Genomic DNA, 144179 nt, shown 5'->3' on the forward strand with positions numbered 1-144179 from the left:
ACCCCGTGGCTCTGTATAGTCTTGCATGATGTCCAAAGTAACCAGCGCCATCACTGGAAGACTTAAACTGGAAATCTTTGACGTCACCAGTCCTCACGCCCAGGGATTTCCCACAGCCAGTAGCTTTCAACAATAATTTGGTGACGATCGCGTTTGAAATATCTTTACCATTGTGGAAGAAATTCAGCCCACTAAAAGGACACTAATAAAGACATATAAAAATTAATTGTGTGTATAAAAAACAACAACAACTATGTCTCCAACATAGATAATGTTCCAGGTAATATGGATAAGCCTTAACTTTTGTTCTTTTAAACTATCTACCAGCATGACATTTAAAACAGTAACAGTAGCAGTATATCTAAATTAAGCTGGATGATGGCTCTGTTATTGTTTGAATAACAAAATGACAAAACGGATGGTAAAATGCACCATTCCCCACGAAATCCTACTTCATCACAAATTAATTTATTTTGAACACCAACAATTTTACCTTAGCATCAGGCAAAGACAGGTAAGCAATGTTAAGTTACCTTGTATTATTTACCTGTAGTCATAGAATGAAATATAAAATAAAATTCACTTATATACTCTTAAAAAAAGAAGGCGAACTTCATTTTTAATTTACGATTGAGAACATTGGAAGACATATCGGAGTCAATCAATGTTGATATGATGATAATGAATGTTTTGAGAGTGCATCACTACTTGCACTTCTTTTTTGACCATACTTGTTTGTACAGTATTCGTTCTTGAAAGGTAATTTGTGTATGACCTGAAATTTTCATGTGTACGATTTTCATTTTCAAACAAAAACCGTGTACGTGTACGGGGCTTCATCCGATGTATGTCTTTGAAAAGTTTGTTAACGCTTATACAATCTAAACTGAAAGTTCAGGTTCCCCTACTTTAACTCTTTATGAAAGTATCGACGTATTTCAAAGAACTTTATCTCTAAGCAAATATAATCAAGTAGCCTGTGAATTGAGGGTTGTTTTTCCTCAACCACAAAGGTACTAAAATCTTTGACTGAGGTTATGGTTCACGTGTTTAGACACACAGTTGAAACCTCGAAGCCCTTGAACAAAGGATCACATTTCAGTGGCTAATGCTAATTACCTGCCATATCTCTTACCTAGCCGTAGTGCAATGTTGTCTTAACAAGACCTCTTTAGGTAGACTCTGGCTAAGTGAGAGTGAACCGGCCATGACCCCTTGAGTCGAGGCGAAAAGGCGGCTATTGACACTGGTCCTCGATGAATCATACTTTTTCTTTTAATTTAAGATGCATATATGACAGTTTTTTCATGAAGTCTTTGTTGCGTTATTGCTCCTTCAGTTCAATAACCAACCTTCTATTAATATCAGCGTGCAAAACATTAAAGCCCCATGAAAGGCGCTTGATATTTTGGACAATTTTGGATATTTTGGACACTGAAGTTGGATGTTTGGCTGGTGGGATAAGATTTTAACCGATATCTCAGACACTATTGCCCATTGTCTGTATACAAGATCTCGACCCAATCACAAGTGAGAGCATTCCTTATCATTTTTATACAATTTGGTGGTGTTAAAGTTTCGAAGCTTCCATACTATTCTCACACAACCGACATTCATAAACCCTCCCCTGTATCGTGTACACAAACATATTTTCAACAACTCAGTATCGAGTGACCCTGACCTTCAATGTCATCCAATCACATGTCAGACAATTTTCCACGTGATGTTTTTAAGGTCTTTAAAGTAAAAAGTGCGTGGTCTGTGGCAACTGACAAACATACCTTTGCCTCTGATAACAATTTCGGAAGCTTCAAACGTAGAAAAAGAATCCCTGTTGTAGTCTGGATCGTAGTGAACGAAGTTTTGCAGTGTGACAAAGGAACCAATCAAAGGTCGGCGACATTGGAAGCGGAATTTGGAATTCCATGCCAAGTGGGATGGTCCGTCACAAATGTAGGCTCCAAATGTGAGGAAATCCCATTGATTCCGGCTGACATAAGTTATGAAATTCCGGGCAAAAAAAGGATCCCAGTCTGTGAATAGACGCAACCACAGCTCAGTGACATTTGAGTAAGTACATTTTGATGATAAAGCACGATCCGATCGGAGCTATGAAATATGTCATTAAATGTTTGGTATATACTATTTACATTTAAAAATTACAAACTCTCAGTCTCACAGTTGAGGACACAAAAGTTAGGCTCCGCAAACTCACAATTTTAGAGAACATGAAGAATTTTGTCATATTGTTTTTAAAACCAGTGTCACATTTATATGAAAAAAAACCCTATATGTTATTTAGATATTGGAGCATAAAAAGACTGATTTATCATCCTGTATGTTGTTGTTCAGCTGATGACTATGATGATACTACAACAATCACAAAGGGAGCGATCCATTTGATTTTCGCGCAGCTGCATCGGCAAAAACAAAGAAGAAGAAAATTGCTATTTACTGCGACTCCTTCTGACTGTTATCGAGTGGATCTCATAATATTCGTTGAAGTCAACTTGGACCCAGGGTTCTATATACGGCCGTGCAACTGCAAAGGATCCTACAAAATATAAGAAAACACATGTATGTATGTATGTATGTATGTATGTATGTATGTATGTATGTATGTATGTATGTATGTATGTATGTATGTATGTATGTATGTATGTATGTATGTATGTATGTATGTATGTATGTACGTACGTGTGCGCGTGTGCGTGTGCGTGCGTGCGTGCATGCATGAGCATTACATTAGGCGACGGATAACAGCAATATTCCTAATGGTCTTGACGACGATGCTGTTATGTGTGTTTTGCGCGTGTGTGTGTGTGTTGTGTGCGCATATGCGTCAGTGCGTAAGAATGGTTAGATGTCATGGAAAAAAGCGTCCACTGAAAGATGGAATAAATTGGCGTAAGTAAATGGAATCATCTGGACATTTTTATGTAATTATAATGTGATTAGGAACCTTATATATTACCCATCAAAAGTTTAGACTACACACATATATATATATATATATGGTTACATCGAAGATGAATTTTTCCACTAACTTGAGGGAACCAACTGCAAACCTAATGCAGATGAATTGTACAAGGATCATGCATCACATTTCTTAAAAGCATGTGCAAATATTGTGCATGTGAACAGCTGTTTTGGTGTAAATCTATCATTTATTGAACTCATGACAATAATCTTTTCAAGGGTACGAATTTGTTTTACAGTGCATCATTAGTTCGTGTGTAAACAGTACCTGTAAACAGTATGGAATATTTTGCAAAATCTAGTTGAGAACAGTTGACTGAAGTAAGTGGCTTACTATTGGCTTACTAGTGAGTCTGAACCTTTGATGGGTAGTATATGTCAGGTTGTCCTGTTACTGCTTTTATATGCCCCCCTCTCTTAATAACATGTATGCGTATCTTCATATGTATAGAGACCTGCGTCCATAGGTGATATCTTACCTGTGGAAAGTCGACGTATGTTTTCAACTGGATTTTGTGGAAGAGTAGGAGGAGAACGATAGATCCTCTTGTCAGAGACATTTGGTAGGTCGTCAGAGGAATCTGTAAATCAGATTTGTGTCTGTTTGTTGTTTAACAAATTTAACACCTCAACTCAAAATGGTAGAGGGAAGGATGTAGGAAGTTAGAAAGAAAGATTCTTGTTTAGGTGGGTAGGTAGGTAGATGGGAGAGATAGGTAGGAGGTAAGTAGGAGGTAGGAGGTAGGTAGGTCGGTAGGTAGTAGGTAGGTAAGAGGAGTTAGGAGGTAGGTAAGTATGTAGGAGGTAGGAGGTATGTATATACGAGAAGATAGGTAGGTGGAAAGGTACCTAGGTAGGTAAGCGGGTAGGATGTAGGTAGGTAGGTAGATGGGGTGAGGAATCGAGGGGGGGGAGTAGGAAGGTAGAAAGAAATATTAGGTAGGGTTTCGGTGGGTATGTAGGAGTTGGAGGTAGGTAGGTAGGTAGGAGGAGGTACGTAGATAGGTAGGAGGTAGGTTGGTAGGGAGCTAGTAGGGTTAAAGGGTAGGAGGTAGACAGGACGTAGGTAGGTATGAAAATAGGTAGGATGTGGCAGGTAGCTAGGTAGTTATGAGATAGGTAGGTAAAAGAATAGGTGGGTAGGTAAGTAGAAGGTAGGTAGATGGGAGCTAGGTTGGTAGAAGGTAGGTAGATATTAGGAGGTAGGTAGATGGGTGGAGGTAGGTAGGAGGTACAAGGTGTGTAGGTAGGAAGGGGTAGGTAGTTCGGTAGGTAGCGGGTAGGTAGGAGTAGAAAGGTAGGTAAGTAGGAAGGTAGGTAGGAGATAAGTAGGTACGAGGTATGTAGGTACGATGTAGGAGGTATATAGATACTAGGAGATAGGTAGGTAGGTAAGTGGTAGGAGGCAGGAGGTAGGTAGGTAGGTAGGTAGTTAGTGAATGGAATGGATCTACCTACCTACCTAAGTTTTCACGACTTTTTTTGCCTTTTACGCTCAGAAGAATCTATTTCTGCACAGAAGAACTCTCTGGAGTTTTGATTCGATTACTGCTGTCCAAGGTTTAGAATGGTTACCACAACGACTTTACAATCACAATGGTCGCAACTCACACACAAAGCGTGTCTAATTAACTGTGCTAACTATGAGCTTGTATGAAAAGGTCAGACAACTGGAGGAGGTGACTACTTACCACAGACTGGAATGCCACATCGAAACCGTTTGTGATTTATGATACAGAATGGTTGATGTACAGTATACACTGGTTGCCGGCAGAAATTCTCCTCGAAACGTTCTACATTACCAAGAGACTTTTCTTTAACAAACGTTGAACTGTTGATCCATGGCTGACAGGGTCGACCTCCGGCGGTGACGTTGACCCAACCTTCATAGGACGCTCCGTTGTCATCACTGTACATACACTCTCGGCGCTCTGTAAATATTAACAGAAAGTTCCGGAATACTCACTCCACTCCACGCCACTCCACACTCCACGCCACTCCACTCCACTCCACTCGCTCACTCAGTTACTCCTCTCCGCTCGATCACTCCTCTCCACTCTGCTCCACCCCACTCACTCACTCCACTCCGCACCCCTCCGCTCCTTTTACTATACTCACTCACTCCACTCACTCACGCCGCTCCACTCCGCTCCACTCACTCACTCACTCACTTGGCCGATTCAGCTTGATCTCACAGGTTAAAACAACATCCACATGTCAGAAATATACCATATGCTTCATAGTAGCAGAATGTGACGTTAAAGTAGTTCTCCGACTCCTCTGCCACAAAGCTGCCCTCCCCGCTCATCCAGCTCCTGTTGGAGGTCTTCACGAAGGAGAACACTTCCTCTGTGACCACCATGTCGGCAACTGCCTGGCACGCAACCTCTGGAGATGGCTGATCATTATGAAACATATGAGTGAAAGCATTTGGTAGTTTGGTATCTTGAAATGTGTTCTACACTTCTAGGTTTCTTGTTTCTTGCAGTATGGTTGAATACACTACCAAATCAAAATTCTTGATGGTATAATTAAATTGAAACTGTACACTATCCAGGAAGTAAACATGTAAGTTTGCCTTTTGTGCATTGTTGATGGCGAATATGGTGAAACATCTAAGAGCATTTTGGACTAATTTTCCATCTGGCGTTTTGAATTGAAAGCGTCCAATAAACGACTTTATGATTTGTGCAATAAATACCATCCAATACCTATTTATCGAAATGCTGCATTATTCCAAATTATTTACCTTCATTAGATAGAAGGGAAATGATGTAGGTAGTGATATGGTGTCGATGCCGTCATCGGCCCTGCAGCACAGTGTCAGCTGTATCCCCTGGCCTGTGATGTCCACGTCAGGAACAACACCCCCAGTGTCTTCCTCCCACACGCTGTAGTTGAACAAGGGGAGTAACCCTTCCTGGAATCCTACGAAACAATTGAGTTATCTTACTTTCTCAATTTTTATTCCATTGTATGACGTCAATAAACTTTGAAAAATGGCCTGTGTTACAGTAAACACTGGGCATTGTGTGACAAATAAAAAGAAAACACATTGTCTCTTCAAATACATTTCATATCTTCATGACTCAAGAATCTGTGAAACGTATTGGTCGAACTAACTAATTCTTCTGTGGAATATAGGAGTGTACGCTTCAGTAAAGAGTGTATTGTAATGTGTTAGAATAGAATATAGAAATGTATATTTTCTAAAGTGGTGTCGTCTTCCTGCACAAGCACATATAAATACCATCTGGACACTGTCCTCCAGCAGCTTTAAACAAGCAGTACTGTCCATCAGGCCATGAACCGTTGTCAGTAGACTCGGTCCTTGAACAGAAATTGAACTGGAACTGTTGTTTATGATAAGGCCCCAACACCCGGAAACGTTCTGGAAACCATTGACGATAGTTGGTTTCCACTGACAGCGTCAGGTTGATGTGGCCAAGACTCCAACCATGTCTCTCAGACTCCGGACATCCAAATGCAGTTGACAGAAGGCTGTAGGAACCCACTGGCCATTGGCTTGGTTGGATTTCTGAAATATATATAACTTGCTTGAGTTATAAAACAAAATATGTGTGATATTCACATTTACAACAAGTGTATAGTTACACTAGGGATTGTGACAAGGGTTTTAATGCAATCGGCACAGATCATTCTAACGACAGGCCTGCTTTAGCAATAGAAAACGTATTCCGTAATCAACAGGGTCTTTGTTTCCTAGAAAGTATTTTAAGGTGTTGGCAACAACAATGTGTGAGATATGGGTGTTGCCGTAGTAGGACATGCTTACACTTTTCGAGACCACCTGGTGTCATCAATACATTGAATAGATTTATTCTTATAATTTCATCAATATTTTGTGTTTTTCACCCAACGGATTCCGTATCGTTAGATTTCCGAGATACTCCTGAGGCATTGATGTCAGCGTTTGAAATTAACGTCGGTCATTAGGCCCGAAGCCGACTGAAAACCACTCGGACCCACAGCTTTTGTTTTCTGCAGGTCCTTATGGCCGACAGCTTTTTCATCCCCAATAACTATGGGTATTATTTTTCAGAAAATAATCATTCCGTAATTTCTTATATTTCTGGGAATTACTTATTTTGTAGCTGAAATATATATAGGGCCTACACATTCTGATCAGGACCCACAACGTTTTATGGTTCTGGGTACTTAGGGCCTGCAACTTTCCAGGGTTAAGAGCAAACACTTGTTGATGTGTAGAAACCAGCTTACCCACGTCACACAATATCCCGGAGTACCCGTGACGACAGATGCAGCCGCAGACATCATGGTCAGCGGTCCCGCCATTTTCGCAACTAAGTCCAAAGCAGCCTGCAGTAATAAATCAAAACTAGCGAATGTTAATTGATATAAAACACTCAATGTAAAACCCTTAGAGAAGCGACTGGCGGTGTGTCTGCACAATTGTTAGTACATGGATTCTAAAAGACTGACTAGGTATACGCTTGCAACCGTTGCAGTTGGTTTCATGTTTTGTAATATTTCTTGAGCAGAATACTCGAGACGTATTCTTGGTTCGTATGCAAAGAATATGTAATTCGTTTTCATGATAAATAATAGACCATAGGTTTTGTTTAAATGTGACGTTTACACAATGGTTATATGAACGACACATTTTGACGCTTACACGTTTTTCATGTATTTTTTTAATGACGTAAACATAGACGGACTACCGCATTCCAGGGGAATCGGCCACAGGATCAATGGTGAATAACAATTGTAAGTACCTATTTTTTTAAAAACAAATGTAAGCCCTTGTGATTGATTTACTGAGGTACTTCGTTACATACATTTATCATCTACTGATGGTATTATTTGAATTTTTATGTTGAAACCCAGCAAAAGAAGATGTTCCTGTGGAGCAAGTTGAGCACATATACACAAAAGTAAACTCTCCTTTTGAAACACTTTCCTATTCGGCGCTACAGTTTGCTGTATGTCTGTCCATGGGAACATTAAGTCGCATCGTACTACATGACATTGTGTAATGCATTTGTCAAGGTATACAACAGAGGTTTATGCGTGTATATTAACTGTGTTTATGTAAAGTCGGATAATGATAAAAAAAAACCCATTAATACAAACATTACATTTGGCTATTCGTCTGTTCAATGTTTTACCATAATAAATGTATTGACAGGAGACAGGACGACGTACCCTGAACGAGAGATGGTGCTACAACCCACTGAGCTATATGAAGCGGACCACCATTTACATTGATACAGGCCAATCAGTTGGTTATGAAGAAAGAAGACACCAGATGATTGAAAACAGTTTCGGTGATGTTGTCCAAAATGTCAAAATGTCCAAATCAGCTAGTTCTGATCCTGTCGTAGGCGTTGACAGTAACTATAAAAGGCACATAAAGAAAGTGTGCATACAAAAGTTTAAATCTAAAGTTATCAAACCTGTGTAGACACATAAGGATTTAAACTCAGAGATTAGTGATATGTATCCAACATGCATGCACGTGCCACGTTGCGTGATGTCAGTGGTTTCGTCCTTGAGACGTGCAAGACGTTGTTGCACGTGCAGTCCTTAAAAGAGAAACAAAGCAAATGAATGCCATACAATACTGTCACTTTGGAAAGCTCAACCCCTGCCCTTGCGATCGTTCAAAAAATTATACGGCACAACGTCATGAGGCCATTGGGATGGTCCGTTGGGGAATGTCTCAGCGTGTTCTATGTGTCGTTGGCTATTTGATAGTTCTTTGCGTTGTTAGGAATCCCTTGATATTTAGTCTCCTCCTCTCTATCTCTATCATACCATTCAAATCTCTTTGTTCTTACTCTATCAGCTCCATTCTTCAAGTACTATCAACCATCTGTAAAAGTTTACTTATCTGTACTCGTTCTATTTCCCTATATATGTTGTGATCACACCTCAAATTCAACATTTGTTCCCGACAACATGAAATAATAATACAATGTCTGTTTAATCTTATAATGTCATATCTTTATCTAATAATGTCTGAGTATATACTATACTCCCAGTATTTACATGGATAATGATATAATGCAACACCGTGTGGTGATTGGAGTATTTAATTGTGTAAAATTTAGAATACAGGTTGGATTCAAGAGCGTCACTAATGCGCATTTTTCATGTGGTAATGTAACTCTCTTTGTACGTGAATTGAAGTTCATGTTTGAGATTTTCTGTAACGAATGGAAAGCATGCACGGTGTTTCTTAGTGTCTGTTGTCTCCAGTCACAAGCTGGTAATGTTGACGTAATCCTTGTGTTACTATTGTTATTATTGATTGCTGGGGACGTGCAACCCAACCCAGGGCCACTGACCCATGACAACACTGTCTCGTGACCATTCATTGTCTATTTTCCATCTAAATACTAGAAGTCTACGTAACAATGCTTTCTTATTTGAGTTAATTCTTATCAGATCACAATGTTGTTTGTTTTACGGAAACGCACTTTGACGACAGTATTGAAACTGAAATGCTAATCTGGGAAGACTTTCACGAGCCAGTGCGCAAAGACAGAAATATGTTTGGGGTGGTTTACTAGTTTATGTTAATAAAAGCCTGACTTTTAAGAGAATTCCAGAACTTGAAAATGTCTACGATGAAACAATTTGGATTCAGATATATTTACCTCAAAATTCGCTGTTATTATGTACTGTATACCGACCAGAGTATAATTCTTTGGACTTTTGGGCTCGCTTAGATAATAGCGTTGAAAGTGCTCTTGATATGTCGTCTAAGGTTGTTATTGTTGGTGATATAAATGAAAATCTCTTATCCGCTAAAAAACTTAATGTAAATGAACTCTTGGTTATGAAAAATTTAAGAAATGTTATATCTGAACCTACTAGAGTTACCAAAACAACCAGTACTTTGCTTGATCCGGTAATTGTCAGTGAAGACATTGATGTTGTTGACAGTGGTGTTGTTGAGTTTGATAGCAATATAAGTGATCACAGAGGAACATATGTAAACATAAGTACACAGTTATGTAACAACATATCTTATAAGCGAGAAATCTGGTGTTACAATAAGGGTGATTATGAAATGCTCAATTATCTTATAGAAAAATACAGAATGGAAGGATTTATATAATGGATGTTCAAATGTTAATGATGCTTGTTCACTATTTTATAACAAATTTACTCAACATGTGAAATCATGTATTCCTTCAAAAATAGTAACTATTCGTCCAAATGACAAACCATGGTATGACTCTAATTTGAGGAGGGAATCCTGTAAAAGAGACCGATTACGGAGAAAGGCCAAGAAAACAAAAAGAGAGCGACAAAAAGCTTATAAACATCAGAGAAATAGAGAGTAAACAACATGAAACGTTATGCGAAAGAAAACTTCTACTCTAATATTAATGGCCTACTTTTGGAATTATACTCTGAAAATAAATCTTCATATTGGAAATTATTACGTTATATTGTTAAAAACTCGGGCTCTACTTCGCATATTCCTCCTCTCAAAGCAGAATGTTGTTGATGAATTTCCAACGCTATTTTCTGATTTGGAAAAAGCTGAAAAACTTAATACATATTTCTTCGAATCAATTTCCCGTTTGAATGATAAAGACCTCAAGGACCAATATGCAGTTAGATAAAATAGTAATTTCTGAGAAGGAAGTATCTGATGTTATAAAATGTTTACAGCTTCAGGGCCGGATAGAATAAGTCATAAATTATTAAAGAATACCGTTTTATTCCATATCCAAGCCCCTGTGTTTACTGTTCAACTTATCATTGCAATATAGTGTGTATCCAAATATGTGGAAAAGTGCATATGTCATGCCTCTGTTTAAGAAAGGTGATCACTCTATTGATTCCAATTATAGACCTATTTCTCTTTATAAGTTGCATAGGAAAACTGTTTGAAAGAGTGGTATACAAACACTTGTATAACTATTTCCTTGTTAACAAACTCTTTATATAAGTACCAATCAGGAGGGCTTTCAAGCAGGTCATTCAACTGTCCATCAATTAATTGAACTTTACCATCATATTTGTACATCTCTCGACAACAAAGAAAAATATTGTATGGTATTTTGCGATGTATCCAAAGCTTTTGATCGTGTGTGGCACAAAGGGCTTGTACATGTAAATTAGAGATGTATGGTATTAGAGGCCAGCTTTTGCAATGGATATCGAGTTACATAAGTGATCGCAGTCAACACGTCTTTGTAAACGAGCTATATCCAAGCCCAGGTACTTAACAGCTGGCGTCCCCAGGGATCAGTATTGGGACCCTTTTGTTCGTGGTCTATGTTAACGATATTGCTGATAAATTAGATTGTGTAACAAGACTTTTGCTGACGATACCTCGCTTGGAAAAATCATCGAAAAATACTCAAAGAAATCGAAACTTCTCTTAATACCAATTTAGACATATTATATAGCTGGAGCAAAAACTGGCTGGTCTCATATAATCCTGAAAAACAGAAGCAGTGTTGTTTTTTCCATGATTGATGAAACTGAAGAATTGAAATTATTTTTTTGACGCAAAGCAAATCAATTTGGTAAACAATCATAAACATCTCGGAATAACATTTGAAGCAAAAGGCAAATGGTCTTGTCATACTAATCAAATTATCAAGTCGTGCTCCAAAATGATATCATCAATGCGGAAATTGAAATACTTACTTAACAGAAATACAATCAATACTATTTATAAGATATTTATCAGACCACACTTTGAATATGCTTGTGAATTATGGGATGGCTGTACTGTAAAACAGAAAGAAAACTTTAGAGAAACTTCCAGTTAGAAGCTGCCAGAATAGTTACGGGTCTACCTAGATATACTTCACGTCAAATTCTATATTATGAGACAGGCTGGGAAAAGGCTGGATGAACGAAGAAAAGAAGAAAAACTTTGTCTATTCTACAAAATTCAAAATGATTTAGCCCCTGTATACTTTAAAAGATATTACTCCAGATAGTGTTGGATCAAGATCTTAATTATAACCTTAGGAATGCTAGCAATATTATTCCTACCTTCTGCAAGGTTAAGACTTTCATATGATTCCTTTTTCCATCAACTGTAAGAATGTGGAATAATATTTCTGATACCGAAAGAAATCGACCTTCATTACAAAGTTTCAAGTCGTACTTAAAGTGCGAGCAACCTGTAGCTCCATCCATATTACTCGTTTGGAATTAGAAAATTAAATTCTCAGCGACAAGTGGCTGCACATTTCCACCGGAACACCATTTCTGCATTGGTGAGACGCTACCAGAAAACAAATGACGTCATCGATCGGCCACGTTCTGGACGTCCACGTGTAACAACGCCAAGACAGGAGAGATGGATAAGGGTGACCCATCTTCGCCACAGATTTCAGACTGCAGTGATGACTGCCTGGACCATCCCGGGACTTCGCCGTATCCACCCCAACACAGTTCGACAACGTTTACGTCATCACGGGATCAGACCACGACGTCCCGCCATACGGCCTATCCTGACACAACGTCATCGACAAGCTCGCCGAATGTGGTGCCGAAATCATGTCCGCAGACCTTTGTTTTGGTGGAGAAATGTTGTTTTTACAGATGAGTCCAGGTTTAACATTTCCCATAGTGATGGACGTCAACGTGCCTATAGACGCGTGGGAGAACGTTATGCACAGGCCTGTGTGTTGGAGAAGAATCGCTTTGGTGGTGGTTCCGTGATGATTTGGGGTGGAATAACAACACGCCAAAGAACTCCTTTGGTGATTGTTCAGGGCAACTTAACTGGTGTGGGCTACAGGGATCAGATTCTTCGACCTGTGGCGATTCCTTTTCTGCAACGTCATGGCCCCGGGTTAACATTCCAACAGGACAATGCCCGCCCTCATACGGCAAGGGTTGCTATGGATTTCTTGCAACACCACAACGTTGACTTACTGCCTTGGCCTGCAAATTCACCGGATCTCTCCCCGAGAGAACATGTTTGGGACGAGATGGATCGACGTCTACGCCGTCTTCCTCATCCGCCAGATAACGTCCTTGACCTTGCAACAGAACTTGAGAGAATCTGGCGTGACATCCCACAAGCCTTCCTTGCACGTTTGATAGGCTCTATGCGTCGTCGATGCACTGCTGTTCTCAATGCCGATGGTGGACATACCTGTTATTGAGCTTGTGACATGGTCGTTTGACCCCTGTCCCGCTTGTGGACTCGTGGCGTCATTGTGATTGACTTTTCAATTGAAATTCTCCCGGCTTGTTATGATCTCATGATCGCTCCATTACAGTTTATATGTACCTTTGACATTGTTATCGTACTGATCAACTGGGATAATATTTTGACAATGCACAGTTTCTTTATGTGCCTAGTATAGTTTCATCCCACAAATGTTCTGTCGGGGGAGAGGCCTGGAGAGACCTGGATAATTAGCCAGCCATGGCAGTAGGACAATGTAATCGTGACTCAAAAAGTCTGATATTACATAGGAATAATGTGGGAAGAATTTTCTTATGCAATTTGACGTTACGTTCTTTCATTTCAAGAAAGTTAAGAACATGATCTAGAACGATGTCGTCGCCATTCAAGTTGCCAATAACAATGATTTGTTGCCACCCAATACCATCACACTTCTACCCCAAACTGATAACGGTTAGTAACGCATGCGACACAAATGCATCTTCCAGGCCACCTGTAGACCATTGCACGACTACCAGGGCTGTCCAGATGAAACCTGGACCCATCACCCTCAGACGCTGGCTACACCAAGCTAGACGTGCCTAACGGTGATGTGCAAAACTGGGTGTGCGGGACCGTAGAATCAACACAAATCTCATTAACGCAGTCCATCACCTGTCATGCTCCCTTAGCTAACCACTATCACCATATAGCTTATTATATATAATGATAGTGTTATATATAATGAAGTATACAATCCATGAGACAAACGTGTATTACTCACTTGAAATATCCTTGTCCGGGTCCAACAAGGCCGCTGCATTGTATACAGCAAACCCGAAGAACAGAAGCAGCCACATGCTTTATTCTTTGGCCTTCTGCAATGTGTTCATGAGCCATAACATACGGCAGTCATACTGTTTAAATACGCACCAACTGTTCTGAAAACACGCCCACGGACTATGTACTATCCAATGTATTCAATGGAAGGATAGATCGAGGACATGGGTGTCGCATGAAGAAATCAATGAAAGCAATTACTATTTTGAAATACGGGAACCTGTACGGGACAGTGCTTTCTTTTTTGGAATTTGGAGTATTAATCTATTGACGATAATGCGATGAAGACATAATTTAAGAAGTAATGCATACCCAAATAATTCAGTATAGAATGCTGTTGTTGAAATGTTCACGTTTTACAATATTGTGCAACAACTTTATCGGACAGTTCGGGTTTTAGTGGCATAACTAAATCTTGCATCATTATCAGACATATACTCATGTGTTATAGTAATATCTTGACAAAAAGAAAATAAAGTATATCATTGTCATTTACGCCTCAACGTCTTAAAGGCTAACATGTAACATTTAGTAATAATAGTTAAAGCTGGTGTGTACACTGTATAAATCCGCGCAATGTGTGCACATCCGTTTTTACGTTCATACCTCTGTAAATGCAAACATTTTAATTCTTATGAATTTATACGTCAGCAATTATATCTGGTCTCTAAATGGCATTTTGAAGTGATACACTTAAGCTAGGAAGAGAGTTTTTTTGGATGTCAACTTCTTTAATATGAGGAACACAACGTTTCGGAGTATATCCTTACTCCTTCAACAGATGTGTTCCTCAAAATAAAGAAGTTGACATCTATAAAGCTCTCTTCCTTATGTATATCTTTCCAGTTTGATTATTTCTGTCACTGACACACACAATACTGTACACATCAATACTGAATTAGTGACATCGCTCGGCGAAATAATGCAACAGACCACGCCCATTCTATAAGCAGCCATTCTGGTAACTGTTTTCCGTTACTGGGCGTGACCTAACATTTTTCGGTTCATGAAAACAAAATGGCAAAACCTTAATCTGCATAGCCATTCAAATACCACAAATTTTCAATTTATTTATGCATCTATTCAAGCATGTTAATATTAGGTGAACAATGATATATAAATTGGCGTTTTATAAGCATCAATGGCATGGCCACGGGCATTTAGACAACACCCAAAAAATCGTCATGAACCATTTCAGTAGAACTTACAGTATTTTACGATTCTTGCGATCTACTTACAAAAACTAAACTCCAAGCAAACGATCTTCCTTGGAAACCTTTAAAGCGAAATTCAAATTATTATATGAATTTGATGGTATACCGACCTGTTACAGTACATACGAGCGTATATAGTAACATATGTTGATAAAATATTTTAGTAAGGTGCAAATAAGTAACACATTGTGTCTGGAGGCCTCCATAATGACGTCACATCGAAATGCCATTACATTGAGCACATCGTTCGTTGATTTGAAGCTCCGACAGAATTAATAGTTCATTCTTCCTTATCAGGAACTAATCGTTTATTGAACATAACGTTTATGGTTATGTTGGAGTCTGGTATCATGAAAACCCATGGCAACTGTCACCAAGTACTGCTCATACCATATTTGTAATAACTGCTCAGTAGCTTATATGATATGCAACACTTACGGAAAGAGTGAATGAGTGAGTGAGTTGGGCTTTACGCCGCTTTAGCAATATTCCAGCAATATGACGGCGGATGACATCAGAAATAGGCTACACACATTGTGCCCATGTGGGGAATCGAACCCGGGTCTTCAGCTTGACGAGCGAGCGCCTTAACCACTAGGCTACCCCACCGCTCCCTTCTGGAAAGAAGGAAACAACACATCTGTGCATGTTTCAGGGTGGTATATAGACATCCAGGAAACGAAGCAAATGTGATACATGTGGTCTCACCTTAGGCAAGTGAGATTGTTCAAAATTGCCTCGGTTCACCCAAAAAACAATGGGTACCCGGTGGGATAAGTCATGTGACTATTTCACCTTATAGCGCCTTGCATGCAGCTTGGGTCATCCGGAATAATAATAATTTGTGTTAGCGCTTTGAATATGTACCTTGAACATGGAAAAAGCGAATTATAAATTCACATTTATTATGTTTTACAGATTAAAATGAAAATGCAGCAGAGAGGGTTTAGGTGGTCCTGGCACAGTCAGGCTGGTAAGGCTAATCATCAGCTCAGGGTCCTTGCCCCCTCTACATGCAGCCAAGACAGATATATTGCAAAGTCGACATTTCATATTGATATTTTGTTTAAGAATCACATTTTGGCAAGTGGGAAGTGACTGGTCCAGGGCAGCAAAAGAAAGCCCTCGGTTTCACGTTTAAGACCAGCCGACTTCATCCAGGTGAAGGAGTCGGTTGGATTATTGTTCTGTTCCACACACTGCATGTACACACGATGCAATGGATTCTAAGAAAGTTTCTCCACAAATGACCGACTCTGGGCAGACTTGGTGAATAACTTCACCTCGTTTAGTCCCATCGCTGTACCGTCCAGCAGTACATTGCCATCAACAAAATCAACCTTAAATTTCAGATTCTGAAATAGCTGTGGAATTATTTGCTTTCATCGTGAGTCTTGACATGCATCACCAGAGGATGATCTGATAAATAGATATGTGCAAAGGTACACAATACAATTCTATCATAAAGAGTCTCAACGTTAATCAAACCCCGACCCCCAGAATTGATTGGCATATATAAACGATTAAGAGAGGAACGAGGTGGGCTCTGTTATCAGACATGATCCTTCTGGTCAGGCTGTCAAGACTGGATATAATGTTTTGTCCAATCGACTACTCCAAAGGAATAGGAAAGGACATTTATTATTATTATCCAAACGGTATCTTAGTCCAACACTCGTTAGAGTATGATCTGCATATCACGTGCCGGATCACGAGATCGGTTTATTTCAATTGCTTGTGAAATGGCTGCGGACGACTACGAGAAGTTCGAAGTAGAAAGGGATTTCACTGTTGATTGGTTTTGTTTTCGCTTTTTTTTATCACAGGTTGCACAATGCGAACAGATTTGCAGTCGTTTCATTTTGAAATTTCGGTTGAAAATCCCATTAATGATTTTTAAAGAGAATCTTGTATAACAAAATCTCACATCTTCACATGTAATAAAACTGTATTATTTCCCAAAGGAATTATTCTACAAATTCTGCTTTCATCGTGTAGTTCGTGTTTTTTTCTATAAAATCTCATCTGTACTATAAAGCACAATACCAATGACATTCGCAAATATATGTTCATACTTATCTATTAGGAAATATATTTAATGACAGTGTTAAGCTTGTATTGGTATAGTGTTGGCGTGTATCGCCATTGACGGATTCCCAGTGATCAAATGCACGACTGTTCATTAATGCATGACTGTTCAATGTGATTTGTACTATATAGATTTTGCTGTAAACAGAGTAAAAAATAAGAATATAGTCAATCAATTTCATTTACTTTGTTACAGCAAAACATTTTAGAACAAAACGGTACGACTGTCTCATGGTGACAAGAACATATTGATAATGGGCTTGTATATTACCAAATTCTGATTGATGTTTTTATGCGGACTATTGCTAATGGATGGATGTGTAGTGATGATTGATCGTGGTGGTGCCGTTAACGCAGTTATTACAATTAGAACCTCTAATCTCACACTGGATTCACTGACAAGAATGAGATACACACATTACTACAGTATTAACAGTCGACATGTGTAAATATCTGCGACACACAGTGATTGTTGGTGCTGGAATATGAGTAAATGACTACACATGGTTAATGATTGTGAAATCAATGTATGCCCATGAACCCCAGCTTATGTGGAAATTCAGGAATGTATATATTTTCTGGTGTTAAGTCAATGTATCCTTCAGCCAACCTTTCTAACCATTTAGCCATCCCCTTTCCACACTTTGCTTGAATGGGTACAATCGCATAATAAATGTACAACACTCTCAGGCACCTGTTTACAAAACGAACACATAGGTGAATCAATGTAACCAATCTTATGCAAGTGATTATTAGTTGTCAAAATATTCAGAGTTATCTTATACTGAAACCATTTTGGATTGACGCTTTGAGTACATCGATTAGCCATCAAATTAATATTTTCCCATTCTTTCTGTTGGAAGTCTTTATCCAATATTTCTTCCCATTTTAATTGGCCATTTGTTTTATTAAAACAAATTGACATAGTGTTTTATAGAACTGTTTGCTACTTACTATTTTGGAGATATTATAAGGTAAAATAGGGTAGGCAAGTATGTTCTCTACTTGTTTAAAGGTGAAATTCCTCTTATTTATATATCCAATGATTGCTCTTTTAAGTCCTTGGTATGTAAGAAAATCAACTTCTATATCATATTTATAATTCAGTTCTTCCAAAGACAGTATATTACCGTCCACATTTACTATATTTCTCAAGTATGTTTTTCCCTTTTCTTCCAGGTTCCTATGATAGACTGTTTTGCCACCGATCAAAATATTATTATTGTGTCAAAGTGATTGATTTAGGACCTCTGTATTAATAATTGCATTCTAATAACAAATTGTTAAATAGTCAGACCATGCCTCCACAACCTCCCTCCAGAATCTGTTTGAAACATTGGGTACCATACATTTGTTAATATAAACACTATCAGCGAACCATGGTTTCTGAATATTTGGAATACATAGTGTGGCATTTTCTATGCATGTAGAATTGTCACATAACAGTCATTTAATCCATGCAAGTGTTTGGGATTTTATAATATATTTTACTATTGAAATATTGAAACCTCCATATTCAACAAAGGTAGAAGTAACCTTTCTTTTAATTTTATCCTTCTTGCCCTTCCAAATAAAATTAAAGCATTTCTTCTGAAAAGATTGAATCGTATCATCTGGTGGGCTTGGTATAGATGAGAAGAGATGATTTAATTTTGACAGTAGTAGTGATTTCAGCACAACGCTTCTTCCCACAGGTGTTAACAATCTTAATTCCCATGTTTTCATCTCTCTCGCAATTTTCCCAAGCTTGTCAGAATAATTAATGTCTACCATAGATTCTAGATCAACATCAAATTTGATACCTAGAAGTTTACACTGTGATTGTGACCAATCTAGATTATACTCCTTGCAAAGCTTGTACCTTGACCTTTTTGGGGATCCTATCCATATTAGTCTTGTCTCTTCAGTATTAACTTTAAGTCCAGAAAACCTTGCAAAAACAGTTAAAACATTAAGCACTGCATAGAGACCCTTATCAGTACCATCTTGTGTTAGCGAAGTATCACCCGCAAACTGAGTTAGAATACTTTCAATATTTCCCATCTTGATACCCTTTATCTTCTTATCTTTTCTTATCATAATTGCTAAGATTTCTACACATAGGATGAATACATATGACGAGACCGGGTCCCCTTGTCTGCATCCTCTCGTAATCTTAAAAAAGAGCTTCCGAAACAATTTACGAGGACACAAGATTCTATATCATGTAGGAGAATTGAAATCCATTTTTGCAAACTTGGTCCAAAATTAAAGAAAGTGAGTACATTCATGATAAAATTTCTATCTATTGAGTCGAAAGCCTTCTCAAAATCTATTAATAATAGCAATCCAGGGACCTGAAATGTTTCAGTGTAATCCATGATATCATAAATAAGTCTAGTTACCTCCCCTATGTATCTACCTGTGACAAATCCCTTTTGGCTTTCATTAATGACTGTTGGAAGTATTGGTTTAATTCTGTTAGCGATTACTGCAGATGCAACTTTATATGAGGTATTTAATAGACTAATGGGACGCCAAGATTTGAGAAATTGTTTAGGCTTATTTGCTTTAGTCAAACATGTAATTAACCCTTGTTTCTGGGTTACAGATAAGGAACCATGCTCATAAGCATAGTTCAAGGAGTTAATTAAATAAGAGTTTAGATCATTCCAAAAGAATTTAAAACAATCAGTTGTGAACCCATCAGGTCCTGGTGATTTTTCATTTTTCATTTTTTGTCAGTGCTGTGAAATATATATAATTGCTTCTGTAAATGCTCCTGGAAAGAGGCGTTTCAGTTGCTGAATGTATGTTCAACATAAATGCACACATGTAAGTATATGCCAGTGATGTTCCTATTATATTGTATAAAACATTCAACAATTTGAATCATTGCGTTTGGCTATAAAATCGTGGCATGAGTTGCGAATTTCAGTGTTGAGTCGCTAAATGAAGAACTGAGTAAAAAAATAGTTTTAGGTTATAGCCATCGGTGCCTAACACAATTCTTCTAATACGTTTCATAGTTTTGGTATCTAATTAGAAAATGTAGAACATCTTCTTCTAATACTAACCTCCTTTGCACTCTCATATTCGTCGATTGATTTTATAGGTGTTAAATTTGATGCAGTAGAGCCTAAATTTACACAATCCAGAAGTGAAGTTTAAGTCTACATATTTAAAGATGTTAAGCGTTTCGTTTAGAAATTCTATCACGGACTTGCATGTACATGACGTGTGTCTGATACATAGACAGCTTACAGATCTCGGCCTACACATGAGACTTAGACACAGGGTTCATAGTTCTGTATATTGAGGGCTCCTATGGATTGGCATACATAAATGTTTTGAAGTGCGGTGGGTTCATACATATATTTTTATCAAATGTAATGGGTTCACATATATTTTTTAACAAATGTAATGGGTTCACAAATATACTTCCTATCAAATGTAATGGGTTCATACATATATTTTTATCAAATGTAATGGGTTCACATATATCTTTTTAACAAATGTAATGGGTTCACATATATTTCCTATCAAATGTAATGGGTTCACACATATATTTTTATCAAATGTAATGGGATAACACATATGATTTTATCAAATGTAATGGGTTCACACATATATTTCCTATCAAATGAAACTGGTTCATAGACCTAAAAGGCTCTTCCAGGGAACATTTTACAGACACAGCCAATAACATCCCATCAGAATAAGACACAACAGGATTAAATGTTATTCTACCATGGCTACGTGAAATGCTCGAATTTGATTGGTCAATCAATAAAATCAGACGGTATCATTTTTGGATTGACAATGCGTCTGATTTCAGCTTCAAATGAAATTTAGACACTATCAATTCGGTCTAACATTCATCTACTTTCCAAACACAGTACGTTTATCTCCTAATTATAAGCTGCTGTAATCCCATAGAACTAGCAATTCCAATGGTCTCCTGTTGTGTGTAACTGTATTGTGAAATAGCAACAAAACACACATTGGTTATATTGCAGATTTTATTGTGTGAGACGTCTATTGTATGTCACAATAGCCTTAGTCATCGAGTCCATTAGAAAGGTAGGGTCGGGAGGCGGTATCGTATCAGTTGGACACGTGTTTGAAGGAATGGGATTTGTCACTGGTTGACCATCTTTGCCAGATGTTGTTTCTTAGCAACTGTATAGGCTTTCAACATCTTGGACACGAGAAGACCAAAGTCCCTGATATCCTTACTGAAGTCCTCTTCGATTTCTGTTGCCATGGGCACACATGCTGCAGTCACCCTTTTGATAATCTGTTGAATGAAATTGTTTTTATGAAGTGATGTATAAGTGCTACAATATCCAACTGCACAAACTGTAACAGTTAAGGTTTAATTTAAGGTGTCTTAACATGATCGGATACCCGTGAATAGTAGGGTTAGAATTGATCTTCCGTAACCCATGCTTGTCATAAGAGGCGACTAACGGGATCGGGTGGTCAGGCTGCTGACTTCGTTGACAAATGTTATCGGATCCCAATTGCGTAGATGAATGCGCACGCTGTTGATCACTGGATCGTCTGGTTCAGATTACTTACAGACCTCCGCCATAGAGCTGGAATATTGCTGAGTCCGGCGTTAAACAACAACCAACCAACCTAACATGATCGGATAGCTTTGTTCATAAATACATATTTTCCAAACGTACCCCCTGATCAAGGACAACGTATACACTGTCTGTCTCCACCAAACCATTCACCAGCCCATTGGAGTGAAGAAGGTCGATAGAGCTTGCTAGCTGATGAGCAATGGTCAGCATTTGCCTGGCCGAAATTAGTGACCCGATGTAAGTGGACAGACAGACCGAATTCGGGGGCTGGCTCAAGAAGAGGAGTTCTTTTCGCAAAATCTGAGGGACAGACAACCCTGTCCTTACTGTAAAAGTAAGCAAAAATACACAAACGTTTTGTACTTAAACAAATTAGTAATATACAGAAAATGTTCAACATGACAAATTTGATTTTTTTCTTTTGAATTGAGTTTATATTATTGATAAAGAAGTTTCAATGATAGAACAAAACAGGATTTCAACATGGACATGTTTCTATACAAGCATTGTAAAACAAAAGTGCTCATGTTTTTTGTCACCGATTCAAAGATTTAACACATACCAGTTGACCGAGTAGTACTTGAGAACTTCTTTTCACTGTTTAGCTGTAAATACGTAATTGAAAGTAGAGTTAAAGCAAGGAAGAAACATCTCTCGAATCCAACATTATATCTGCAGAATTATATATTATCATTTGGTATATGACTTTTATGAGAGTATGAACACAAAAGAGAAGATTGTAACCTTTCGGTTTCTCATGGTGTCAACTGATGACAGGGTGTAGATGATGGGGTTGAGAGCGGAGTTGATCGGCAGGACAAACACCGCAACCCAGGCGTACACTTCAGAGTTGATAACATGACCTTGGAGAGCCATCAGACCTGTAGCAAGAAATAATTCGATCTACAATTAATTTTATATGTTTTGTCTTTCTTACAATTAGATTGTCTGTATGGTTCAGGTATTTCAGCATTCATGGTAAAGGACAATATGAAAGCGACATACAATCTTTTCTCAAGCCAAACGAAATCCCAACTGAGAACACACTCGTCGGTGCGATTCCTATTTTGTCATCAATATTTATACATAACTATTAACCCTTTCAACACCGCAGGCCGCTTAAGCGGCCACAACGTTATGGGTCCCCAGACACCGGAGGCCGATTAAGCGGCCAGGCAGTAGTCACGTCAAAATGAGACATAATTTTAGGAACCTACCTGACTTATGATTCATATATTAAATCTATCACAATTCACAATGTCTGAAAACACTTATTAAATTTCAATTTATCATATATTATCAGCAGAATTAAAATTATAAACTATTTTTCGCAATGTTATTGAAAACAACGATTCTCGGACACATGCATCGGCAGCAGGTCCACAATAACATTGTCAAAGAGCAAAGTAACGATGTTTCGAGGAATTCATTAAATAAATTGAATAAACAAATGAATAAAATCAACGACAACATTCATAAAAGTTGTCAAACGTACATATAAAATTACTATTTCCATCTTTTTGTGCGATCATCCAAGTCACTGACAAGTGACATCTCGGCTCTCGCCCCTCAATCTTCACGCTCGGACACGATGTTTAATGCGAAAATATATACATGAAGCATGTTTGTCACAGGTCATAACCCAGCACGATACGTCCAATAAGTTCCATAATTTACGTATAGGTAGCGATTTCTTGCTTAATATGTTCAGAATAGCATTATTTTACCCAAAACTTTCGTCTAAAACTAAAAGTTTTCGTTTACGAGGACGGTATCCATTGCTGTAATATGATTGGCTGCCTTAGGTCACGTGATTGACCATTCACGACCCTTATAGCGGACTGTGGCGAAAAAGCGTCATTAGAAACCAATCTTTATCCAATAAAATCGCTTCTTACAACTGTGAAAATACTCTTGGCAAGGGTACAGTGATATTGTTGATGTTCAGAGCTTTCGAACGATGCCCGACATCAAACGATTCGCCTCGCATGTTATTCATACGAAGCTTCGAAAACGGAGGTATTTTCCGTTGTTATGTCATGTTATCGAGCGGAAAGCCACAGATATCGGGAAATAGGCGACCATACATATTATTTAAGAAATCTTTTTATAATAATTTTCTGATTACGTAAAAAATGAAAATATAAAAGAAAAAGGCACGGGCATGTTATGACATGTCACAAATGGAAAAAAATCGCCATAGTTTTTGCTTCTTTCGTGGTTTATCTGGACGTTATAAATGTAAGCTTGCATTTTCATTCAAAAATACATTTATTTAAGTTGTAGTTGTATTATTTGAATAATATTATAAAAATAAACTTCATGTTTATCAACAGTAGGATTAGATCTTTTTAAATGGTGTATGGGATGTAGTAGCAATAACGTTTTGCAAGCTTATAATTTCCTTCATAAACATAGGCTTCATCTATGACCTCAGGGTCTCTGGGATCTCGGTGTCATGGCAGTCAATGCCTCTGGCTGACTGGTGTTGAAAGAGTTAAGCAGCGATGATACCTAGGTAAACGTGTTCTGATCCAGACACATGCAAAGGCATGTAAACTGTATTCCTATACTAACAAACCACGGGAACGTATGGTACAAGTAAAATACGGAAATGCCCAGATGGATGTCGCTGATGAGGTTGATTCACGGCCTAATGAAACTTCTCTTTTACCATTAGTTTTGTTTATGAATTTTGCATATGTTCGTCGAGTCCATAGAAGTATGAAACAATACTCCTTTCAGATGTAATAGGAAGGATCAAAACGGAAGGCGTCAGCACACAATAGTAATGACTGTGTTCTCTTCCATGAGACAAGGCAGATAATCCTAGTCCACACTCTAGTTTGGAGTAGCTTTGGATTTATGTCAACGTCTATAGAACAAATTGTTTTCCACAGGCTCTATGAACGTTATAGAAATGCAAGTCTGCGTTAATTGGCTTTGAGTCGTGCTAGTTCATGTTATTCTGATCAATAACTTCATTCATTCCAAACCAAAATGTACATACGAACGGTCGATTGTTTTCCGATATCATCACATGTGTTTGTTTTGATATACCGGTAGATGGGTTTCGTGTCCTTAAACATGGTGGTTGGGAAATTTGATAATAGGCATAAAGTTGTACTACTCGTATTTGTCTGCTTCTGTAGGTTTGAACAAATGAGCTATTTTAATTACAATGCAGTTTCAATGCAATACAACAATGCAACGCTTACTTCGGTGGTTTTGGAAGAACTATATACCAGGCTGTTATTGTATTACAGTGGAGAAATATTCCTTACCCATGACACAGATAGGGAACCAGCACACAAAGTCCGTCAGAACTATGAAGGACAGCTTCCTAGCAATGGTCATGTCGTTGGTCGTCCGCCCCTTTCTCAGCTTCTGACTTGCTCTCACTGCCTGGTAGATAACAGCCTGACCCAAAGCGATGAAGACAAAACAGATGAAGTTCCAGATGACAAAGATGGTGGTGGAATACTCCCATCCTGGCGGCCTGTTCCTAGTCAGCGGTAGAGCGAGACTCCTGATCGAGAGTAGAATGACCTTGTAAATTAATCTATGGGCAAAAGAGGCACCCCTGCCATCAGCAAACCTAGAATCCATACCGAGAGACTGATGTACTTGGAATATCGTTTGAAGATATTGAAATCTTTGAAAGGAAATTTGGTATCATAGTGGAGTGTGGTATCATAAAAACCCATGGCAACTGTCACCATTCACTGTTCATGCCATATGTTTAATATGTGTTCAGTAGCTTATATGAGGACAGGATCGTATATCATGCAGAAACGTGTAACAACACAACACTTCTGGAAAGAGTGAGTGAGTGAGTTGGGTTTAGTAACATTCCAGTAATATCACGGCGCGGGACACCAGAAATGGACTACACACTTTGTGCCCATGTGGGGATCAAACCCGGGTATTCAGTGTGACGAGCGAACGCCTTGACCACTTGGCAACCCCACTGGCCCTTATGTAAGGAAGAAAACGATACATCCATGCATGTTTCAGCGTGGTATATAGAAATCGAAGAAATGAAGAAACGAGAAACCTCAGAAAATACCAATGTTACGTCTCTCTTGTCGAGACTACTGTCACCTGACATAGCCATTACGATTACGTTCAACGTTGAATAAATCAACTCTCAAACATTATAGAAGCATCGATTAAGATGTCTGATGATATATGGCAACGTATTTATATCCAAATGGTAACTTAGTCCATCACTCGCTAGCGTATGATCTCCATACTACGTGGCGGATCGCGTGATCGTTTTTTGTTTTTTTTCAATTGCTTGTGAAATAGCTACGGACGAGTACGTGAAGTTCGATGTAGAAATAGATTTCACTGTTGATTGTTTTTCCGCCTTTGTTTATCAACGGTAAACCGGTGTACAATTAAAAGAAACTTTCAGTCGTTTCAGTTTGAAATTTCGGTTGAAAATCCCATTAAGGAGAGCTTTGCATTACAAATGTCACATTTTTGTCATATAATAAAACTGTGGAATCCAAAGTCTGCATAGAAGGATTATTTCCCAAAGGAATTGATCTGCAAATGATGCTCTTTGTGTAGTTCTTGTATTTTTCTATAAAATCTCATCTATACTATAAAGCACAATACCAATGACATTCTGAATGATGACAGACACAAAGATATGTTTATATTTATCTATTAGCAAATACAGTTTCATGCAAGGTATATTGTTGGTGTTTATCACCATACACGGATTACCAGTGAGCAAACATCCTTCAGTAATTCATGACTGTTCAATGTAATTTGTGCTATATAGATTTCGCTGTAAACAGAGCAATAAATAAGAACATAGTCAATTGATTTTATATTACTTTGTGACAGCAAAACATTTTAGAACAAAACATACGACTATCTCATGGTGACAAGAACACATTGTTTATGGGCTTGTATATTACCAAATTTTGATTGATGTTTTTATGCGGACTATTGCTAATGTATTGATGTGTATAGTCTGTTTGCAGTGAAAACGTACCGATGAATTTCACTTTATACAAAAAGAGTAAATCAAATAAAGTGAAATTAATATTACGAATCGTCATAATTTTACCTTGCCAATTGAACATTAAAATCTCAGAATTTTATTCAACTTAGGATAAAAGTTGTTACGATCATACATTGAAATCTCTATCATTGGTCTGTATTACAAGGGGGTAAGCGCAGTAGTTGGAACAGTGAAACAATGCACGTGCGGTTCGTGATGAGCGTTAACTTAGACCAGCTCTTCTTGTTCTCGGTGTTTCATTTAATGTGTATACCGTCTTGTAATACAAACCAATAATAGCGATTTGAAACTATGCTCTTTTGTTAAACAGCTTTTATCCTAAGTTGAATAAAATTCTGAGATTTTAATGTTCATTTGGCAAGGTAAAATGATGAGGATTCCACTACAAAATTCCACTTTATTCGATTTACTTTTTTGTTTAAAGTGAAATTCATCGGTACGTTTTCACTGCAAACAGACTATAGTGAGGATTGATCGTGTTAAAGCAGTTATTGCAATTAGAACATCTAATCTCACACTGGATTCACTGACAAGAATGAGATACACACATTGCTATACTATCAATAGTCGACATGTGTAAACATCTGCGACACATTGTGATTGTTGCTGCTGGTATATGAGTAAATCACTATACATCGTTAATGATTGTGAATGTATCCTTATCATCCCCAGCTCATGAGGAATAACCCGTGAAGATCCGGATTAGAATATTGATCTTCAGTAACCCATGCTTGTCGTAAGAGGCGACATACAGGATCGGGTGGTCAGGCTCGCTGACTTGGTTGCCACATGTCATCGATTCCCAATTGCGCACATCGATACTCATGCTGTTGATCACTGGATTGTCTGGTCCAGACTGGATTATTTACAGACCGCCGCCATATAGTTGGAATATTGCTGAGTGCGGCGTAAAACTAAACTCACTCACTCATGTGGAACATTCAGGAAGGTATATATTTCTGTCGAGGTTGAGCATCGAAATGATTATTACAAACATTTCGCATATGAAATATATATGATTGCTTATGTAAATGCTCCTGGAAACAGGCATTGCAGATGCTGAATGCATGTACATACTTGTACACACGTAAGCATGAACCAGTGGTGTCCCAAATATATTGTATAAAACATTCAACAATTTGAATCTTTGCTTGGCTATGAGTTAAGAATTTCAGTGTTGAGACACTAAATGAATAACTGAGTATAAAACTAGCTTTAGGTTATATCCATCGGTGCCTAAAATATTCCTTTTAATATTTTTCATAGTTTTGGTATTTAACTAGCAAATGTACAACATCTTCAAAATACTAACCTCCTTTGCACTCTCATCTTTGCAGTGCTTGTCGATTGAATTTATGAGCGTTTTAGTCGATGCAGCCTCGCCTGAGGCAACACAATGCCTAAATTTACAGAAATCGAAATCGAACCCGGGTCTTCGGCGTGACGAGCGAACGTTTCAACCAATGGGCTACACCAACACCCAATTTTGTCACGGACTTGCATGAACATTAACGTGTGTCTGATACAACCAAACACATGTATTTACACCTGTTCAAATAGATGACTTACAAATCTCGGCCTACTCATGAGACTTAGGGTCGCCACCTGGTTCATCGTTCTCCATATTGACGGTCCCTATGGATTGGCATACATAAAATATTTGAAGTGCAATGGGTTCACATATATATTTTTTTATCAAATGTAATTTTTTATATGATCCTGGTTCATAGACCTAAAAGGGGACATTTTACAGACACAGCCAACAACATCCCATCAGAATAAGACACAACAGGATTAAATGTTATTCTACCATGGCTACGTGAAATGCTCGAATTTGATTCGTCAATCAATAAAATCAGACGGTATCATTTTGGATTGACAATGCGTCTGATTTCAGCTTCAAATGAAATTTAGACACTATCAATTCGGTCTAACATTCATCTACTTTCCAAACACAGTACGTTTATCTCCTAATTATAAGCTGCTGTAATCCCATAGAACTAGCAATTCCAATGGTCTCCTGTTGTGTGTAACTGTATTGTGAAATAGCAACAAAACACACATTGGTTATATTGCAGATTTTATTGTGTGAGACGTCTATTGTATGTCACAATAGCCTTAGTCATCGTGTCCATTAGAAAGGTAGGGTCGGGAGGCGGTATCGTATCAGTTGGACACGTGTTTGAAGGAATGGGATTTGTCACTGGTTGACCATCTTTGCCAGATGTTGTTTCTTAGCAACTGTATAGGCTTTCAACATCTTGGACACAAGAAGACCAAAGTCCCGGATATCCTTACTGAAGTCATCTTCGATTTCTGTTGCTATGGGCACACATGCTGCAGTCACCCTTTTGATAATCTGTTGAATGAAAATGTTTATATGAAGTCATGTGCTATTGTTACAATTTTCAATTGCACAAATTGTAACAGTTAAAGTCTGATTTATGCGCCAGATGACAGGACACAGAATGTACATTAACTACATCTTAACAGAACCGGATGCCCGTGAAGATCAGGGTTAGAATTGATCTTCAGTAACCCATGCTTGTCGTAAGAGGCTACTAAACGGGATCGGGTGGTCAGGCTCGCTGACTTGGTTGACACATCGTTTCCCCATTGCGTAGATCGATGCTCATAATCACTGGATTGTCTGGTCCAGACTGGATTATTTACAGACCGCCGCCATACAGCTGGAATATTGCTGAGTGCCGCGCTAAACAACAACCAACCAACCTAACATGATCGGAAAGTTTTGTTCATGAATACATATTTTCCCCATACGTACCCCCTGATCAAGGACAACGTATATACTGTCTGTCTCCACCAAACCATTCACCAGCCCATTGGAGTGAAGAAGGTCGATAGAGCCTGCTAACTGATGAGCAATGGTCAGCATTTGCCTGGCGGACATCAGTGACCCGATGTAAGTGGACAGGCAGACCGAATTCGGGGGCTGGCTCAAGAAGAGGAGTTCTTTTCGCAAAATCTGAGGGACAGACAACCCTGTCCTTACTGTAAAAGTAAGCAAAAATACACAAACGTTTTGTACTTAAACAAATTGGTAATATACAAAAGGTTCAACATGACAAATTTGATTTTTTTTCCTTTTGAATTGAGTTTATATTATTGATAAAGAAGTTTCAATGATAGAACAAAACAGGATTTCAACATGGACATGTTTCTATACAAGCATTGTAAAACAAAAGTGCTCATGTTGTTTGTCACCGATTCAAAGGTTTAACACATACCAGTTGACCGAGTAGTACTTGAGAACTTCTTTTCACTGTTTAGCTGTAAATACGTAATTGAAAGTAGAGTTAAAGCAAGGAAGAAACATCTCTCGAATCCAACATTATATCTGCAGAATTATATATTATCATTTGGTATATGACTTTTATGAGAGTATGTACACAAAAGAGAAGATTGTAACCTTTCGGTTTCTCATGGTGTCAACTGATGACAGGGTGTAGATGATGGGGTTGAGAGCGGAGTTGATCGGCAGGACAAACACCGCAACCCAGGCGTACACTTCAGAGTTGATAACATGACCTTGGAGAGCCATCAGACCTGTAGCAAGAAATCATTCGATCTACAATTAAATATATACTTTTTGTCTTCCTTGCAATGAGATTGTCTGTATGGTTCAGGTATTTCGGCATTCATGGTAAAGGACAATATGAAAGCGACATACAATCTTTTCTCAAGCCAAACGAAATCCAAACTGAGAACACACTCGTCGGTGCGATTCCTATTTTGTCATCAATATTTATACATAACTATTAAGCAGCGATCATACCCAGGTAAACGTGTCCTGATCCAGACACATGCAAAGGCATGTAAACTGTAGTCCTATGGAAAAACACGGAAACGTATGGTACAAGTAAAATACGGAAATGCCCAGATGGATGTCACTGATGAGGTTGATTCACGGCCTAATGAAACTTCTCTTTTACCATTAGTTTTGTTTATGGATTTTGCATATGTTCGTCGAGTCCATAGACTTAATTACATTTACTATCCGAGTCAGTGCTGACAGAAGTATGAAACAATACTCCTTTCAGATGTAATAGGAAGGATCAAAACGGAAGGCGTCAGCACACAATAGTAATGACTGTGACCTCTTCCATGAGACAAGGCAGATAATCCTAGTCCACACTCTAGTTTGGAGTAGCTTTGGATTTATGTCAACGCCTATAGAACAAATTGTTTTCCACAGGCTCTATGAACGTTATAGAAATGCAAGTCTGCGTTAATTGGCTTTGAGTCGTGCTAGTTCATGTTATTCTGAGCAATAACCTCATTCATTCCAAACCAAAATGTACATACGAACGATCGACTGTTTGCCGATATCATCACATGTGTTTGTTTTGATATACCGGTAGATGGGTTTTGTGTCCTTAAACATGGTGGTTGGGAAATTTGATTATAAGGCATAATGTTGTACTACTAGTATTTGTCTGCTTCTGTAGGTTTGAACAAATGAGCTATTTTAATTACAATGCAGTTTCAATGCAATACAACAATGCAACGGTTACTTCGGTGGTTTTGGAAGAACTACATACCAGGCTGTTATTGTATTATAGTGGAGAAATATTCCTTACTAATGGGGGCGGTGGGGTAGCCAAGTGGTTAAAGCGTTCGCTCGTCACGCCGAAGGCCCGGGTTCGATTCCCAGCATGGGTACAATGTGTGAAGCCCATTTCTGGTGTCCCCCGCCGTGATATTGCTGGAATATTGCTAAAAACGGCGTAAAACCATACTCAGTCAGTCAGTCCTTACCCATGACACAGATAGGGAACCAGCACACAAAGTCCGTCAGAACTATGAAGGACAGCTTCCTAGCAATGGTCATGTCGTTGGTCGTCCGCCCCTTTCTCAGCTTCTGACTTGCTCTCACTGCCTGGTAGATAACAGCCTGACCCAAAGCGATGAAGACAAAACAGATGAAGTTCCAGATGACAAAGATGGTGGTGGAATACTCCCATCCTGGCGGCCTGTTCCTGGTCAGCGGTAGAGCGAGACAGACTCCTGATCGAGAGTAGAATGACCTTGCAAAGTAATCTATGGGCAAAAGAGGCATCCCTGCCATCAGCAAACCTAGAATCCATACCGAGAGACTGATGTACTTGGAATATCGTTTGAAGATATTGAAATCTTTGAAAGGAAATTTGATGACCAGGACTCTGTCTGCTGTGATGATACAGAGGAACATGACGGATGTCTCACTTGACAGGGTTGCTAGGAGACCTGCCAGCTGACACACCCAGCTGCTTCTCCAGGCCTCATCGTTCCAACTGTACACTCCTCTGTAGAAAGTGTCAGCACTTGCTATGATGATCATGTATATTCCCATCACAAAGTCAGAAATAGCGAGGTTTGCAACAAAAAAATCATTGCTGCGTTTAAAACTTTGCCTATCGTAAATGTATCTCGAAATAAGTGAAAGAAAGTTGCCAATGAGAGCTGCAAAGCCCAGAACCCATATGCATATTCTCAGAACTTCATTCCTCATCAGGTCAGAGCAAGAAGAAAATTCGTCAGCAGCAGGTAGACATTCTTCATATGGGACACTCTGAGGTTTGAAGCAACAGAAGACATATCTATCACTGTACAGGTAGTTCAGCTGGTTTAGTCCATAAAATAGATCTCCGGTAAAATCTGTGATGACATTGTTTGTCAGATCAATTGTGAGCAATTTGCCGAGTCCATTGAAACTGTTGTCTTCTATTCTACTGATTCTACTGTTAGAGAGGTTCAAATACAGAAGACTAGATAGCCCCTGAAACATGTCCCTGGTCAATCTCCCTGGAGCAATACCGGAAAGGTCCAGTGAAGGTAGACGTTTTAGTCCATCAAATGATGAAGCACCCAGTTTGAGCATTCCATTTTCATTGAGTAATAATGACACAAGATTTTCCATACCCTGAAATAATCCTTCGGGTATGAAGCTTATTGAGTTCTTACTGAGATCTAAATGCATTAAGTTGTTCAGTCCACTTAACGATACTTCTTCAAGTACATGAACCCCAAGGTGGGAAAGGTCCAGGAAGGCTAAGGTGTCCATATGGTGGAAGGTATCATTTTTCAAAGTTTTATCAACACTTCCACTTAATTTGAGCACTCTTGTATATTTGGGTAGGTGTTTAGTTTTGTCGAGATGGAACCCAGTACAAGTGATATAGGCACCTTTACAGACACACTCATCAGGGCAGCTGGTGTCACAGAAATATTCATCGTCTCCATCAGGACAATGTCGGACTTTGTCACACACTTGTTGCCATGGAATACACACCCTGGTGCCATGACAACGGAATCTACCAGGGCATGTGGCATTAACTGGAATATAAGAAGAGAGACATGTAATTTGTGACATATGAGCTCTCTTTGTTTAAGTTAATCGAAAGGCTGAGTATACGGTAAAAGCCTACTGTTATCATTTGGAACAAAATATGTATGGGTGCGTCCCACGTATATTCCAGAAACAATAATTCATCATGTTTGAATGTATGGTCATGTGGGAGATAGAATTTTGGGAAAAGGGGATTTTAATATTTTAGTGTTTTCTATTCTGTATATATATACTAAGCAGCAAAAGAAACGTCAGTTTGGAATTTCCTTCGCAGAAACGGATAACTGTCAACCCATTTAATGTTTTGATTGTATATTTTTGACAACATCTCCAACTTTACCTGAGCAAAGACATTCCTTCCCAAAATCAAAATGGAACCCAGGAAATGGTCTCAAAAACGCAACCTGATCTCGGAGATGGTACGGTGTTCTCCATGTTTTTCATACAACTCATGCTGCACGTGCTGTTCACAAGGACCAGCCCTATAAAATGCACCCCCAAACCTGGTTGAAACATTCACATTACAACGTCAGCAGGATGCCGCAACTCACGACAGCTCAGAGGAACCAGGCGCTAGGAAGACTTGAAGCTGGCCACACTGCACAAGCCGTTGCCAATTACTTCCAGGTCAACGTTCGGACCATCTACAGGCTGCAGCAACGTTTTCGGGCCACCAACACCACAAATGATCGTACTGGCAGACCAAGGGTGACCACAAGACGACAAGACCGCCATGTTGTGTGACAGCATGTACTGAATCCCTTCTGGAAGGCATCCGAAACAGCACGCCAGACAGTGGGAACACACAGAAGACCAATCAGTACTGATACAGTACGCCGACGTCTTAACAGCGGGACCGCCTCCGTGGTGTAGTGGTTAAAGCGTCCGCCCGGAGTGCGGAAGGTCGCGGGTTCGATCCCCGACCGCGTCATACCAAAAGACGTTAAAATATGGTACTTGTTGGTCCCTGCCTGGCGCTCGGTATTAATGGGTACAACAAGGAGTGGTCGGCTCGGAGTCAGTATAATGTGTCTGAGTGGGGTATTCATGCTTCACTGCGGCATGGTATCTCAGTGAGCTAGCACTATAAAACCAGTTTAAGCCTGGGCTAGTACAAGCAGCCGCGTGTACACATACACACGCATTCACGTCGTCATATGAGCCCGGGCCCATGCTGCCAGAGCTACACGGGACTTCCTACAGCAGAACGGTGTTAACATTATGCAGTGGCCAGCCCTTAGTCCTGATTTAAACCCAATTGAACATCTTTGGGATGAAATTCAGAGGAGACTGAATAATGTCACACCAAGGCCGAACACAGCCGATTTATTGCGCCAGGCCTTTCTCAGAGTGTGGTTCCAGGTGCCAATAGCCTTCATCAATCGATTGGTGCACTCCATGAATAGACGCTGTGCTGCAGCTATTGCCGCTCGTGGTGGTCACACTAGATACTGAAGTCAAGGGTCTAAATAGACTGCAAACGCTCAAGTAATGTCTTGAAATTGTGCTTAGTTATTCATTGATGTGTCAAGATATTGTACACATATAATGAATTTGATCCACTTATTATGTCCATTTCTGTAATGATTTGATTACAGTGCCTATCTAATTTTGAATTCGTAATTACGTTTTGTTTGCTGCTGAGTATATTAAAGTTCAACCCTTTGTCTAATAGCTTGTACTCAGTCTGCACAAAGTCACTCCACAGACAACTTGACAGAACTCTTCATATCAGGTTAGTCCGATATATCTCAATATATTTATATTATTGCATTTATATACTGAGTCAAAAAAGAAACTTCACATTAAAAGAACAAGAGATGGTAAGATGGTTAAATTGTTATTATTTCATTGCTGAGATCTGTGTGATGTACTCGATACACTGACAGTGCCATAATCAGTTCCATTAGGCTACACCGCCGTTCCAAAACATGGGTATACAGAATGTCAAGTCACAAGAATAAAAATGCGAAATTTCTCAGTTCAATATCGTGTATGGCCGCCCCGCGCATTCACCACTGCCAAACACCGTCTCCTCATCGACTGCCTGATGCTTGTGAACACGTGGTTGGGGATTCTGCGCCATTGCTCTTGCAAGGCAGCGCAAAGTTCCTGCAAATTCTGAGGTTGGTTCCTAAGACCACGAAGCCTTCTCCCAAGTGCATCCCAAACGTGCTCTATTGGATTAAGGTATGGGGACCTCGATGGCCAGTCCATGACGTTGATTCCAGCGTTTTGAAGAAAATTTCGTGTCAACATCGCGGTATGCGGCCGAGCATTATCATGCTGGAACTGTAGACCTGGGCCATGAGCCGCCACGAAAGGAACGAGTTCAGGGGTGATCACCTGGTCGCGGTAAGCAGCAGCTGTGAGGTTTCCACGGATGACCAGAAGTCTGGAACGGTTGTTCCCACAGAAAGCATCCCACACCATGCAACTTCCGCCCCAGAATCTGTCGACTTCCTGTACACAACATTGGGCATACCGTTCACGACGTCGTCTCCAGACTCTATGCCTGCCGTCCGCGAATCTGAGGGTAAACCTGGATTCATCGTTAAAGACGACTCGATTCCAGTCTCTCTGGGTCCATCGGAGGTGACGTTGGGCCCACAGCAGACGTTGACGTTGATGAAACGGCGTCAATATTGGCCCACGATATGGACGTCGAAAATGGAGATTGGCAGCCCGCAACCGATTTCGAATGGTCTGTGAGGACAGTCGACCTCTAAACATCTCAGCCCCGGCCTGGTTCGTGTAGCCGGCAGACATCTGTCACGTAGGTGACGTAGGACGATTTGACGGTCTTCTGCTCGTGACGTCACACGTGGACGACCCGACCTTGGGCGATCAGAAGTGGTGCCAGTTTGTTGTAGACGACCTCGCAAGTCATACACAGTACGACGGCTGCATCCCATTGCTCTTGCGACGTCAATAACTGATCTTCCCGCTTGCAACATGCCAACGGCATGTTCACGTTGCACATTTGACAATCGTGGCATTTCAAGTACCGTTAGAACTGTGGTTTAAAAGTGTTTTTTCAATTCTTGAGGCAAACACGTGCATATGAAGAAAACTTCGATGCGAAGATCACGTGATCGACTGCACGTGCAAAACCTGATTTGGCACTAACGTCATTTGCACGACGAATGGATGGGTTCGAGTGGGTTTTGCTAAGGTTTTTCTAGAGTCGAAAGATAGGGATCCCATTTCGGATACATAGATGTATCATCAGAGAAAAAATATTCATTATTTTTCAAATTCCATTTTGTGAAGTTTCTTTATGGACTCAGTATATGTTGCAGTACATCAAACCTGTCCTATCAAAGTAAACTAAGCGTTTGATATTATGTAAATCTCATCCATTATTTGTTTGCATAAATGTGCTAAACCAGGCTTATAAATTGTAAGCTTTTGTAAATACTAACAAACAGCTTTTCTGTATCTTTACTCTTGTGTGCATGAGATAAGAGTCTGAATGTGTTGCAGAATAGTCTTATTTAAATTCTGTTGTGGTTAGGTATGTGTATGCAATATACAGCATTAACATTTCTAGTAGTATATAAATTGTATAAGTGTGTTACTCTTAGTTATTAGAGTATATACATTTTATTCAGATACATTCCGAATACATGAGTTGCTGTGGTAGTCGACAACCCAGTCTCATCCACAGGGTAGGCTCATTGCTTGTATAGTCTATTTTAGCTTTGTATAACTATCAGATGTGTCATACTGTTTTGTACAATTAACTATATCCATTACTTAAAAAAGTTTAATATAGATCAGGTAACCTCCTATCCATTTACTATGTGAGTACAATTTGTAGTTCATAATCGTATTGCAATTAGAATACTTATCAACATATATCGTGCTATATACTTGGCAAGATTGGCAATAGCTCACACCCTTAGCTTGTGTGTGTAGTTTTATTACATTCCCTGCCCTGCTACAGACACATGGCCTAAATACCAATTCTTTCACAGCGACTTAGATCTGATTTTACTAACATAAGTACCTTTACCATGATTAATGACTGATAAAAACATGATATCAGTTAAACCTACTGCATCCTGTTTCGTCCATCCCGTCAGCACAGTCCGGGCGTCCGTCACAGACCAGCCTGACAGGGATACAGTAGCTGGAGGGACACTTGATGTGGTCAGCTGGGCACTCGTGCTTCTCTGGTGTCATGGGGACATACATTTACAACGTATAAGGTCTGCCCAATACATTAGTAAAATATATTGTATTCTGAACGAGGAATTTATCATGATTTTTAATGCTAATTGTCGAAGTAACCAAACATGAATGCATACAGGGGAAGTGAATTCACATTGTCATATTGCCTTTTTCCTCGCCAACATGTTCTGTTACCATTGGTTTTCAGTGATCTATGCATATGTTCAACACTATTTCACCTTTTAAGCCCAGGGGAATCTGATTCGGCAGATAATCTCATTATTCTCTGGATGACGTTTCATATTTTCTTGTGGTTTCTGTACGACGGTTCTCATCCTTACCAGGTGCTTATAGGAGCTTTTCATTGAGTGTATCGACTATATATACCTACCACAATCCACTACATGTGTGAGGTCTCGACATCCTGTGTAGTGCTGATAGATGTCGTAATCCAGGATGCATTTGTGAGAGATGTCAACAACTACACCGCTCGCACACATCAGGGAACTCGTGTTGGACTCTGATGCTGCAATGAACAAATGTGTTAGGGTTATGAAACAGGGCTTATCAAGTGCAATTAACACCATTTCACATCATCCAAATTTCTGATCTTCTGGTATACAGGTGTCTACGCTTTTATAGGTACCTTGACCGACATCATTATGGAGTACGTGATTCATTTATGTCATTCCAGTAATTCTATTTTACTGTTAAAGATCATACGCAGTCAAAGACCGCTATGTCGAACTTTGATGTTGAAACTTTGAGGTGCCTCAAATTTATAGCTTTCTCCCTGCATATTCCCTTTTTAGCTTCTTTCGGTTGCGTGGAACCTCAGACTCGAAGTATTAACGTAGGTCTCTTCAACTTCGACGCAATGGTGTTCGACTGTACAAACAATCGCAACATTTGAGTCACTTACATTCTTCACAAATGAGAGGCCCAACGAGATGTCTCACTCGGCTTAATCTTAACTGTGATCGCATCCATAGATGTGTTATGGGCAAGCCATCAATGTCGTCAAAGTAGCCACTGTCAGACTCCCATGTGTTGTCGTCTGCTCTGGTTAAATCGTCTCTCGTATTGTCACATGCGCATCTGTTAAACATGCAGCTGACTCGTTAACGTGCTTTCTATAAAACATGTGAATTATTGCTTTTATATACCTGAAATTGTCTTCATTCTGAATATGTACTCAAACTTGCATTGTAGCCATCACGGCATGATTGCCCAGTCATTGTCCATATATCCAGATGTTATCATTCACTGTGAAATGAATCTAAGCTAATAGTGATACAACAATTTGACTAGTAATCCAACCCCATGTTTTCTGTTTTGTATCAAATGACTGTGATGTTTAGTATTCTAATAAACACTGTTGAATGTGTTTAAGCCCTTATATCTGTTACTAGCTTTCTGAGAAAATTGGAATATTTAATTAGTTTGAGTTTTCACATTGAGTCACCAGAAGGGCAGACAAATCACCTTCCACCAAAGCACAACATCAATGCCTATAAAACGCGCTCATTGTTCGATCTTCATGATAGGACACAAATATAAAAACACTTACTTAGTAGAGTTGGCAGTGCAGGCGCCCTTTAAACTACAGCTGCAGGTACTGTTTGTGCTATCTTTAAATCCTCTCTGTGTTCCTCGTATGTCCTTCCACCATAAACGATCCTCATAAAAGTAGTATGCTTGAAGACAATCAAATTGAAGGTGTTGCCGACATGAGACGGAGGCAGACTTTATGTGTTTGATGTCATCATTCGGGATGTCGTAATGGAACTTCTTATCATATCCTGGTTCCCGTGTAACTGTCCAGTCCTCCAAATCATGGTGGATGATGGTGGTTATCATCCCTTCGCTCATATCGAATTTACACTCCACCGGGTACGTCTCTGGAATTAAGTTGTTGAGGGGCAAGATCTGTAGAAATGTTATGTTCTACGACTGTTTGGTTGGTTCGTTGTTTAACGCCATACCCAGCAATATTCCAGCTATATGGCGGCGGTCTGTAAATAACCGAGTCTGGGCCAGACAATAGAGTGATCAACAGCATGGGCATCGATTTACGCATCTGGGATACGATGACATGTGTCAACCAAGTCAGCCGGTCTGACCACCCGATCCCGTTAGTCGCCTCTTACGACAAGCATGGGTTACTGAAGGCCAATTTTAACTGGGTCTAATGTTCTACGAGTACTAACCAGTAAGGGTTCTTCGTACGGTAACTTTGAATGGTTATTTGTTTGATGAAACTGTAACTGAATCTAAAATATACTGGACAAAATAAGTTAGGGTATTGGTATTTTTATGATTGATATTTTATCAGTGTGTCAATGAATAAATAGATCATTATTCATAATTTCAAATATCCCTAACTATTTTTGTCCAGTATAGATTATCATCAAAATGTCTTCAGTGGTTGAGCTACAACCTACATAGCAATTCACTTTGCGATGCTGCTTCTCTTAGGCATGCCTGTAACTTGCTGTGATGTAGGGTCTGAACCCCAATAGGATTTCCATACGTAAAAGACACGCATGATCAGATTGGCTTCCACTTGCATCTGACTCGATATAACTTAACTGACACGAATAAATACAGAATGATTTATTCTCTCATTCATAAATTTCTACTGCTGATTGGTGACGGATATAGATTATAATAAACATATATCTATGAACATTTAGGAATGAAACGTACTGTTCCCAATCACAATACTATATTCGCCATTTCTCCTTGACCCCAGGGCATACCACTCCCTACAAGACGGCTGACTGTTGGTGGTACACTGAGTACCCTCGTCTTCTCTGTACTGTCCCCCCACAGTCCACAAACCCGTCACACACCCTGGCAGGGGGCAAGCACTGTCCATCGTAGCATTGGAAGAAGTTATTTTGGCATGTCTCTGCAAAACAAAATGTGAATTTTCACAAACTGATAAAAATGAAACTGGTTCTCCAAAATCACAAAGGTGTCAACCATAAACGATTAGTCTATTTTTAAATGCAGGGCGTCAGTGAAAAAGAATACCCAATCTTGACTATCCTCTGAAACAAATTCTGTTTGGAAAAAAGGAACATTTAGTCGTACACATTATGAATGGATTACTGAAAATCACCCCGGTGGCACCGGGTGTACGCGAAAAGGGTACGTATGTCCTGCTCTTCCAGTAGTGGATATGTTATGTGCACACACGTTGTCCAGCACTTTCTCAATACATGTCAACAAAAGTTAAAAACCACGAATATTAATTGGTGTAGGTTAGAGATATTAATCTATTTCTGATGTCATAAATATCCAAACAACTATAAAACAAAATGGGATTTTTCCTAATGGCATTAAAGATCACATATACTCTAGGGGGGTACAAATACATAAATCACTTATTGGCATGGTTATAAATGAAACCACGTCAGTAAAACTACTCATTTCGATCTTTAATTAACTTAAATCGACCTTTTTGACAATAATTCACAATTCTCACCCGCGAACGACATTTCAACCAATCAGAGCGGCGCGTGTCTGTGACGTCATGTGAGGAATAGATATGAGGGCCGATGCAGAATTCATGTACATTTCAGGGGGTAAATTATCTTGTTTACAGGTTTGTATAAACCTGAAATCGTGACAACTGTTCTGAAAAATGAAAGCTACATGTTCTCACAATCTACTGTCATTTAATTTTGTCTCCTGCTTTACCTAGTTTCCGAGTTACAACTTGTTTTCATAGACGATTCTGTCAAAATCGCTTGGTGTCGCTAGGCCTTATTTGTTCGATTCAGACGCTAGTGAGAGTGAAAACGATGATCAGCCTCGCTCATCACGGTTACGGTTATTTCTTCAACCTAAACAGTGCGACATTAAGAAGGGTGGATGCCCATCAGATGCAGTTATTTGAAAATATCTCCGGTAGTTCTTGTCTGATTGTAATAAAGTATCAAAGCAGTGTGGGCTTTTTCAGGTTTTCTAATGCCTGGATGGTATAATGACTGATCCAAATTGATCTCATTTCTGTGGTTTTTTCACCTCGATATTTAATCATGTCATGTAAAAATACGACGTCTATTACGTATGATATTAAAAATTGACATTTGATTTATTTGAATCCGTAAACTAAACAACCCTACTTTGCCATCGCTAGAAGAATCTGAAAATTTACTTAGGTAAATAGATACATACAGGTTTAGCACACAGCAAATGCTTATATGTTTTTCTTATGCAACAACGAAGTTCTGTTCGTATTCTCAAAACAGTGTCTGCCCATAAGTTTTCACATGCAATTATAATTGCATGCAATAGAGCAATTAATACACCCTTGTTGTAACCCGTGTTAGGTGGTATAAACCTACACATACTATTTGTCCTCATTCACTTGATGGTCAGTTAATGAATTTATAACAGGTATAATTAGTGGTAACACCACTTAGATTACCCGACAAAAGTTCCCACTGGGCATTTTTTGTGTCTTGAGTAAATACTCAACATTATAAACATCGATCAAAGGATTAACCGATAACACGCTGATTGATTAATTACCTTTATCTTGCACAGCGGATTTGTCAAAAGGTAGTGTTTATGTATGTAGATTTACTCATCTATACTGAATACACTCTGTCGCGTCTGTGTCTGTGTGTGTAAAACACATTTAAAAATCAGAAACTAATGATCTACGAGTATGAAACCAAAAAATTTAAGTCAATTAAAGAAATAAATATAATACCTATACATCCCGTATATACAGATGGATCAAGGATGGTGGCGCGGTTAGCATTGCCACTGTCATTCAGATCAGAATTTCTTAATCTCGATTGCCTGTGGCTCTATTTTTCACGGCGAGGAAGCTAACGCCATATTAAAGCTTTAAAATATGTTAACTCACACCGTAAATATCAACAATGTATCATCTTTTCTGACTCTCTTTCTTGCCTTCAGGCGATTGAAATCTTTCTTCAAACTCTTTTATTCAGAAATTATTGAATTGTACAATGAAACATCCTTCTTTCAAAGGATTAACCGCCAATACATTGATTGATTGCTCATTATTGGCTAACTAAATTACTTTTTTTAAAGAATGGCGGACATTATGCAGTCGTAGCATTCAATGTAATGAGACACCTTTTTACATACATTAGGGCGTGTGTGCGAATTTCCTGATTCACATTGTTCCTATAACTTTAATCTGCAAACTATAAATGTCATTCAACAGAATCATTGTTTTCGCCGTGAATATTACAGTCCTATTATAAATTCACTATAAGTATCAGCAGATCGTCTGCTTTTTATTTAGTTTCAAAATGCATACAAGTATGATTAAACTAATTAGGATTATAAGACCAAATATAAAGACATACATTGACTAGTATCTACACACTTGTGAGTGGACGTTAACCACGTGAATGTAGCAAGAAATTTATCGCGCAGTATTGTGACTTCGACCCCCACCTCGCTTCCGTGGAAGAAATCGTTGTGTTACAAGTTGTGTCATGCAAAAGCCTTTTGGTCATGATTCTAATACACATTTACCTACGAGTAGAAAGTAGTTTTGATTTTCGAACTTGATGAAAACAAACCATAATCTCATTAATTCTAACAGACTTTAGCCCGTGACTTTACGATTTTCAAAAATGGCGGCGCCCTGTCGCGAACATCCGCCAGTCTGAGGATAAATGCTATTTAGGTTTGTTTTCACCGAGTTACAAAATCAAAACTACTTTCTACTCGTAGTAAAATATGTATTTGATTGATGGCCAATAGGATTTTGCATGACATAGCTTATAACATAACAATTTCTCTCGTGGAAGCGAGGTGGGTGTCAATATAATACTACTTACAATATTATTGTTACTTCGACCACAACCTCGCTTCCGAGGAAGAAATCGTTATTTTACAAGTTGTGTCATGGAAAATCTTTATGGTCATCAATCATATACATACTTTACTACAACTAGTAAGTAATTTTGATTCTTTAACTTCCGTGAAGCGATCTGAACACAAGTAAGATATCGTTTCAGGCTTCCACAACGCTCGCTTCGCACTCACAAACATAACCCATTTAGCACGAACTTGAGGGATCCTGTGGAAATCTGTGTATGGTGACACCATTGCCCGACCTCTAGGAGCAATTGACGACAACACAACGATTCGGCATGTCTTCGTTGATGTCGAGAAATCATCAAAATGACGAGCTTGCTACACACTTTATATACAGCTAACTGAAAATCGTTCCCCATATGACGTCACTGCAGTGCTCTGGCGACAGAGTTACGTAACCTGTCTGTGGTTTCGTTGGCGGGCGAGAGTGAAGCAGGCGACCTTTTGGCAACTTTTAATCGCTCGGTATTAATTAACCACAAGTTTTTTAAGAATGAATTTGGTGTTCCGCATAAGACTAACCACAAATCTTTCATATGTAATGGTTAAAAGAGTACAAAAAAATCAAGTTTATTTGTCCTTTAACTGAATTCGGATTGACATTGAAAACACGATTCCATTTGTATACATATACAAATACTTATGTTCAACAAAACGCTATTTAAAAGCGGCAAATGCCAGATATTAGACATCACACAACCATGTTAAATTCCAAAAAAGATATTGTCTCACCACAGTTCTCTTCATCTGATCCGTCTACACAGTCCTGTAGGAGGTCACATCTCTGGTCAGCTGACACACACTGTCCACTGCTACATTTCCACTGGTCAGAGGAACATTCACGGGACACTAGGGGACAGAATATTCAAGTTACAACAAAATTAAGAGAAAATTGTCATACTGAAATTAGTCATCAGACCCTTACCACACTTTGCTTCATCCGACCCGTCTCTGCAGTGTTCCTTGTGGTCACAGTAGAAGGCAAAGTCAACACATCCTCCATCAGTACAGGTGAACATGCCAAGTGGACACGTTTCTGAAAGACAAATACATGCAATGCATTGATGTATTAATGCATCAATGAATCAGGTGTAATGTGACAGTGACCAACATCAACACAGGTACCTGTTGAACAGTTCGCTTCATCACTCCCGTCCAAGCAATCCATGCTTCCGTCACATGTGTACAACCTGGAAATGTACTCTTGGCTGGTACAGGGAAAGTAATACCCGGCCGTAGCATCATCATCACTGCCGATTACCATGGGGTTTTCTGTAAGTATTAACGTTTATGGAACTGAATTGTATATTATTTGCAACAGATTAAAAAATATATAAATGTTCTTCAAAGATCAGCATGAATTACCTTTTTTAAACCAAAGATGCTTTATTGCGCAAATATAGTTCCTGGTCATCAATTTTCAGATAGCAAATATATCAAGAAAAGGTCAAGTATCGAATGAATGCTATAAGATCACACTTACATAATTAAAACACGTATTATTAAGAGTATGGGAGATTGTTTGCTTTCAAAAACGTATTGGTAAATAAATGCTTGCAAACATATGTTCATTCTGTAACAAAAGAAATTGCTTTAAAAAATATTGAAAGATAATTTTAAAAAGATAAACATCTAGGCTTGTGAATTTAATCAAAGAGTGTCATATTTGAAATAGTAAAGACAGTAAAATTGCTACCTTGTAATTAGAACATCTCAAATAATATTAAAAACGGAATCCCACAGTAAATTAACTTAGAAACGCTGTTTGTTAGCAAAATACATTGAACCTGATGAAACCAATGTACTGTTTGACGTCTCACAGATGTACTGTGAGATTTTGTCAAAGGCGCAGGCCACGTCGTGCCAGTTGTCGGTGGATCTGATGCTGGAGATGGCCATCATGGTGCACGCCTCTCTCTCAAACCCATCCGGCTGAGGAGCTCCTTCAGAATCGCCAGCATACCTAAAGACGAAGACGACAGCGAACACAAGTGAATCTATCTGATTGTTTGCACTTGCTGTTTTCGTATTTTTTCCAATATGTTTGCCATACTGACACATTTATCTGAATGTCTCTGTTATATGTAATATTAGAACTTATCTTTATCAATCTATCATCTTTAATAATTATTTTCATTTTCTTAAAAACATACTGAGGTTGTTTTGGGGTACGTTACCATTCAGTATGCGACAATGGTTTTCCATCCGCCCATATGTATCTGTTCTGACCTTGTTTTCGAAGCCCTGGACAAAATAAAGACACATTTACAGGGACATACATTTCTAAAGCCATATCAGTGGTCACGCAGAACGTGTAAACATGACGCGCAATCGAAAATGTGAAAATAAACCACAACCATAACATTATTCTGGAAGTAGAATCAGAAGATGGTCATTTTTTCTCGGGGTTGTGAGGGGAGCCAGTCACGCCGAAGACCCTGGTTTGACTCCCAAAGTGGATAAAGTGAGTGATACCCACTACTGGAGTTCCCAATCTTGATATTCCTGGAGTATTGCTAAATGCGGTCTGAAAACATACTCATCCCTTCTCATAACACATTCAGTCAAGGAGAGCAGTGCTAACCCAATACAAAGATGTTGGGGAGCTACTTTTCTATTACAAATGGTTATATACATGTATACGATTTTATTATATATATATATATATATATATATATATATATATATATATATATATATATATATATATAATACGAATATTATACTCGAATACATACATACATACAATACATACATACACACACACACACACACACACACACACATACATACATACATACATACATACATACATACATACATACATACATACATACATACATACATACATGTTATGAGAATGTGTAATGTTAATGTGTAATAATTAATGTCCCATTAATTAATTTTTAGGTGTTATAGGTCACAAAAAATTAAAGCTCTGAGTGTGGATTTGAACTCGCATCTTGAACTTGGGCTGTGTAATTTCACCTGTTTAGAGTACATTGAACTTCAATCAGTACATCCGTTATTACTGGGATACTTTTGTGAGTTGATATTTTAGATTTGTGACCCAAGATTTTAGATTTGTGATTCAATAGTATTGTATTAGAAATCTGTACTGTCATTCATTGTAATCTTGTTTGTTCAATATATAATTGAACATTATAGACATTTTGTGGTTTATTTTGCTGGTTTAAAGGGGACTCGGAAACCTTTTATCTCAGTAATTCCTAAACCGTAACAAAATCTATATAAGCGCAAGACTCGTAAAAGACCATAACAATGCTGTTAACATTGTTAATCACTGTTATTTAACTATGTTTATTCCGCCATATAGCTGGAATATTGCTGAGTGCGGCGTAAACCTAAACTCAATCACTCACCTATGTATATTTGTTGCTCAGAAAAAAGGTTGTTATTAAGAATGGTCGAATGGAGGAAATTGGTCTCCTCGGTGTCGCTTATGCTGACAAGATGGCCTCCAGCTTCAATGCAGCGTTTCTCAGCATCTATCCAGGTGAGTCCTTTGTCACTTGTGATGAAGCGGTAGCAGCTGTGCCCATATTCGTACCAATTCTCGTCACAATGACCTACGTAATACATAACAAGGTCTCAAAAAGACAGTTTTATTGCCCATGTTTTTTGGTGCCCAGGTATTTGACCGGATATTATTTAGTGGCATACAGAGATAACGCGAAATATGGAGACTAAGGGGAATGCATTCGAAATGTGGAAGAACATACCTGACAAATTCAAGAACCTTGTGCTGAGCTGAACAGTCTGAAGGGTATATTTCAGGAGGAACCCTCTTCCAACAGTGTCAAAGTCAGAATAAAACTCCACATCCATCATCTGCCAACTGCTCTGGATGTCTCCTATTGGCCTTCTGGTTTTACAAAACTTTCCAAGTAATGTTTTCTTTTTTGTAAGGTCAAGGTCATAGAGGCTGACGTAGTCTCCCTCACACTCACCAACAGCTATGACATCAACCATTTCAAATGTCACTGTGACATACTGCCCAACCTGACCCTGTATCCTCCAGTAACAACTGGCTGAGACTGGATAGAAGTTGGGGAAGGTAGTACTGGAGATGTAGCCACACTGGTGAGAACACACGGCCTGTCTGGAGCAGCTGGACTCACCCTGGCCACAACCCCCGCAGTCTTTCAAGGAGAAATCAATCAGAAATGAGTTCATTTTCATAATAAACAGAAATATGAAGAGTATGTTGGATTTAATTTGTTGAAGAATTATTTGAGGGATATGAAGAGATGTGGCCATCCTACATACATATATAAAACTAAGTCAAAGTGCAATGGTTCATACAGACGAAACCGGACCTGTGGTTGATTCGTTAGTTACTAATGGAGAACATGTATGTAAGAACGGTATGTTCACACAATCTTTCAACATCCACGGCCGTTTGGTTTTTCAATTTAAGTTTAATTCCTTTAGCAAAAGCAGGTCGGCTAGGAATAAATAAATAGATCAAAATGTCATCTCAAATGGCAAAGCGTACTAGGATGGCGTTTGACGTATATTATATGGCCCCTCAAGCGAGATGGATTAAAAGGTATCATGACTAAAGGATGAAATGCTTTTGCAAATAAATATTTGGTTTGGTTAACTGTACCTATTGAATCCACTTTGATCGTAAAACCTCGAGACGTTGCTTCTGTCAGTCTGGGACAAGTGATCAAGTTGATCTCGATCTCATTCGAAGAGGACAGGTAGTGTGGTTCCTCAAGAGTTTCAAACGGATGACCTTTCATGGATACAACGACATGGTCGCCGTCTCTGTGACGATCATATATTGTCAGCGTGTCCTCGCAGTCAAAATATGCAGATGCTTCCTGTATAAGTAACCATAAATATAAACAACACTGTGTGATACGTTCAAATGAACTTTGGTTATTGTATATGGCATCGCTTTAAGATATTTATGTTTAAGATCATGGCGGATACAAAACGATCAACCGAGATGTTGTAAGATTAAATACGTGTAGTAAATTAGATATGTATTAGAACTCATTCCCTAAACTTTCCCTTAATGTTTTCTTTACAACTTAATGAATACTTTCAGTGGATCAAAGCTTGGCACAACAATCTCACATAGTGTTCTTCTTTAGGTGCGAGATCTACATCAACAAGGTCAAGGCTGACAAATGTTCCTTCCCCAAGTCTCACAGTCCATGTACAGTTAATGTTCTCTCCATAGTAGAAGGGGTAAGAAGGGGAGATAATCTCTCCAGTGTGGTTTACGATGCCACCACATTTATAAAAATCCTTGGAGATGTCTGAAAAGAGAAAGATAATTTCATACAGCATGAAGTGAATACGATAGTGTCCTAATCGGTGCTTGTTCCAAACTTTATAAAAAAGTCTTTGCAAGAAACTGGCATCAGGGACATCATACATAAACTTCCTTATCATGAAACATGCATCCATGGTTAATGAGCAATATTCCATCAAATATGCAAACAATCGAGTTTGGACAAGTGATTGATCATGTGAGTGAGTGAGTTTAGTTTTACGCCGCACTCAGCAATATTCCAGCTATACGGCAGCGATCTGCAAATAATCGAGTTTGGACCAGACAATCCAGTGATCAACAGCATGAGCATCGATCTGCGCAATTGGGAACCGATGACATGTGTCAACCAAGTCAGCAAGCCTGACCACCCAATCCTGATAGTCGCCTCTCACGACAAGCATGGTTTACTGAAGATTAGTTCTAACCCGGATCTTCACGGGTCTTGATCTTGTGAGCAGCGATCCCCTCCATTAGGGTACGATGACACGGATCCATTTGTTCGACCAGGAAACATAGCTTGGGACTAATCCGAAATCCCCATGTAACTAACTCCCTCGTACGCAGCTAATCATTTACATACTGACGATATCAATTCAAGTCATCCCTGTAGCTCATGCTTATAGAGATGGGTGGATTAAGTTTATGCAGTGGCATTCGTTGTAGTATGTAAGCGTGAATAACCGTGCCAAATAAAAGAAGGCAAAGATAAATGTTGAATGTTGAGAGAGAGAGAGAGAGAGAGAGAGAGAGAGAGAGAGAGAGAGAGAGAGAGAGAGAGAGAGAGAGAGAGAGAGAGAGAGAGAGTGTGTGAGGTTTACCATTAAGAGTTTCCAGGTCTCATTCACGATTTATTCACATCACGTAAGTGACATACCTTTCGTGCACACATCTTCTCCAAATTCAGTTGTTGGTCCATGCCCTTCTTCCCAGCGATTCCGATAATGGCGACTGTACCTGGTTCCAATCAGCATGCGACAAACCCTGTTGTGATACTGGTAAGCCACATACAGATTTCTCTTGGAGGAGTAAAAGAGGCGACATGCCTCTATGGTCATGTTCTTGTGAGTATACAAGTCATACCTTTCAACGGATGGATATAGTTTGTGTGTGGGCATCTGCTGTAGGCCAAGCTTGACACTCTGGTCTTGGCACTTTAAATCCAAGCTCACTGTGTAATAACATAGTATTTCCCTTAGTACGTTGTATTCTGGTTTTCATAGCATTGTGAACAGTTTAGGTTGAAATTAACGTGTTTTCCACAACACTCAGAGGCTAGAGAATAATCAACCGTACTTTAATTTTCAATATGTGCGTGAACTTCAGGAGTAAAAAAAACATACAAAAAGTGAGTAAATTCTTTGTGCACACAGTGCACGTGCCACGCGTGATATGTGACATCAAATTTCATGCAAAGTGCTTTGCTACATGTTTATTAGGGTTATCTTTATAACTTTTCAATAACTTTTATTCATGCAATTCTATGTTATGCACAGTTACTTTTTCCATTAGTATATTAGTGTCAGGTTATTACACAGTTGAAAGTTTACATAAATTGATAACCAAAGACTTATTTTGTACTTCACCTTGTGAGCAATGAATATAAGGAGGCATAAAATACAAATAACTGGAATAGCATGACTAACCTCTTTTTTGGACAGCCAATAAGATCAAACTTAACACAAAGATGGGGCTTCTCACGAAGCAAATGCAGTCGGACAATCCGTGTGAGCCGTCTAGTCAGGTGGAACTTCTGTGACACATCCGACTGGTACGTCGGATTTAGACGAAATACCTGGAATTAAAAAAATTATAACATTCATTTAATCCATATGTATACCCATTACTCATGTGTGTGTGTGTGTGTGTGTGTGTGTGTGCTTGGAAGGACTTCAAGGAGATATAATATTTATATGGTTGGTAAACTCAACATTGCAGCAGATTTTGATATGTTACTGCATACCTAATCACATACATGATTTCACAGAAGAGTAAGAGCATAATTCAGACGATACAAAACAACAGGGAAACCACCACTACTCCAAACACTTCCATTCTTTTAAATGTTTCCATACGGGAAGCAAGATAACCGGTAATTCTAACGTTGACTGTTATGAAGCACAGTAATATGTCACTGTGAAGAGGGTCAATGTTGTCAGATTGAGTGGCATCCAAATCTGTGCAAAATTATTTCAGTACTTCAGGCTGAATAAAAGCATACTACGATCAAATACGTATACCACCCTTGGAGAAGACCTATCGGAAAATAACCCATGTCCTTGAGAGGACCAAAGAGGTGTGTCCACCAGAAACCAGTAAACGATGATCGCAATGCTGCTTTAGTCTTTTTGGTAACAAACTGGCACAAAGACACTTCCCGTGAACTTTTGAAACAAAAGGCATGCATTTCAGTTTTTAAAAATTGAACAACTAACGTCATGTAGATGTAGATAAAGAGTAACAAACATGACATGTTTCAAACAGTGAACCCAGAAATACGCGCTTTGTTTTCTGTTTTTGTAAGTCCCAAAGACTTTTCAAACCATCATAACTATCTGTAAATTATGTTTCTCGGTAATATCTTTGGTCCAAACTTTCATAGATGAAAGTTGAACAAAGTCTATGAAGACAATATGATCATTTCTGTATTGTGTCATACCACAAACCTATACGTCTAGAGGCATAGCAGTGATTGTAGTATATGATAATCACATGACCTGTATATTAAGTATCCCTGAAATCACTCATTATAGTTACTGTCATGTCCAGTAATGTTACCTTGACTTCTCCACTACTGTTGAAATAGGTTGTCAGGTTATCTTCTCTCATTCCAGTCGACAGAGTAAAAGCGTTGATGAGAAACTCAACTTCCCCCTCGGACCATCCTTGTATGACAACCTGCTCCAGAATCGTTGGCGTCAGAAGATCCACCTGAAAGCGATTGTTTCAAAGGTCATGTTGCAATCTGATGCAATTCAATGTCATTTCGATCGATTAAATAGTTTGTTAATTTTTTATACTTTTTTTATTACGATAGCAAGTAATACAATATTCATATAGCTGGATAATACAGAGAATACATACATGTGTATATACAAGCTGCAGATTAAATGGGCGACGACATATGATTAATGACTGTATGAATAAAGTACAAAGAAAAAGGAATAGGGATATAGGAAAGTAAGAAAACAGAGAAGAGAGAGGAAGATGTGATCAAACATTGGTTTGCGTTTTGTTTCCAGAAATGAATTTTCTATGTTGTGATTATATTTTATTAGCGGTAATAATTAGGTTATTTGAATATTTGAATATAACGCTTGGTTAGTATAAAAGGTGGTTTTCAAGGATACTCAACCTTGGATCGCCAAGAAGGAAATTATTCATATTTCAGTCTAATTTCAGGTTCTACTTTCATACCAAAATGTGAACTCATTTATCATAATTTGAATTTTTCGGCAGTAAAAAAACAAATGTTCTAGTGTTTCACGTTCTGATTGGCAAAAATGTACAAAGGTTATCCTCTATCAATCATATTTTGTAAAGAAATGATTTTGATGGTATGATACGATGGATGTGTTTGGATGGTATGATACGATGGATGAGTTTTGATGGTATGATACGATGGATGAGTTTTGATGGTATGATACGATGGATGAGTTTTGATGGTATGATACGATGGATGAGTTTTGATGGTATGATACGATGGATGAGTTTTGATGGTATGATACGATGGATGAGTTTTGATGGTATGATACGATGGATGTGTTTGGATGGTATGATACGATGGATGAGTTTTGATGGTATGATACGATGGATGAGTTTTGATGGTATGATACGATGGATGAGTTTTGATGGTATGATACGATGGATGAGTTTTGATGGTATGATACGATGGATGAGTTTTGATGGTATGATACGATGGATGAGTTTTGATGGTATGATACGATGGATGAGTTTGGATGGTATGATACGATGGATGAGTTTTGATGGTATGATACGATGGATGAGTTTTGATGGTATGATACGATGGATGTGTTTGGATGGTATGATACGATGGATGAGTTTTGATGGTATGATACGATGGATGAGTTTTGATGGTATGATACGATGGATGAGTTTTGATGGTATGATACGATGGATGTGTTTGGATGGTATGATACGATGGATGAGTTTTGATGGTATGATACGATGGATGAGTTTGATGGTATGATACGATGGATGTGTTTTGATGGTATGATACGATGGTATGATGAGTTTTGATGGTATGATACGATGGATGAGTTTTGATGGTATGATACGATGGATGTGTTTTGATGGTATGATACGATGGATGAGTTTTGATGGTATGATACGATGGATGAGTTTTGATGGTATGATACGATGGATGTGTTTGGATGGTATGATACGATGGATGAGTTTTGATGGTATGATACGATGGATGAGTTTTGATGGTATGATACGATGGATGAGTTTTGATGGTATGATACGATGGATGAGTTTTGATGGTATGATACGATGGATGAGTTTATGTTGGAAATTCCGTGCCTTGCTGTCCTCCACACAATTTCGTATTGTATTAAAACATTGGGACAGGTACTTTTCTGATATATATGAATCCAACTTTGAGTTCCATTTAGAAGTAAGATCTTGAAGAGAACAAATACCCTCATCAATACGAATCATTATAATTTGTTATTTATTGTGCCCTTCAATTAACACCTTTATTTTTAAACTGGAAGCTTTGGGGATGTTTTCTCAAAACCTACTTTAAAATACATTTATAAACATATCCTTTGTTAATCTCGGGCACTAGCCATTGAATTATTATTCTGTTATTAGCTGGCACAGTCTTTGATACTGCCATAAGTGTAATCTACTTGCATCGTTTGTGAATTGCAATGTCCAACGGGCACGGTTCTAGCTATATTACACTTCCAACATGGAGAACACGACTGATTAGAATGCTTGTACAGAAACTGTTACATAGACGCAGATAGATCAGGTCAATAGAAAGCACGTTTGTCAAGTTACAAGTGACGACGACGTTCGCGGCCGCTTCCATGATGTACCTGTATGTAAGGATCAGTATCTCCCGTCTGGGCACACCATCCCGTGGCTCTGTATAGTCTTGCATGATGTCCATAGTAACCAGCGCCATCACTGGAAGACTTAAACTGGAAATCTTTGACGTCACCAGTCCTCACGCCCAGGGATTTCCCACAGCCAGTAGCTTTCAACAATAATTTGGTGACGATCGCGTTTGAAATATCTTTAGCATTGTGGAAGAAATTTAGCCTACTACAAGGACACTAATAAAAAACATATAAAAATTGTTTGTGTGTATACAAAAAACAAACAAACTATGTCTCCCACACAGATGATATTCCGGGTAATATGGATCAGCCTTAACTTTGTCCTTTTAATATATCTCTCTGACAGTGTGAAAACTCTGATAAAAATCTTGATATTTTCATTTCAACAAAAACCGTCAAAAATTAAGAATGACACACCATGCATGTGTACGGGGCAACTGTGTTGTGCACGTGCATCCTATGCGTTGTGTTTAGGGGTGGTGATACTGAGAAATGGTGGTGCGTTCATCCGATGTATGTCTTTGAAAAGTTTGTTAACGCTTATACAATCTAAACTGAAAGTTCAGGCTCCCCTACTTTAACTCTTTATGGAAGTATCGACGTATTTCAAAGAACTTTATCTCTGAGAAAATATAATCAAGTAGCCTGTGCATCGAGGGTTGTTTTTCCACAACCAGAAACGTACTGAAATCTTTGATTTAAGTTATGGTTCACCTGGGTAGACACACAGTTGAAACCTCGAAGCCCTTGAACAAAGGCTCACGCTTCAGTGGTTAATGCTAATTACCTGACTCGCATCTCTCACCTAGCCATAGTGCAATGTTGTCTTAACAATTATACCTTTTTGGGTAGACTCTGGCTAAGTGAGGGTGAACCGGCCATGACCCCTTGAGTCGAGGCGAATAGGCGGCTATTGACACTGGTCCTCGATGAATCATACTTTTTCTTTTAATTTAAGATGCATATATGACAGTTTTTTCATGAAGTCTTTGTTGCGTTATTGCTCCTTCAATTCAATAACCAACCTTCTATTAATATCAGCGTGCAAAACATTAAAGCCCCATGAAAGGCGCTTGATATTTTGGACAAATTGTGTCCAGTTTTCACTGGAGTTGGATGTTTGGCTGGTGATATAACATTTTAACCAATATCTCAGACACTATGCCCATTGTCTGGTACGAAAGCTCGACCCATTCACAAGTGAGAGCATTCCTTATCCTATTTATATAATTTGGTGATGTTAAAGTTTCGAAGCTTCCATACTATTCTCACACAACCGACATTCATAAACCCTCCGTTTTACCGTGTACACAAACATATTTTCAACCACTCAGTTCCGAGTGACCCTGACCTTCAATGTCATCTAATCACATGTCAGACAATTTTCCAGGTGATGTTTTTAAGGTCTTTAAGGTAAAAAGTGCGTGGTCTGTGGCAACTGACAAACATACCTTTGCCTCTGATAACAATTTCGGAAGCTTCAAACGCAGAAAAAGAATCCCTTGTTGTAGTCTGGATCGTAGTGAACGAAGTTTTGCAGTGTGACAAAGGAACCAATCAAAGGTCGGCGACATTGGAAGCGGAACACGGAATTCCTTGCCAAGTGGGATGGTCCGTCACAAATGTAGGCTCCAAATGTGAGGAAATCCCATTGATTCCGGCTGACATAAGTTATGAAATTCCGGGCAAGATAATGACCCCAGTCTGTGAATAGACGCAACCACATCTCAGTGACATTTGAGTAACCACATTTTGATGATAAAGCACGATTCGGTCGGAACTATGTTTTATGTCATTAAATGTTTGTTATATTCTATTTAAATTTAAAAATGACAAACTCAAAGTCTCACAGTTGAGGACATAACTCACAATCTCAGAGTTTAGAACATGAAGAATTTTGTCATATTTTAAAAAATAACCCAGTATCACAACAACAAAAAATTAAAAAATGTTATTTAGATATTGGAGCGTTAAAAGACTGATGTATCATCCTGTATGTTGTTGTTCAGCTGATGATTATGATGATACTAAAATAATCACAAAGGGAGCGGCCCATTTGATATTCGCGCAGCTGCATCTGAAAAAAAGAGGAAGAAAATTGCGACTTACTGCGACTCCTTCTGACTGTTATCGTGTGGATCTCATAATATTCATTGAAGTCAACTTGGACCCAGGGTTCTATATACGGCCGTGCAACTGCAAAGGATCCTGCAAAATACAAGTAAACATATGTAAATATATGTATGTATGTATGTATGTATGTATGTATGTGCGTGCGTGCGTGCATGCATGAGCATTACATTAGGAGACGGATAACATCAATATTCCTAATGGTCTTGACGACGATGCTGTTATGTGTGTTTTGCGTGTGATGTGTGTGTTGTGTGCGCATATGCGTGAGTGCGTAAGTATGTTTAGATGTCATGAAAAAAACCGTCCACTGAAAGATGGAAGAAATTGGCGTAAATAAATGGAATCATCTGGACATTTTTACGTAATTATAACGGATTAGGAACCTTATATACTACCCATCTAAAGGTTAGACTCACTTAGAGCACTCACTATACGTTATGTATATATATATATGGTTACATCGAAGATGCATTTTTCCACTAACTTGGGGGGAACCAACTGCAAACCAGATGAATTGTACAAGGATCATGCATCACATTTCTGAAAAAGCATGTGCAAATATTGTGCATGTGAACAGCTGTGTTTTGGTGTAAAGTTTTGTTAAGAATTCGCCAATTTTCACCGAGTTTCATCATTTATTGAACTCATGATAATAATCTTTTCAACGTTACGAATTTGTTTTACAATGCATCAGTTCATGTGTAAACAGTATGGAATATTTTGCAAAATCTAGTTGAGAACAGTTGACTGAAGTAAGTGGCTACATTTACACTAGTGAGTCTATACTTTTGGTGGGTTGTATATGTCAGGTTGTCCTGTTACTGCATTAAAATGCCCCCCTCTCTTAGTAACATGTATGTGTATCTTCCTATGTATATAGACCTGCGTCCATAAGTGATATCTTACCTGTGGAAAGTCGACGAATGTTTTCAACTGGATTTTGTGGAAGAGTAGGAGGAGAGCGATAGATCCTCTTGTCAATGACATTTGGTAGGTCGTCAGAGGAATCTGTAAATCAGATTTGTGTCTTTTTGTTGTTTAACAAATTTAACATCTCAACTCAAAATGGTAGAGGGAAGGAGGTGGGAAGGTAGAAAGAAAGATTTCTTTTAGGTAGATGGGAAAGGTAGGTAGGAGGTAGGAGGTAAGTAGGTAGGAGGTACGAGGTAGGTAGGTAGGTAGGTAGTAGGTAGGTAGGAGGAGTTAGGAGGTAGGTAAGTATGTAGGAGGTAGGAGGTATGTATATACGAGGAGATGGGTAGGTGGGAAGGTAGGTCGGTAGATGGGGTGAGGAATAGAGGGTGGGAGGGAAGTAGGAAGGTAGAAAGAAATATTAGGTAGGGTTTCGGTGGGTATGTAGGAGTTGGAGATAGGTAGGTAGGTAGGAGTTGGAGGTAGGTAGGAAGGTAGTAGGGTTAAAGGGTAGGAGGTAGACAGGACGTAGGTAGGTATGAACATAGGTAGATAGGTAGGAGGTGGCAGGTAGGTAGGTAGGTAGGTAGGAGGAGGTAGGTAGGTAGGAGTTGGAGGTAGGTAGGTAGGAAGAGGTACGTAGGTAGGAGGTAGGAAGGTAGTAGGGTTAAAGGGTAGGAGGTAGACAGGACGTAGGTAAGTATAAAAATAGGTAGATAGGTAGGAGGTGGCAGGTAGGTAGGTAGGTAGGTAGGTAGGAGGAGGTAGGTAGGTAGGAAGGTAGTTAAGAGATAAGTAGGGAAAATAATAGGTGGGTAGCTAAGTAGAAGGTAGGTAGGTAGATGGGTGTTAGGAGGTAGGTTGGTAGAAGGTAGGTACATAGGAGGAGGTAGGTAGATGGTAGAAGGTAGGTAGGAGGTACAAGGTATGTAGGTAGGAAGGGGTAGAAAGTTCGGTAGGTAGTGGGTAGGTAGGAGCAGAAAGGTAGGTAAGTAGGAAGGTAGGTAGGAGATAAGTAGGTACGAGGTATGTAGGTAGGTACGAGGTAGGAGGTATATAGATACGAGGAGGTAGGTAGGTAGGTAAGTAGGTAGGTAGGTAGGTAGGTAAGAGGTATGTAGGTATGAGGTAGGAGGAGGTAGGTAGGTAGGCAGGTAGATCCATTTCATTCACTTTTTTCACGACTATTTTGCCTTTTACGCCCAGAAGAATCTATTTCTGCACAGAAAAACTCTCTGGAGTTTCGTTTCGATTACTGCTGTCCAAGGTTTAGAATGGTTAACACAACGACTTTACAATCACTGCACAATGGTCGCAACTCACACACAAAGTGTGTCTAATTACCTATGAGCTTGTATGAAAAGGTCAGACAACTGGAGGAGGTGACAACTTACCACAGACTGGAATGTCACATGAAAACCATTTGTCATTTATGATACAGAATGGTTTATGTGAAGTAGACACTGGTTGCCGGCAGAAATTCTCCTCGAAACGTTCTACATTACCAACAGCCTTTTCTTTAATAAACGTTGAACTGTTGATCCATGACTGACAGGATCGACCTTCGTCGGTGACGTTGACCCAACCTTCATAGGACGCTCCGTTGTCATCACAGTACATACACTCTCTGCGCTCTGTAAATATCAACAGAAAGTTCCGGAATACTCACTCCGCTCCACTCCATTCCACTGCTCGACTCCACTCCTCTCCACTCCCTCCCCCACTCCCTCCCTCCTCCTCCCTCCCTCCCTCCACTCCCTCCACTCCCACTCCTCCCGCCACTCCTCTCCTCTCCATTCTCCCTCTCTCTCATTCACTCCCTCACTACGTCGCTCCACTCCACTCCGCTCCACTACACTCGACTCCTCTCCGCTCTGCTCCGCTCACTCACTCACTCACTCACTCCACTCCGCTCCCTCCACTCCACTCCACTCAACTCACTCACTCACTCCTCCTCCACTCCACTCGATCCTCCACTCCACTCCACTCCTCCGCACCCCTCCGCTCCTTTTACAATCTGATACTCACTCGCTCACTCGCTCACTCCATTCACTAATCTGACTGACTGACTCACTCCACTCCACTCCACTCCACTCCACTCCACTCCGCTCCACTCCACTCCACTCCACTCACTCACACACTCGGTCGCTTCAGCTTGATCTCACAGGTTAAAACAACATCCACATGTCAGAAATATACCATATGCTTCATAGTAGCAGAATGTGACGTTAAAGTAGTTCTCCGACTCCTCTGCCACAAAGCTGCCCTCCCCGCTCATCCAGCTCCTGTTGGAGGTCTTCACGAAGGAGAACACTTCCTCTGTGACCACCATGTCGGCAACTGCCTGGCAGGCAACCTCTGGAGATGGCTGATCATTATGAAACATATGAGTGAAAGCATTTGGTAGTTTGGTATCTTGAAATGTGTTCTACACTTCTAGGTTTCTTGTTTCTTGCAGTATGGTTGAATACACTGCCAAATCAAAATTCTTGATAGTATAATTAAATTGAAACTGTACACTATCCAGGAAGTAAACATGTACGTTTGCCTTGTGCATTGTTGATGGCGAATATGGTGAAACATCAAAGAGCATTTTGGACTAATTTTCCATCTGGCGTTTTGAATTGAAAGCGTCCAATAAACGACTTTATGATTTGTGCAATAAATACCATCCAATACCTATTTATCGAAATGCTGCATTATTCCAAATTATTTACCTTCATTAGATAGAAGGGAAATGATGTAGGTAGTGATATGGTGTCGATGCCGTCATCGGCCCTGCAGCACAGTGTCAGCTGTATCCCCTGGCCTGTGATGTCCACGTCAGGAACAACACCCCCAGTGTCTTCCTCCCACACGCTGTAGTTGAACAAGGGGAGTAACCCTTCCTGGAATCCTACGAAACAATTGAGTTATCTTACTTTCTCAATTTTTATTCCATTGTATGACGTCAATAAACTTTGAAAAATGGCCTGTGTTACAGTAAACACTGGGCATTGTGTGACAAATAAAAAGAAAACACATTGTCTCTTCAAATACATTTCATATCTTCATGACTCAAGAATCTGTGAAACGTATTGGTCGAACTAACTAATTCTTTTGTGGAATATAGGAGTGTACGCTTCAGTAAAGAGTGTATTGTAATGTGTTAGAATAGAATATAGAAATGAAATGCACAAGCACATATAAATACCATCTGGACACTGTCCTCCAGCAGTTTTAAACAAGCAGTACTGTCCATCAGGCCATGAACCGTTGTCAGTAGACTCGGTCCTTGAACAGAAATTGAACTGGAACTGTTGTTTATGATAAGGCCCCAACACCCGGAAACGTTCTGGAAACCATTGACGATAGTTGGTTTCCACTGACAGCGTCAGGTTGATGTGGCCAAGACTCCAACCATGTCTCTCAGACTCCGGACATCCAAATGCAGTTGACAGAAGGCTGTAGGAACCCACTGGCCATTGGCTTGGTTGGATTTCTGAAATATATATAACTTGCTTGAGTTATAAAACAAAATATGTGTGATATTCACATTTACAACAAGTGTATAGTTACACTAGGGATTGAGTGACAAGGGTTTCAATGCAACTCGGCACAGATCATTCTAACGACAGGCCTGCTTTAGCAATAGAAAACGTATTCCGTAATCAACAGGGTCTTTGTTTCCTAGAAAGTATTTTAAGGTGTTGGCAACAACAATGTGTGAGATATGGGTGTTGCCGTAGTAGGACATGCTTACACTTTTCGAGACCACCTGGTGTCATCAATACATTGAATAGATTTATTCTTATAATTTCATCAATATTTTGTGTTTTTCACCAACGGATTCCGTATCGTTAGATTTCCGAGATACTCCTGAGGCATTGATGTCAGCGTTTGAAATTAACGTCGGTCCTTAGGCCCGAAGCCGACTGAAAACCACTCGGACCCACAGTTTTTGTTTTCTGCCGGCAGCTTTTTCATCCCCAATAACTATGGGTATTATTTTTCAGAAAATATCATTCCGTAATTTCTTATATTTCTGGGAATTAGTTATTTTGTAGCTGAAATATATATAGGGCCTACACATTCTGATCAGGACCCACACCGTTTTATGGTTCTGGGTACTTAGGGCCTGCAACTTTCCAGGGTTAAGAGCAAACACTGGTTGATGTGTAGAAACCAGCTTACCCACGTCACACAATATCCCGGAGTACCCGTGACGACAGATGCAGCCGCAGACATCATGGTCAGCGGTCCCGCCATTTTCGCAACTAAGTCCAAAGCAGCCTGCAGTAATAAATCAAAACTAGCGAATGTTAATTGATATAAAACACTCAATGTAAAACCCTTAGAGAAGCGACTGGCGGTGTGTCTGCACAATTGTTAGTACATGGATTCTAAAAGACTGACTGAGTATACGCTTGCAACCGTTGCAGTTGGTTTCATGTTTTGTGATATTTCTTGAGCAGAATACACGAAACGTTTTCTTGGTTCGTATGACTGACTGACTGAGTTTAGTTTTACGCCGCTTTTAGCAATATTTGGTTCGTATGAAAACAATATATATTTCGTTTTCATGATAAATAATAGACCATAGGTTTTGTTTAAATGTGACGTTTACACAATGGTTATATGAACGACACATTTTTACGCTTACACGTTTTTCATGTATTTTTTTATGACGTAAACATAGACGGACTACCACATTCCTGGGGAATCGGCCACAGGATCAATGGTGAATAACAATTGTAAGTACCTATTTTTTTTTTAAACAAATGTAAGTCCTTGTGATTGATTTACTGAGGTACTTCGTTACATACATTTATCATCTACTGATGGTATCATTTGAATTTTATGTTGAAACCCAGCAAAAGAAGGTGTTCCTGTGGAGCAAGTTGAGCACATATACACAAAAGTAAACTCTCCTTTTGAAACACTTTCCTATTAGGTGCTACAGTTTGCTGTATGTCTGTCCATGGGAACATTAAGTCGCATCGTACTACATGACATTGTGTAATGCATTCGTCAAGGTATACAATAGAGGTTTATGCGTGTATAATAACTTTGTTTATGTAAAGTCGGACAATGAAAAAAAACCCCATTAATACAAACATTACATTTGGCCATTCGTCTGTTCAATGTTTCACCATCATAAACTTATTGACAGGAGACAGGGCGACGTACCCTAAACGAGAGATGGTGCTACAACCCACAGAGCTATATGAAACGGACCACCATTTACATTGATATGGGCCAATCAGTTGGTTATGAAGAAAGAAGACACCAGATGATTGAAAACAGTTTCGGTGATGTTGTCCCAAATGTCAAAAATTGGTCCAAATCAGCTAGTTCTGATCCTGTCGTAGGCGTCGACAGTAACTAGTCTCATCCCACAAATGTTCTGTCGGGGGAGAGGCCTGGAGAGACCTGGAGAATCAGCCAGCCATGGCAGTAGGACAATGTAATCGTGACTCAAAAAGTCTGATATTACATAGGAATAATGTGGGAAGACATTTTCTTATGCAATTTGACGTTACGTTCTTTCATTTCAAGAAAGTTAAGAGCATGATCTAGAACGATGTCGTCGCCATTCAAGTTGCCACTAACAATGATTTGCTGCCACCCAATACCATTACACTTCTACCCCAAACTCACAACGGTTAGTAACGCATGCGACACAAATGCATCTTCCAGGCCACCTGTAGACCATTGCACGACTACCAGGGCTGTCCAGATGAAACCTGGACCCATCACCCTCAGGCGCTGGCTACACCAAGCTAGACGTGCCTAACGGTGGTGTGGAAGCAAAACTGGGTGTGCGGGACCGTAGAATCAACACACATCTCATTAACGCAGTCCGCTCCTTTAGCTAACCACTATCATAATATGGCTTATTTTATATAATGATAATGTTATATATAATGAAGTATACAATCCATGAGACAAACGTGTATTACTCACTCGAAATATCTTTGTCCGGGTCCAGCAAGGCCGCTGCGTTGTATACAGCAAACCCGAAGAACAGAAGCAGCCACATGCTTTATTCTTTGGCCTTCTGCAATTTGTTCATGAGCCATAACACACGGCAGTTATACTGTTTAAATACGCACCAACTGTTCTGAAACCACGCCCACGGACTATGTACTATCCAATGTATTCAATGGAAGGATAAATCGAGGACATGGATGTCGCATGAAGAAATCATTGAAAGCAATTACTATTTTGAAATACGGGAACCTGTACGGGACAGTCTTTTCTTTTTGGAATTTGGAGTATTTACCTATTGACGATAATGCGATGAAGACATAATTTAACAAGTAATGCATACCCAGACATATACTCATGTGTTACAGTAATATCTTGACAAAAAGAAAATAAACTATATCAAGTCATTTACGCCTCAACTTCTGAAAGGCTAACATGTAACATTTAGTAATAATAGCTAAAGCTGGTGTGTACACTGTATAAATCCGCGCAATGTGTGCACATCCGATTTTACGTTCATACCTCTATAAATGCAAACATTTTCATTCTTATGAATTTATACGTCAGCAATTATATCTGGTCTCTAAATGGCATTTTGAAGTGATACACATAAGCTAGGAAGAGAGTTTTTTGGGATGTCAACTTCTTTAATATGAGGAACACAACGTTTCGGAGTATATCCTTTCTCCTTCAACAGATGTGTTCCTCAAAATAAAGAAGTTGACATCCATAAAGCGCTCTTACTTATGTATATCTTTCCAGTTTGATTTTTTCTGTCACTGACACACACAATACTGTACACATCAATACTGAATTAGTGACATCGCTCGGCGAAATAATGCAACAGACCACGCCCATTCTATAAGCAGCCATTCTGGTTACTGTTTTCCGTTACTGGGCGTGACCTAAGATTTTTCGGTTTATGAAAACAAAATGGCAAAACCTTAATTTGCATTTATACATCTATTCAAGCATGTTTATCTTAGGTGAACAATGATATATAAGTTGGCGTTTTGTAAGCATCAATGGCATGGCCACGGGCATTTAGACAACACACAAAAATCGTCATGAACCATTTCAGTAGAACTTACAGTATTTTACGATTCTTGCGATCTACTTACAAAAACTAAACTCCAAGCAAACGATCTTCCTTGGAAACCTTTAAAGCGAAATTCAAATTATTATATGAATTTGATGGTATACCGACCTGTTACAGTACATAGGAGCGTATATCGTAACATATGTTGATAAAATATTTTAGTAAGGTGCAAATAAGTAACACATTGTGTCTGGAGGCCTCCATAATGACGTCACATCGAAATGCCATTACATTGAGCACATCGTTCGACAGAATTAATGGTTCATTCCTCTTTATCAGGAACTAATTGTTTATTGAACATAACGTTTATGGTTATGTTGGAGTCTGGTATCATGAAAACCCATGGCAACTGTCACCAAGTTACTGCTCATACCATATTTGTAATAACTGCTCAGTAGCTTATATGATATGCAACACGGAAAGAGTGAATGAGTGAGTGAGTTGGGCTTTCCGCCGCTTTAGCAATATTCCAGCAATATGACGGCGGATGACATCAGAAATAGGCTACACACATTGTGCCCATGTGGGGAATCGAACCCGGGTCTTCATCTCGACGAGCGAGCGCCTTAACCACTAGGCTACCCCACCGCTCCCTTCTGGAAAGAAGGAAACGACACATCTGTGCATGTTTCAGGGTGGTATGTAGACATCCAGGAAACGAAGCAAATGTGATACATGTGGTCTCACCTTAGGCAAGTGAGTTTGTTCAAAATTGCCTCGGTTCACCCAAAAAACAATGGGTACCCGGTGGGATAAGTCATGTGACTATTTCACCTTATAGCGCCTCGCATGCAGCTTGGGTCATCCGGGGTAATAATAATTTGTGTTAGCGCTTTGAATATGTACCTTGAACATGGAAAAAGCGAATTATAAATTCACATTTATTATGTTTTACAGATTAAAATGAAAATGCAGCAGAGAGGGTTTAGGTGATCCTGGCACAGTCAGGCTGGTAAGGCTAATCATCAGCTCAGGGTCCTTGCCCCCTCTACATGCAGCCAAGACAGATATATTGCAAAGTCGACATTTCATATTGATATTTTGTTTAAGAATCACATTTTGGCGAGTGGGAAGTGACTGGTCCAGGGCAATAAAAAGAAAGCCCTCGGTTTCAATTTAAGACCAGCAGACATCATCCAGGCGAAGGAGTCGGTTGGATTATTGTTCTGTTCCACACACTGCATGTACACACGATGCAATGGATTCTAAGAAAGTTTCTCCACAAATGACCGACTCTGGGCAGACTTGGCGAATAACTTCACCTAGTTTGGTCCCATCGCTGTACCGTCCAGCAGTACATTGCCATCAACAATATCAACCTCAAATTTCAGATTCTGAAATAGCTGTGGAATTCGTTGCTTTCATCGTGAGTCTTGACATGCATCACCAGAGGATGATCCGATAAATAGATATGTGCAAAGGTACACAATACAATTCTATCATAAAGAGTCTCAACGTTAATCAAACCCCGACCCCCAGAATTGATTGGCATATATAAACGATTAAGAGAGGAAAGAGGTAGGCTCTGTTATCAGACATGATCCTTCTGGTCAGGCGGTCAAGACTGGATATAATGTTTTGTCCAATCGACTACTCCAAAGGAATAGGAAAGGAATCACGAGATCGGTTCACGAGATCGGTTTATTTCAATTGCTTGCGAAATTGCTGCGGACGACTACGAGAAGTTCGAAGTAGAAAGGTATTTCACTGTTGATTGTTTTTGTTTTAGCTTTTTTTTAATTACAGGTTGCACAATGCAAACAGATTTGCAGTCGTTTCAATTTGAAATTTCGGTTGAAAATCCCATTAAGGATATTTAAAGAGAATCTTGTATAACAAAATCTCACATCTTTCTCATGTAATAAAACTGTATTAATTCAAATTCGGCATGGAAGGTTTATTTCCCAAAGGAATTATTCTACAAATTCTGCTTTCACCTTGTAGTTCTTGTTTTTTTCTATAAAATCTCATCTGTGCTATAAAGCACAATACCAATGACATTCTGAATCATGACATTCACAAATATATGTTTATACTTATCTATTAGGAAATATATTTAATGACAGTGTTAAGCTTATATTGGTATAGTGTTGGTGTGTATCACCATTGACGGATTTCCAGTGATCAAATGCATGACTGTTCATTAATGCATGACTGTTCAATGTAATTTGTGCTATATAGAATCGCTGTGAACAGAGTAATAATAAGAATATAGTCAATCAATTTCATATTACTTTGTGACAGCAAAACATTTTAGAACAAGACAAACGACTGTCTCATGTTGACAAGAACACATTGTTTATGGGCTTGTATATTACCAAATTCTGATTGATGTTTTTTATGCTGACTATTGCTAATGGACGGAGGTGTAGTGATGATCGATCGTGTTGGTGCCGTTAAAGCAGTCATTACAATTAGAACCTCTAATCTCACACTGGATTCACTGACAAGAATGAGATACACACATTACTATAGTATCAACAGTCGACATGTGTAAATATCTGCGACACACTGTGATTGTTGGTGCGGGAATATGAGTAAATGACTACACATGGTTAATGATTGTGAAGTTAAAGTATCCCCATGAACCCCAGCTTATGTGGAACATTCAGGAATGTACATATTTTTGGTTCGGCATCGAAATGATTCAAACAAACATTTCACATATGAAACATATATGATTGCTTCTGTAAATGCTCCTGGAAAAGGGGATTTCAGTTGCTAAATGTATGTTCAACATAAATGCACACATGTAAGTATGAGCCAGTGTTGTCCCTATTATATTGTATAAAACATTCAACAATTTGAATCATTGCGTTTGGCTACAAAATCGTGGCATGAGTTAAGAATTTCAGTGTTGAGCCAATAAATGAAGAACTGAGTATAAAACTAGTTTTAGGTTATATCCATCGGTGCCTAACACAATTCATCTAATATTTTTCATAGTTTTGGTATCTAATTAGAAAATTTTTCGTAGAACATCTTCTAATACTAACATCCTTTGCACTCTCATATTCGTCGATTGATTTTATAAGTGTTAAATTTGATGCAGTAGAGCCTAAATTTACAGAATCCAGAAGTGAAGATTAAGTCTACATATTTAAAGATGTTAAACGTTTCGTTTAGAAATTCTATCACGGACTTACATGTACATAGTGTGTGTCTGATACATAGACAGCTTACAGATCTCGGGCTTAGACACTTGGACTTAGACACAGGGTTCATAGTTCTCTACATTGAGGCCTCCTATGGATTGGCATACATAAATGTTTTGAAGTGCAGTGGGTTCATACATATTTCTTTATGAAATGTAATGGGTTCACGCATTTTTTTATATCAAATGTAATGTGTTAACATAGATTTTTTTATCAAATGTAATGGGTTCACACATATATTTCCATCAAATGTAATGGATTCACACATATAATTTTATCAAATGTAATGGGATCACATATTTTTTTTATGAAATGTAATGGGTTCACACATATAATTTTATCAAATGTAATGGATCACACATATTTTTTATCAAATGTAATGGGTTCACACATATATTTTTATCAAATGTAATGGGTTCACACATATATTTTTATCAAATGTAATGGGCTTACATTACATAATAATGGCAAGTCTAGATTACGTCGATTTCTTGAAAAAAGAGAGAGCTTCTAAGCGCCTTTATTACCACATTAATATAACAAGTGTTGTTGTCTGTAAAATATTTTCATTTCTGAGACGAGATGTTAGGTGAACTTAGATCCTTGATAACATTTTCATCGTATGCCATTATATTATATGATCCTTGTTCATAAAACTATAAAGCTCTTCCAGTGAACATTTTACAGACACAATCAATTACATCCCATCAGAATGAGACACAGCAGGATTAACTATAAACTGCTGTAATCCCAAAGAACTAGCAATTCCAATGGTCTCCTGTTGTGTGCAACTATACTATGAAATAGCAACAAAACACACATTGGTTACATTGCAGATTTTATTGTGTGAGACGTTAATTGTATGTCACAATAGCCTTAGTCATCGTGTCCATTAGAAAGGTAGGATCGGGAGGTGGTATCATATCAGTTGAACACGTGTTTGTATTGAAGGAATAGGATTTGTCACTGGTTGACCATCTTTGCCAGATGTTGTTTCTTAGCAACTGTATAGGCTTTCAACATCTTGGACACGAGAAGACCAAAGTCCCTGATATCCTTACTGAAGTCCTCTTCGATTTCTGTTGCCATGGGCACACATGCTGCAGTCACCCTTTTGATAATCTGTTGAATGAAATTGTTTATATGAAGTGATGTATAAGTGCTACAATATCCAACTGCACAAACTGTAACAGTTAAGGTTTAAGTTAAGGTGTCTTAACATGATCGGATACCCGTGAATAGCCGGGTTAGAATTGATCTTCCGTAACCCATGCTTGTCGTAAGAGGCGACTAACGGGATCGGGTTGTCAGGTCGCTGACTTGGTTGACAAACGTCACCGTACCCCAATTGCGTAGATCAATGCGCATGCTGTTGATCACTGGATTGTCTGGTCCAGATTACTTACAGACCACCGCCATAGAGCTGGAATATTGCTGAGTGCGGCGTTAAACAACAATCAACCAACTTAACATGATCGAATAGTTTTGTTCATAAATACATATTTTCCAAACGTACCCCCTGATCAAGGACGACGTATACACTGTCTGTCTCCACCAAACCATTGACCAGCCCATTGGAGTGAAGAAGGTCGATAGAGCCTGCTAACTGATAAGCAATGGTCAGCATTTGCCTGGCGGACATCAGTGACCCGATGTAAGTGGACAGACAGACCGAATTTGGGGGCTGGCTCAAGAAGAGGAGTTCTTTTCGCAAAATCTGAGGGATAGACGACCCTGTCCTCACTGTAAAAGTAAGCGAAAATACATACATGTTTTGTACTTACCAAACTGGCAATGAAAGAAAATGATCAAAATGACAAATCTGAAACATTTCTTCTCAATTGATTTTATATTACTGATATTTACGTTTTATTGATTTCAGGTTTAGAAACCTAAGTTAGGCCAAAACAAGACTTCAACATGAACATGTTTCTATACAAGCATTGCAAAACAAAAGCGTTCATGTTGTTTGTCACCGATTCAAACATTAAACACATACCAGTTGACCGAGTAGTACTTGAGAACGTCTTTTCTCTGTTCAGCTGTAAATACATAATTGAAATAGAGTTAAAGCAAGGAAGAAGCAACTCTCGAAACCAACATTATATACTACCCATCAAACGTTTAGACTCACTAGTGTAAATGTAGTCACTTACTTCAGTCAACTGTTCTAAACTAGATTTTGCAAAATATTCCACAGAGTTTAAAGGTACTGCTTACACATGAACTGATGTATTGTAAAACAGATTCGCAACGTTGAAAGGTTTATTGTCATGAGTTCAATAAATGATGAAACTCAGTGAAAATTAGTGAATTCCTAACAAAACTTTACACCAAAACGCATAAGGATTGCAGTCGGTTCCCCCAAGTTAGTGGAGAAATTCATTTTTGTATCCACATATTATATACATAACATATAGTGAGTGCTTTAAGTGAGTCTAAACTTTTGATGGGTAGTAGATCTGCATAATTATTATTTGGTACGTGTCTTTTATGTGAGTATGTACACAAAAGAGAAGATTGTAACCTTTCGTTTTCTCATGGTGTCAACTGATGACAGAGTGTAGATGATGGGATTGAGAGCGGAGTTGATCGGCAGAACAAACACCGCAACCCAGGCGTACACTTCAGAGTTGATAGCATGGCCCTGGAGAGCCATCAGACCTGTAGCAAGAAATCATTCGATCTACAATTAAATATATATGTTTTGTCTTCCTTGCAATCAGATTGTCTGTATGGTTCAGGTATTTCGGCATTCATGGTAAACGACAATATTTAAGCGAGATATTAACCTTTTGTATAGCCAAACCAAATCCAAACTGAGAATACACTCGTCGGTGAGATTCCTATTTTGTCAACAATATTCATATGTAACTATTAAGTAGCGATGACACCCTGGTTCAAACACATGCAAAGTCATGTTAACGGTATTCCTATACAAACAAAATACGGGAACGTATGGTAGAAGTGAAATACGGAATTGCTCAGATGGATGTCACTGATGAGGCTGATGCACGGCCTAATGAAACTTCTTCTTTTACTATTAGTTTTGTTTATGCACTTTGCATATGTTCGTCGAGTCCATAGACTTAATTACATTTACTTCATATTTTAGATATTTTCTAGGTGTTGGTAAATACTCCTCAAATATTGCTATCTTAGGTGAAACTGGTCGGCATTATATGTTTGTTCAAAGCCGGAAACGAGCTGTTAAATATTAGATAAAATTGTTACGTATGGATAGATCTAGATACCCTGCACAATGTCATTTTTTCTTTAAAAAATTAGATGAAGAAGGTAAACGGAACAGGGTAACAGGTATTAAAAATGTATTATGTTTTCATGGTTTCCCGTATATATGGAATTATCAAAGTGTTGGTGATGCTAGAATTTTTATGCATCAGTTTAATGAAAGATTACAAGATGTTAGTGTACAAGACTGGTTTTCTAAATTGTCGTCATCAAAATACTTAGAGAATTAAATGTTGCTTAACGTTGAACGATATATTACATTTTAGAAGATAATCTTTAAGACGTGCTTTTTGCAAATTAAGAATAAATTTGCACAATTTCAAAGTTAATATGTTACGAAAGACAAAAAGAAGATTTTCAAAATAGCCTTTGTAATTACTGCAGTAAGGGTCTTATTGAGACCGAAGATCATGTTTTCTGTGTATGTGAATATTATAATGACTTACGTATGCATTATATTACACAACTCACAAATGTATTCCATGGCCAGTTAACTTTGCCAAATATACTCAATTGCAAGAATGAAACTGTTATTAAAATCATTTCTATTTATATACAAAAAATGTTATGTGAAGAAAATCGTGACTAAAATGTTATTCTTAAATTCATTGTAACATAGGCCACATGGCTTGCATTACCGGATAAAGTCTGTCTGCCATTACATTTACTGTCCGAGTCAGTGCTGACAGAAGTATGAAACAAAACTCCTTTAAGATGTAAAGTAGGAAGGATCAAAACGGAAGGCGTCAGCACACAGTAGCAATGACCGTGACCTCTTCCATGAGGCAAAGCAGATAATCTTAGTCCACACTCTAGTTTGGAGTAACTGTAGAACAAATTGTTTTCCCACAGGCTCTATGAACGTTATAAAATAAAATTCTGCGTTGACTGGCTTTGAGGTGTGCTAGTTCATGTTATTTTGGGTAATAACCTGATTCATTCAAGACCAAAATGTACATACCAACGGAAGGAGTGTTTATCGATATCTTCACATGTCTTTGTTTTGATATAGGTGTTTTGTGTCCCTAAACATGGTTGTTGGAAAATTTGGTTACAAGGCACAGTGTTGTATTTGTCTGGTTTGAACAGATGTGATGTATTGTGGGTTTTTTAGAACTATACACCAGCCTGTTATTGCATTTCTGTGGAGAAATATACCTTACCCATGACACAGATAGGGAACCAGCATACAAAGTCCGTCAGAACAATGAAGGACAGCTTCCTAGCAATGGCCATATCGTTGGTCGTGCGTCCCTTTCTCAGCTTCTGACTTGCTCTCACAGCCTGGTAGATAACAGCCTGACCAAAAGCGATGAAGACAAAACAGATAAAGTTCCAGATGACAAAGATGGTGGTGGAATACTCCCATCCTGGCGGCCTGTTTCTGGTCAGCGGTAGAGCTAGACAGACTCCTGATCGAGAGTAGAACGAACTTGAAAAATAATCTATGGGCAAAAGTGGCATCCCTGCCATCAGCAAACCTAGAATCCATACCGAGAGACTGATGTACTTGGAATATCGTTTGAAGATATTGAAATCTTTGAAAGGAAACTTGATGACCAGGACTCTGTCTGCCGTGATCATACAGAGGAACATGACGGATGTCTCACTTGACAGGGTTGCTAGGACACCTGCCAGCTGACACACCCAGCTGCTTCTCCAGGCCTCATCGTTCCAGCTGTATACTCCTCTGTAGAAGGTGTCAGCACTTGCTATGATGATCATGTATATTCCCATCACAAAGTCAGAAATAGCGAGGTTAGCAACAAAAAAGTCATTGCTGCGTTTCAAACTTTGTCTGTCATAGATGCATCGAGACAAAATCACCATAAGGTTACCAACAAGAGCAGTGAAGCCTAGGACCCACATTGAGATCCTCAGTGCTGCATTCCTCATTAGGTCTGAACAGGAAGAGAACTCGTCAGCTGCAGGGAGACACTGTTCTTCTGGAACAGTGTGAGGTCTGAAGCAGCAGAATACGTACTTATCATTGTGAAGGTAGGCCAGCTCTCCAAGACCGGAAAATATGTCTCCCGTGAATTCAGCTATGTCATTTTTTGTGAGATCAAGCGTTTGGACTTTGCCGGCCCCGGTGAAGCTCCTATCTTCTATCGAGGTGAGTTTGTTATGTGAAAGATTCAGGAACATAAGACTGGAGAGCCCATAAAACATATCTTCAACTATGGTTGTAAAAGCCATATTTGACAGATCGAGTGATGGCAAGTTTAAAAGTCCATCAAACGACCCAGGATATGCCTCGAATATATCATTGCCCGCAAGCAGCAAAGTATGCAGATTTCTCATATTTCTGAACACACGCTTTGGAATTTTCTTCAAAAAGTTCTTGCGTAGATCTAAATGTACTAAATTCTCCAGTCCACTGAAGCACTCCTGTTCCAGTTCACGAATACCAAGGTTGGCGAGATTCAGCACAGCTAGATTCTCCATTTGATAGAACGTGTTGTTCTGGATTGTTACATTATAAGTCTCACTTAAGTCGAGTACCCTAGTGTACCTAGGTAGCTGCTCAATAATGTCCAGATAAAACATTCTGCAAGTGATTTGTGCTCCTTCACAAACACACTCGTCTGGGCAGATCTGGTTGCAGAAGTATTCATCATCTCCTTCAGGACAATGTTTCACAGCGTCACACACCTGCTGCCATGGGATACACACTTTGTTACCCTGACAACTGTATCTGCCGGGACAAGTGAAATTAGCTGCAATAGAAATATAAACCGTTTCAATACAATACATTTCTGGCGTTTTTCAGGTGTTATATTTCAATCTAGCGAAACCGTTGAGGACGTGATATGTGGTGGTGCTTCATGTGGACATAAACAATTGTATGATATTCCGATGCTATTGTCTTTCAATTTCCATCATATCAAAACAGATGAAAGGAAACCTACTGCATCCTATTTCGTCCATCCCGTCAGCACAGTCAGGGCGTCCGTCACAGACCAGCCTGATAGGGATACAGAAGCTGGAGGGGCACTTGATGTGGTCAGCTGGGCACTCGTGCTTCTCTGTCAAATAGAGCACCATATACACAATGTTAGGCAATCATACAGTCTACACCATGGCATGATGGGTATATAATGCTTGAAGACTTGGGGGTTCAGAGGCAGATAGAAACGGTTCATGAACAGATTGTAACAATATAGACAAACTATATGGATTGTATCATACCACAATCCTGTATGTGTGTGAGGTCTCGACATCCTGTGTAGTGCTGATAGATGTCGTAATCCAGGATGCATTTGTGAGAGATGTCGACAACTACGCCGCTCGCACACATCAGGGAACTCGTGTTGGACTGTAATCCTGAAACGACAGATTTCATTTCGTTGATATTTGCATAACAAAAATGTCTTCAGACATATTTACCTAAAAACTTCTCGATGTTTTCATCTTATTCGTTTGTTACTGAGCAGTAACAACTCACAGTTAAAGTCTTGTTCTCAGAATGAGTGAGTGAGTATGGTTTTACGCCGCTTTTAGCAATATTCCAGCAACATCACAGCGGGGGACACCAGAAATTGGCTTCACACATTGTACCCATGTGGGCAATCGAACCCGGGCCTTCGGCGTGACGAGCAAACGTTTTAACCACTGGTCTACCCAACCGGCCCTGTTCTCAGAAGTACTGTACGTTATTTAGTGATAATCCACTTACGTTCCTCACAGATCAGAGGCCCGACCGTATGTCTCACGCGGCCTAACCGCAGGGTGTCATCCATCCATATCCTTGTTACTGGTAACCTGTCCATGTCATCAAGGTACCCGCTGTCGGTAAACCATACGTTGTCATCCACCATAAAGAGCTCCCTTCTCGTCTTGTCACAGGCGCACCTGAGCATAGTACATATGCCAGATGTATTATCCAGGTTAAAAACATTTTATAACAAATGCATGCATATGCCCATATGTCTGACTTACAAAAATGAATATTTCCTCCATGATGTAACCTCTGATACATCGACTGGTTCCCTGAATATAAAGATAATGTTCTTTGTGTTCTTTTTTTTACCACAGTGAGTGAGTGAATACGGTTTTTAGCAATATTCCAGCAATACCAAGGCGGGGGACACCAGAAATGGGCTTGACTGACATATTGTACCCATGTGGGGAATCGAACCGGGGTTTGCGGCGTGACGAGCCAACGCTTTCACCACAAGGCTACCCCAACGCCCTTTATCACAGTGATGACCCAACAATACTTTTAGCAATAATGACACCGTATTCATCTTCAAGCCTTTCACATCTATTCCTTAACGTTTTCATTATACTCTTCGACACCAGTTGAACCAATCTTTCAACATATTGACTAATTATGGAAACACATGCTTGTAGCTGAAATGGAATACTTACTTAGTAATGTTACCAACACAGACATCGGTGAGAATACAGCTACAGTTACTTCCGGGATCAGCCACAAAGGTCCTCCTTTCCTTGTTAACATCATACCATGCGGAGAATTCTTGAACCAAATCAAACGCCTGGAGACAGTCAATGTGCACCGACTGGCGGCATGTGTTAGATATGGACATGACATAAGCAATGACACGTTCTGGGAGAGTGTAATGAAGATCTTCTTGATATACAGAATTTGCAGTCACTGTCCAGTCTTCCATGTCATGGTGAACTATGGTTGTGATCTTTTCCCCAGTCATGTTGAACGCACATTCCACAGAAAAAGATTCTGGAAGAGAGAAGTTCAAGCGTTGAGACACATCGACACATTATTTACGTGATAGGGGTCCAAGGCTGCAATTACGGTATGAAGACCTTTATGTTATGATTACATCCACATTATATATAGACATAAAATAGCATAACACTATACTTAGAAACGATATGAATAACATTTGAATCGTCTGTTTTGCAATGTAGTATCATTCTTCTTTCTGAAAATGTTTTCCGACTAAAAATGGGTAATTTCTTCTTTGTGGCCTACGAAAGTTCAATTTGTTTTAATGATGAAAGGATTTTTTTTATGGAAACCCGTCTCTAACCAGTATGCATGCTGGTTAACATTACTACATCTACACATCAGTCAGATCGCATTCAATCATGTAGGTATCGTACCGGACGTTCCCTGCGGGACTATGCTGTATTTGCCATCGTCCCTTGCCCCAAGGGCATACCACGCCCTACAGGACGGCTGACTGTTTGTGGTACACTGTGAACCCTCGTCTTCTCTGTACTTCCCTCCACAGTCCACGAAACCGTCACATACCCTGGTAGGGGGCAAGCACCGTCCGTCATAGCACTGGAAGAAAGGTTCCCGACATAGTTCTGGAAATAACAAAGAAGTATAGCCCAAAGAATAGATTACAGAATACAGCGTTCTGTTCCAAAAGCGATCACGATAGACAGCAAATTGTCATTTAAGTTAAAAAACAACAACAGCCGATGATGAGGGATCTAAAGGAGGTCAAAGGTATTTATTTGTTAACCCATTAACCCCCATGAACCCCAGTGGGGTGCAAATTTGTCATTTCTGGACCATAAGGTGTGTGAACTACTACAGGGTGAGTGAGTGCTGGTTTAACGCCGCTTGGCTACATTGAGATAGTAAACCTGTACGATGAATGTCTTAAAACAACGTCATGTATCTATGACGAATTTCCACTTGAGTTATCTTGCTCTTATTCCAATAGATGGGAACCTACCACAGTTCTCTTCATCTGATCTGTCCGTGCAGTCCTGTAGGAGGTCACATCTCTGGTCAGCTAACACACATTGTCCACTGCTGCATTTCCACTGGTCAGAGGAACATTCACGGGACACTGCGGGACAGAATGTTCTAGTTGCAACATTGATTGATTGACTGATTTTTATTGATTTTTTTTTTTTTTTACAATAGCCATGCTTATTTGATGATTTCTTGCAAATATTATTTGATAACATATCACTGACAAGGGTTTGTCACATAACCGGTTCTTAACAAAATGGTTTCACCAACATATATATATATATTTATTTTTTTATCATCTTTATTTCCACATTTTACATAGTACATGAAGAATGCATTCACATAAGTATATTCATACAAATATTCATATACAATATATCAAGTATATTCAATACACCCTCACAAATCCCCTTCATACAATGAATAAACGTCTTTGAATATGTTTTGTGTATCTTATCTCAGTGATTCCAATACTAATAATAGTAATTAAATACATTTATTATATGTTTTCTGACCTAGTATTTTCTGTAAATAGATTGTGGAAAGATGACCAGAAGGTAAAAAACTCACTGTTGCTGCATGTAGAAATTGATTGATTGATTGATTGATTGAGTATAGTTTACGCCGTTTTTGGCAATATTCACGGCGGGATAATTGCAACAAAATTTAGAGAAAAGTGTTACACTAAAATATACGGTAACGTTACCAACTCTCACCACACTTTGCTTCATCCGACCCGTCTTTGCAGTGTTCCTTGTAGTCACAGTAGAAGGCAAAGTCAATACATCCTCCATCAGAGCAGGTGAACATGCCATGTGGGCAGGCGTCTGAATGATCGAGAAAGAGTCTGAGACTGTGGTGTTTCAAAACCAGTTTGAAATTGAATACCCTCCATTCTCATATAGGGTAAACTCCAATATTTTTGGACTACCTTGTTGTCTGTACATGACAATTTGAAACAGTTTAAGCGTTTCTTGGTTTTGTTGGTTTGTTGTTTGCGCCGCACTCTGCAATATTCCAGCTATATGATGGCAGTCTGTAAGTAATCAAGTCTGGACCAGACAATCCAGTGATCAATATTATGAGCATTGTTCTACGCAATTGGGATACGATGACATGTGTCAACCAAGTCAGCGAGCCTGACCACCCGATCCCGTTAGTCGCCTTTTACAACAAGTATGGGTTAATGAAGACCAATTCTAACCCGGATCTTCACGGGTATCAAGCGTCTCTAGCGTTTATTGTGAGAAAATGAATCTTCTGATAAACGTGATATCTCTCGTTGATTGTGCAAAGTAACGTTCAGCAAAACTGAACGCTGTACCTGAAGTGCAGTTCTCCTCGTCAGTACCATCAGTACAGTCGATACTTCCGTCACATGTGTACAGGGCAGATATGTACTCGCCGCTTGTGCAAGGGAAGTAATAACCAGCCTTGGCATCACTGTCGTCATAAGTCTCCAACATAACCGCTGCAGCTCCTCCGATCAGCACTGTGAATATGTGAACAACAACGTTCTATTTATTTTACTTGACATATCGTCTTCGGGGCATACCATATTACCTTTGGCCCTGACCGGTTTGGAAATGTACAGTTTGTAGACAAATAGGTTCTGTGTAAGAAGTTACTTTTAAGCTAAGCAGATGTAAAATCATTGAACCTGAAGGATCCGATGTTTTGTTTGCTTTCTCACAGATGTACTGTGAGATTTTGTCAAAGGCGCAGGCCACGTCGTGCCAGTTGTCGGTGGATCTGATGCTGGAGATGACCATCATGGTGCACGCCTCTCTCTCAAACCCATCCGGCTGAGGAGCTCCGTCAGAATCGCCAGCATACCTTTAAACAGAATGAATCATTACATATATTTGTATATGTGCAGTATTCTTATTAACAGTTGTGTCCTGAGATTGTTATGATTTTTTACATGTTTGTGGACGTTAATCAACAATTGTGTAAAGAGAGACCAGTACGAATATTTGATGGGTATCTTTGAATGTTATATTTTCATTCTCTTACTAAAATATACACTCATGTTCTATATCTCATGTTCTAATCAACATGTTTCTACGTTGATGTATACTGACGTCCCATGTATGGCTTTACAGCTAAATATATGTACACCTTTTCATATATATTAATTTAAAAAGGTCTTCATTGCAGGAGACCCAAGTTCTATGGATAGTCAGCTTCTTTATTGCAATGAGTGCGACGTTTTGGCGCAGGTACTAACACCGTTATCAAGCACCGTTATCCTGTTAGTACCCGCGCCGAAACGTCGTACTCATTGCAATAAAGAAGTTGTCTATCCGTAGAACTTGGTTTTCCTTCACCTTTACAACTTCTAAACTGCCTCTCAAAGAAGTCTTCATTGCAGTACATTCAAATTAGCCTACCATTCTGTGTGCGATAAAGGTTTCCCGTCCGTCCATTCAAACCTGCCGCGTCCTGTTTTTCTTAGCCCTGTCAAACAAAGAACAAATATTGACGTACTTGTGTTGGGTAATTGGAAAAGGAAACAAAACAGAGACGTGGGCCTCCAGTGGTCTTAATCAATACTGGTCCCTTTACTTACAGCACTTTACAGTCACATATGATTTATCGCTAGAGCTATTTATATCATATATTTACATATTATATTTATTCAGCAATGTAACAATGGCCATGTCATTAATTCGTAATCACGTTGAAAAATACAAATATCTTCTTGGTAAATGACAGGGTACCGTGAGTATTTTCATTCGCCTTCACCTATATATATTTCCTGTTCAGTGAATACGTAGTTGTTAAGGATGGTTGAGTGGAGAAACAGAGCCTCGTCCGAGCTACTGATGCTGACGAGATGGCCTTCATCCTCAGTGCAACGACGTTCCGCCTCAAACCAAGACAGTCCATCATCGGCGGTGATGAACCGGTAACAGCTGCCATCATATGTATACCAGTTGATGTCACAAGCCCCTGGAAAATAGGTACCCCAACGAGTCTTAGCTATGAAATGTATTTTAAGCGCATCTATTACTCTCAACGGATCCTTGCACGTTAAGAAACATCATACTACATAGGTAAATGGGGGCGGCGGGGTAGCCTAGTGGTTAAAGCGTTGGCTCGTCACGCCGAAGGCCCGGGTTCGATTCCCCACATGGGTGCAATGTGTGAAGCCCATTTCTGGTGTCCCCCGCCGTGATGTTGCTGGAATATTGCTAAAAGCGGCGTAAAACCAAACTCAGTCAGTCAGACATAGGTAAATGTGGCGTCATTATTTCCACTAGACATTAAAATACTTTACTCCCGGGGTCATTCATTAACATTAATACGATAAGACAAGTGTAAATAATTCAAACATTTGCTGCATCAGATTAATATATCAGGACACATATAGTGAGAAACGGTTAGCCCTTATGTGGTGGTGTCTTTACCTGATTGAGATGTCTGGGGGTAATATAGGATTTGTTACCTGGCGTACTCACTGAACTGGCGCTGAGTTCAATGGTGCGGAGGCTATACTTCAGGAGGAAACCTCGTCCAACAGTGTCAAAGTCAGAATAAAACTCCACATCCATCATCTGCCAACTGCTCTGGATGTCTCCTATTGGCCTTCTGGTTTTACAAAACTTTCCAAGTAACGTTCTCTCATTTGCGAGGTCAAGGTCATAGAGACTGACGTAGTCTCCCTCACACTCTCCAACAGCTATGACGTCAATCATTTCAAATGTCACCGTGACATACTGTCCGATCAGACCCTGTATCCTCCAGTGACAACTGGCTGAGACCGGATAGACGTTGGGGAAGGCAGCACTGGAGATGTAGCCACACTGGTGGGTACACACGGCCTGTCTGGAACAGCTGGACTCACCTTGACCACAACCCCCGCAGTCTGAAATTGACTAGAGCTGTTGAGGCATAATGAGGTTCTGCATTGTAAAAGTACTGGTGTAAGTATTCCAAATGTCCAATCAACAAATCTGTCTCTTCAATTACAAATGGACATGGATTATTCGAAAGGCCCAATAATATTCACAATTCAGTTACATTATAATTATAGTCAATATTCAGTACAATACATACTCAATACATTACATATGATAAAACTCATTGCTGAAAAACTAAAGGAATAAATATATATTACTCGTTAATTGATGCCAAGTTACATAGTTTGTTCTAGTAAAATATTTGCTTCAAAGACTAATTACCATCGTTAATGTTCTGTTGCAATTAAGGGGCGGTGGGGTAGCCTAGTGGTTAAAGCGTTCGCTCGTCACGCCGAAGACCCGGGTTCGAATCCCCACATGGGTACATTGTGTGAAGCCCATTTCTGGTGTCCCCCGCCGTGATATTGCTGTTTATATTGCTAAAAGCGGCGTAAAACCAAACTCACTCACTCACTCACTGTTGCAATTACATATTTGTTTCTTTGCGTGAATAGAAACTACCATACCTGTTGCATAAACCTTTATGGCAAAACCTCTAGCATGAGTTTCTCGTATTCTTGGACAAGCGATCAAGTTAACCGAGATCTCGTTTGACGACGATATATAGTGTGGCCCTTCGAGAGTTTCAAATGTATGTCCCGTCAGTACCGCAACAGTATGGCCTCCGGTTCTGTGACTGTCTGATATTGTCAGTTTATCTTCACAGTCGAAATATGCACTAGCATCCTGAATAAAGAGAGACATGATCAACACACTCTCTCCGGAACCACATTCACCGTCAGCATATTTGAATTAATTATTACATCAATTAATTATCAACCCCCACAAGCTGAAAATGCTCCAACCTCATACACTATACGTGCATATACAAGTTCTGGTAGTAGTCATACATATTTTGTCAGCCTGGAAATGAGATGAGATTATTCGCCAACGTTATGCAATACCACAGGAAATTGTTTTTAAGACCAACCAATGTGTGAAGCCCATTTTCTGGTGACCCCCGACGTGATATTGCTGGAATATTGCTAAAAGCAGCGTAAACCTAAACACTACCCATTCATGAGGACCAACCATTTCATATTCTTGGGAGGGGTATTTATAACTACTTATTCTCGATAATATTGGATCGATTACAATTAGCTTGCTCCAAAGAAACTATAGCTATATAACTATGTCCAGATACAGTAACCATACAGAGGCGGATACAGGTTATTGTTTTACTGAGTTTCAATGGTCATTTAATACACTTTCAAAAGGTGCGCGGGAACCCCTTCACCCCTACTCCCCACCCACCTGGATCCGCCTATGACCATAAACCTATTCTGTCTCGAACAAAATATACACCCCAGGTCCTTTAAACTATTCAACGGTTGATCCCTGTCAATAAGTGAACACATATTAAAACAATGAAAGCGTATTATTACATAAGACTGTTCCTTTGTTGCCAGATCGAGATCTATCAATTCCAGTCTGACAAAGGATCCTTCCTCCAGCCTCACAGTCCAGGTGCAGTCGATGTTATCTCCGTAGTAGAAGGGGTAGGATGGAGAAGTTATCTCCCCAGTGCCGTTCACAACGCCACCGCATTTGTAAACATCGGTAGCGTCTGAAAACAGGGGACTAAAATAAAACTCGTATTTTAGTCTATCCACACAGTTTACAACAAAAGTAAAAAGGACGAATATTCTTGTCACCTGTAATGTATATGTAAACTGTATATATTATAACGTTCTTTAAAAGATCATATAACTACAAGACGAATAGGCTTCCAAGGTCCTTCTTACCTGCCAGACACAACGTTTGTCCGTACTCGGTAGATTGTCCTTTGCCTGTGATCCACCAGTGTTGATTGTGACGACTATGCCTGTTTCCGACAAGATATGTGCACACCTCATCAGAACGTGAATAACGATAAGAAGCATAGCTGTGTATGTTTGCCAGATACTGATCCTTGCATTCCTCTTGGGTACCGCCAGACACGACGAAGCTGGTATTGAAGGATTCCTGGTAGAAACTGTGGCCTGGCATTCTGTACAAGCCGATGTTTGTGCTCCCTTTACCGCATGTCAGGTCCACGTTCACTGTGGACGTGGTACACACAGTATTATGTATACTTTCTATACTTTCTCTATACTTTCAACAGGCTGATTGTATGTATAACTTAACCTTGTGATTTAGGGACAATACAGTACTAGCATCACCTTACAAAGGAACCTGATCATAGGTTGCATCACCAACATTAATGTATAGTAAACATCATTATTGTTTACATTGTTCCTTGTCATGATGCTCACTAAACGACTCACTCGAAATAGTCTGCAAATATAAGATATAAGTGCCTCAACTTACCTCGTTTGGGGCATCCAATAAAGTCAAACTTTACACAAACAGGCGAGGTTTCCTGATACAGATGAAGTCTAACAAGTTTTGTTAGAAGTGGCGTGGACAAGAGGAATTTCTGCGATACAGTTGAAACATACGTGGAATCAAGACGAAACACCTGCAACGAAAGAGAAGCCGTAAATTATGACGTTACGATTGACATGATGACATTACAATCGAGATGACGACATTACAATCGAGATGACGACATTACTTTTGAAATGATGGTATTACGGTGGAGATGATGACATTACGGTCGACATGATGACATTACTGTTGAGTGAGCGAGTGAGGGAGTGAGTTTAGTTTTACGCCGCACTCAGCAATATTCCAGCTATATGGCGGCGGTCTGTAAATAATCTAGTCTTGACCAGACAATCCAGTCATCAACAGCATGAGCATCGATCTGCGCAATTGGGAACCGATGACATGTGTCAACCAAGTCAGCGAGCCTGACCACCCGATCCCGTTAGTTGCCTCTTACGACAAGTATGGGTTACTGAAGATCAATATTCTAACCCGGACCTTCACGGGTACACTTTACTTTTGAAATGATGACATTACGGTCGACATGATGCACTGCAGTTGAAATGATGGGATTACGGTGGAGATGATGACATTACAGTCAAGATGATGACATTACTGTTGAAATGATGACATTACAGTCGGGATGATGACATTACTGTTGAAATGATGACATTACAGTCGAGATGATGACATTACTGTTGAAATGATGACATTACAGTCAAGATGATGACATTACTGTTGAAATGATGACATTACAGTCGAGATGATGACATTACTGTTGAAATGATGACATTACAGTCGAGATGATGACATTACTGTTGAAATGATGACATTACAGTCGAGATGATGACATTACTGTTGAAATGATGACATTACAGTCGGGATGATCACTTTACTTTTGAAATGAAGGCATCACTATGGAGATGATGACATTACAGTCAAGATGATGATATTACTGTGGAGATGATGACATTACTGTTGAAATGATGACATTACAGTCGAGATGATGACATTACTGTTGAAATGATGACATTACAGTCGGGATGATGACATTACTGTTGAAATGATGACATTACAGTCGAGATGATGACATTACTGTTGAAATGATGACATTACAGTCATTACTGGATGATCACTTTACATTTTTGAAATGAAGGCATCACTATGGAGATGATGACATTACAGTCAAGATGATGATATTACTGTGGAGATGATGACATTACTGTTGAAATGATGACATTACAGTCGAGATGATGACATTACTGTTGAAATGATGACATTACAGTCGGGATGATGACATTACTGTTGAAATGATGACATTACAGTCGAGATGATGACATTACTGTTGAAATGATGACATTACAGTCGGGATGATCACATTACTGTTGAAATGATGACATTACAGTCGAGATGATGACATTACTGTTGAAATGATGACATTACAGTCGGGATGATCACTTTACTTTTGAAATGAAGGCATCACTATGGAGATGATGACATTACAGTCAAGATGATGATATTACTGTGGAGATGATGACATTACTGTTGAAATGATGACATTACAGTCGAGATGATGACATTACTGTTGAAATGATGACATTACAGTCGGGATGATGACATTACTGTTGAAATGATGACATTACAGTCGAGATGATGACATTACTGTTGAAATGATGACATTACAGTCGAGATGATGACATTACTGTTAAAATGATGACATTACAGTCGAGATGATGACATTACTGTTGAAATGATGACATTAAAGTCGGGATGATCACATTACTTTTGAAATGAAGGCATCACTATGGAGATGATGACATTACAGTCGAGATGATGATATTACTGTGGAGATGATGACATTCCAGTCGATATGATGACATTACTGTGGAGATGATGACATTACAGTCGATATGATGACATTACGGTGGAGATGGTGGCATTACGATCGGCATGATGACATTACAGTCAACATGGTCAGCATTATGACTTAACTGTCTCCATCTGCATGCGGCCAATCAATGACGGTGGGAAATGCAACGATGGAGATTCAATTTTATAAACAGTTTCAAATTGCCCGAAAGAAGACAGCTCAGAAACGACCAGTTTACCTTGGGTTCTCCCATTCTGTTTTTGTAGACTGTGAGGTTGCCTTCAGTCATTCCAGTCCAGAGCGTGAAGTTATGGGGCAGATATTCATCCCTGTCCTCATTCCACCCCTGGATGATAACTCCTTCTAGAACCATTGGGGTCAGGAGATCCACCTGTACAGCCATATATCAGGACATGAGTCGGTATCGGCCATGTCTACCTTACACTCTTACATACTTACCTGTTGATATCCGAACCTTGGTCCGGGGGATTGCTTAACTAATGACGGAGGGAGTTCTGGATTTACTGAGGTTAACAATGATAAAAGATTGCCAAACTGAACATCTTAAATGTATTTGAGTATTGTAGTTTTTTCGCATAGCACTGAAATGATGATAACATAATGAGTGCATAATAGACTGACGGTTGGTCGGTTTGTTGTTTAACGCCGCACTCAGAAATATTCCAGCTATATGGCGGCGGTTTGTAAAACGAGTCTGGACCAGACAATCCAGCGATCAACAGCATGAGGATCGATCTACGCAATTGGGACCGATGACATGTGTCAGCCAAGTCAGCGAGCCTGACCACCCGATCCCGTTAGTCGCCTCTTACGACAAGCATGGGTTACTGAAGATCAATTCTAACCCGGATCTTCCTAGGTTCTTGGATTGATGGGGAATGAGATACAGCAATGTCACTGTAGTCTCTTTGGCTAATAATCTGAGACTTTTTTAACATTGCAAACCAATATGTTTGTTGAAGGTTGACTATACAGATGCAAAGTCCATTGTGCAAATGTTGCTTCATGAAAACCCGTTTCATTTCAGAGAATACAAACATTATATTTCGAACACAAACGACATTTTAAACCCTATCGGATACAGGGACTATTGGTTACAGTAGACTTTGATGAAGCTATTCATAGATACAGTACAACAATTACGTCGAATCACATTTTGGATGTCATAGTTAATGAAGTTGCGGGTGAGAAGATACCTTGTCTATAGATAAATAATAGCGTCAAAAACAGTTCCACTTCTCTACTGAAAGCACGTTAGTCGGTCATACAATTCCGACAGTATCATTTGTTTGTGAATCACTATCATATATTGATGATACCAGGTGTTCGCTAAAAGGTGAGCGTATCCTGCTCTACCGGAGGCACCTATCATAAACACATGCAAAGGCAAGATCAACATGGGAAGGTATGACATATGGCAACCGTAAACCTTCTTGAATGCTTTTCTTATGCCATGAATGTTGTAACTACGATCACACAGTACAACCTCTGAGCAAGATCCATATCTTTCCTCCTTGATATTTTGATAACAAGAACATGCTCAAGTGGTACAATTGGAGTTGTGAAATGTAAACACCAAAGTCTGGAATAACTAATTACCATTGATTACAAATTTAGGAAAGATGCCACCTTAAACCTTAGTTATATAAAAGCTGAGAACATTTATGTACTTATGTTTCAGTTTAAAATATCCCTTCACAAATTGGAAAAGAGCAGGCCTAAAGTATATGACAAACACGTTATAAATGCGAGACAGTTCAATTTGAGGTGCAAATACATATTAAACTTTAAGCCATTGAATAATACATACATTATCTTAATGTTTGTAAATCAAACAAATTCTATAGCATTATGTCGAGCAATATTCCACCAGTTCCAGTTTTTGATGTCAACGTTCACTAACGTGCTCTCTGGTTGTTTGACCGCACGATACCATTCAGGGTGATTCAAAAACACAAAATAAAAGTCATGCTCATGATAAGTCGGAATCGAACTCTAATAAATTTGGAAATGATTGGTCGCTCCTATTTCTCAGCATAATACATAGCATGTATCCATTCTTCAAGTGACCCATCTATGACCTACCTGTATGTAAGGGTTAGGATCACCTGAATGAGAGCACCATCCCGTAGCTCTGTTCAACCTCGCATTATATGCAAAGTAACGCTCGCCATCACTGGAAGAACGGAACTGGAAATCTTTAACATCACCCGTCCTCACACCCAGGGATTTTCCGCAGCCCGTGGCTTGAATGAAATCACCTTATTATGTGAATCTCAAATGAAGATTCGAAATCAAGACAAAATGTACCGTTCAATTCTTTAAGTAGTTATTACGCTCAATGGAACATGTAATTCACTATATACATTCTGAAAACGGATATAGGAAGAGAATGTATGTGCATGGGTTACCTGTTCCACGGATGACTATTTCAGAAACCTCAAAATAATTAAAATGATCTTCATGATAAAAGGGGTCATAGTAGATGAAGTTGTGAAGTGTAACGAAGCTGCCTATCAACGGCCGGCGGCACTGGAAGCGAAATGCTTTAGATCGGGCTGGGTTGTACGGGCCATCGCAGTTGTAGGCTCCAAATCTGAGAAAGTCCCACTGCTTCCGACTGACGTAAGCTGCAAGTCGACGGGTGTTGTAAGGGTACCAATCTGCCAAGAAATATTGGTATAACCTCTCGTAAGAGCACGAAGATATACTACCCATCAAAAGTTAATACTCACAAGTGTAAATGTAGCCACTTACTTCAGTCAACTGTTCTAAACTAGATTTTGCAAAATATTCCATACGGTTTGAAGGTGCTCTTTACACATGAACTGATGTATTGTAAAACGAATTGAAAACGTTGAAAAGATTATTGTCATGAGTTCAATAAATGATGAAACTCAGTGAAAATTGGCGAATTCTTATCAAAACTTTACACCAAAGCGCAGCTGTTCACATGCATGATATTTGCACATGAATTTCAGCAATTTGAGGCCTGATACTCGTGCAATTCATCTGCATAAATTTTTATGTTGGTTCCCCCAAGTTAGTGGAGAAATTCATCTTCGATGTAACCATATATATATATATATTCATAACATATAGTGAGTGCTTTTAGTGAGTCTAAGTCTATATATATATATATATTCATAACATATAGTGAGTGCTTTTAGTGAGTCTAACTTTTGATGGGTAGTATAGATAGGTCTTCTTAAGGTCTGAAACACCAAAAGCTTTCCTATCTAGATTGATCCATGTGAACATTTCAGCTGTGTACGCTGCTTGTGCACAGTTCTTCTTATTATACTTACCGTAGGCCTTGTAGACTGTAATCGAGTGGATTTCATAATCTTCACTGAGATCTACTTGTAACCATGGTTCGACGAACGGTCGTGCGACAACAAATGTTGGTTTTCCTGCAAATGATAGCGAGCACAAGAACAGCTTTTGTGCAGGACAGATGTGTCTGGCCCTCCCAAGTACAGATCTGAGAGATTAACAGGCGTTTATAACATTCTGTTGAGACGAGGAGATATTCATGCTGACTAAATGTTTATTTTGCAAAAAAGTTTTACAAAATTTATATAATTACCTATTCCGCCATTCACAACGTTTTCAATCGGGCTGTCAGAACGCTGTGGGGCAGACCGGTACAACTTCCTCATTGCAACATTTGGAAAATCGTCAGTGGAATCTGAATATGATAGCTTACAAAGTATATGAGTTGCGTAACACTCTTCCTCCGTTTGTTGTATCCTCTCCATACCCTCCGCTTTATGTACCCTCTCCACACCCTCCGTCTGATGTACCCTCTCCACACCCTTCCTCCGTCTCATATACCCTCTCCACACCCTTCCTCCGTCTCATATGACCTCTCCACACCCTCCGTCTCATATACCCTCTCCACACCCTCCGTCTCATATACCCTCTCCACACCCTCCGTCTCATATACCCTCTCCACACCCTCCGTCTGATGTACCCTCTCCACACCCTCCGTCTGATGTACCCTCTCCACAACCTCCGTCTGATGTACCCTCTCCACACCCTCCGTCTGATGTACCCTCTCCACACCCTCCGTCTCATGTACCCTCTCCACACCCTTCGTCTCATGTACCCCTGTCTCACCCTCTCCACCTCCTCTCATACCCTCCTCCACACCCCTGTCTCATATACCCTCTGCACACCCTCCGTCTCAACACCCTCCGTCTCATGTACCCTCTCCACACCCTCCGTCTCATATACCCTCTCCACACCCTCCGTCTCATATACCCTCTCCACACCCTCCGTCTCATATACCCTCTCAACACCCTCCGTCTGATGTACCCTCTCCACACCCTCCGTCTCATATACCCTCCACACCCTCCGTCTGATATACCCTCTGCACACGCTCCGTCTCATATACCCTCTCCACACCATCCGTCTCATATACATACTCCACACCCTAAGTCTGATATACCCTCTCCACATCCTCCGTCTCATATACCCTCTCCACACCATCCGACTCATATACATCCTCCACACCCTCTCCACACCCTCCGTCTGATATACCTCTCCACACCCTCCGTCTGATGTACCCTCTCCACACCCTCCGTCTGATGTACCCTCTCCACACCCTCCGTCTGATGTACCCTCTCCACACCCTCCGTCTCATGTATCCACACCCCGTCTCATGTACACCCTCCGTCTCCGTCTGATGTACCCTCTTCACACCCTCCGTCTCATATACCCTCTCCACACCCTCCGTCTGATGTACCCCTCTCTCAACACCCTCCGTCTCATATACCCTCTCACACACGCTCCGTCTCATGTACCCTCCACACCATCCGTCTCATGTACCTACTCCACACCTCCGTCTGATATACCCTCGACTCCCATCCTCCACCCTCCGTCCTCATATACCCTCGCATCCACACCCTCCGTCTCATATCTCCACACCCTCCGTCTGATGTACCCCTCCACGACCTCCGCCTCATACCCTCCACACCTCCGTCTCATATACCCTCTCCACACCCTCCGTCTCATATACCCTCTCAACACCCTCCGTCTGATGTACCCTCTCAACACCCTCCGTCTCATATACCCTCTGCACACGCTCCGTCTCATATACCCTCTCCACACCATCCGTCTCATCTACATACTCCACACCCTAAGTCTGATATACCCTCTCCACATCCTCCGTCTCATATACCCTCTCCACACCATCCGACTCATATACATACTCCACACCCTAAGTCTGATATACCCTCTCAACACCCTCCGTCTCATATACCCTCTCAACACCCTCCGTCTGATGTACCCTCTCCCCACCCTCCGTCTCATATACCCTCTTCACACCGCCGTCTGATATACCCTCTCCACACCCTCCGTCTCATAAACCCTCTCAACACCCTCCGTCTGATATACCCTCTCCACACCCTCCGTCTGATATACCCTCTCCACACCCTCCGTCTGATATACCCTCTTTGCACACGCTCCGTCTCATGTACCCTCTCCACACCATCCGTCTGATGTATCCTCTCCACACCCTCCGTCTGATATACCCTCCCTCACTCCATACCCTCCTCCGTCTCATATACCCTCTCCACACTCATATACCGCTCCGTCTCTCATATACCCTCTCCACACCCTCCGTCTGATGTACCCGTCCCCCTCTCCACACCCTCCGTCTGATACATACCCTCTCCACACCCTCCGTCCATCGTCCTGACTGATGTACCCTCTCACACCCTCCGTCTCATATACCCTCTCCACACCCTCCGTCTCATGTATCCTCTCCACACCCTCCGTCTCTATATGTATCCACACACCCTTCGTCTCATGTACCCTCTCCACACCCTCCGTCTGATGTACCCTCTCCACACCCTCCGTCTCATATACCCTCTCCACACCCTCCGTCTCATGTACCCTCTCAACACCCTCCGTCTCATATACCCTCTCCACACCCTCCGTCTCATATACCCTCTCCACACCCTCCGTCTCATATACCCTCTCCACACTCCGTCTCATGTACTACATACTCTCTCCACACCTCCGTCTCATATACCGTCTCATATACACACCATCCGTCTCATATACATCCACACCCTCCGTCTCATATACCCTCTCCACACCCTCCGTCTACTCCATATACCCCTCCACACCCTCCGTCTCATATATATCCACACCCTTCTCTCACCCTCCACACCCTCCGTCTGATGTACCCCTCCCCACACCCCTCCGTCTCATATACCCTCTCCACACCCTCCGTCTGATATACCCTCTCCACACCCTCCGTCTCATATACCCTCTCAACACCCTCCGTCTGATATACCCTCTCCACACCCTCCGTCTCATATACCCTCTCCACACCCTCCGTCTGATATACCCTCTCCACACCATCCGTCTCATATACCCTCTCCACACCATCCGTCTGATGTATCCTCTCCACACCATCCGTCTCATCTACATACTCCACACCCTCCGTCTGATGTACCCTCTCCACACCCTCCGTCTCATATACCCTCTCCACACCCTCCGTCTGATATACCCTCTCCACACCCTCCGTCTCATATACTCCACACCCTCCGTCTCATATACCCTCTCCACACCCTCCGTCTGATGTATCCTCTCCACACCATCCGTCTCATCTACATACTCCACACCCTCCGTCTGATGTACCCACTCCATACCCTCCGACTGATGTATCCTCTCCACACCCTCCGTCTCATATACCATACTCCACACCTCCGTCTCAAGTCTCATATACCCTCTCCACACCCTCCGTCTCATATACCCTCTCCACACCCTCCGTCTCATATACCCTCTCCACACCCTCCGTCTCATCAAAGCCGTCTGATATACCCTCTCCACACCCTCCGTCTCATACCCTACCCCTCAACACCCTCCGTCTGATATACCCTCTCCACACCCTCCGTCTCATATACCCTCTCCACACCCTCCGTCTGATATACCCCCTCTGCACACGCTCCGTCTCATATACCCTCTCCACACCATCCGTCTGATGTATCCTCTCCACACCATCCGTCTCATGTACCCTCTCCACACCCTCCGTCTGATGTACCCACTCCATACCCTCCGACTGATGTATCCTCTCCACACCCTCCGTCTCATATACCGTATCCACACCCTTCGTCTCATGTACCCTCTCCACACCCTCCGTCTGATGTACCCTCTCTCACACCTCCGTCTCATATACCCTCTCCACACTCTCTGTCTCATATACCCTCTCAACCCTCTGTCTGATATACCCTCTCCACACCCTCCGTCTCATATACCCTCTCAACACCCTCCGTCTGATGTACCCTCTCAACACCCTCCGTCTCATATACCCTCTGCACACGCTCCGTCTCATATACCCTCTCCACACCATCCGTCTCATCTACATACTCCACACCCTAAGTCTGATATACCCTCTCCACATCCTCCGTCTCATATACCCTCTCCACACCATCCGACTCATATATACATACTCCACACCCTAAGTCTGATATGATATACCCTCTCAACACCCTCCGTCTCATATACCCATAACCCTCTCAACACCCTCCGTCTCATATATACTCCTCTCTGCACACACACCCTCCGTCTGATGTACCCTATACCTACACCCTCCGTCTCATATACCCTCTCCACACACCTCCGTCTGATATACCCTCTCCACACCCTCCGTCTCATATACCCTCTCCACACCCTCCGTCTGATGTACCCTCTCCACACCCTCCGTCTCATATACCCTCTCCACACCACCCTCCGTCTGATGTACACCTCTCTCACACCTCCGTCGTCTCATCTACATATACTCTCCACACCCTCCGTCTGATGTACCCTCTCACCCTCTGCACACCCTCCGTCTCATATACCCACTCCACACCCTCCGTCTCATATACCCTCTCCACACCCTCCGTCTGATATACCCTCTCCACACCCTCCGTCTCATATACCCACTCCACACCATCCGTCTCATATACCCTCTGCACACGCTCCGTCTGATGTATCCTCTCCACACCATCCGTCTCATCTACATACTCCACACCCTCCGTCTGATGTACCCACTCCATACCCTCCGACTGATGTATCCTCTCCACACCCTCCGTCTCATATACCGTATCCACACCCTCCGTCTCATATACCCTCTCCACACCCTCCGTCTCATGTACCCTCTCCACACCCTCCGTCTCATGTACCCTCTCCACACCCTCCGCCTCATGTACCCTCTCCTCAGCCTCCGACTGATGTACCCTCTCCTCAGCCTCCGTCTCAATCACTCTCCTTCTATCCCCTATCCAATCTTCTATTTGGTAAGTAACCTTATCATGACACAGAAGGACACTACTCACCACATATCGGTATGTCACACCCATAAAGTTTGTCATATATGACACAATATGGTCTGCTACGAGTGTGCCATGTCTGACGGCAGTAGTTCCCATCAAAATCCCCATCATAATGTCTTTGAGCGATAGGATACGAGTTGTTGTCCCAGCGCTGACACGGCCAGCCGTAGGCGGTGACGTTGACCCAGCCTCTGTAGGACGCTCCCTGGTCTTCACTGTACATACACTCGCGGCGTTCTGGAAATATTACCTCCAAAGTCCAAGATATTGCATAACTGGTATATTATATTATGATACTGGTGTAGAACAGTTGACAAGGTCGACTTGTAGCCACTACATTGACATCACCTGTAAGATCTCTTGTTCCACTCAACATACTCTCATAGACCCGTGAAGATCCGGGTTGCAAATGATCTTCAGCAACCCATGCTTGTCGTAAGATGCGACTAACGGGGTGAGGTGATCAGGTTCGCTGACCTGGTTGATACGTGTCATTGTATCCCGATTGCGTGCTCATAATGTTGATCACAGGATTGTCTGGTCCAGACTCGGTTATTTATAGACCGCCACCATGTAGCTGGAATATTGCTGGGTGCGGCGTAAAACTAGAAAAAAACATGTGCATATAATTTATAATATAATTTTTATGACACTTTCATGGTATCATTCTGCCATGTGCTAGTATGAGGAATGTAAATAGTCATATACAATAATCAATCATCCCCTGTGAATAAGCGTAAGGATCATGAAAATATATTATTTTGAATAATTCAGCGATTTTGTTTGTATTTGTAGGCGTAGGCAGCAACATTCTAGTTGCTGTATATATTCATTGCTGTGCAGTTAGTTGCTTCATACGACCAGCAATAGCGTGATGGAGCACTTTTGTAACCAAGGGCCTAACGTCGAGAACGTTCAAACAGGTGTACAATGCCGGGGAAATACCGTAACATTGACACGTATGCCAGTTTATTGGGCTGGTTACCATTTAATACAGAACGTCAATATCAGAGTTCAACCAGCCTCCATCATCCATAATATAGATCATATTGAGCACAAAAACATAAACAGAAGTGAAAACTATATAAATGGAAACCTGAAAGTCAGCGATTATACAAGGCGCCAACGAAATGTAAAGAAGCCTTTAGTATCAAATCGATTCAAATTGCTATTATCGGTTTGTGTTACAAATGAGTAAGCGCAGTAGATGGAACAGTGAAACAAATGCACGTTCGGTACGTGATGAACGTTAAATTAGACCAACCCTACTTGTTCTCGGTGTTTCATTTAATGTGCACACCCTTGTAATACAAACCAACAATAGCGATGTGAAACTATGATAATTTGTTTAACAACTTTTATCCTAAGTTGAATAAAATTGTGAGATTTAAATGTTCAATTGGCAAGGTAAAATCATGAGGATTTGCAATCTTAATTTCACTTTATTCGATTTACTTTTTTGTTTAAAGTGAAATTCATTGGTACGCTTTCACTGCAAACAGAGAAAAAACATTTCATTTCAACTTTATCCTCAATAAATAAATACTTTAATGTTTGCATGTTCCATTTCATAACAATTGTCCAAACCAAACTGTAGCTTTTTTGGCTCAAAAGGAACATTCTTGAAAATATGGGAAAACATTCCCTTCCCATAGATATAAAACAGATATTGTGAGGAGCAGATACTGGATGACTGTTGCAAAACCTAAACAACTGGACTGAAAATTGAAACAGTGACCGAAATCTGCAAAACATCAAAATGTCAATTTGACAAGGAGGCAGAAATGTACCATGTGGTTCATAGTAGCAGAATGTGACGTTAAAGTAGTTCTCCGACTCCTCTGCCACAAAGCTGCCCTCCCCGTTCATCCAGCTCCTGTTGGAGGTCTTCACGAAGGAGAACACTTCCTCTGTGACCAGCATGTCGGCAACTGCCTGGCACGCAACCTCTGGAGATGGCTTGAAAGTAAACAATACCCAAAGATAGAAAACACTGCAGAATGTTGGGCCTGTGAGTTGAGCTGAATATTGTAAATAGATTGAAGTTTCTATAGATACGCTCAAACAACATTCACTAAGCACCACTGGGATTCAAAGGCATTCTTTAAAATTTTGGTCTAAACATGAAATACCCTAGCATACTTCAAAGTATTTACACAAGGTTCACACAATGGTCATACAAAAGTGCAAGGTTCACACAATATCTCCAATCTATGGGTCTCATGTACACGTCCTGAAACTAAAACTGTGTTGACGGACATACTCATTAGGTATTCCTGCTGCGTCTGTACGTCACACAGTGCAATAATACAAATACAACGGTGGCCTCATGTTATATTCATATGCCATTCCAGTGGATAAACATCACAGGAACAATTATCAGGAAATATTACTCACCCGTAGAAGCTACGACAGTTTGATAACCATATGTTGTATTGCACCGTGTTTAATGCCAAAGAGCGTATTTTTGTAGCAAGAACTATTTTCACAAACACACACTGAAAACTGTCAGCATGCCTGGTCTTATTCAATGACGTAGCGCGTAGATTTGATAAGGGGCGGTGGGGTAGCCTAATGGTTAAAGCGATGACTCGTCACGCCGAAGACTCGGGTTCGAATCCCCACATGGGCACAATGTGTGAAACCCATTTCTGGTGTCCCCCGCCGTGATGTTGCTGGAATATTGCCTTAAGCGGCGTAAAAACCAAACTCAGTCAGTCAGATTTGGTAAATCGCTGAGACGTTTCGCTAACTTGATGACCCCAGGAAGTGCTTAACGTTACATGGTACTTTCTTCCTGTGTACAATGCAATATTATTTCACAAATTGTGTCAGAGTCTTGTGGCGTGTTTGAAAATGGACTAGTTCCACAAAGCGATTGTAGCGCAACGGCAGCCTTAAGTCTATGTCTAAGTACGGGAGTTACCTCAACGTTACAACAGCTTTGTGGAACGAACGAACCCCTGATTATTCGAGAAAAAAAATTGCGCTAGAATACATCAATACAATTAAACAATTATGACAATGAAAAAGAGCGAGTGCGTGAGTGGGTATAGATTTTGCGCCTCTTCTTTAGCAAGATTCCAGCATTCGAGGACACCCGAAACTGGCTTCACAGATTTTACCCATGTGCGGAGTCGTGCCCGGGTCGCGCTTCAACCGACGTTTTAACCATTAGGCTACCCAATGGCCCACAATGAAAATGAAGAATTACTAGAACTATTAGTTTTATATGAAGAACCATCAGTACGGAAGCAATAAAATGATAATGTTTGTGGCCATGATTTCTTCCCGCAAAACCTCAAACCTCATACAGACCGATGACAACCCAAAAGCAAATACCACTAAATGTGTTTTTGAAAAGTCTTCAGTTTTTTGGCTTTTCATCTATCTGTGTCAAAGTTTAATGTGTGTTATTTTTAGTTACACTCTGTTGGATTATGTAATCGGCCACAAAGATGTCTACTCATTTACACACGACGCGTTAAATACTGCAAGTAAAATATACAATACTGAACTCGCTCTCCTGTAAAACCAATACTCGTTTCATTCGTCAGGCACAAGAACTATTCACTAGTTTCATAAAACTGATACAACGCGGAAGCTCGTTTAGTTTTCTGTATGTATCAAAGAGAATAATGGGGTCTGGACCAGAGCCAGGTCGCGATGATGATCAATAAGCGTCCTGGCCAGCACAATCAAGTTATAGGGCCTACCCTCAATACCCGAACTGCTATCGACTCTAGTGACACAGATACTAGGTTTGTTTGTTGTTTATAACGCCACCCTAAGCACTATTCCAGCTATATTACAACGCCTCTAAATAATCGACTCTGGCCAGACAACAACATGAGCATTTATCATTATATGGGTATTTATATAGAGATATACATGTAGTCCATCTCAGCTACATGCTTGCTCAAAGCGCTTTGTTTTTTCCCCTCGATCATTAGATATCAATCTCAACACAGTTGGAATACATATGTCAACGAAGACCAGCCACCAGATCCCGTTAGTCACCTCTTACGACAAACATGGGTTGCTGAAGACCAATTCTAGCCCGGATCTTCACGGGTTACCTAATCTAACTCGAAATGGCACAGGGTTCCTCCTCAGCCATGACTTTCCTGATAGACACTGAGTGAGTGAGCGAGTGTGTGCATGCGTGAGTGAGTGCGAGCATGAGCGAGTGAGTGAGAGAGCCAGAAGTAATCCATGTCCTATACGTTTACCACTTTCATGAATCCAACAAGAATGGGCATGGTGCTGTCAGACCAAGAAACATGATGGGAAACACGATTCGAACCCATCGTCATAGGTTTCTGACTTGCCCAAGGGACGCAACTCTGTACACCTTAGACGACTGAGAGTCTATGAATACTGCTAAATATATCTATTACATACATTCTTCTATTTGAAAGGTTAGGTTGATTGTTTGGTTTTCACGCATATCGACAGTAGTCTTAATGACTTTTGACTTCCATACAACAGATCATTATGTTGACTGTTTACGCTGTCGCACAGCAATGTCTACTGGGGTGTAGCAATGTATTAACACTCTATCGATTTGATACCTTCATCAAGTAGAAAGGGAATGCCGTAGGCAGTATAATGGTGTCATTGTCGTCGTCCTCCCTGCAGCACAGTGTCAGCTGTATCCCCTGGCCTGTGATGTCAACGTCAGGAACAAAACCCCCAGTGTCTTCCTCCCACACGCTGTAGCCGGATAATGGAAGTATCCCTTCCTCGAATCCTATGAATTAAGATGAAGGAACTACATGTTTTAGCGAAAGATCATCAAGGATATATCAGGATCTATTACCAAAACTAATGTTAATTATATGTATTATTAATTATATGTATTTTGTAAAATAATGCTTAAATTGCAGGCATAGCTGGTGGTGTAAAGCGTTCGCACATTTGTGAATAAGATAGGTTTAAATCAATAAACAAAAGCTCACCAGTTAAGCACAATTTTCCTTCAGCCTTGAGCAGACAGTAGCGTCCAGGAGGCCACTCGCTGTTTTCTGTAGTTTCGACTTCGTCGTGAATCCTTGAGCAGAAATTGAATTGGAATGTCTGTGTATGGTAAGGCCCCAACAGTCGGAATCGTTCTGGAAACCGTTGAACAGAAGTGGTGACTCTTGACAGCGTCAGGTTGATATAGCCAAGATTCCAGCCATGGCTTTCAGGCTCCGGACATCCAAACACGGTTGACAGCAAGCTATAGGAACCCACTGGCCATGAACTGAGTTGGATTTCTGAAACAAGAGTTTTCCTATGGGGTTTACTGATTGAAACTTCATGGCTCATTTTTCTGACAAAACCTGAACATTTAAGATATACGTGGCCATTTTAGAATATATGGAAGCGTATAAGTGCCACAGTCTAAAGCATTTCTATGATCTACGTGGGTGGTACTTCCTTCACCATAGATAATACTTTCCTCTACGTGGATGGTACTTTCTTCGCCATAGATAATACTTTCATATACGCGGATGGTATTTTCTTTCACCATAGATAATGCTTACATCTACGTGGATCGTACTTTCTTCACCATAGATAATCCTTTTATCTTCGTGGATGATATATTGTGCACTATAGATAATACTTTCATCTACGTGGATGGTACTTTCAGCACCAAAGGTAATACTTTCATCTACGTGGATGGTACTTTCTACACCAAAGGTAATACTTTCATCAACGTGGATGGTACTTTCTACATCAAAGGTAATACTTTCATCAACGTGGATGGTACTTTCTACATCAAAGGAAATACTTTCATTTACGTGAATGGTACTTTCAGCACCAAAGGTAGTACTTTCATCAACGTGGATGGTACTTTCTACACCAAAGGTAATACTTTCATCTACGTGGATGGTATTTTCTACACCAAAGGTAATACTTTCATCTACGTGGATGGTGGTTTCTACACCAAAGGTAATACTTTCATCTACGCGGATGGTACTTTCTACACCAAAGGTAATGCTTTCATCTACGTGGATGGTACTTTCTACGCCAAAGGTAGATAATGGTACTTTCTACACCAAAGGTAATACTTTCATCTACGTGGATGGTACTTTCTGCACCAAAGGTAATACTTTCATCTACGTGGATGGTACTTTCTGCACCAAAGGTAATACTTTCATCTACGTGGTAATACTTTCATCTACGTGGATGGTACTTTCTGCACCAAAGGTAATACTTTCATCTACGTGGTTGGTACTTTCTGCACCAAAGAAAATACTTTCATCTACGTGGATGGTACTTTCTGCACTAAAGATAATACTTTCATAGATCAAATTTACGTTGATGAAAATATCTTCTACAAAAATGATAAAAATCCTCAGACTGTGGCACTAATACGCTTAATATATATGGAGACGAACACAACATTTGTTTGGTGGAAACATTACACGTAATAAAATAAATATCGGAGCAGCAAATGGCTTATACACTTTGGTCGCACCTACATGGTCGTGTCTTCCGAAGATACATACCGCAATAATTCCACTACAAATTTGATTATTTCTTTGAAAACGAATTACTTCGATAAGCTTACCTGTCTCACATAACATCCCTCTGTACCCTTGGCGACAATTACAGATGCAAAGTTCAAGGTAAGGAGTCCCACCATTCTGACACTGGAGTCCATAACACCCTGTGAAGTCAGTCGGGATTAGACAATAGCAAAACAGGGAAATGGCGGATTATCTATCCCCAGCGAATGCGAACGTTACGTCAGAGTGTTTCAGAATTTAGAACTCATAATAACAAATTGCAAGGTTACCATATGTGTTACCATCGTCCTCTTTCAGAAAGAAAATTAATAAAGATTTTAATATTAATAGAATTTTAGGACTACTAGGGTGGCGGCCTTTCGTCCTGACGGCGTCTTGAACAGTACTATAAACTATATTCTCCTGGTCCAAGATCTATCGTGCATTCCTGGTAAAAATGGAAATGGTGGCTTAATGTTGACCATCAGCTTTGAAAAACACTAAAATGCAAATATGCAAATACTCGACAACAACAACAGGCCCAGAACCAGACAGTTACGGTAGCTCAGTTGGCACAATCATGGAACAACATTTGTAACAACATCCCCCAGGCTCTTGTCAATCATCTGGTGATTGTTCTCAACCCATTGACGTCTTCAATGCGCTGCCGCTATGTATGGGCACACATGGGGGTCACACCCGATATTTACATTGTTAAGCTGTTATTGTGTATCGCCCTCTGTCATGGCACCAGGTATTGGTGTTAAACGTGATAATGTTTATGTCTTAAGCAAGGTTAAACATACTAAAAAGCACAAACCATGGTTTAACAGGGAGTGTAAAATTATGCGAAGTCGCTTCTAGAAAACAAAACGTAATTTTAACAAAAATAGGTCCTTGTTAAATAGAACCAAATATAAACTTGCACGAAAATCTTTAAAAAAGTGCCTAGATAAACATATTAAACAATATAAATTTAAGACAAGGACTATCTTACGTAATAATAAAATGTATGTTTCAAAGGATTACTGGAAAACTTATAATAATGGTAAGAATAGTAAACAAGTAAAAGAAGCCGAGCTGGACACTTGTTTTCAATTTTTCAAAGAATTAAGTTGAGTTGAGTTGGGTTTTACGTCACATCGGCATTATTCCAGCCATATAGTGAAAAGATCAAGTCTGCATTCATGAACGTTTAAAGTACATGTTGATTCAAAGAAGTAAATGATCGGAATGATCAAACTTCATCACAAGAGTTTGTTAACCCTAATCCAATTGAGTCAGATATTCTTACTTCAGATATCACGTGTGATGAAATAATCTTATCAGTTAAAAAGCAAAAATGAAATAAAGCGCCAGGAAGAGACTTTTTGGGTGTCCACCCATTAGTCATACGTCTCACTAGTCATACGGGTTAAAACAACATATGGTATGGTTGACTGCAGCAACACCTACCTTTGTAATACCTTTGTAAAAATGAAGTGGAATGATCCAAGAAACAGCTTCACATCAGTGAACTTTAATAATCTGTTTTCAGCATGGCATACGTGCGTATAATCTGATCTTGAGGATAGTATACATACATAATCTGATCTTTAGCATAGTATACATACATACATAATCTGTACACGTAAACAGTATCATTAACACATTATTCTTATTTAAATAACTTCAGTAACTTAAATTCACAGTTCCGCAATTAATGGTCAGTTAGGTAGAGGTAGCCAACAGCATCCAGAAATTGAACTGAGTTTTTATGGCCTTTTCTCTAATTAGCGGGCTAGTCCATTTTGCGCAAAGGGTATATGTGTGTTGTTGTTCTAATTAATCCATCATTTCCTGTATGACTAGTGGGAGTAAGACTAATGGGCGTATGGCTACTGGGACATGACCGATTTTATAGAAAACGAGTTCTTTAAATATGCCCTCGAGGCGTTACTTCCCATATTCACTAACCTTTTTAACTTATTACTATTATCTGGATTTATGCCAGAGGGTTGGCTAATATGAATGCTTAAACCTTTATGCAAAAAAAAAAGGTGATAACTTAGATCCTACCTCATATCGCCCCATTACTAGTTTTAGTTGTTTTGGTAAGCTGTTTTCGTGTATTCTAAATGTTAGACTAAAGAAATCCTGAAAATACCGTTATACCCACTCAAGCCGGATAATATTTTCGTAATGTCATTACAAAAACCCCATTATATGTGTGTTTATTGACTTTTCTAAGGCATTTGATTCTGTTTGAGAGCTGGTGTATGACATAAAATGCTTATTAATGGGGTTTCAGGCAGGTTTCTCACGCTTATAAAAGATTTGTACAAGGATATTAAATCAACGATACGTCTAAATAACAAGATCTCGCTTTTTTCCAAGTAACTCTGGTCTAAGACAAGGAGAGAATCTTTCCCCTCTGTTGTTCGCTTTGTTCATAAATGATCTTGAATCCTACTTAGTAAACAATGGGTGTCAGGGTATAAAACTACAGTACTTTTCAGATTTCTATGTAACTCAAGTTGTGATATAATATTGTACGCCGATGATACAGTCCTGTTCAGTGATGATCCTCATGATCTTCTAACATTTTACTGTTACTGTAACGAATGGAGTTAGCTGTCAATTTATCCAAAACTAAAGTTGTTGTTTTGGGTAGTGGTCCTGCAAAGTCATCTTAATTGAAACCTTTACTATGGTGATGAGCCTCTTGAGGTAGTAGACTCTTATTGTTACCTTGGTATTTCCCTTCATCGTAATAGAAGATTTATTCATGCAGTTAAGCACTTGTAAATGCGGGTACCAAGGCAGTGTTTTCTCATCTAAAGAAATCACGTAACATAAACTTACCACTTGACTACATCCTAACAGCTTTCGATGCAATGAAAGAACAAATTTATTATATGGATGTGAAGTTCGGGGGTTCGATAACATCAACTTAATTGAAAGAATACATTTAAAATTATGAAACTTGCTGTAGGTCTTCGAAATTCAACTCCTGATTATATGATATACGGAGAATTTGGTCGATACCCGATGTATATTAGATTAAACAAAAGACGTATATGTCTTTGGCATAAAATGGTAACAAACACCCGCCAAGCCAAACTACCATATACTATTTCATCTATCATGTTGCAAGTTAGTTCTAAAATTAATGAATTTGTAAGAAAGACACTAAATGACTGTGGTTTAGCTGAAATATTTTACAATCCATTTCTCTGTAGAACTAAGTTTCTCTCATTTAAGATCGAACAGATCCTCAAAGACTTTTATTTTACAGAAATGGCATACCTCCATGATACAGAGCTTCAAATCGTCTTTGTATCGTATCTTAAAAACCAATATAGAATTTGAGAGATATATCCTTCTGCCAAAACATATCTGTTTCCCGATATGAACAAGTAATCACCACCTCCCTATTAGAAGTTGGCCGTTGAGCAAATGTTCCTAGAGAATATCATCTTTGTAATTTATGTAACTCCCATGCAGTGGGAGATGAACTCCATTATCTGTTAAAATGCGAAGCTTTACTACTGTATTGACAAACATATTTACCTTCAACCTGAATTCAATTGCCTTATGGAAAATCGTCAAACTGTTCTCGTCTAAACAAACTCGTAATCTTAAAAATCTTGCTATGTATATTAATGCAATATTTAAGTCCTCAAAGATACATTAAGTTCTGTTTTGTTTTTGTTTTTGTTTTGTTTTTTTGCTGTCCTTTTTGTTTGTTTGTTTTGTTTGTTTTTGTTTTTTATTCATTTTATTTTATTATTTTTTAAATGTTTGTTTTTGGGTTGTTTGGGGGTTTGGTTGGTTTTGGTTTTTTGGGGTTTTTTTGGGGGATTTGCCATTTTGACATGTTAATTTATATGAATACTAGTATTCTAATTTTGTATTCTAATGTACCACCGTTGGTGATGTTTCGAGAAATAGATTGAATTGAATTGTTTAGTCGAGGAACTTGTTATGATATAAGATATATATCAGACGAATGACTAAATATTATCTAGGTATTTGCAATAACATAACACTAATACCAGTTTATGTAAGCACAGTTACCTTTCTCCGTTAGTATAGTAATAATAACCATTATATAGTTATATCAGCAGTCGCATACCTTTTATTCAATTTATGCCCGGGAGTTTTTTCATTAAAACACATGTGCTTAGAATGTGGTTGTCGATCTCTGTGACGTGTGTAACAGCAACCTCATGCTCATCCTATAGACAATTGGATTGTCTAATCAAGACATTGCCAGACCGTCAAGATAAGCTGAAATAGTGTGAACCACTGCCGTAAGAGGAGAGAATTTTATTCTTTAAAAGAAGTTTGTTTAGAAATATACCCAAAATAAATAGTAGACAGTGATGAATGAAAGTTGTTTTTTAAGTAAATATCAAATGTCCATACTTCATTTTTAAAGTGATAGAGATGAAATTGAATGGTTCTTTGACAAAGCCCGGTAAATGAATATTTTAGGGATATAGGCTGGAAAATAGATTGTTCTAAACATGTCCAAACCCCACCCCGTATAAATCGCATGGATGCTCCCATAAGCTCCCGTAAAGATAAAACACCTGAGGTTAACACTTCCAATGTAATGTCCAAGAATCAGCGAATATTTTTGTCTCGAATAATTTTGTTCATCGGGCTTTGTATTAATAACTATCTGCAGTGTAATACCATTGACACATGCTGACGTTTTTCAATCTTGTGGTAAAAACAGGTTTGTTCTTTTTGCAAACTCCGTATTTCATAGGAATATAAACGTGGACGTGATATTTTAAAAACCAAATAAGCAAAACTAATACATATAAAACAGTGTTATATTACACAAAAACTCTAAACATACAATACGTAGACAATAGCCGCACAAGCAATGTTACACATTCAAATGCCACTCAAAACAGTTAAAGGCTATACACATTCTACTTACGTGAAATATCTTCTTTCGGATGAAACACCGCTTCTGCAACGTATAAACCGAAGGTAAACACAAGAGGTACCCACATGGTCGATCTGCCGGATAACAAATGCAGATTCCTTTAAATAGGCAGCGAGTGTACTGAAACGGAACCCTGGTCCACAGGGATACGGCTAGCTAGTGTGTGGTCACGTCATGGGACGGCAACGTGGCTCGCCGTTACATGGGTGACAGCAATTAACAACCATCCATGTAAATTAGCACAGTGTGTGTCTATTCTTCAACAACAGTAAAGTTATACACAGGCTAATGGTTATTGACTAGATTTGGTGAATCAATTATTAACGCAGGCAAATGGTGGAGTATATGGACAGGACTTGTGGAAAATACACATCCTACTTTTCCGTTTGATGGACGAGATTCAAAGCATTGATTACCGTAATTAACATCACTTATGCATGCTATATCTAAGTAACGTGGAATTAAATCCCTCAGATTTCACTCTTATATTTTGAAAACATTAATCCGTTGATAGGCAGTACAAATACTTCAGAATGGTTTCCGTTTGTATTAAAGTTTATGTACATATGGTTAAATGCAGCTGTAAGCCAACAATCATTCCAACCGCCATAGGAGGATTGCTATCTCACATCCGCTATTGTTACAGAATCTATAACAGACGGTACCAGGTGATGCAGAATAATGACAGTCCATTACCACTGGCCTTGATCCTTCAAATACTATTATGAGAATTAATCTACCTTTGTATTTTAATCCTTTGTCATCCCAAGGGACAAATCTAAAGATTGTTTTATAACAAACATTATTATAATACTTCGTATTAAACACTCAGCATCCGAACGCTCAGTGCAAAAGAACCATCCGGTTCTGTCTTCCCGGTATATGTATATATACATATGATAAGCCTAGGGTGCCGTTTGATGAATGGGGTGATTAGGGGAAGCCTTTGGATATTCGGGATTTGGGTGGAGAGTCGTGTAGGGGATAAATGAGTATAATTGTTATAAATAAGCTTGTTTGTGGCCGAAATTTGGAAAAAAATTAATTTTTCCTAAGATTTTGCAAAACAAATAGTACTGGCTTTTTGAAATGCCATGCAATATTGGTACTCAAAACGTACTTCGCTTGAAACACACGCGCGCAAGCAAGCGCGCACACACGCACGCATACATGCACACTCACACATGCTTACACACACATGCATACATGGACACACACACTCACACACCACACATACACGCAAACAGACATATATATATAACTCACAAACACTCACACACATACCCAGATACACACACACACACGCGCGCACACACACACACACACACACACTATAGTATCCTAAGTGACCAAACATTAATCATTAAAATGGAATTAGTTAATTGTAGAGCAGTTGATTCCCATCTGGCAATGTCTCTAAATAACCTTACCTATCTCTCAGCTTACACTACATAATGTATGTGTACCTTATCGTAACAGGGGAATCATAATGCTCTATTAATGTGATGAGAACCGCTACTCGACTGTCCATAATCCGTTCTATGGAAGTATCCGTGCATGAGCATTTGTACAATTAGTCCATTTCCGTTGGTCAGTTCACAAACAAACATGGTTCTCTCGTCTAGTTCGCCGTATAACCAAACACCCTTAAACTACATGTCCTCAGTGAGTAGACAAATTGAATCCTGTCAATAGAGCAGCAAATTTAACACACATGTACTTTGGAACTTCATGTTATCAATATGATATAATTAATATTTCTATCGATGGAACAGGTAACGAAATCAAACATTGTTGAATATTGTTACATTTGCACATGTTGGTACATCCATGAGACCTAGTATTGCAAGGTAGAACTGTCCATCAGTATTGTAGTCAGGTCAGTGTGACTTTGGGGTGGTGGGGTAGTCAAGTGGTTAAAGCGTTCGCCCGTTCGATTCCCCATATGTTCTTACGATAATGAACTTAAATAGGTGTTAACAATTTACATAAACACTGTTGTGGATTGCAACTTCTTTGTATACATATAGTCACAAGTCACAACATTTCAAGGCTTGGTTAAACATCTTCAGATTATCTCAGCGTAGAGATTCTGGGATAGTTAAGTGAGTTAATGTTGCTTCATGCTGCACTCAGCAATATTCTCAGCATGGAGATTCTGGGATAGTTAAGTGAGTGACTGTTGCTTCATGCTGCACTCAGCAATATTCTCAGCATGGAGATTCTGGGATAGTTAAGTGAGTGACTGTTGCTTCATGCTGCACTCAGCAATATTCTCAGCATGGAGATTCTGGGATAGTTAAGTGAGTGACTGTTGCTTCATGCTGCACTCAGCAATATTCTCAGCATGGAGATTCTGGGATAGTTAAGTGAGTGACTGTTGCTTCATGCTGCACTCAGCAATATTCTCAGCATGGAGATTCTGGAATAGTTAAGTGAGTTGGTGTTGCTTCATGCTGCACTCAGCAATATTCTCAGCATGGAGATTCTGGAATAGTTAAGTGAGTTGATGTTGCTTCATGCTGCACTCAGCAATATTCTCAACATGGAGATTCTGGAATAGTTAAGTGAGTTGATGTTGCTTCATGCTGCACTCAGCAATATTCTCAACATGGAGATTCTGGAATAGTTAAGTGAGTTGATGTTGCTTCATGCTGCACTCAGCAATATTCTCAGCATGGAGATTCTGGAATAGTTAAGTGAGTTGATGTTGCTTCATGCTGCACTCAGCAATATTCTCAACATGGAGATTCTGGAATAGTTAAGTGAGTTGATGTTGCTTCATGCCGCACTCAGCAATATTCTCAGCATGGAGATTCTGGGATAGTTAAGTGAGTTGATGTTGCTTCATGCTGCACTCAGCAATATTCTCAGCATGGAGATTCTGGGATAGTTAAGTGAGTTGATGTTGCTTCATGCTGCACTCAGCAATATTCTCAGCATGGAGATTCTGGGATAGTTAAGTGAGTTGATGTTGCTTCATGCTGCACTCAGCAATATTCTCAGCATGGAGATTCTGGAATAGTTAAGTGAGTTGATGTTGCTTCATGCTGCACTCAGCAATATTCTCAGCATGGAGATTCTGGGATAGTTAAGTGAGTTGATGTTGCTTCATGCTGCACTCAGCAATATTCTCAACATGGAGATTCTGGGATAGTTAAGTGAGTTGATGTTGCTTCATGCTGCACTCAGCAATATTCTCAGCATGGAGATTCTGGGATAGTTAAGTGAGTTGATGTTGCTTCATGCTGCTCTCAGCAATATTCTCAACATGGAGATTCTGGGATAGTTAAGTGAGTTAATGTTGCTTAATGCTGCACTCAGCAATATTCTCAGCATGGAGATTCTGGGATAGTTAAGTGAGTTGATGTTGCTTCATGCTGCACTCAGCAATATTCTCAGCATGGAGATTCTGGGATAGTTAAGTGAGTTGATGTTGCTTCATGCTGCACTCAGCAATATTCTCAACATGGAAACTAAGAAGTCTTTATGACAGTTTCAAGTTTCATGTATTTTATTCATAATGATTCCATTTGTGTGTCTTGTGCCTGTTTGTCTATGTGTCTGCTTGAGATAGTCTTGAAAGTGCTGTCCCACTGACATACCATGCCACAGTGTAATCTAAATACCTTACTCAGACCATTGTTTTACCCCCTTATTTCTGAGCACAAGGCGGGATGGTGGGATAGCCAAGTGGTTAAAGCGTTCGCCCGTCACGTCGAAGGCCCGGGTTCGATTCCCCACATGGGTACAATGTGTGAAACCCATTTCTGGTGTTCTGCAGGAATGTGGATATTGCAGGAATATTGCTAAAACTGTGTCACTCACAAGGTCACTTGGTTGATTTATTGCATGACGCCATACCTCAGTGACGTCATTTTTCGTAGAAGTGTGTCTTATATCCACTGTACTGTTTACAGGACGCATTATATTGTTGGAATATTCCTCACAGTAAACAAGCAAAACAAAGAGTGAGTGAGTGACTATCGTTTAAAGCCGCTTTTAGCAATATTCCAGCAATATCACGGCGGTTGACACCAGAAATGAGCTTCACATATTGTACCCATGAGGGGAATCGAACCCGGGTCCTCAGCTTGACGAGCGAACGCTTTAACCATTAGGTTACCCCACCGCCCCCGTCTACTCATGATGAATATGAGAAATAAATAGATCTGCTTGTACAACTACCTAAGGAAGAAATAGGCTTAACTTGGATTTGAGTTGAGTTGAGTTTAACTCAAATCAAGGTTTAGCCTAAATCTTCCTTAGGTAGTTGTACAACCAGATCTATATATTTCTCGTATTTTAAGCGTATATTCAATATGTTATCATGCCGTTGGTATTGCTTTCTTTGCTTCCAAAGGAAAATACACAACTAGCAAGTCTTGCTGCAAAACATTGTGTTGTCAATTGTCTGGGGAAATTGTTGACATTTGGTAAATTAGTGCGGAACTTCATGTTTGACATTGGAAATTGCTTATATCATATACCACCGATGACTGTTAATGGATTGCATTTAAGTGTTCTTTCAACAGAGTAATTCATATTTAATCACCAACCTTTGAAGTCTGTACCGCACACGTGTCTAATGCACCACAAATACATCACTGTTTCAACAAAGTATTACATTGCAAATGCTATTGATGCCTGTGTATTTTATTATACTTCATGTACTCTGTGTTCAAACTTCAGACTTAATGTTATACATTCTAATGCATCATGTGACTTATAAAACACAAGTTACATATGCATGTTAATGTTATTCCAATGGTATATATATAACATGTTTTCTTTCTTATTTTTGTTTTCATAATGTACATTCAACGAAAGGGTTTGCACTGTTAGATAATGGTGTCGACATAATGAAAGGTTCGTCCCAGATATGTATACGGTTTTATAACAATGCTATGATGTCATTTACATAATCTTTGCGAGTGCGTGAGGTTGGCATATTGCCTCAGTGAATGAGGAGCGTTTGAAGGGTATGTGCCTGGTGGAAGAGAGACCATGGTAAATCTGATGAACTCTGCATAGTTCATTGCTGTTTAAGCTATACGGGTACAAGGGAAAATATACCAATATATGTGACATGCAGATTATACCTTTTCGTGTAAAAAGCGATAAAACGCTTTCTATAATCATCTGAAATCAATTAAATTGGCATTAGCATATATTAATAAGGTTGTGTTATCAAATAGGAATGCTCCCTGGTTGTCGCAGAAAGGTCGGCGTACCCTGTCTCATCACTGGCACTCATCATAAACACATGCAAAGGCATGTATAAAGTTTAACGATCACATATGGTGCACGTGAAAATAACGTTCCTTTATATGAATTGACAGGACAGACAATTGATAGCAATTCAACATCTGTGGATAACAGGAATAAGAATCAAAAGCTTCAAAATCAATGGTTGCCTATTTTTAGCATTTTCTGTGTGTGCGACTTTTGTCAGTGGCAAGTATAATTGCAACGATCAGTTGCTAGGTTGATGGTGTAAATCTGGGAGGTTAGACGGCAGAAATGGGTGATTCGTTCCCGTACTTCCCATTCACGTTGGGACCTGGTGGTCAAGTGACCGACTGTTAAGCGTGTTGAATATCCGGTCATTCTTGTTATTCCAATCTGAAATAATTTTCTCACTTTTGTCATTCTCGTCGCTGCATGGATAGCTTGGCCTTAAATCTCAAGGACATTTTGTTCTAATTCACTCTCTTAACCACCCAGTAGGTTTTGAGTTGAGAGACCATGTATATTACAATGCAGTCGGATATACTTTGTATATACAGTTATGTCTACATACCTCTACAATACCTCATCATACAGCTGTAATACTGCTGAAACAAATAGACATATGATATGTCACAATTGTACAATCGACTCTGCTTTTAACAGAGATTTTTATGAAAGAGTTTTGTCGCTTCTATTTGACAACAATCCTCTGTAGACGCTAGATATCAAAGTATGAGCTACTTAATACTATCTCTTTTGTTGTTTATTGTTGAGGTTGTGAACAAAGCAGCTTTCATCTGACCATTCATCTCTATGTGGAGAGAATTGGAGATTATGGAGATTGCCATGACCAAACACTATCGTCGATATGCCCGTCAATACCAAGCAAAGGGAGATCATTGTTCCGCGCGGTGTACACATCTACAAATTAATGATTAAAGAGCCTTAAGATATTTGACATTAGTAGTTACATATTGTCAACCTAATTCCCATGGTCAGAGGGGGACACAAAGTATATGATCTTGACTACCTATTGTCGGATTCCATTTTGGGGGAAGTAGGTCGCTGACTTTGTGTCCTCTGAGAGTGTAGGTTTGAATCCCGGATAAACTCAACCAAAAAACTTAGTAGTATCTGTACTTTACTGGGAAAGTATATTGTAACAGATGCTGTATAAATGAAAGTAGGACAATTATTAACTTCTTGCATCAGCTACACATTTCCAAATGTAAGAAAAATGTAAGAAATGATACCCAATTATGATACCCCGATTAATAAAATACTCTGCAAAAAAACCCTCAAAATTAGTTTTCAGATGCATACTGTATTATCAATCAACAGATTTTAATAAATTGTCCAAATCTGTCACAAGGCTATGTCAATGAGCGAGGTTCATCATTTAAAAACGTCAAGTTGAAAGTCATCCGTTCTCAATATCTTGTATTGACCCCAGTGAGAGTCCAGAACTAGCGTCGTCGCCCATGGAACCAATCATATTGGTTGTAGCCTGGGGGATGTTCACCCACCCTGCCATGGTCACATCAGGAACGTTTCTCGAGCATATCACCCGTGAAGATCCGGGTTAGAATTGGTCCTCAACAACCCATGCTTGTCGTACCCGTGGAGATCCGGGTTAGAATTGGTCCTCAACAACCCATGCTTGTCGTAAGAGGCGACTAACGGGATTGGGTGGTCATGCTCGCTGACTTGGCTGACACATGTCATCGTATCCCAATTGCGGATGCTCATGTTGTTGATCACTGGATTGTCTGATCCAGACTCTATTATTTACAGATCGACGCCATATGGCAGGAATATTGCTGAGTACGGCGTTAAACAACAAACCAATATATCTCACAAAATGCGTAAACTCGCTCACTCACTGAATTTATGGAGATTTATCGAGAAGCATTTGGAAGTGGGACTACAAGGAAAGATTCGAATATGTGGACGAACAGAGTCTTTATTACAAAAGGAGCGACGTTCCAGTGTAGGTTCTAACACCGTTATACATAATGAGATGTACAGAGTATGGATTGAAATGCACATATACAAATAGAAGGAACTGTTTTACACTTGACTGGATTTGGGTTTACCAGCACGGAGAAACCAGTTATCTAAAGTTCCTCATATAACATACTACATATTCTACATGTATACTCATGGAAATTAATAAGGAAACACATGAAAGTACACGTGTTCCTTTATTTATTTCAAGAATTTCACACACAGTGCAATACATACCTTGTGAAGAAACCGGGAAAAGAATAAAGGAACACTTGTCCTTTCATGTGTTCCCTTATTCGTATCCATGAGTATATTTGCACACAGTACCCCTCAAACAGAACACACACCCATGTATCCCACTAAATCTACGTTAGCCTGGCTCTCGTTCCAGTGTACGTATATTCATAGTATATATACACGAAATTGGGGTGAATTCTTACTTTGAACAATAGCTTTCATCACTGTAAGAATTCCAAAACTGTTATGCATGCATCAAGTTTTCTGTGAGTGAGTATGGATATACGCCACTGTTAGCAATTCTCCAGCAATATCATGGCGGGGCATATCGGAAATGGGCTTCGCGCATTTATGTTTCCTGCTTTAAAGCGCATCACGGGTTTCAAATGGTCAACAATATTGTATAAGACTTACGGTGACCTACAGACAATGTTTTGATAGAGTGAATATATGACACGAAGGACTATTGCACAATCGTTTCCAAACAGGCACAATTTCTATACGCTTTTGTTACCGCCAGTTTGAGACTTTACTTAACCCCACCCAAGCTAAACCGACCAGCCTTATCAATTAATCCTAGTCACCTATATAGCAGAGCCGCATGTCAAAAGGAACTGTACAAAATCGTTATGCGGAAAGAAACAATATATTGATGAACAACTTCTTCATTACAATGAGACGACGTTTCGGTGTATGTTCCAACAACGTTATCAAACGAGTCATGATGGTGTTAGAACCTCCACCAAAACGTCGCTCTCACTAACCACAAATACCCTGGATATATAGTTCCGTGTAGTAACAAAGTGTCGGTAGATCCGTGTATTAAATATCGAATGACTTTATATAAACGTTACATTCGCCGTTCTACCAGTGACTGATCTCCAGGTTCTGTGACTCTACAGACCGTTAACAAACTTGTTCTGAAGACTCTACCAAAAAGGGAATAGAATACAAAGTTTATTGAAAGTTTAACAACTATGACTAGATCGTTTAGTCTTGAAACATAGGGCTTTTCATGATACATCTTTGCTACTGCCGAAATTAAATGTGTCACAAGCGATATCGATGTTATGGCAATGACAACAATGATCAGTTTTTTACTGTTATTTTTGTCGTTTGGTATCACGGACCTCTTCGTCATTTGAATCCTTGAATTAATCAGACAAGAGTTGAAGACAGCAAGAGCTATGAATGGGATGAAGCACTGGATGATAAAGGTTGCATAGCCCGAATATAACACCGAGTATCCATAAGATGCCCTGAACGGATTCCTTGATGCGTGAAGCCATGTTCTGTTGAGCTCCTGATTAAAGTACAACTCAGGACACAGAGCAACCCACTGAGGTAGGCTGAACCCAACTGAAGCAGCTCCCAGGAAGATCAACATCTTGTTAATGGTAGAGTTCTGCATATATCGTTTAAACATCAGAGGCATCGTTAAAGCAAGGGCTCTCTGCATTGCAATTAACACAGTGATGTATACTTCGTAGGTGTATACTGAGAAAGCAAGAGGGGACACACACCATTCCAGGGCAGCAGATATATGTCTTGTAGATATGAAATCCGGTAAGGTTTTGCTCAGAAGGCAAAGGGCGAGGGCAAATATTTCTGTGATTGAAAGATGTTTCAAAAGACGCGTTCCTTTCACTTCTTGTTGAACTCGAGAGAGCACAATTACACAAAGAACATTTCCACCAACACCTAGAGTTGCCACTGTGATCATCACGACTGCAAATATTTCCGCATCTGATTGAATGTCGACTTGACCTACATTCGTCGAGTTGGGACATGTTACAGTGCAGTTTGTCATTCTGGGTCGTAGTACCTAAAACATAAACACCATATTTACTGTAAGTGTTATTGATATTTAAAACAACATATTTACGGTAAGTGTTATTGATATTCAAAACAACATATTTACGGTAAGTGTTATTGATATTCAAAACAACATATTTACTGATGTCTTTCAGTGGCATTTAGAAGTTGTACATTGATGCCCAAGATATTTTTATGGATTAAACTTCTTTTTTAATTTCTCTCACGACGTTTCGAGACCATTCCAGGTCCCTTCATCAGGTGAACTGGCAGTTAGGACTATGACGACGTCGTGAGAGAAATTAAAAAAGAAGTTTAATCCATAAAAATATCTTGGACAACATATTTACTGTAAGTGTTATTGATATTCCAAAAAACATATTTACTGTAAGTGTTATTGATATTCAAAACAACATATTTACTGTAAGTATTATTGATATTCAAAACAACATATTTACTGTGATATTGATATTCAAAACAACATATTTACTGTAAGTGTTATTGATATTCAAAACAACATATTTCTATTTTTAGGATAAGTATTCGTCATCGTCGTGTTGACGTAATAGAGTGCCTTCGATTTTAAACTACGGTTTAACGTGCATACATCAGTTTTGACTAGGTTGATATTTACCACCCAAAACTGAACGTTATGGAGCTTAATGGCTGAGGTAACGTAACGATTATTGTTTTTCCGCAATTGTGAAATTTGAAGTTACATTGAAAGACTTGAAGAAGCAATATATTATAATGTAGATAACATGACTGACCTTTAATATTGACTCATCACTTGATTAGTAGTCATCTGTCATGTGATGACTATTAAATCGTCTGCTGGAAACAAGATGGCGTCTGGTAGTTAACATTCTCGGTTTAAAGGTTGCTGTAAAGAAACAGAGGATGATTTGAAGGCTTTATGCAGTTTAAAGTTGATATCGGTATAACAAAACGAATTTTTTTTAATCTTGAAGAAATCAGGGGTCAGTGTCCTCAGTGCTATCTCGTATTGACCTCATCAAAAGTGAGTGAGTGAGTATTTACGCCGCTTTTAGCAATATTCCAGCAATAAATCGGCGGTGGACGCCAGAAATGGGCTTCACACATTGTACCCATGTGGGGGAATTGAACCCGGGTCTTCGGCGTGATGAGTGAACGCTTTAACCACTAGGCTACCCCACCGTTCCTGCCTTCATCAAGAGAAATTATTTATAATATAATGTATAATCAACATGTTTAGCATATACATAGAGTAGAACAAATCCTACATGTATTTTGACAGTATTACGCTAGTGATTTCTACGCAACTTTTAGTGGTAAGAAAGTCACGCCAGAAAAAGATAATGGTCTCAACACATTTCCCGAAGCTACAACAAACAAGTTTACCGTACGATTCAGAAGAAACTTCGCATTTGGGAAAAAAAGCTCACCTATTCAAAATAACTATTCTTAAATATACCCTACCGTTACAATTTTAAAAAACACTATCATGTCCAAATACCAAACGTAACACAGGAAGCAGGATGAAATAATTGAACATTCGATGTCTGTTTTCGTATAAATATCGCGCGAATAGACAGTTTCTTACCGTAGAAATAGCTCTGATCTGAAACAGAGCGTGCGCGTTATGCAAGTTTATTGCTAATGACCACTTCCTCAGTACTCCCTCCACAGCAAAAGAAGCAGGTGCGTGTCAGCCTCACTGTGCCACTGCCAAATTAAGGTGTTTGTAATCATACTTAACGAATTATAGTTAAACCGTGGACGTCCTTAACACCAATGGGTTTAAAGGTTTGTGACGCCAAAGTTACTTAATGATGGTGCAATTGCTATGTGTTGGGATATACTCAATAGGCTATTGTCCACTAATCGGTAAGTGGTTAGAAGGGATTATCTGGGTTTGTTATTAGCTCTTATTGATTCCATATCTTTACATGTTAACACATAGGGACACTGATTTAGAGCAATTCCCCGGGACTGGTTGTTGCTTTTGTTAGTTTTTCACACAAGACTACCTGGGTGATATTCCAGATTTTGTGACTGGGTTGCATTTTTAACATGTGTTATATTTGTGATTACACTTTCCCGGATGGGACTCAACCCAACATAAGTACTAGAATCTTCACTTTACTAAGAAAATGTAATCCCAAATATAACATATGTTACATTTGACCACTTTCTAGATGGCATTGCGCATTCATGGGTTGCATTGATCAACATGGTTGAAATAAAGTTTCGTCTTGGAATTAATTGGAAAATGTCATATTTTGTCCCTATTAGTATTTCCATCTTCATTGTCATGATAACAAATAAAACCATTTTGAAGTTTAACTTCATCTGCCAGTGGTAAAAAATCAGTCAGTGTAAGTTCTGATATTTTTGCCTTAAAATCCTACCATAATTAATAGAATTATTACACTTTGGAACTTCATAGAAAAGTACACGATCTTTTTAAAGTGAATCTATAAACTGGCTGTAATATCTAGATTGTCTACGTGAATAGTATCACACACACAAACACACAAACACTCACACGCCCTAAGTTTGACCATAAGTATGTTGTCTGTCTCGCATAGAAAACTTCCGGCGAAAACAAATGAAGTGGAATGATTTTGTTTGATGCTGCAACAAATGAATAAAAACAAAATACAAATGTCAAAATTAAAACCGACTATAGCAATAATATAAGGCTTGTTCTTTGTTCGAGGAATGTAGCCATCAATATCCACATAAAGGAACGATATGTCGTCCATTCGCAGTTGACAAATAAAACCTGTTCAATGTCTGTCTTTTAACAGTCTCATTTGGAAAAATTGTATATAACGTTATAACTAGTGGTACTTTCTCAACTGGTCACGTGACTTTGTTTCGGGGTTTTCACAGTGGTGTATAGTCTCAATGGTCACCCAAGATAGCACACCTGTCTATTTACATGATATCCGCCATTCTCTAAACATTATTTAGTATGACAAAAAAAGACGGTGGGGTCGACGCTGGTTTGAGGGCATGAACTTTATTGTTGCATAAGAAATACATATAAGCATTTTCTGTGTACTTAAGTTTAAAACTGCATATACCTATTTACTTAAGTATTTTTTATATTTTTCTAGCAATGGCAATGTGACGTTTATTACGTATTTTAAAAAATCAAATGTGTGTTTTCAATATCCTAGGTAATTAAACATCATATTGTTACATGATTACATATAGAAGAATATATCGCAGAAATAAAGTCAAATTGGGTCAGTCATCATTTCATCCACACATCAGAAAATCCGAAAGAAATTTACTCTGCTGGGAGACTTTATTACAATCAGACTAGAACTACAGGGGATATTTTCAAATAACGATATCTGATGGGCACCCACCCACTTTTTGTCTTATCGTTTAGGTTGAATACATTCATGCGAACGTGGACAGCTGTCCACATATTGATCCCGATAATTAAATTGCATATCTTAAGCATGGATGATGCAAATAGAGAGTATATATGTTTGTCATATTCAATCATGTTTCACGCCGTACTAAGTTCAGTACTATAGTACTACTGCAACTATACCGTGTATGTTATCTTGTTTTTGAAAGAAGATAATAAATAAGCAGAAGAAATTATACGTTCATTTTCCTTTTATGTTCAGCACGTAATGCAAAACTACCACACAGCTATTATGACAATAGCAAGGCCTCCTAGCTTCTAGGGCTGTTGCAAGTGTCACAGGCAAGGGTGAAGCCTAGTAGTTAGAAATCACTCAACAAAGCTTGAGGTGGTGAATGAGTACAGCAGAATATATATATAGGATACATGAAGGCTGAAACTTATGTATATTTATGCTTCTTTTGATTGTTTTATCATCAAGTGTCTTTTGATAGATTAATAGAGAGTGGTATGACATAGAGTGACAGCGGGGTGGAACATAGAGTAATAAAGTGATGTTTGACGCATTAATAGAGAAGGGTGTGACATACAGTGACAGCGGGGATGAACATAGAGTGATAAAGTGTTGTTTGACGCATTAATAGAGAGGGATGTGACATATAGTGATAGCGAGTTGGAACATAGAGTGATAAAGTGTTGTCTAACGCATTAATAGAGAGGGGTGTGACATATAGTCATAGCGAGATGGACCTTAGGGTGATAAAGTGTTGTCTAACGCATTAATAAAGGTGATGACATATAGTGAAAGCGAGTTGGAACATAGACTGATAATGTGTTGTTTGATGCATTAATAGAGAGTGGTGTGACATATAGTGATAGCGAGTTGGAACATAGAGTGATAAAGTGTTGTTTCACGCATTAATAGAGAGGGGTGTGACATACAGTGACATCGAGGTGGAACATAGAGTGGTAAAATGTTGTTTGACGCATTAATAGAGAGGGGTGTGACATATAGTGACAGCGGGGTGGAACATAGAGTGATAAAGTGTTCTTTGACGCATTAATAGAGAAGGGTGTGACATACAGTGACAGCGGGGATGAACATAGAGTGATAAAGTGTTGTTTGACGCAATAATAGAGAGGGGTGTGAAATACAGTGATAGCGAGTTGGAACATAGAGTGATAAAATGTTGTCTAACGCTTTGATAGAGAGGGGTGTGCCATATAGTGACAGCGAGTTGGAACATAGAGTGATAAAGTGTTGTTTCACACATTAACAGAAGGGTGTGTGACATATAGTGACAAAGGAGTGGAACATAGAGTGATAAAGTGTTGTCTAACGCATTAATAAAGTGGGTGACATATAGTGACAGCGAGTTGGAACATAGAATGATAAAGTGTTGTTTGATGCAATAATAGTGAGGGGTGTGACTTATAGTGATAGCGTGTTTGAACAAAGAGTAATAAAGTGTTGTTTGACACTATAATAGAGAGGGGTGTGACATACAGTGACAGCGGCGTTGCACATAGAGCGATAAAGTGTTGTTTGACGCATTAATAGAGAGGGGTGTGACATGTAGTCATAGCGAGATGGACCTCAGGGTGATAAAGTGTTGTCTAACGCATTAATAAAGGTGATGACATATAGTGACAGCGAGACGGAACATAGACTGATAATGTGTTGCTTGACGCATTAATAGAGAGTGGTGTGACATATAGTGATAGCGAGTTGGAACATAGAGTGATAAAGTGTTGTTTCACGCATTAATAGAGAGGGGTGTGACATATAGAAACAACGAGGTGGAACATACAGTGATAAAGAGTTGTCTAACGCATTAATAGAGGAATGTAACATAAAGTGATAGCGAGTTGGACCATAGGGTAATAAAGTGTTGTTTGAGGCATTAATAGAGCGGGGTGTGACATATAGTGATAGCGAGTTGGAACATAGAGTGATAAAGTGTTGTCTAACGCATTAATAGAGGAGCGTAACATACAGTGATAGCGAGTTGGACCACAGGGTAATTAAGTGTTCTCTGACGCAATAATAGAGAGGGGTGTGACACATAGCAATAGCGAGTTGGAACAAAGACTGATAAAGTGTTGTCTAACGCATTAATAAAGGGGGTGACAGCGAGGTGGAACATATAGTGGTAAAGTGTTGTTTGACGCATTAATAGACAGGGGTGTGACATATAGTGATAGCGAGTTGAAACATAGATTTATAAAGTGTTGTTTGACACATTAATAAAGGGGTGTGTGGCATACAGTGAGAGCGAGTTGGAACATAGAGTGATAAAGTGCTGTTTGAGTCATTAATAGATAGGGGGGTGACATATAGTGACAGCGGGGGAAAAAATAGACTGATAAAGTGTTGTCTGACGCATTATTAGAGAGGGGTGTGACATATAGTGATAGCGAGTTGGACCAAAGAGTGATAAAGTGTTGTCTAACGCATTAATAGAGGGGTGACATATAGTGACAGCGAGGTGGAACATAGAGTGATAAAGTGTTGTTTGACGCATTAATAGAGGGGTGTGTGACATATAATGACAGCGAGGTGGAACACAGAGTGATAAAGTGTTGTCTGACGCATTAATAGACAGGGGTTTGACATATAGTGATAGCGAGTTGGACCATAGTGTGATAAAGTGTTGTTTGACGCATTAATAGATAGTGGTGTGACATACAGTGACAGCTTGGTGGAACAAAGAGTGATAAAGTGTTGTTTGGCGCATTAATAGAGAGGGGTGTTACATATAGTGATAGCGAGTTGGACCAAAGAGTGATAAAGTGTTGTCTAACGCATTAATAGAGAGGCGACATATAGTGACAGCGAGGTGGAACATAGAGTGATAAAGTGTTGTTTGACGCATTAAAAGAGGGGTGTGTGACATATAATGACAGCGAGGTGGAACATAGAGTGATAAAGTGTTGTCTGACGCATTAATAGACAGGGGTTTGACATATAGTGATAGCGAGTTGGACCATAGTGTGATAAAGTGTTGTTTGACGCATTAATAGATAGTGGTGTGACATACAGTGACAGCTTGGTGGAACAAAGAGTGATAAAGTGTTGTTTGGCGCATTAATAGAGAGGGGTGTGACATATAGTGATAGCGAGTTTGACTATAGAGTGATAAAGTGTTGTTTAACGCATTAATAGAGAGGCGTGTGAGATATAGGGATAGCGAGTTGGAACATAGAATGATAAAGTGTTGTTTGACGCATTAATAGAGAGGGGTGTGACATATAGTGATAGCGAGTTGGACCATAGAGTGATAAAGTGTTGTCAAAGCCATTAACAAAGGGGTTGACATATAGTGTCCGCGAGGTGGAACATAGTGTGATAAAGTGTTGTTTAACGCATTAATAGAGAAGGGTGTGACATATAGTGACAGCGAGGTGGAACATAGAGTGATAAAGTGTTGTTTGACGCATTAATAGAGGGGGTGACATATAGTGATAGCGAGGTGGAACATAGAGTGATAAATTGTTATCTAACGCATTAATAAACGGGCGTGACATATAGTGACAGCAAGTTGGACCATAGAGTGATAAAGTGTTGTCTAACGCATTAATAGAGTGGGGTGAGACATATAGTGATAGCGAGTTGGAGTATAGAGTGATAAAGTGTTGTCTGACGCATTAATAGAGAGGGGTGACATATGGTGATAGCAAAGTGGAACATAGAGTAATAAAGTGTAGTTAAACGCATTAATAGAGGTGGTGTGACGTAGAGTGACAGCGAACTTGAACATAAAGTCATAAAGTGTTGTCACACGCATTAATAGAGATGGGTGTGAAATATAGTGACAGCAACTTGGACCATAGAGTGATAAAGTGTTGTCTAACGCATAAACAGAGGTGTGTTTAACATATAGTGACAGCAAGTTGGAACATGGAGTGATAAAGTGTTGTTTGACGCATTAATAGAGGGGGTGACATATAGTGACAGCAAGTTGGACCATAGAGTGATAAAGTGTTGTCTAACGCATTAATAGAGTGGGGTGAGACATAAAGTGATAACGAGTTGGAATATAGTGTGATAAAGTGTTGTCTGAAGCATTAGACAGAAAAAATAACTTCGTTTTCGCACACCGGAAACCTAACTGAAACAAAATAGAAACATAAGTTTCAGTTAGGTTTCCGGACCGTTTCTGTACATTTCCTCCAAGTTTCCGGAAAACAGAAACTTGCAAATTACCCACAATCCGGTAAGGCTCCAGTTCGTTTCCGTTACCCAGATTCCAGTAGGGCTCCAGTGCGTTTCCGTTACCCAGCTTCCTGTAAGGCTCCAGTGCGTTTCAGTTACCCAGCTTCCTGTGAGGCCCCGATGCGTTTCAGTTACCCAGATTCCCGTAGGGCTCCAGTGCGTTTCCGTTACCCAGCTTCCTGTAAGGCTCCAGTGCGTTTCCGTTACCCAGCTTCCTGTGAGGCCCCGATGCGTTTCAGTTACCCAGATTCCCTTAGGGCTCCAGTGCGTTTCCGTTACCCAGATTCCCGTAGGTCTCCAGTGCGTTTCCGTTACCCAGATTCCCGTAGGGCTCCAGTGCGTTTCCGTTACCCAGCTTCCTGTAAGGCTCCAGTGCGTTTCAGTTACCCAGCTTCCTGTGAGGCCCCGATGCGTTTCAGTTACCCAGATTCCCGTAGGGCTCCAGTGCGTTTCCGTTACCCAGATTCCCGTAGGTCTCCAGTGCGTTTCCGTTACCCAGATTCCCGTAGGGCTCCAGTGCGTTTCCGTTACCCAGCTTCCTGTAAGGCTCCAGTGCGTTTCAGTTACCCAGCTTCCTGTAAGGCCCCGATGCGTTTCCGATACCCAGATTCCCGTAAGTTTCCAGTGAGTTTCAGTTATCCAGATTCCTAAGAGGTGCGATCGGTTTCTGCCATCCTCTACTTTCAGTTCCTCTACTTTCAGTTAGTTTCAGTTATTTACTTAATTCAATTAGGTTTCCCTTTGATTTCCGTTTCTATTAATCACATTAACCATATTCCATAAGTTTCAGTAAATAAGAATCTGTATGGCTCCATTTGGTTTCAATTATTAGTATTCAGTGATTACCAAATGTCCACATTAAATGATGATTGAATAAATTACATGACATAATACATTCAAATACATTTCCACTACAGTTATCTCAACACCACCTGGACATAAAACAAAAATCAGTCAGTCAGTCGAGTTCTCTTTATTCATCATAAACAATCTGTTTTTAAATATCAACAAAATATGCTCAATAGCACTAACATGTAGGAATACACACACCAATAAACCCACAAACCAATAACACCCATATATACATCACATTGTCCTCATAGTCAGTCATAGTATGTCTATGTTTCAATGTTACATATTACATTGTCACAAATCACAAACTCTCGTCAGTTGATTTCTCTATATTCAGAGAGAAATGAATTGCACACTTAAAACACACAAACCACTTGCCCATATGTATATTTATATTTATCATTTATCAATATGCAAGGAACAGGTTTAAGTGTAATCAAAACCTAAATGTTTGGAGGGTGTGATGGAATTGTGACTCATTTGTTGTTTTTCCTAAACAGGGTGAACACAGGAAATAACCAAATGTACATTCTATCCTATCCTTAATTATCATGAATCATATTCTCAATGACCAGGATGGAAGATCTGTGTGTGTCGTCGTCGCAAGATCTTCATTTTTGCCATGGCTCTGGAGCATGCTGAAGCCATTCTTTCATTGTCCAGTAGGTGTGTGGACAAAAATCCCTGTGGACAAAAGCCCCCTAGGACAAAAAACCCATGACAAAAAACCCTTGAGACAAAAAAAACCCCACCATGTAGGACGAAACCCCCATCACAATTTGGGCACTAACCATCAACACAACCTGATGTTATGTCCCACACCGATCAGAAAGTCTTCAATGGAGATCTTAGCATCTCTTCGATTGGATTACCTCCATGCTGGAATGCTACTGCCTGCTTAGTTTATGGAGCATATATTTATACCAGTTGTAATAGGATAGTGAGTTGAAATACTTAATAATGTATACACATCTAAATACTAAGATAATTAATGAAGCCTGTTAATCCCTATCAGGGATAATCTCTTTTACTGATTCAATCAAAACATGTCACTTAAGTCAATCACTCAGTAGTTAAAACATACTGTATTTGGGGGTTTTGTCCAGAGGTCCTCATTTGGAGGTTTGTCCTTATGGGTTTTTGTCCTAGGGGGCTTTTGTCCACAAGGGTTTTTGTCCTACAATCGTCCAGTAAAGTCTTATAATGTAGCAGCCTTTCGCTTTCCCATGTAAGTCCAACATAGTGGACACGATTACAGTCCTCTTCGTCGGACACCACAGGCGATGTCAATTCTGGGGTTAGGACTGCAGCCACCTTCTGTTTTCTTTTCTCAGTCCAGTTAATACTACTAGATTCATCGGGCGCTGTTGGAGTTTCTGGGGGAAAAATACAATTCATGCATTCTGAAAGTTATGTCAAACATGTATTCTTGAGAGAGGCACTTGGTCTAATTAGATAATTTTATTACAGTTATGTTGTGGTGTGATAATATGTAGCGCATCATGTCAGTTAAATGACTAAGGGTGTTTCAAACTCTGGTGTCAGGAAGTGTATAAACCGGTACAAATGGTATTATATAGTCCAGTTTCAGGAACTAAAAGATCGGATTCTTTTGTTTCTTTTAGCATCTCCCGAGTGATTTTGATTCTTTCCTGTAATCTGTCATGTCGGTGGTCCCTCTTGCTCTTCCAGGTTCCCCAAAAGGCTTCTATTAAGAAAAGCAAATGCGTTCATTTTGATTTTTCCAATAATATATTATTACAATCCGACAACCCTTATTTTGATTATTATCATATTCACCATGTATCAAGTGAGTGAATGAGTTACAATTTAAAGTCACTTTGACAATATTTCCGCCATATCGTGACTAAAACAACATATATATTAACAATAATTAAAGAGAGAGTATAAAATCCTGTCAACGAAGGACAGTAAAAAAACCTAGAATATCACAGATATAAATGTAAAACTAGTAATTAAATCTAAAACATTTTAACTATAGAGGACAACACAATACACCATGTATCAAACCAAGTAATAAGTAATTGTGGTATATGCATTACTGAGAGGGTATCATAAGTTTTTTTATTAAGATGGTCAACATGATTAAGTAGAAATTATGCACTACACAAAGCTTTGGTATGCTATGCCAATTCTACTAGATATTGCTAATTGACAGAATGAAATAATTAGATGCTCGATTAACCCAACTGTGAACAAAAAACGAGTTGATGACAATTTTAATTTTGGTTTGCATTTATGTGTAAAATGGCGGAGGCAATGACATTCGTAATCTTATAAAAGTTAAAACCCAACATATATATTATTATCATGTCGAGCAATAATAAAACTTGGAGAAAGTTATTTTACCTTAAATAAGTCCGTTTTAGTGGATTTTCAAGGGACTCCACGAACTTTTCCATGATTCTTCTCACAACAGCCTAAAACGTAAAGAGACACACATTTGGATTATGAACATATGTCGATTGGTTATATTTTCTACCTTATTATCATGAACTACTTATTTCATCAATATTTGTGTCTTTGCTGCATATTATCATTTCAGACTCAACAAACAGGTATATTTTAATGGGGAACACGGAAAGCGTACTTGTCTTATGGTTCTATCTTAACGGAATGCTCAGCTGTTATCAACAACAATGTCGTGTTTTACAGATTTCACACCAAAATGCAATGTCCACATTAATAACCGTGAGGGAAATCGAAATGCGAGCGCACCGTTACTGTAAAATAACGTTGCTACCGCAATCGTTTAATTCGATGCAAACTAACTGCTATGATAAGAAGAAAATAACGAATTTCAATTTCATCTGAAACCAACCTGACAAGGACGGGGTACAGCTAATTTCTCTGCCCTGGGTTTCCGTTGAGATCGCTCAAGTTTCCGGATCCTCAGTTCCAAAGTTTCGATTGTGAAATATGTTGCCATGTCTCAAGAAAATTGTATACAGACTGCCATTTCTACTACCTTACTCTCATAGACCTTACTTCAAAACAACAATTCCGAAGTTTTTCCAATCTCGTGCTTGTACGTTTGAACAAAGATGGCGGCATTTCAAACAAAGACTTATGGGTGCTCAATTATATTTAAAAATTCTATTGTAAACATGTCAATAGTCTGCTTACAGTATCCTCCCAAAACTTCCACAGCTTGTAACAACAACATTTCTGGTTGACTGCACACACTTTAGCATACTGACTACCCCAGTCTGTAATGGTTTAATCTATTAATCAGTGATGAATACAAACAATCACTTAGTAATAAATTATATATTTTATTAAGGCAGGGTTATTAACAAAAATACATATCTTTTCTAGTTACATATAACAGTCTATGTAGAACATTTATATACAACTTGCGTCCTATAGTGTCCAAGATTTCACATTTGACAGTCATAACCCTGTCACTCTGTACTGCCTTCTGAAGTGCATGGTGTAGATTACCTAAAGAGGGGTGATGAGGAGTTGTTGTTTTAACAATGTGTGGTAGTATTGGGATGTGGAAGTTTTGGCATATAACCCTGCTTACCCTTTACAGTTTATGAAAAACACTGATAGCTGCAATATGTGTTTATGTAAATTGTTTGTTTTTACAATGACCATCACATCTCGCGGGGCCTTATTCATTACTAATCAAGCGCTTCCGGTTACATGGTCTGGCTGGGTGTCAGCCCGATCTGTCGACAAATGAAAAATAGGATGTTCCTAACCGCCGACAAAACAAACCTATCACTATTACTTGCAAACACCTTTCACCTGATGGTATATTCCCCTCTAAAAATTAAAGGTGTATGTGAAAGATGTTTTAGAACAATAACTAGACACACTCAAACAACGCCCTGTAGTATTTCAATGGCTGATCGGCGATCTGTCATATTTTTCACAAACCTCAAATACACCCTAACAATTGTTTTTAGTTATAAAACTATCACTATTACTTGCAAACACCTTTCAACTATAGGTATATTTCCTTTCTAAAAATTAAACGAATATGTGAAAGAAGTTTTTAGCGATAGAATTTAGTCTTTCTTCGCTGTGTACCGAGAATTGAAGCCAGTGAGCTACAACATGCCGACTTTACTACAAATCTACTGTACTAATACTGACACTAATAACAATTATTTGACTTAAAAATGAAGTGACAGAATAGGTAACTTATCTTCTACATGTAGGTTTTCAGTTGACACGACTCACAACACTCAGCGAATGTACTCAGCTGTTGAAAATTAACCGGGCTCAATCTTAAAAACTACGCAGCCGCCAATTTGACTACATTGGTCACGTGACGAGCCGAGGCATATTTATAAGGGGCTTTTCGAGGAGTGACCAAACAGCGAAGGCGACCTCAAAAGCATCTAACTGAAGAAGAAGGACGACGACGAAATTTAATGTTTAAGAAGAAGGAGTGACCACTCCCCGTTATATAGTCTCCCTGGTTTATCATGCCCAACGGATATGTCAAAAGGTAGGGTTTATGTTTGTAGAGTTACTAACCTATACTAAATACACCCACATTCTGTTGTGTAAACACAACGTCCTTCCTTCAAGCAGGGATAATCTACACCATATACGTTATATAGTCTCCCCGCTTCAAGGATTAATCGACAATACGTTGATCGCTCATTGTTTTTTTAAAAAGAATTCTGGACATTATGTAATATTTGTCAGGTGTGTTATCTTAGGTGTCCAATGAGAACCTGAAACAAAGTCACGTGACATGGAACAGTTTTTTGTCAGCTGCAGATGAATGGCATATCGTTTCTTTATGTGGATATTGATGGATACATTCCACGAGCAAGGTAATGGAACAGGCCAAAGGCCAAAAGGGCCAAAATTGAAAAAGTCAAAAGGGCCAAAGAAAAGTCAAAAGGGCCATAGACTTAAGTCAAAAGGGCCAAACTTTTAGAAAATAGTAAGATTAACAGAAATTTACTACATGTTGTTGCAGTAGTTCTAATCCTAAACATTCTAAACATATCAGAGTGTCTCAGTGTTGTTTATTTAAAAATCTCAGAGTGGTTAATTGTTTACTTTATACCATACAACTGTTTGTGTAATGATTACAAGTAGTCAGTAATCAAAACAAGATTAACAGTAGTGGTTTAAAAAGTGTTTAGGTTATGAGTGTAGTCAACCATACAATTGTTTGTGTAATGATGACATAAATATTTAATCAAATATCAACTATCGAGTGTATGATGGTCACACTATAAATTATTACTTTTGTTACTTTTTACATATTGATACAAATAATAATAATAAATAATAATATAATAAAATATATACAATATTTATTAGCTTGCATGTTCTCTTTTTACCTATAGCCCTTTTGATTTAAGTCTATGGCCCTTTTGACTTTCCTTTGGCCCTTTTGACATTTTCAATTTTGGCCTTTTTGGCCTTTGGCCCTTTTGACTACAACCCACATGGTAATAGCCTAATAGTTTTGCTATAACGTTAGTTTGTTATCTGTCTATTCTTCTTATGTTTGTTGTAGCATTCAACAAAATCATTCCCCTTCAAATGTTTCGCTGTGAAGTTCTTCTAGGCGAGACAGACAAATGTGTGTGAAATATGATCACTTATATTTTAGGTACTCTATAACATATTCAGAATTTAAAGTCATTTTATAAATTCACTAAAAACAGATCGTGCAATTCTTTATGAGGTTTCAAAGCGCATATAAATATAATAATAATTAATTATGCTAGGATTATGAGGTAAAAATATATATACTATGTGAAACTAGATTATGACAGAAACCTATCTCAAAATACTTGGCTAATGTTTATCATAGCGGAAACCTGGTGGAAAGTGGACTGAAACTTAAGTTTCCACCTAGAATCCAGTGAGTTTCCGTTCTTTTACATTGAGTTTCCGCAACAACGGAAACTTACAATTACCCACTTTCTAAGGGTTTCCGCAAGGTTTCCGTTACCCACACTCCAACAGGTTTCCGCAAGGTATCCGTTACCCACACTCCGACAAGTTTCCGTTGAGTTTCAGTTAACTTTGAATCCATCAGGTTTCCGCAAGGTTTCAGTTACCAACAATCCGACATAGTTTCCGCATAGTTTCCGTTACCAACAATCCGACATAGTTTCCGCATAGTTTCAGTTACCGGTTTCAATTTCAGGTTCACAGGTTTTCATATGCGCTTCAAAGAGCCAAATTTAAATATTCTTCTTTATTCATATCATAAACTCTTGTTAAAAACAATATAAGCAATTTGTTATTATCATGACATTTACTTAAAGAAAAACAGAATATATAATAAGATTCATTGTTTTATTTTCTCAACATGAATATGAATTAGCATTTAAGGCAAATGAAGATCATGCATATATCTAGTAATATAGCACTAAAAGATAGCAAAACATTTTGGCATAACTCAATCCAGTTTAAGAACTCATATATCATTTAAAACAAAGTAGTAATTTTTCATCAGTTAAACTTTCATTCACTTATTATCTTGAAATAGCATGCTAGATATGAAATTTATTTCAAAAATCATGCTAATGGTGAAAAATAACAATAACATACAACTTAACACAGTAATAAAACATAGCTGCATCGGACATTTATTTGCACGCCTTGGCATTCAGACACACACTCTATGTCACAACTATCGCCAAACATTCACTATGATATACATCATACAATAACACAACATACAGCTTACAATACAAAAATAAAATAAAATAAAGATTACATTATGAAATTGAAAATAAATTCAATTATATTGCAAGAGTTGGTCAGTTAGCCCAATAAGGGGCATCCCTGGGCGGAGATCCCTCCGGTTGGTTGGATGCCTCTACTCGTCCTCACGTTGGCCATGACGAGAGCAGTGGAGGTGTAAATTTTCTTTCCAAGTTCAGTGTCGTCGTGTATGCCCTAAGCTTGCTGGACTCCAGACAAAGGGGACGGAATGCAGCTAATTGACGTCATCTTCGTCACTCACGACTGGTGATGTCATATCTATGGTAAGTGTTGTCGCTACCTTTTCTTTCGTCTATCTGGCCAATCGATAGATGCAAGTCTGCTTAGGCGTTGTGCAAGTTTCTGAAAATGGCAGGTAATAACGAATTACTAGGTTATTTTGATAAATTACACAAACATCAATCAACAAGAAACTGAAAATGCCAAGGATGATTTAAAATGAGTAATCCAAAAGGAAGTTTGAATAAAAGAGAACTAAATTGAACAATCACACTTTGCACTAGTTTTCTCAAAACTCAAATTATGCAATTCATCACACTTCATTGACCGAATGAAATATCTTATTTTCTAAAGAGGACACACAATCTATAAAAATATTGCTCTGGAGTTACATGCTTCCCAGACCAGAGGTAGTAATACGCTATATATATATATATCTGAACATTTATTGCATTTTCTATATAGTAATAATGGTACTAGTAATAGATTTTCATCAAATTGCTATATTCAATCTCTTACAGTTCGTATTGAGCCCATTTCTGGTGTCCCCCGCCGTGATGTTGCTGGAATATTGCTAAAAGCGGCGTAAAACCAAACTCAGTCAGTCAGTCGTATTGTTGAAGGCAAAAGTATATTCACCCAGTAGTGACTGTATGTTTACACCATTAAGTCTTTGAGGTGTATTTAGAAGTGAATAATACAAGACATGAATGTTTACGGATGTCAACGTCTTTATTATGTGAAAGCACAATGTTTCGGAGTGAATGCTTACACCTGACGAAGGGGTAATCATTCACTCTGAAACATGTTTTCACATAATAAAGGAGTTGACATCCATAAACCTTGTCTCTACACCATTGATTTGAAATTATTTACTATTTATAATGAAAGTCACTACAGATAGGTCAAAATTACCTTCACATGTTCCTGCTGACCATCCGTGGTCATTCATTATACAGTCTCCAGACTCATCATCAGCTTTGCTGAAAAAAATAAACAATAACACGTTACTTTTCTTGCAATTTCCCCATTCATTCATTCGAGTTTTAAAAAAAACCCAAAACAATTGCAGTAACATTTATACCAACAAGCAAACTACAGATTTATCACTTTAGGTTATGCAATCAGTAAGTGAACGGCCTGACATAAACATCCTGATGAATGAAGTTTAGTTATCTCATGTGACATAACCTTGGCGTAATTACGGTATTGTAAAATCAAGGGGTCAGTTTGACTGCAATTTCACACAGGTGTGAAGTTAAGATTTATTTGGTCCAATTTGAAATCATGATTAAATTACCGGTTATTCAAATCCATTTGCAAATGTAACTTTAGTATGGTTCATTTTGTCAATATGTATCTAGGGAAGCATAATAATAAAATATTCAAAGTGAAATTATGTCTATGTTTCGTAGTACCATAAACACATACCTTCAGTAAGAGAGGGTTGTTACGACGTAAATTGTAATAAAAACGCAAATTGTAATACTTGCAGCAAATTGTAATAAACTTGACGTAAATTGTAATAAAAAACGTAAATTGTAATAAAAATTGACGTAAATTGTAATACGCAAATTGTAATAAAAACTGACGTAAATTGTAATAATTTTCGTTTCGGTAACATGTAATAATATTTACGTAAATTGTAATAACAGTTTTAATCACTCGTAAATACGCGGCCGTTTGTTTTTCGTTGCATTTCATACATCAAATAAGCTTGTTAGGGCGATAACTCAAGAAAGAAATGATGGATTTTGTTCAAATTTGGTACCAAGGTATATTGGCGAGATTCACCGACACAAGTGAAATGGAGTGACCTTGAGATAATTTTCAAGGTCACAGCAAAAAAATCTGAGGGTTTTGCCAATATAAAGATTGTTAGCGCGATAACCAAAGAAAGAATTGACAAATCTTATCCAAATGACGAAAATGATATTCGTCCTGATATATAATCGATATAAACTGTCCTCTGTATCATGTCTTTTCGCAAATATCTTTTGAGGTTTTGATATGTATAAATATAAAGTGGGGTGGGTTTCTAACGGGTATATCATATCAAATCAAATCAAATTAAACATTTGTATAGCGCTACATATCCAGAGTCCTGCTCATGTGCGCTTAGTCGAATGCTCGTTTGAAGAGGATGCTTTTGCGACAAGATCGGAAACTGTTGATATTTTCCGATTTTCTGACATTTTCAGGTAATCATTTCCAGAGTACAGCGTCCGGTCTGCTAAATGATCTGTCTCCGTATGTTGTGCTTCGGACAAATGGAATAGCCTAGCTGACTAGCAATGCAATGCATCACAAATTAAACTTCAGGAAACAAAATATGCAAGAAACATTTTTGTATGTTTGAGATTGGTAGAGGTCGGCTAGAATCAAACTTAGATATTAAACTGCACAAAAGGGCAATTTGAAACTACAATCGCTTGTTCAAATGACTCCCCCTTCGGTTTATTGAAAGAACTCGAGAAAGAAATGATGGATTTTGTTCAAATTTGGTACCAAGGTTTATTGACGAGATTTACCGACACCACTTGAATTTAGTGACCTTGAGGTCATTTTAGATATTCTAGATAACTGTTGATAAACACCGCTGTCTTCAATGACTGTATGTAATCTCATTTGCAACTACCAAATTTGCAGACCTATGACTTGCTGTGAAATAGCTATGGTAACAGATGTTTGCGAAAAAGCGATCAAAGTTTTGACTCACCACAGGTATCTGTGGCAAATTAATCAAACGAATAAAATCGATAATATATGGTTCCAACAAACAACAAAAGGGAAACCATGGAACACTGAAAATAGGTCCAAATCACCCGCTACTTTTGTGGTCGTTGCAAACTATATCTGATTAACACTGCTTAAATAGCTTTTAAATGCACCATCAAATGTCTTATAAATTTAAGTTTTCCGTAAGTTTACCAAACAAAAAGTAAAGAATCTTCAGGTTCCATATTCTTTCAATTAAGTTTTCGTTTTCCTGAAATTAATTTTATTTTATGTGACAATATCTTTTATTTGAATTCTGATGTACAGAAACACTGACATCACGAAACTAAAACCTATATTATACATAGGCAGTTTAACGTAGGTTAATGTAGGTTTCTGGATATATGCATATGGAGTCAAATTTATGTTTCTACGATCGTTTCATTCAAGTTCTCACTAACAGAAACCATCAATGATGGTTTCCAGTTGCTTTATGCAATGGAAACTAACAATGATACTTTACTGTCAGTTTCCATTTCTGGAAACTAACCTTGTTTGTTTCCAACAGTTTTCAGTCGCTGAAACTAACCGTGTTAGTTTCAGCAACGGGAAACTGCTGGAAACAAACAATCATCGTTTCCGTGAGCGGAAACCTACATGATTCTGGCATTACCCAGTTTCAGGTAGGTTTCCGGAAATCTGGAAACCTTGTTATTTTTGCTGTGAGAGGGTTTGACATATAGTGATAGCGAGTTGGACCATAGAGTGATAAAGTGTTGTCTAACGCATTAATAGAGGAGGGTGACATATAGTGACAGCGAGGTGGAACATAGAGTGATAAAGTGTTGTCTGACGCATTAATAGAGGGGTGTGACATATAAGTGACAGCGAGTTGGACCATAGAGTGATAAAGTGTTGTCTGACGCATTAATAGACAGGGATTTGACATATAGTGATAGCAAGTTGGACCATAGAGTGATAAAGTGTTGTTTGACGCATTAATACAGGGGTGTGTGACATAGAGTGATAGCGAGTTGGAACATAGAGTGATAATGTGTTGTCTAACGCATTAATAGAGAGGGGTGTGACATATATATTACAGCGAGTTGGAACATAGAGTGATAAAGGGTTGTAACGCATTAATAGAGGGGTGTGTGACTAACAGTGATAGCGAGGTGGATCATAGAGTGATAAAGTGTTGTCTAACGCATTAATAGAGAGGGGTGTGTGACATATAGTGACAGCGGCTTGGAAAATAGAGTGATAAAGTGTTGTCTAACGCATTAATAGAGGTGGTGACATATAGTGATTGGGAGTTGAACCATAAACACAGCAAAAATAACTTGGTTTCCGGACACCGGAAACCTAACGGAAACAAAATGGAAACTTAAGTTTCAATTAGGTTTGCGGACTGTTTCTCTACATTACCTTCAAGTTTCCTGAAAGCGGAAACTTACAAATTACCCATCTTCCAGTATGGCTCCAGTGCGTTTCCGTTACGCAGTTTCCAGTATGGCTCCAGTGCGTTTCCGTTACCCAGTTTCCAGTATGGCTCCAGTGCGTTTCCGTTACCCAGTTTCCAGTACGGCTCCAGTTTCCAGTATAAGGCTCCAGTGCGTTTCCGTTACCCAGTTTCCTGTACGGCTCCAGTGAGTTTCCGTTACGCAGATTCCTCCAGTGATGAGCAGATTCCTATGAGGTTCCATTGGGTTTCCCTTATCCTCTACTTTCAGATGGTTTCATTTATTTACTTAGTCCAATTATGTTTCCCTTTGATTTTCGTTTCTATTAATCACATTAACCACGTTCCATAAGTTTCAGTAAATCAGAATCTGTATGGCTCCATTTGGTTTCAATTATTAGTATTCAGTGATTACCATATGTCCATATTAAATTATGATTATTCATTTATATTTGTAGTTGAAGTTGAAATGAGTGTATTATATATTTGAATGTATTATGTCATATATTTTATTCATAATACATTCAAATATAAAATAAACTCATTTCAACTACAGTTACCTCAACACCACATGGACATAGAAATAAATAAATACAAAATCAGTAAGTCAGTCGATTTCTCTTTATTCATCATAAACATATCATGTCTATGTTTCAATGTTACAATTAAACATTGTCACAAATCACAAAATCCCGTCAGTTGATTTCTTCTTATTCAGAGAGGGTTGCACACTAAAAAACACACAAACCACTTGTGAGTGTGAGTGAGTGAGAGAGAGAGAATTTTTCTATTTTCTATTAGGTCCTATCTGTTATTGAACTGTCCAGCTGCTTACATGACATCATGTGTATTACCTAGACGACCAGGTGTACATCTGGGGATCCTACCTGGAGAGAAAGTTTCTGAAATCAATAGCACACTGCGCCATCCGGCATAGACAATATATACACGTATGTCAGTTGAGAGAGAGAGTAGATATTATGGAGGGGTTGGCATTTTTTTAATATGAAGGACATCAATTTCTTTTTAATCTTAGTCTCAGAAACAACAAATTTAGGGTTTTTTTCCTAAACAGGGTGAATACAGGAGATAATTGAATGTACATTTAGACATTCCATCCTACCCCTAACTAACATGAATCATATTCTCAATGACCAGGGTGGAAGACCTTTAGGTGGTTGGAAAAGCATATTGTTGGATGGTGTCGCAATTGATAGCGAGTTGGACAATAGAGTGATAAAGTGTTGTCTAACGTATTAATTGAGAGAGGTGTAACATATAGTGATAGCGAGGTAGAAAATAGAGTGATAAAGTGTTGTCTAACGCATTAATAGAGGAGTGTGACATACAGTCATAGCGAGTTGAACATAGAGTGATAAAGTGTTGTCTAACGCCTTAATACAGAGTGGTGTGACATAAGGTGATAGCGAAGTGGAACATAGAGTAATAAAGTGTAGTTAAACGCATTAATAGAGGGGGTGTGACATAGAGTGACAGCGAACTGGAACATAAAGTCATCAAGTGTTGTCACACGCATTAATAGAGAGGGGTGTGAAATATAGTGACAGCAACTTGGAACATAGAGTGATAAAGTGCTGTCTGACGCATTAACAGAGAGGGGTGTGACATATAGTGATAGCGAGTTGGACCATATAGTGATAAAGTGTTGTTTAACGCATTAATAAAGAGGGGTGTGACATATAGTGATAGCGAGGTAGAAAATAGAGTGATAAAGTGTTGTCTAACGCATTAATAGAGAGTGGTGTGACATATAGTGACAACGAGCTGGAACATAGAGTGATAAAGTGTTGTCACCATATACTGATAAAGTATTGTTTGACGCATTAATAGAGGAGGGGTGTGACGTATAGTAATAGCGAGTTGGAACATAGTGTGATAAAGTGCTGTCTAACGCATTAATAGAGAGGGGTGTGATACATAGGGATAGTGAATTGGACAATAGAGTTATAAAGTGTTCTCTGACGCATTAATAGAGAGGGGTGTGACATATAGTGATAGCGAGTTGGACAATAGAGTGATAAAGTGTTGTCTAACGCATTAATAGAGGGAGGTGTGACATATAGTGATAGCGAGGTGGAACATAGATTGATAAAGTTTTGTCTAACGCATAAACAGAGGGTGTGTGACATATAGCGATAGCGAGTTGGAACATAGAGTGATAAAGTGTTGTCTGACGCTTTAATAGAGAGGGGTGTGACATATAATGACAGCGAGGTGGAACATTGAGTGATAAAGTGTTGTCTGGCGCTTTAATAGAGAGGGGTGTGACATATAGTGACAGCGAGGTGGAACATAGAGTGATAAAGTGTTGTCTGACGCATTAATAGAGGAATGTGACATATAGTGATAGCAAGGTGGAACATAGAGTGATAAAGTGTTATCTGGCGCATTAATAGAGGAATGTGACATATAGTGATAGCGAGGTGGAACATAGAGTAATAAAGTGTTGTCTGGCGCTTTAATAGAGAGGGGTGTGACATATAATGACAGCGAGGTGGAACATAGAGTGATAAAGTGTTGTCTGGCGCATTAATAGAGGAATGTGACATATAGTGATAGCGAGGTGGAACATAGAGTGATAAAGTGTTGTCTAACTCTTTAATAGTGGGGTGTGACATATAGTGACAGCAAGTTGGAACATAGTGTGATAAAGTGTTGTCTTACGCATTAATAGAGGAGTGTGACATATAGTAACCAAGAGGTGGAGCATTTAGAGAATAACCAACGAGGTACGAGTGATTACTGGAAATATGCCCGAGTTGAAATAATGTTCACAGTGCCGAGACTTTGTGAGATGGTCAACTCACAAAGGAGTCATTCGAAATGTTCAAGTGGAATACACCACCATGAAATTGACCTTAGAATCGTGTATAAGTGGGCAGAGTGGTGGACTTACAAGGGTTTGACAACAATTTATTGATGGACTGATGTTGTTTGTCATTAATTGAAGAGAAATTGTTTATTGATTGAACATTTTTGTGCCCGGAATAGTGTGTCTGGTTCTATAGCATGCATACCGTGGCAGACTCACTTGTCACACTTTCAGGTAACACCTTTAGTCGTTATCTTGCTGCTTCTATTTCCCCGAATTCAGTTTTAACAGCAAACAGGTTGTAGGAATTCAAGGGCTGTAAAATTCTTCTCACTCTTCCTATTTGGTCGTCGTCCACTTTAACTAGGTCATTGACCTTGATCGGGGTTGGCCATTTACAAAAAATGCCAACAATTGTTTTGGGTTTTTATAAGTTTATTTATTTTAAAAAGACTACTACTTATAACGCAATTGTATTGCAAAATACTAATGTCTAATAAAAAGAGTATTCATACTCTTTAACTTTTTATGTTTTCTTTTTTAAATCTCGGAATGTGTGAGTACAGCACGATATAATTAACAATGAAACGGTAAAAGTTGTCAATGAACTTGGATCATGAAAAGTAGATCCGTCAACCAATCATATTTCTTCAGTGCTTAGCTGACCAATCAACGTTGAGAATCAACGAAATGCACATGTGCGACTATCACAAAATCAATCACCTGTGTATCCTAGCCCGTATGGGTAATAAAGAGTGATAAAGTGTTGTCTAACGCATTAATAGAGGGATGTGACATATAATGACAGCGAGGTGGAACATAGAGTGATAAAGTCCTGTCTAACAGATTATAATAGAGGGATGTCACATATAATGACAGCGAGGTGGAACATAGATTGATAAAGTGATGTCTAACGCAATATAATAGAGGGATGTGACATATAATGACAGCGAGGTGGACAATAGATTGATGAAGTGTTGTCTGACGCATTAATAGAGGGATGTGACATATAATGATAGCGAGGTGGAACATAGATTGATGAAGTGTTGTCTGACGCATTAATAGAGGGATGTGACATATAATGACAGCGAGGTGGAACATAGATTGATGAAGTGTTGTCTGACGCTTTAATAGAGGGATGTGACATATAATGACAGCGAGGTGGAACATAGATTGATGAAGTGTTGTCTGACGCATTAATAGAGGGATGTGACATATAATGACAGCGAGGTGGAACATAGATTGATGAAGTGTTGTCTGACGCATTAATAGAGGGATGTGACATATAATGATAGCGAGGTGGAACATAGATTGATGAAGTGTTGTCTGACGCATTAATAGAGGATGTGACATATAATGACAGCGAGGTGGAACATAGATTGATGAAGTGTTGTCTGACGCTTTAATAGAGGGATGTGACATATAATGACAGCGAGGTGGAACATAGATTGATGAAGTGTTGTCTGACGCATTAATAGAGGGATGTGACATATAATGACAGCGAGGTGGAACATAGATTGATGAAGTGTTTTCTGACGCTTTAATAGAGGGATGTGACATATAATGATAGCGAGGTGGACAATAGATTGATGAAGTGTTGTCTGACGCTTTAATAGAGAGATGTGACATATAATGACAGCGAGGTGGAACATAGATTGATGAAGTGTTGTCTGACGCATTAATAGAGGAATGTGACATATAATGACAGCGAGGTGGAACATAGATTGATGAAGTGTTGTCTGACGCATTAATAGAGGGATGTGACATATAATGACAGCGAGGTGGAACATAGATTGATGAAGTGTTGTCTGACGCTTTAATAGAGGGATGTGACATATAATGACAGCGAGGTGGAACATAGATTGATGAAGTGTTGTCTGACGCATTAATAGAGGGATGTGACATATAATGACAGCGAGGTGGAACATAGATTGATGAAGTGTTTTCTGACGCTTTAATAGAGGGATGTGACATATAATGATAGCGAGGTGGACAATAGATTGATGAAGTGTTGTCTGACGCATTAATAGAGGGATGTGACATATAATGACAGCGAGGTGGAACATAGATTGATGAAGTGTTGTCTGAAGCATTAATAGAGGGATGTGACATATAATGACAGCGAGGGGGACCATAGATTGATGAAGTGTTGTCTGACGCATTAATAGAGGGATGTGACATATAATGACAGCGAGGTGGACAATAGATTGATGAAGTGTTGTCTGGCGCATTAATAGAGGGGTGTGACATATAATGACAGCAATTTGGAACATAGATCGACACTTGCGACACGTACTAAGTGATAGTCATGTACATTGACACTTGCGACACCTAATTTCAAATAGGTGTTTGACATATACTGGCATATACTGCACACACTGTGTGACATATAATGACATACATGGGTGACGAAGTTCATAATTTGTGCAAAGGGTAAAAGATTGCCATCAGCAACTGTCACCGGTTGAGTTTATTTTATAAATTGAAAAACGGTATGACACCCTCATATCTATCACTGTTTGTTCCCCCTTCTGTTGCAGAAAGGACTGTCTATAATTTACATGATTTGGCCAACCTCAGAGCAGAAGGCTGAAGGTCAGTCAGTCACGGCCGGTCATTTATTCCTTCTGTTGTTCAAGACTGGAATAACTTAGTGACACAATTAAAAATGCACACACTGTGAAACACTTTAACCTTCTTATCAATCAGGATAGACCTTCTACACAAAACTTTAAATGGTATGTAAACTATGGTTCACGCCACTTACAAATAATTATGTGTAGATTAAGATTAGAATGCAGTAACCTAAAGGCACATATGCACAGACGATTCGTAGTTGAAAATCCTTCATGCCAATGTGGCCATCCAACCGAAGATGTCTATCATGACTTATTCGTCTGTCCAGTATACCAACACATACGCAAAGATAAATATTTCTTCACACATAACATATGTATCATAGATATCCTACATTGGAGAGGTGTACCTGAACAAGACGCTCTAAAAATTACTGATTCTGTTATTCAATATATTACAGCAACTGGGCGATTTCCTGAATGACAAGAACTATTTTATTCTGGTCGACACGTTTCTTTCCAAGTTTTCTTCTTTCCTGTTGCGATGATTAATCTTTAATCTTCAAAACTGAATAAGAAGACACTTTTCCTTGTCCGCCACCTAAGTTATTATTTTACCAAAATAAGTGCACGTTAAAAATTTGTAATATATCACTTGATTCCGCACATCTAACATCTACTATCTTCTCGCATTTAAAATTGATCTTCCATGCTCTAGAATTTATGTTTTATGTGTGTCGTGTAAATTTGTCTTAATATATTGTAATATGTAGTGTACCCTTATTCTGCACCATGTGGAGAGGCATTGAGATAAGCCACAGGCCTGTTTGCCAATCCACTCCATTTCATTAATATATTATATGCACATGCTCTATTGAATAATAAATATCGTTTAAAACTGATTATTTTTCTAAAGTTTGTGAATCAAATAAGTCATGGTTTTATCAAGAATAAAAATCTCTACTTACATGTGAATATTATTTGTCCACTTTTAAGGATCCTGAATATAGAAGGCATATATTTTTGTTAGAAACTGGGGAATTGCCTTTAATTAAATAAGTTGGTAGAAGTTGCGATATGTTGTTCGCGATGAACGATTTTGTAATTTATGTATGAATGGATGTATAAAAGATGAATACCATTTTCTGTTAATATGTAAAGTTTATTCCATTTTAAGACATAAGTATATTCCTGAATATTTCTGGAAACATTCTTCTATCTATTTTTTATATATTTAATGTACATTAAACCACTGTACATAGGAAAGGTTGTAGATGTAACGGACAAAGCCGGAAGGGAACGTTGTTTGCCGATGTTGACCACTAATGCATCTCTGTATAAATACGCCTCGCTAGGTCATTACACAGACGCAAATTCACAAGCATTTCACTGCCATTCAGTTTCATTACAACGAGAAGATAATTAAATGAAGACTCTTTAAACATTTCAGTTTTATACACATGGTATACACGAATGTAATTCTGGCGGTAGTAGCACTATATAATCGTCACAATGTTTGTGTTTGAAGATTCACATTACTGGACGTGCCGTTACATAGGAAACAGACCATGCACGTGTTTTCCTTGTACTTGGGAGTGATCGAGAATACACACCCCTCTTCACATGCGTGTAATCATACCGAAGCGCTGCAGATCAATGGCATTGTGACTGTCACTATCTTAAGAGCTTCTTAAAAAGGAAAACATGACATCTCGGCAATGTGGGAAGTAGTTTCAATGGATAGGCCATTTAACACACACGCTTAACTAAACAATGACAGTATGTATAAACTTTGTGCGGTCATTCTACTCAAATCCAAGCATGAGCCCAAAGAGTAAAATATAGCCCTATTAAGCCTAAACATATGTGACACTGATTTTGAGGCAGGTTAACCATGCTTGAAGACTGTGATTAAGTATGGCCATGGTGTATTGAGTGGTACAAATGGATCAAGTCATCAAAGTCATCGTTGAGAACATCTGTACCTTTACATTACAGAATGAGATTGCCATGGATGAAGATGACGATGTTGGGCCTCATGGGCGTGGTGAGTTTAAGTGTGGTTATCACCGTATTTGAAGTGGAATGGTCGTCGACACGAGGAACAAATATTGTAACAGAGAACAAACTCCATGTGTTCAGAAGATCCAACCTTCTACAGTCTCAAACAACGGCCATGGAGGGGGTTCGTAATGACATAGAGACGGTCGTCATTGGACGTGCTCCCTGCTCAACACGGAATACTTCTAAACTTGTAAACATGCGACAATGTAAAGCAGTCATAACATCCTCGGGTGAGTCTCCTCATATATACTCTTCGAAACAAGTAAGGGAGCTCATTTTTAATTTACGATTGAAAAAATGGGACATATATCGGAGTCAATCAATTCTGATATGACCATAGTTGTTTGTACATCTCTTGAAAGATGATTGGTGTATGACGTGAAATTTGCATGTGTACGATTTTCATTTTCAAACAAACAAACAAACAACAACAAGCTAGAAACAACCACTAACAACTATGTGATGCAAGATGATTGTCAAAATTAATGATCTACATTGATTTATCGACCTTCTAGGAACCGTCAAAATCAAGAATGACACCCTATGCACGGGTATGAGGCTACTGCGTTGTGCACGTGCATCCCATGCGTTATGTTTAGGGGTGGTGACAAAGAGAAATGGTAGTGCGTTCATAAGATGATTGTCTTTGAAAGGTTTGTTAACACGTAATACGGTATACTTCCTATCCACATTGAAAGTTCAAGTTGCTGTACGTCTTTTAATGTTGTACATGTACCTGGAGATAAACCTCCTCTGTTTTCAGATGTTGTAAAGTACTTCTCTTTAAGTAAGTGAGTATGGTTTTACGCCGCGTTTACCAATATTCCAGAAATATTGGGGACACCAGAAATGGGTTGCGCACATTTTACCCATGTGGGAAATTCAACCCGAGCGGACGCATTAACCACTAGGTTTCCTCACCACCCTACTTCTCTCTTATGATTCCTGTGCATATATATAATATACACACACACATTATGTATCTCATCGTGATTCTGGGTCAGAATACGTACCCTGCAAACAATGTTCGGTGTATGAGACAGCTAAAGGGACCAGGTAATTAGGTTCACTAGCTTGGTACATTGTGTTACATGGGATAGGTCCCCAGCAAACAATGCTTGATGTATGAGACAGCTACTTGTCTATGCTTGTATGAGGTAGGTTCAAGGACTGGGTTACAGGCTTGTTGACCTGGTTGACTGTGTCACATAGGTTGGGACTCAAACAGACTGAATCTATGTTTGTCTTACGAAGGATCTACATGTACAGGAGGTTAGGTTTGGTGACTTGTATATGTGCTACATGTATATTTCAGAAAATAATCTGATCCCCATCGACGTTGTTCCCCAGAGTTTAGAAACACTAGAAGGCATACACGGGCGAGACTTAGAGCTTGGAGGAATGTACATACCACGGAGATGTGCGCCAGTTCAGAGAGTCGCCATTGTGGTGCCTTATCGAGACAGAGTGGACCACCTCAAGATATTTCTGAAAAACATCCATCACTTCTTGAAGAAACAAGGCGTGCAATACATGATTATAGTTGTAGAACAGGTTGGACAACATCGTCGTAGATTTCACTAATATAAGACAATTACTGCCAATGTAAATATATATGGGATAACGATATGCATACGCGCAGGTTGTGGGATTAGTTCAGTTATTTGGCGCTTTTTGGATAACAGTATAATCACTTATGACAATTTTCATGAGTGTAAATAAATATACTTTGTGTGTCCATTTAACATACGTTCAGAAGTTTATATTCAATATATCTCCGTTGATATGTGTGTCAGAGTTATGAGCACGAGTATAATATAGGCCACAGACCTTTGACACTCATAAGGTATGTCTGTAATAGGATATATATTTCCCCGCACCCCCCAGTCACATCTGGACACCCCCGCCTTTCCATGGGAGGTAATATCTTGGGTAAAACTTTGAATTGGACTCGGTTTCGTAGAATATTATTCCCACAGGCCGTTAATATGATAGAATTTGACTCAGAAACAAACAGTCGAAGCCCTTAGCGACCCACCTGTTGTCGATTTGGTAGTTAAACATTTGACAATACATACTGTATATACATGTATGTTGTAGGCTCCAGGCTCTAGATTTAATAGGGGGATGACAAGGAACATCGGTTTCGTTGAAGGGGAAAAACTGTGTGGCTTCGACTGTTACATCTTCAACGACATCGACCTCATCCCACAATTAGATGCCAACGCCTACATCTGCGACGACATGCCACGCGTTCACGCAATTAACCTGGAGCGTTGGGAACACCGGTGAGTTTTTATCTAGATTCCATGCAGTCAGTTCAACAGGGCCACAAAGCTTATCAAACCAGGCATAATCAAATATCATATTATCATAGTGAGTGAGTATGGTGTTACGCCGCTTTCGCAGTATACTGGCAATATCAAGGTGGGGGACACAAGATATAGGCTTTTCACAATGTACCCATGTAGGGAATCTTACCCGGGTCTTCGGCGTGAAGGGCGAACTCTTTAACCACTAGGCTACCCCACCGCCCATATATTACCATAGAAAATAGATATACATAATTTATATATTAAGAGCGAGCGAGTGCGTGAGGGAGCTCCTTTCCTTGCTCCCTTGAAAAATAGTTTTGAAACGCTGTAGTAACTGTTGGTTGAAATTATTTACCACGTTAATTGATTTCAGGAGATTTTAGTGCTGCCAGACCAAAGTTTATAATCCGCCTGCGAAAAGTTACATTACAACGTGATCATATACAATGGGGCATGGATGAAAGACGCGTCAACCCGCTGCGTAGAGTGACCCTCGCTTGTCGTGGGTGCCAGCTTTGTACATTATTATCATTGTTTGGTCGACTCTTCAACCTGTCTTCAACCTGTCTCACTTTTGGTTTTGACCCGTGAAGATCCTCGGTGTTCGAACTGGCTTTCAGCAACCGTAAGAGGCCTGATCGGGTGGTCAGGCTCTCTGACTTGGTTAACACATGTCATCGTATCCTAATTGCATTAATCGATGTTCATACTGTTGATCACTGGATTGTCTGGTAAAGACTAGATTAATTACAGACCGCCGCCATATAACTGGAATATTGCTGAGTGCGGCGTTTAACAATAAACAAACACTTTTCTTCACATACCCATCTGTGCCAAACGGCGTTACATTGAGGTCACTTCTTACATCTTACATTTTACAGAGTTCCGCAACCGCTGGCATTTGGCGGAGTGGTGAGTCTTAAGACAGATGTGTTCCAACGAGTCAACGGCTACTCCAATGTCTACTTCGACTGGGGAGGGGAGGACGACGACCTCTACTACAGGTACGTACCTGTACATGCAAAACGGTTCACAGAGCGAACGCGAAACACGAAAAACTTGTAACATTTTCTCGACAAAAGAACCTTATATTTTCAGAATTATTCAAGATTCAACGGATGTTTGTTTCTTTTCCATTCCCTTAAGAAAACAGAAAGAGAATGGTAAAATGAAAAGGTTTGAAAAGTAGCGTGTCGTCATTTATATACTCGTTATGAGTCTCCTGTATACATGTATGCTCCTAGTTGGACTGTCACAATAATATTCCGTTGCAGGATCCGTAAAAGGGGTTACCGCGTTGTCAGATATCCGATGAATGCTTCCATGTACAAGGATCTCGGTCACCCACCGTGTTTGAAAAATCCTACAAGGTAAAATAATAATAAACTGTTCCACCAACCCTACTCATTTATAATAAATCGTTGTAACAGAACATCACATGAAGAACGCAATTGTGTATCTGTCCCCAGAGAATAATTGATGGACAACATCAAAGCACAAGATCATATATCATTAAATGTGTCAGCAATTGAATTAAGCTGAGGACAAGAACCAAACGTGTCTTGAGGTCAGCTTTGTAGCGTTATTGGTTAGCGTCAAGTTGGAATTGC

General features: G+C 39.3%; 3 protein-coding genes across 3 annotated transcripts; 1 reads left to right on the forward strand and 2 right to left on the reverse strand.

The window, feature by feature from the left end:
• Positions 1-29077: 29077 nt before the first annotated feature.
• LOC124286348 lies at positions 29078-60979 on the reverse strand. Its single transcript, XM_046722708.1, is given in 32 exon segments — positions 29078-29236; positions 29663-29889; positions 30126-30168; positions 30308-30444; positions 31657-33213; positions 37288-37404; positions 37794-37928; positions 39133-39303; positions 40112-40223; positions 40225-40316; positions 44015-44131; positions 44208-44318; positions 44408-44554; positions 45088-45245; positions 45460-45526; positions 46666-46872; positions 47026-47445; positions 47916-48135; positions 48395-48579; positions 49471-49550; positions 50240-50388; positions 51372-51524; positions 53663-53823; positions 55138-55174; positions 55176-55390; positions 55796-55894; positions 56726-56827; positions 58237-58365; positions 58931-59099; positions 59449-59627; positions 59925-60212; positions 60931-60979. Coding segments are annotated over 32 exon segments (6192 nt in total).
• A 6939-nt stretch (positions 60980-67918) lies between these two features.
• Positions 67919-72655, reverse strand: LOC124286349 (G-protein coupled receptor GRL101-like). Its single transcript, XM_046722709.1, has 5 exons — positions 71371-72655; positions 69483-69619; positions 68955-68997; positions 68472-68698; positions 67919-68077 (listed from the first exon to the last, which is right to left on the reverse strand). Exons 1-5 carry the CDS (start codon positions 72653-72655, stop codon positions 67919-67921), a joined length of 1851 nt encoding a protein of 616 aa, XP_046578665.1.
• Positions 72656-140134: 67479 nt separating this feature from the next.
• Positions 140135-143943, forward strand: LOC124286350 (beta-1,4-N-acetylgalactosaminyltransferase bre-4-like). Its single transcript, XM_046722710.1, has 5 exons — positions 140135-140237; positions 141570-141808; positions 142355-142542; positions 143451-143573; positions 143844-143943. Exons 1-5 carry the CDS (start codon positions 140135-140137, stop codon positions 143941-143943), a joined length of 753 nt encoding a protein of 250 aa, XP_046578666.1.
• Positions 143944-144179: the final 236 nt, after the last annotated feature.

Source organism: Haliotis rubra, unplaced genomic scaffold (genome assembly GCF_003918875.1).
Source record: "Haliotis rubra isolate DU_JTF1 unplaced genomic scaffold, ASM391887v1 Scf380, whole genome shotgun sequence".
NCBI classification, from domain to species: Eukaryota; Metazoa; Mollusca; class Gastropoda; order Lepetellida; family Haliotidae; genus Haliotis; species Haliotis rubra.

Coding starts and splice junctions, on each gene's coding strand:
- LOC124286349 (XM_046722709.1), bottom strand. CDS start 72,655: ATGGAGAATCTAGCTGTGCTGAATCTCGCCAACCTTGGTATTCGTGAA. Junction 68,998..69,482: donor ACACCATGAGAAAACGAAAG/GTTACAATCTTC, acceptor ATGTATTTACAG/CTGAACAGAGAAAAGACGTT. Junction 68,699..68,954: donor AAGTACTACTCGGTCAACTG/GTATGTGTTTAA, acceptor TTACTTTTACAG/TGAGGACAGGGTCGTCTATC.
- LOC124286350 (XM_046722710.1), top strand. CDS start 140,135: ATGGATCAAGTCATCAAAGTCATCGTTGAGAACATCTGTACCTTTACA. Junction 141,809..142,354: donor TGATTATAGTTGTAGAACAG/GTTGGACAACAT, acceptor TGTATGTTGTAG/GCTCCAGGCTCTAGATTTAA. Junction 143,574..143,843: donor GACGACGACCTCTACTACAG/GTACGTACCTGT, acceptor ATTCCGTTGCAG/GATCCGTAAAAGGGGTTACC.